Source organism: Ylistrum balloti, unplaced genomic scaffold (assembly GCF_031769215.1).
Source record: "Ylistrum balloti isolate Yb309-2 unplaced genomic scaffold, AGI_CSIRO_Ybal_v1 Utg370086, whole genome shotgun sequence".
NCBI classification, from domain to species: Eukaryota; Metazoa; Mollusca; class Bivalvia; order Pectinida; family Pectinidae; genus Ylistrum; species Ylistrum balloti.
Window position 1 is genome coordinate 339372 of NW_026782120.1, and position 129380 is coordinate 468751.

General features: G+C 36.2%; 4 protein-coding genes across 7 annotated transcripts; 3 read left to right on the plus strand and 1 right to left on the minus strand.

The window, feature by feature from the left end:
- Positions 1-9732: 9732 nt before the first annotated feature.
- On the plus strand, positions 9733-10443 carry LOC132549883 (circumsporozoite protein-like). Its single transcript, XM_060213852.1, has one exon. The coding sequence runs from the start codon at positions 9733-9735 to the stop codon at positions 10441-10443; it is 711 nt and encodes a 236-aa protein (XP_060069835.1).
- A 2719-nt stretch (positions 10444-13162) lies between these two features.
- LOC132549889 (PHD finger protein 20-like protein 1) lies at positions 13163-47365 on the plus strand. Of its 4 annotated transcripts, none has more exons than XM_060213859.1 (20): positions 13163-13173; positions 14373-14836; positions 17159-17324; positions 20660-20744; positions 24324-24409; positions 25621-25684; positions 27717-27767; positions 29581-29634; positions 32983-33299; positions 35459-35576; positions 35869-35970; positions 38265-38396; positions 39089-39361; positions 40220-40345; positions 41108-41268; positions 41873-41972; positions 43994-44192; positions 44672-45545; positions 45880-45985; positions 46921-47365. In XM_060213859.1, exons 2-20 carry the CDS (start codon positions 14436-14438, stop codon positions 47067-47069), a joined length of 3564 nt encoding a protein of 1187 aa, XP_060069842.1. In that variant the 5' UTR covers positions 13163-13173; positions 14373-14435; the 3' UTR covers positions 47070-47365. The 4 variants fall into 4 exon arrangements, with proteins under 4 accessions (XP_060069842.1, XP_060069843.1, XP_060069845.1 ...); XM_060213860.1 differs by having other exon boundaries at positions 45883-45985; XM_060213862.1 differs by having other exon boundaries at positions 32983-33218.
- A 17921-nt stretch (positions 47366-65286) lies between these two features.
- LOC132549893 (zinc metalloproteinase dpy-31-like) lies at positions 65287-106854 on the plus strand. Its single transcript, XM_060213867.1, has 17 exons — positions 65287-65436; positions 73450-73509; positions 89737-89847; positions 91051-91231; positions 92187-92328; positions 93481-93553; positions 93668-93871; positions 96568-96691; positions 97785-97919; positions 98525-98622; positions 100663-100802; positions 101180-101298; positions 102314-102479; positions 103224-103312; positions 103767-103965; positions 105673-105801; positions 106758-106854. The coding sequence occupies exons 1-17, from the start codon at positions 65287-65289 to the stop codon at positions 106852-106854; spliced, it is 2217 nt and encodes a 738-aa protein (XP_060069850.1).
- A 3712-nt stretch (positions 106855-110566) lies between these two features.
- LOC132549884 (MAM domain-containing glycosylphosphatidylinositol anchor protein 1-like) lies at positions 110567-116054 on the minus strand. The gene is made up of 7 exons (XM_060213853.1): positions 115976-116054; positions 115295-115414; positions 114933-115024; positions 114510-114642; positions 114209-114369; positions 113155-113236; positions 110567-110598 (listed from the first exon to the last, which is right to left on the minus strand). Exons 1-7 carry the CDS (start codon positions 116052-116054, stop codon positions 110567-110569), a joined length of 699 nt encoding a protein of 232 aa, XP_060069836.1.
- Positions 116055-129380: the final 13326 nt, after the last annotated feature.

The following is a 129380-nucleotide window of genomic DNA, read 5'->3' on the forward strand; positions in this document are numbered from 1 at the left end:
TTTCTACATAAATGAAAGGTAGACGAAGTAATTTGATTGACATGTAACAATGTACATTTCACTAGGGATTAATTCTATCACTGTGAATAACTAAACAAAAATAGTTTGTTCGGTTTACACCGCGGTCTTATTCCTGATATCTTATAATCATTTTAATCATAAATTCAAAACAACAATGAAGTGCAGTTATCTGGTTGTAATAAAACCAGAACTACAGTTATCTATATAAGGTAGTTAGAAGTCCAAACGTACAATGAGATATAGACACACATATTGCATTTCGGGGAAAAAACTACACAGCAATATTTCTGTATATCATGCATCTCCCTATCTCGACACATCAACATTTCTGTATATCAAGAATCTCCCTCTCTGGACACAGCAATATTTCTGTAAATTAAGCAACCCTTTATCTCGACACATCAACATTTCTGTATATCAAGCATCTCCCTATCTCGACACATCAACATTTCTGTTTATCAAGAATCTCCCTATCTCGACACATCAACATTTCTGTATATCAAGCATCTCCCTATCTCGACTATGACATTTCTTTTTGTGAATGTTGGATTTCCTTTGTCGCCTTCTAGAAGAGAGAAAGAAAGAAATATCGCAACCTGTACTATTGAAAGAAAGCTTGCACAAATGAAAGCAAAATTAGAAATTTTAATAAAATAAATACATAAATAAATAAATAAAGGAAGGAAGGAAGGGAGGGAGAAAGAAAAAGAGAAAGAAAAACTGCAACCTATACTATTGAAAAAAAAAGTGGAAATTCATGAATCAATTGAATGATATAACTGTGAAATGACAACAAGACAATAAAAAATACAGAACGCCCGAAAATAGAGCACAGGCTAGATGTTACAAAACACGAAGGATAATATTGTTGAAAATTGATGTAGTTTAAAACACACCATTTCTATTGCGAATTGTATAGAATTCTCAGAAATTTATATATTTTAAAAAAATAGTATTAGGTAAAGTAAATGTTAAACATTGTATTACAAATGTAAACTGTATTAGATAGGTGTTTGGTATCACTGCGACTCCTGCTAAGGTAATTTATAGTACCAGCCTTGTTTATCTTTGTAATGAATTAACTCTGCTTTGAAGATAAATAATTCAAGTAATCTACGTATACAAATGGTTATGTAATAAAAGAAGTGTTTAAAAGCGAGATAAAAACATTCTATAATTATCATCGTCACCATGACGAATTTTGTCATTGTTCCCAACACATCTGACCTTTGAACCTCTTCAGTACAATATTAATTTATTTGTTTTATTCATCATTTATTTATCGAGGCATATTTCCAAATTTTGCAAAAACCAAAAATATGAAATGAAATCAGACTACGAATCTGTGCACAAAGTATTATCTAAGGACAACAAAACAATGCCACATTTCAACAGAATCATAATCCAAACTCCCATTGACCAGAAGAAAGATTTAGATGGAGACTCTTAAGAGATTTCTGGAACAAGACCATATCTCTTGTAACAGCTCTGTCAGAAAATGTCCTTACTGCCAGATTCACACAGACGATAGCAGTAATATGTGTGTGCCTGTTACTGTCACGTAGAGATTACATGGTGATATTGTGTTTCAGAAATTAGTCACTGCATGTCTTTGTGACGACATTGGAAATTTTAAACAGAGAAATCCTTGTGATAAATGAGACAGCAGATTAAACGCTCAGAAATCCCCATGTCCGATATAAACTGTAGGTAAACTTAAAAAAATCAATTTGGATGCAGAAAATGTAGGAAGAAATTGATTGGTACATCCCGGTAAATTACAACACGTTACAAGATGTAACTGTTTGTAAACTAAACTTTTTGAAGCTAAACCAAAAACACCACATGGTTCAGATAGCTTATATATAAGATACATGGTTCAGATAGCTTATATATAAAATACATGGTTCATACAGCCTATATATAAGATACATGGTTCAGATAGCTTATATATAAGATACATGGTTCAGATAGCTTATATATAAAATACATGATTCAGACACCCTATATATAAGATACATGGTTCAGATAGCTTATATATAAGATACATGGTTCAGATAGCTTATATATAAGATACATGGTTCAGATAGCTTATATATAAGATACATGGTTCAGATAGCTTATATATAAAATACATGGTTCAGATAGCTTATATATAAGATACATGGTTCAGATAGCTTATATATAAGATACATGGTTCAGACACCCTATATATAAGATACATGGTTCAGACAGCCTATATATAAGATACATGGTTCAGATAGCTTATATATAAGATACATGGTTCAGACACCCTATATATAAGATACATGGTTCAGATAGCTTATATATAAAATACATGATTCAGACACCCTATATATAAGATACATGGTTCAGATAGCTTATATATAAGATACATGGTTCAGATAGCTTATATATAAAATACATGGTTCAGACACCCTATATATAAGATACATGGTTCAGACACCCTATATATAAGATACATGGTTCAGATAGCTTATATATAAAATACATGATTCAGATAGCTTATATATAAGATACATGGTTCAGATAGCTTATATATAAGATACATGGTTCAGATAGCTTATATATAAAATACATGGTTCAGATAGCTTATATATAAGATACATGGTTCAGATAGCTTATATATAAGATACATGGTTCAGACACCCTATATATAAGATACATGGTTCAGATAGCTTATATATAAGATACATGGTTCAGACAGCCTATATATAAGATACATGGTTCAGACAGCCTATATATAAGATACATGGTTCAGACAGCCTATATATAAGATACATGGTTCAGATAGCTTATATATAAGTTACATCGTTCAGACAGCCTATATATAAGATACATGGTTCAGATAGCTTATATATAAGATACATGGTTCAGATAGCTTATATATAAGATACATGGTTCAGATAGCTTATATATAAGATACATGATTCAGATAGCTTATATATAAGATACATGGTTCAGACAGCCTATATATAAGATACATGGTTCAGACACCCTATATATAAGATACGTGGTTCAGATAGCTTATATATAAAATACATGGTTCAGACACCCTATATATAAGATACATGGTTCAGATAGCTTATATATAAAATACATGGTTCAGACACCCTATATATAAGATACATGGTTCAGATTGCTTATATATAAGATACATGGTTCAGATAGCTTATATATAAAATACATGGTTCAGACACCCTATATATAAGATACATGGTTCAGATAGCTTATATATAAGATACATGGTTCAGATATCTTATATATAAAATACATGGTTCAGACACCCTATATATAAGATACATGGTTCAGATAGCTTATATATAAGATACATGGTTCAGATATCTTATATATAAGATACATGGTTCAGACAGCCTATATATAAGATACATGGTTCAGACACCCTATATATAAGATACATGGTTCAGATAGCTGATAAATGTAGGCGTAGATGTAGGTATCTGGACGTCATCTCCATCTTTAAACGGAACAGCCATTGACAAAACCGTTGAGAGACAGCTTAGTCCCGCCCTTTTTCTCGTAAACAATAACAGAAAATAGTTCAGGCATTTCAAGCATATTTATTTCAGTTAAACAACTTTGTTTTATATTTTAAAACATTTACATAAATTCATATTATCTTTTTGGCGCGAACTAGGTTAGTAAACATTGACACGTGGTTTTCCATGTTGATTGTTTACATATATTCATGCGCGGTGATGAGGCTCACGTTCCAGACTAAAGTTATTGGGTTATAAACTGTAGTGTCTACTGGTTAGTTTATCGAGGGGCAAACAGTGCAAATTGTCAATATAGTATTATAAATTGGTGAATGTGACGTCTCAATGGAAGCTTCGATTTTATGTGACGTCATTATAACCTCCCGGGTCATGTTCTTATTCACAGAATAAATATCACAAATGTAAATGGTAAATACTAGTATTAGCTGTTTAAATCAGTCCTAAAAACATTAAAGTTTTCGTCGGATATTTTATAAAAAGCGTGGCATGTGTAAAGTGATTGTACAAAAGTCACAAAAGGTAATCCTACCGTTCAGTTTAGAATTAGACAGAGAAGAGATCAATTAAACTGCATCAAATAAAGTATTGCTGGAAAGAAGATATTGCTAGAGTATTTATCAGACCAGATAATGGACATTGCAAAGGTCGACGAATTCTGTTATCAATTAAACAAGTGGTCAGCAGTGGTCAATATGACTAGTACGGACACACTAACCCCTAATTTAATTAATTCTGTAATTAATTAAACAAGTGGTCAGTGTGACCAGTACGGACACACTTACCCCTAATTTAAGTAATTCTGTAATTGATTAAACAAGTGGTCAGCAGTGGTCAGTATAACCAGTACGGACACACTTACCCCTAATTTAAGTAATTCTGTAATTAACTAAACAAATGGTCAGTATGACCAGTAGGGAGGCACTGACCCCTAATTTAAGTAATTCTGTAATTAACTAAACAAATGGTCAGTGTGACCAGTAGGGAGGCACTGACCCCTAATTTAAGTAATTCTGTAATTAACTAAACAAATGGTCAGTATGACCAGTAGGGAGGCACTGACCCCTAATTTAAGTAATTCTGTAATTAACTAAACAAATGGTCAGTATGACCAGTAGGGAGGCACTGACCCCTAATTTAAGTAATTCTGTAATTAACTAAACAAATGGTCAGTATGACCAGTAGGGAGGCACTGACCCCTAATTTAAGTAATTTTGTAATTAACTAAACAAATGGTCAGTATGACCAGTAGGGAGGCACTGACCCCTAACATATGTCCCGTGATTATATATAATTTCCTACGGGAGAAGGAATGCACGTGATTGACCGAGTATTATACTGACGTCCTTGATGATGTTATTTCATGCTTGAGAACAGAGATATTTATAGACGTAAATAGAGAACAGGCGTTATTGCCAGTTGTAACTAAAAATTATCACTCCCTAAACAAGACTTAGGCAAAATGGTAAATCTTCATAAAATCCTACCTGGGTAGTTCGTCCAGTACATCCTTAATACCACAGATACACTGAACATCCTAGGGTGACGAAATACAAAATCGCTTCGCTGATTAAATAAACTCAACTGCAAGTTAGGGGTAACTCGGGTCATCAAGAGCATTCTGATAACCCTCGACGGCTACCTGGAATCCACTCGGGTATTCCCGTTTTTAATCACCCGGCATTTCATTGGTCAACACTTCGACCGGCTCAGTCAATGAAAAGCCTTAAGCCGATGTGTATGTATACTGCCATTCCGGTTAAAATCAAACAATGCTTTACCATACTTGAAATGCATTGTATCAGAAAACATATTGATAAATAGATTGGAAATATACGCGACTGAATCTGGGGCGCAAATGTGCACATATTGTGTATATATACATGTATATTAGGAACACTATACATAGCCAGCGCGTAATCAAGACTTTCTACCCTTACACACAAAGGAATGATCTTCGTGTTTATATAAATAAAGTTTTGAATTGTTTTAATTGTGTATTATTTTGGATCCTAATCAATCGGAATTACCCTATTACAATGGGGTCTTCCCCGAACACCAACTCTGTATATGACAACATGTTTACATAGGAGGTCAACTGTGATGATAGTGGATTATAGGCTGTTTTAGAATTGTAGTACAGGTAACTTGCCCAGGTAAATTCTGATAACTGTTCAGAAAACAGGTAAAGCAGATGATTAAGTTCTGATTCTGATAACTGTTCAGAAAACTGAAAACTGTTAATAACTGTAAAATAAAGGAATCAAATATCTGTGTTAAATCTGTTTAAATCCCAAGCTATTCAATGGGAAATGTATAAAAGCCAAGTTCATTTTGGGAAATTATCATATTTCAATCTGCACTTTGAAAGATCAATATCTCAATCATTGCTTGATTTATTACTGTACTTTTGTCACAGATATATTGTCAAATCATAACTTTTGTCATATATATATTAGTTAATCTTGTATTTTCTTTCAGTTTTTGTGTAAATTGTAACTTTTGTCAAATATTAGTTAAATCTTGTATTTTCTTTCAGTTTTTGTGTAAATTGTAACTTTTGTCATATATTAGTTAATCTTGTATTTTCTTTCAGTTTTTGTGTAAATTGTAACTTTTGTCATATATTAGTTAATCTTGTATTTTCTCTCAGTTTTTGTGTAAATTAGTTAATCTTGTATTTTCTCAGTTTTTATGTAAATTGTGTTTAATTTGAGTGATATTATTATCTTTGTTGTTTGATACAAGGACAGTATGGCTAATGCTCAGATCAACGTTAAGTTCATCACCAACAGAAGAGGCGGACAGAACCTTTCACATAATGGATTCATCTTCAGACAGATTCGAAAGAACGGCAGCAGGACATTCTGGAGATGTTCGACCTCAGGCTGCTCAGCATCACTCTCGACAATCAACAACATACCAGCTAACTTCGGAAGAAATCCACACACCCACGCCTCAGACCCAGCCAAACAGATCATGAACCAGATCACCAACAAATGCGTATAATCGGTCCAGCCTATTCCGTCCATCTTTTAGGAAGAGCTCAATCAACTCGACTGGGATGACCGTGGTCCAGCGACTACCAACATTCTACACAGCGAAATCGTCTCTTTACCGTGCTCGCCGCAAGCAGACTCCTCCACTACCAAAGACTTTGGCCGACATCACCTTGGATGGAAGATGGATAGAAGCATCTACAGGCGAACCATTTCTCCTCTTTGACGACGGTGAACAGAACAACAGGATGATCGCATTCGCTTCGTCGGAGAACCTGGCCGAACTTGCAGCATCTGACACCTTCTTCTGTGACGGAACTTTCTACAACTGTCCAACAATGTTTCATCAGATTTTCAGCGTCCATGTACAGAATGAAGGCACCATGACACCAGTCGTATACGCATTACTTCCCGGAAAGAGCCAGGCAATCTACAGCCGTTTCTTCACCCTTCTCCAGGATCACATGGCACACTTCGACATTCCATTCCGACCCACTACAGCCTTCGTCGATTTTGAGGTAGCTGCACACAATGGATAGAGGGAGATCGTACCACCTGGAACCACTTCTTAACCGAGGGACCCCGGACTACCAACCATCTGGAAGCTTGGCACGGAAAACTGAAGAAGGTACTGCATGCCCACCCCAACATCTACACCATTATCCAGACGTTTAAGGACATACAGAACATGAACGACATCAGCCGGATTCAGAGAGACGCAGGAGGCACCATTCAACCCCGGAAGAAGAAATACGCCAACATTGACAGACGCCTGGCCACCTTGAAGGACCGTTACCAGACTGGGACAATCGACCTGATGACCTATGCTGATTCAGCATCCGAGCTTCTGCATCTTGGATAGAGTGTTTTGTGTTTTCTGGACTTATGGATTACTTGATTATCACAGGTTGTAAAAGGACATAATATCTAGATAACTGGATAATGTATTGTCATACATAGTGCTAATTCAGTCATTTAGGGGTTTACTATTTATATTAGATAATAATTTATTTAATGCTAAGATGTGGATAATGTTGCAACATTATATATATGTAATACAAATACAATTTAATAACAGACATCAGTGTATCATTGTGACATACTAAATTTTATTTATCAATTAAATATAATCTGATATGATAATCATTAAAATAATAAATAACAATTTTAAATACTTTATAATTAATAACTATTTTGTAATACTTCATATACTACAAAAATGTGTTACATTTATATATGTAAAACAAAAAAAGACTTTACCTATTTCCTTATTGATATGTACGTATCCTATTTACAAGGACAAGTTGACATTCTTAGTTGAAACAGACTATAACTTTAACATCAAAGGATTCCCTTTATAAACACCCTCCTTTCAAGTTGGCAGAGTTGGTGTTCGGGGAATGAGCCACAATTTATTCTGTTATGTCTTTCCTAAAACCTGTTTCATTTAAATCATCATATATCTGAATTATTCCATTATTTATTATGTACTTCACCACACTCTGGTCTGTCTGAATTATTATATTATATATTACACCACACTCTGGTCTGTCTGAATTATTATATTATATATTACACCACACTCTGGTCAGTCTGAATTATTATATTATATATTACACCACACTCTGGTCAGTCTGAATTATTATATTATATATTACACCACACTCTGGTCTAATTATTATATTATATATTACACCAGACGCTGGTCAGTCTGAATTATTATATCATATATTACACCACACTCTGGTCAGTCTTAATTATTAAATTATATATTACACCACACTCTGGTCAGTCTGAATTATTATATTATATATTACACCACACTCTGGTCAGTCTGAATTATTATATTATATATTACACCACACTCTGGTCAGCATAATTATTATATTATATATTACACCACACTCTGGTCAGTCTGAATTATTATATTATATATTACACCACACTCTGGTCAGTCTGAATTATTATATTATATATTACACCACACTCTGGTCAGTCTGAATTATTATATTATATATTACAGCACACTCTGGTCAGTCTTGATTATTATATTATATATTACACCACACTCTGGTCAGTCTGAATTATTATATTATATATTACACCACACTCTGGTCAGTCTTAATTATTATATTATATATTACACCACACTCTGGTCAGTCTGAATTATTATATTATATATTACAGCACACTCTGGTCAGTCTTAATTATTATATTATATATTACACCACACTCTGGTCAGTCTGAATTATTATATTATATATTACACCACACTCTGGTCAGTCTTAATTATTATATTATATATTACACCACACTCTGGTCAGTCTGAATTATTATATTATATATTACACCACACTCTGGTCAGTCTTAATTATTATATTATATATTACACCACACTCTGGTCTGTCTGAATTATTATATTATATATTACACCACACTCTGGTCTAATTATTATATTATATATTACACCACACTCTGGTCAGTCTGAATTATTATATTATATATTACACCACACTCTGGTCAGTCTGAATTATCATATTATATATTACACCACACTATGGTCAGTCTAATTATTATATTATATATTACACCACACTCTGGTCTGTCTGAATTATTATATTATATATTACACCACACTCTGGTCAGTCTGAATTATTATATTATATATTACACCACACTCTGGTCAGTCTGAATTATTATATTATATATTACACCACACTCTGGTCTGTCTGAATTATTATATTATATATTACACCACACTCTGGTCTAATTATTATATTATATATTACACCACACTCTGGTCAGTCTGAATTATTCTAATACGCATGTCGTTATATTCTAGTAAATGTGAACTATTATATTATGTATTTAATTACAATGTATACATATAATAGATATCATAGATATATCATTGATTTTGAAGAAGGCCGTGTATAGTAAGGGGATGGAGACCTATGACAATATATGATCTCAAACAATTTTTTAACAGATAAAGCATTGTAAAAATTAAAACTACTTAAAAGGTTTGATAGCCTTAATGCTAACTTTTTTGTACATGTCAGCTTTCTTGGGAAAATGGATCTCGTTTACTACCACATGATCTGGGTAGCATGACTTAATTACTCAATTTATGATAACAAAGAAAATCTCATTGGAATGTCTGGTCGTAAAGTATGAGACAGTCATGCGGGAAATGTGATGGGAATGTATTGTCACCAAGTGTAGGACAGTCATGCGGGAAATATGATGGGAATGTATTGTCACCAAGCCTGGGACAGTCATGCGGGAAATATGATGGGAATGTATTGTCACCAAGCCTGGGACAGTCATCCGGGAAATATGATGGGAATGTATTGTCACCAAGCCTGGGACAGTCATGCGGGAAATATGATGGGAATGTATTGTCACCAAGCCTGGGGCAGTCATCCGGGAAATATGATGGGAATGTATTGTCGCCAAGTGTTCGACAGTCATCCGGGAAATATGATGGGAATGTATTGTCACCAAGTGTTCGACAGTCATCCGGGAAATATGATGGGAATGTGTTGTCACCAAGTGTAGGACAGTCATCCGGGAAATATGATGGGAATGTGTTGTCACCAAGTGTTCGACAGTCATCCGGGAAATATGATGGGAATGTATTGTCACCAAGTGTAGGACAGTCATCCGGGAAATATGATGGGAATGTGTTGTCACCAAGTGTAGGACAGTCATCCGGGAAATATGATGGGAATGTATTGTCACCAAGTGTAGGACAGTCATCCGGGAAATATGATGGGAATGTATTGTCACCAAGCCTGGGACAGTCATCCGGGAAATATGATGGGAATGTATTGTCACCAAGCCTGGGACAGTCATCCAAGACTTCTAGCGACACGTTATAAGGTTTATGAAATGTTTTTTTTTATCATATAGCCCTCCAACTCCTGTCTTCTGCTAAAAAGGAGGTCAGCCATAACCGCAACCCGAGTATTCCAGCCCCTGTCCAGCCATACAAATATGTCCTCTGCTACATTTAGGAGGTCATACATACCGCAACCCGAGTATTCCAGCCCCTGTCCAGCCATACAAACATGTCCTCTGCTGTATTTAGGAGGTCAAACTTACCACTTTTGTTTACATTATGAGAAGTGTCTTTACCACAATATGTCTATAAACATCCGTATTATGACCTAAAAAGCAACAGAAAATATGTCATCGATACTGATCGTGGTTCATCTCCTCCGATCATTCACATAATATAGTCATCAGTTATCATATGAAAGCAGTTATTCATATGTTTGTTTTTTCCTTAATTATTTTAGAGATGTTCTTCACAATATATTTGATATATGTGAATGAAATGCCAATACGAATGATTTCCGCGTTCTGCTACCGTGTCACGTCACGATTGTACAAAACACACACAAGTGAAGGGTATTTATTGATACAAAACTTAGATCTGGATACAGAAGAGTCACACACTGAATTAAACTAAATCATACATCTGTTTTCCTTTTAAGACTCGTCAGGGATGACAAGGACCTAAATTTTGAAGCCTAGGAGGCGACCGAGGAAAATCTAGATCGGGAGATGCGTGAAAGTAATAACTCAATACATTTTGAAATTTTCTTACATGAGAAATCATACAGATTACGGCAAACATAAGGGACTAAATTTACTTATTTACATTTTCTGAATTAATTAATTGATTCAATTGATTTTTATTCATTTACTTATTTCATAAATTGATCTATTGATATATTTACTTGTTTATCTTTGTTATTTTTCTGTTTATTTTACAAATTGTATTAGACTCGTGTGTTATATTTCAAATCAATATTTCAAATTTCTTATCTATAAATTCAAATAAGTAAACAAGTGAAAATGGTACAGTGTAACACAATATTCTTCAGGAAGGAACGCTGACGATTCAGACCATCTCGCCATTAAGACCATCGCCTATCTCGCTGTTAAGACTATCTCGCCATTAAGACCATCTCCTATCTCGCTGTTAAGACCATCTCGCTGTTAAGACTATCTCGCTATTAAGACTATCTCGCTGTTAAGACTATCTCGCTGTTCAGACCATCTCGCTGTTAAGACCATCTCGTTATTAAGACATTCTCGCTGTTAAGACTATCTCGTTGTTAAGACTATCTCGCTATTAAGACATTCTCGCTGTTCAGACGAACTCGCTATTAAGACTTTCTCGCTGTTAAGACCATCTCGCTGTTAAGACTATATCACTGTTAAGACCATCTCGCTTTTAAGATTATCTCGCTATTAAGACAATCTCGCTGTTAAGACTATCTCGCTGTTAAGACTATATCACTGTTAAGACCATCTCGCTATTAAGTCTATCTCGCTATTAAGACATTCTCGCTGTTCAGACCTTCTCGCTATTAAGACTATCTCGCTGTTAAGACTATCTCACTGTTAAGACCATCTCGCTATCAAGACAATTTCGCTGTTAAGACCATCTCGCTATTAAGATCATCTCGCTATAAAGATTATCTCGCTGTTAAGACCTCTTCGCTATTAAGACTATCTCGCTATTAAGACCATCTCGCTGTTAAGACCTTTTCGCTATTAAGACTATTTCGCTATTAAGAAAATCTCGATGTTAAGATAACCGTGCTATTAAGACAATTTCGCTGTTACGACCATCGCTCTATTTCATCCTCACTATCAAGACAACGTCACGATTAAGACAACATCGAAATCAAAACTGGCTTTATAATATGTAGTTCAAAGACTATAGAAAGCTATGACAGATATTTCTGTAATAAGATTATGCTGCAGTAACATATTGTACATCATAGCCTACTAAAACAACCAAAAATCCAAGTCTACAGTATGTTTTAAATTATTGATTGTACTGAGAACTGAGGTGGGTACTGATAAGATTTTATCATCCCCTGACTTCAGGTCAGGGCTAAGAGTTTGATGTGGTACGTTTTTTCGATACAGTGGCCCTATCCTATGTGCTCTGTGTCCCATAGTTTGTATGTTTAGAGATCAGTAGACATATTATTATGGGCCAGTTCAAGTAGCAGTAATTTGTTTTTAAGTTTGATAGCAGGTTTTAAATTCTCTCTAAATAACATAGTCTGCCTTTACTCTATCAATAATTTCTGTATATTTGTTTCTCATTACCAACAGGTTTTAAAACGCATATATAAAAATATATATATATATACTGAGTATACTGATACCTAAGTGTGGTTGTAGTATATCATTAATGTATTCCAGTATTACTTGGATCTTTTCTCTTGAAAAAAAATTAAATCGTATTTTTATCATTTGTTATGATGATTTTTTCTCTGTTACATCAAGACCCATATTAATTAGGTGTATTGGTTAAAGACTTGCAAATCAACCCCCCTTCTTCACATTGATGTCTGTTGGTGTGATACAACAGACACTGAAAACTTTTCATTTACGTATTGTACGTTATAATATGGTTTCTTCTCCATGGCAGCTTGTATTTAAATTTAATGAGAAGAAAATACATTCGCATAATTGCATAAAAATATTTCTAAATCATATTTCAATCTTATATAATTTCCTGATTCTCGTCACCTTTCCGGACCAGAATTTACTTAGAACTCAAGATGGCGTCGGAGGGAAGTGTACGTACAGTTCTCTTGCACAACTTTGATCTTTATTGCGTACAAAAAACTGATAAAGTGACTTTTATTATAACAATTTAGTACATTCGATAGTGATACAACTCCTGCTGTAACTAATAATGGTGAATTAACGCCATTTGCATCTCACGTTACAATTATGAATGGCGCGTGAATCGTTGCGTCATCGCTCGCTTTACCATGTATCCTCCGTCTGGTTATGTAGGTCATGAGAGTGTCATTTGCTGTGATTTTCGCGTATTCATAAATATATTAATAGTTTTTAGGGCTAGTTATATATTTGGTAAATGGGCAACAACTTAAAAAGCAATGCATAATAAATATTTGTCTATTACAGTACACAAAATTTATAATAACAATAACCTGCATGTGTATACCTAACGTTGATTCTAATACCACAATAAAGATCTGTCCTGAAGAACAAATACGATTTTCATTTACAAACTAAATGCATAATTCACTTACAAAAAGATGGCTAATAAAAATTGTTCTAAATAAATAAAACAGCATTGGGAGTTGGGATATAATTAAGGAAGTTACAAATTATCAGTTTATTTGCTCTGAAAGCAGATTGTGTTCTGTGACAATATCCCAGGGAAAGGTAGCCAATGTCATCTAACAGCAAGGATACATTTAACATGTGTATAGTGTATGCTCAAACACATGGGCATGCCCCAAAATCATCAATGCAATGATTTTTAGGACTTGGATTCATCAAAAGTTTGGAAATGATGTTCTAGATTTGCCTGAAAAATACCTAGAGAAAAGCACTGCAGTGTTGTAATGATTTGATCAAAAAGAAAATTTTAAGGATGCCAATTTGGACGATCAATACTGAAGTACAGTGATTGAAAATGATTTTCATTTATGTATTATTACTGCAACCTCACAATTGCATCCAGGCGGTGGTTAAGGCATGTGACTGTCTGCATGATTTGCCTTCGCGGGGTGGAGGCTTGTGTGGGGCAGTTGCTAAGTACTGGCTGCAGGTTGCTGGTATTTCACCTGCAACTCCAGCTTTCCTCCACCTCCGAAACCTGGCACGTTGTTAAATGACCCTAGTTGTTAATAGAACATAAAGCACCAATAAATTACTAACTAAGCAATCAACATTGATAAAAATACAATGTACATTACTTACAAGTTTTATGTTTAATCTCATTCACTGTTTATCTTTTAAGGAAACTGAAGCAAATGAAACGATTGCTGTAAGTACTTCAGAACCAAAATTGTCAGTGCCAGAAATGGAGGAATCCCATGTAGGAAGTATGATAGAAAAAATCTCACCCAAAACAGAAGGTGAATTTGATATGCATGTGGACTCCCCTCTTCCTGACCCCGATGATGTACCTCCCTCACCTCCATGTGGAGTGGATGAAGAAGGTTTGCTAGACAGTTCAGCAAGTAGTCGGGCCAGTTCCGATCGTGGGACTCCCAGTAAACCTGGGATAAGGATTCCAAGTGGTGGTGGAATAGGGGGTGGGGCAGGGATGGCAGATAATGTGAGCACCTGTTCAACCAGCTCATCCTCTTCTCAGACCCAGGTCCAGGGATCTGGAACAGTTCGCGGGAAATGTCCCAACAGGCCAGGTATCATCTGGCGGAAAGGTGAAAAAGTTGAAGCCATGGATTTCATGAAAAAATGGTAAGAATTTACATCAGCTTTGTGTTGACCAAAGGCTTTTTGCTTAAAAATATCTTCTTCAGGCTCTCTGGTATATAACTGTCCGTTTATTAACCTTTTTGATAACATTTTCAACTAAAATTATTTGGTAATGATTATTCATGTTAATTCTTTACTTTGCTCCCAATCTGCCTTATTGGACAGATTTCCTTCCTACCTCATTCCAAAATAGCAACAAAATTATTTGTGTTATTCACACAATGTGACATTCACATCATTGTTAACAAAATTATCCAGCAAAAAGATAGATTGATTCAAGAAATTTTGTCGTTGTAACCTTCAACTTGGAGTGTTACTTATAATTTAAATGGTCTCTGGCACAGACTTTGACATAGCTGTAACAATAAGTACTACAGATTCACTCTCCAGTTCTCTCGTAAGGTTTGTATAATACCAGATAAATAGGCACAGGATACGATGAAGTCTTAAAACAGCTGAAAATAGGAATAGATAGTCAATAGTACTCCCAGAGTCAGGAAGAATCATTCAAACTGTAAAACTTGTATTGTTTTATATATATGTACTGCAAATGAAAGAAACAGTCCCTATATTGGCATAGAAGTTCTTATAACACAACTCGTAGATTAGAGTGTGACGTTTTGATGACTACATGGTCACCTTCATCAGACAAATGACCAGTGTGGAGCATACTAGCACTGACGTACGTAGTGTACGAGATCTACACGGTCACCTTCATCAGACAAATGACCAGCGTGGAGCGTACTAGCAGATGTATGTAATGTACGAGATGGTAAGGAATTGTCCAATTTTTCCGCTGTAATCCTGTGTACAGGAAGCTCGATAATAGTGTGAAGAAATGGTAAACAGATTATAGTTAGTGGTAGAACGCTCCACACTGGTCATTTGTTAGGTGAAGGTGACCGTAAAGTCTTCAGAATATCACTCTCGCGTAGACATCAGAACGTCACATCCTAATCTTCTCTTGGTTGTGTTATAAGATGAAGGTGGCCGCGTAGACATCAGAACGTCACATCCTAATCTATTGGGTGTGTTATAAGATGAAGGTGGCCGCGTAGACATCAGAACGTCACATCCTAATCTTCTCTTGGTTGTGTTATAAGATGAAGGTGGCATCAGAACGTCACATCCTAATCTTCTCTTGGTTGTGTTATAAGATGAAGGTGGCCGCGTAGACATCAGAACGTCACATCCTAATCTTCTCTTGGTTGTGTTATAAGATGAAGGTGGCCGCGTAGACATCAGAACGTCACATCCTAATCTTCTTGGTTGTGTTATAAGATGAAGGTGGCCGCGTAGACATCAGAACGTCACATCCTAATCTTCTCTTGGTTGTGTTATAAGATGAAGGTGGCCGCGTAGACATCAGAACGTCACATCCTAATCTTCTATTGGGTGTGTTATAAGATGAAGGTGACCGCGTAGACATCAGAACGTCACATCCTAATCTTCTCTTGGTTGTGTTATAAGATGAATTGGTGTGTGGCCGCGTAGTCACATCCTAATCTTCTCTTGGTTGTGTTATAAGATGAAGGTGGCCGCGTAGAACGTCACATCCTAACTTGGTTGTGTTATAAGATGAAGGTGGCCGCGTAGACATAACGTCACATCCTAATCTTCTCTTGGTTGTGTTATAAGATGAAGGTGGCCGCGTAGACATCAGAACGTCACATCCTAATCTTCTATTGGGTGTGTTATAAGATGAAGGTGACCGCGTAGACATCAGAACGTCCCATCCTAATCTTCTATTGGGTGTGTTATAAGATGAAGGTGACCGCGTAGACATCAGAACGTCACATCCTAATCTTCTCTTGGTTGTGTTATAAGATGAAGGTGGCCGCGTAGACATCAGAACGTCACATCCTAATCTATTGGGTGTGTTATAAGATGAAGGTGACCGCGTAGACATCAGAACGTCACATCCTAATCTTCTCTTGGTTGTGTTATAAGATGAAGGTGGCCGCGTAGACATCAGAACGTCACATCCTAATCTTCTCTTGGTTGTGTTATAAGATTTTCTATTTCAACCTGGAGAAAATGTTAATAAAAACACTTTTCCAATATTAAAGCCCTTTCACTCACACTTAAGTTCTCATCTACTCGTATTTAAACTCCCATTCCTTGCACACAAAATCATTTAGTGAGTTAAAATGTCAATTTGTACTTAAATACATGGTGTATGTATTGAAGTATGTTGTTCGAAAAAATTGATGAAAAAATTACATCTAAGTTGGAACAAGAAAATATGATTTAGTACTAAAGGTATGTACTTGTGTTTGCTGAAGATATTTTTTGTTGTTACAGGTATTCTGCTAAGATAGTAGATATCGATGAGGAGGAATCAACAGTTCTTATCCACTTTGAGGGGTGGAATCAGCGTTATGATGAATGGGTCGAGATGACAAGTGATAAACTTCGTCCTAAAATGAGACACTCTGGAAGAAAGGAGAAAAGAAAACGACTCAGTGGGGTAAGATGCAGGTTTGATTGTTTGTAATAAAATTATCACAGGGCCACTGAATCATTGATATTGCTAATACAATTCTATGTTTAGATTATGGTAATGTGCTGTCAGCCACGGTCTATTTGTCTATCCGTCCGTTCATCTGTCTATCTGTCCATTCTTCTGTATGTCTGTTTGTCTGTAAATAATTTCTGTTATTGCTATTATTTGAGTTGTATGGGACATATCGTCATCAGATTCTTTTTGTATATTTCCTTGTATTTTGAGCATAAGAAACAAATGGCTGTCAATTGTTGAATGTTATAGTTTATTCCTTTATCTTTAGAGGTACAGTATGGGTCATTCTCAGATTCATTAACATGTTTTCCTTTGGTCCCTTGTATTGTGTAATCAATTTTAGGGCAAATTAAAGGCAAAATAGCAGACAGCTGGCCTTATTGATTCGGGCAGTTCAGTGTTTCTAGATAGTTCTTTCACAAATTTCATATGTAGATTCCCTTTCGTTGGGAGGACAATAAGTCCATAAATAGATCCACACTGTAACAATGTATATTGATGTGAAATAAGCCCAATCTGACCTGGAGTCAAGAGATATCACTCTCCTGATGTGAGCTTACTTCAGGATAAGCCCAGTCTGACCTGGAGTCAAGAGATATCACTCTCCTGATGTGAGCTTACTTCAGGAGAGCCCAGTCTGACCTGGAGTCAAGAGATATCACTCTCCTGATGTGAGCTTACTTCAGGAGAGCCCAGTCTGACCTGGAGTCAAGAGATATCACTCTCCTGATGTGAGCTTACTTCAGGAGAGCCCAGTCTGACCTGGAGTCAAGAGATATCACTCTCCTGATGTGAGCTTACTTCAGGAGAGCCCAATCTGACCTGGAGTCAGAGATATCACTCTCCTGATGTGGGCTTACTTCAGGAGAGCCCAATCTGACCTGGAGTCAAGAGATATCACTCTCCTGATGTGAGCTTACTTCAGGAGAGCCCAGTCTGACCTGGAGTCAAGAGATATCACTCTCCTGATGTGAGCTTACTTCAGGAGAGCCCAATCTGACCTGGAGTCAGAGATATCACTCTCCTGATGTGAGCTTACTTCAGGATAAGCCCAGTATGACATGGAGTCAGAGATATCACTCTCCTGATGTGAGCTTACTTCAGGATAAGCCCAATCTGACCTGGAGTCAGAGATATCACTCTCCTGATGTGAGCTTACTTCAGGAGAGCCCAATCTGACCTGGAGTCAAGAGATATCACTCTCCTGATGTGAGCTTACTTCAGGATAAGCCCAGTATGACATGGAGTCAGAGATATCACTCTCCTGATGTGAGCTTACTTCAGGATAAGCCCAATCTGACCTGGAGTCAGAGATATCACTCTCCTGATGTGAGCTTACTTCAGGATAAGCCCAGTATGACATGGAGTCAGAGATATCACTCTCCTGATGTGAGCTTACTTCAGGAGAGCCCAATCTGACCTGGAGTCAGAGATATCACTCTCCAGATGTGAGCTTACTTCAGGAGAGCCCAGTCTGACCTGGAGTCAAGAGGTATCACTCTCCTGATGTGAGCTTACTTCAGGAGAGCCCAATCTGACCTGGAGTCAGAGATATCACTCTCCTGATGTGAGCTTACTTCAGGATAAGCCCAGTATGACATGGAGTCAGAGATATCACTCTCCTGATGTGAGCTTACTTCAGGATAAGCCCAATCTGACCTGGAGTCAGAGATATCACTCTCCTGATGTGAGCTTACTTCAGGAGAGCCCAATCTGACCTGGAGTCAAGAGATATCACTCTCCTGATGTGAGCTTACTTCAGGATAAGCCCAGTATGACATGGAGTCAGAGATATCACTCTCCTGATGTGAGCTTACTTCAGGATAAGCCCAATCTGACCTGGAGTCAGAGATATCACTCTCCTGATGTGAGCTTACTTCAGGATAAGCCCAGTATGACATGGAGTCAGAGATATCACTCTCCTGATGTGAGCTTACTTCAGGATAAGCCCAATCTGACCTGGAGTCAGAGATATCACTCTCCAGATGTGAGCTTACTTCAGGAGAGCCCAATCTGACCTGGAGTCAAGAGATATCACTCTCCTGATGTGAGCTTACTTCAGGATAAGCCCAGTATGACATGGAGTCAGAGATATCACTCTCCTGATGTGAGCTTACTTCAGGAGAGCCCAGTCTGACCTGGAGTCAGAGATATCACTCTCCTGATGTGAGCTTACTTCAGGATAAGCCCAGTATGACATGGAGTCAGAGATATCACTCTCCTGATGTGAGCTTACTTCAGGATAAGCCCAGTATGCCATGGAGTCAGAGATATCACTCTCCTGATGTGAGCTTACTTCAGGATAAGCCCAGTATGACATGGAGTCAGAGATATCACTCTCCTGATGTGAGCTTACTTCAGGATAAGCCCAGTATGACATGGAGTCAGAGATATCACTCTCCTGATGTGGGCTTACTTCAGGATAAGCCCAGTATGACATGGAGTCAGAGATATCACTCTCCTGATGTGAGCTTACTTCAGGATAAGCCCAGTATGACATGGAGTCAGAGATATCACTCTCCTGATGTGGACTTACTTCAGGATAAGCCCAGTATGACATGGAGTCAGAGATATCACTCTCCTGATGTGGCCTTACTTCAGGATAAACCCAGTATGACATGGAGTCAGAGATATCACTCTCCTGATGTGGGCTTACTTCAGGATAAGACCAGTATGACATGGAGTCAGAGATATCACTCTCCTGATGCGAGCTTACTTCAGGATAAGCCCAGTATGACATGGAGTCAGAGATATCACTCTCCAGATGTGGACTTACTTCAGGATAAGCCCAGTATGACATGGAGTCAGAGATATCACTCTCCTGATGTGGCCTTACTTCAGGATAAGCCCAGTATGCCATGGAGTCAGAGATATCACTCTCCTGATGTGAGCTTACTTCAGGATAAGCCCAGTATGACATGGAGTCAGAGATATCACTCTCCTGATGTGGGGTTACTTCAGGATAAGCCCAGTATGCCATGGAGTCAGAGATATCACTCCCCTGATGTGGGCTTACTTCAGGATAAGCCCAGTATGACATGGAGTCAGAGATATCACTCCCCTGATGTGGGCTTACTTCAGGATAAGCCCAGTATGACATGGAGTCAGAGATATCACTCTCCTGATGTGGGGTTACTTCAGGATAAACCCAGTATGACATGGAGTCAGAGATATCACTCTCCAGATGTGGGCATACTTCAGGATAAATATACATATGTTGCTTGTCACAATTTTAAATGTAACAGGCAGTGGTAACTGGTAACCCATTGTTTATTGTTCTGCAGGACTATAAGTTGGGAGAAAATGTATACGCACGATGGACTGACTGTAAAATGTATCCAGGAAAGGTTACCAATGTACAGTCGGATGGTGAGTTCTATATGTATTGTCTATACAGAGGTGACAGGGCTCACCCTGAACCAAAATTATCAGTAGCCAAAAGCCATGCACTAAATTAATTATCATGATGTAAATTGCAAAGAAACATATCAAAACTATGTTGTTGGTCAATAGCTTTTACCTCTGTGTTAATAAGATATCTACCTTATTGACTGTACCCCTGGAACCATCCTCGATACTCCAGGGATTACGATCACCTTCGCTCTCTGTACCCCTGGAACCATCCTCGATATTCCAGGGGTTACGATCACTTTCGCTCTCTGTACCCCTAGAACCATCTTTGATAATCCAGGGATTACAATCACCTTCGCTCTCTGTACCCCTGGAACCATCCTCGATAATCCAGGGATTACGATCACTTTCTCTTTCTGTACCCCTGGAACCATCCTCGATACTCCAGTGGTTAAGATCACTTTCTTTCTCTGTACCCCTTGAACCATCCTCGATACTCCAGGGGTTACAATCACCTTCTCTCTCTGTACCCCTGGAACCATCCTCGATACTCCAGGGGTTACAATCACTTTCTCTCTCTGTACCCCTGGAACCATCCTCGATACTCCAGGGGTTACAAACACTTTCTCTCTCTGTACCCCTGGAACCATCCTCGATACTCCTGGGGTTACGATCACTTTCTCTCTCTGTACCCCTGGAATCATCCTCGATACTCCAGGGGTTACAAACACTTTCTCTCTCTGTCCCCCTGGAACCATCCTTGATACTACTGGGGTTGCAGTCACTTCCTCTCTCTGTACCCCTGAACCATCCTTGATACTCCAGGGGTTACAGTCACTTTCTCTCTCTGTACCCCTGGAACTATCCTCGATACTCCGGGTGTTACGATCACTTTCGCTCTCTGTACCCCTGGAACCACCCTCGATAATCCAGGGGTTACGACCACTTTCTCTCTCTGTACCTCTGGAACCATCCTCGATACTACTGTGGTTATGATCACTTTCTCTCTCTGTACCCCTGGAACCATCATTGAAACTACTGGGGTTACGATCACTTTCGCTCTCTGTCGCCCTGGAACCATCCTCGATACTCCAGGGGTTACGATCACTTTCATTCTCTGTCCCCCTGGAACCATCCTCGATACTCCAGGGGTTACAATCACTTTCTCTCTCTGTACCCCTGGAATCATCCTCGATACTCCAGGGGTTACAAACACTTTCTCTCTCTGTCCCCCTGGAACCATCCTTGATACTACTGGGGTTACAGTCACTTCCTCTCTCTGTACCCCTGAACCATCCTTGATACTCCAAGGGTTCAGTTGTCACAATGTTTACCTAACAATTGTTTCTATAATGACACACAAGTTTGTCCCTTAGGCCTGATAAAAAGTGTAAATATTGACCAGACGACGATCGCATAGTAGTCAAAACCTGTTGACAATTTCTTGCTGTAAATGAAAACAACTACTCGGTATTTAGAGGATCTTTACTCTGAATCACCACCTGGTGTGCTGCCAACAGCGTAAGTTTAACAAGTAGTGTAAACAAATTGGTGGCTCCTTGTCCTAATTGAGCAGTGATCAGCAGAAGCATTGATAAAGCAAAAAAAAAAAAATCAACACTATATTGTATGAAATATATGTCTACATATTTCGGTCACTATACGGCCGTCATCAGGACACTGGTTTACTACAGCTGACACCAAAAGTGCAGGAACATGATACAAGTATCCCATTAAGTTACATTGTAATGACACAATAGTTCTGATGTTAGTATATTGTAGTTGGATATTGTTAAATCACCATATACAACATGTACACTGGAGAGTTGTTGAGAGTTCATCATACACATCTGTTTTGGTGCTGCAACCTACACATAGGCATTGAACTCCCTTTTTACTGCATTCATGGACAGTATGAATGTCAACTAAATGGAGAAAAATTCTTCTGTCTCTCCATTTGCAGTCATATAATCAAAAACTGAAAATAATAGTAATCATGCATTGAAACATTGCTTATGGGTTAGGGTTATTTCACATTGTATTTGCCAGGTTTTAGTGATAAAGTCAAAACTTGTTATCTCAAAATTCAAGGGACTCTAGAAAATATTTCGACTCATCCGAATTAAGACTCAAAGTGTTTGTATAAGATTGAAGATATCGGTTTTCTGATTTTGATTACAGTGTGGGCTATGATTGCACGTTATTCTTAGGTACAAACAGAGGTAATTTAATCTGTTATTTTAAATGGCAGTAAATAAACAAAAATAAATAGATTTCTTCTCTCTAGTTTTATTGTTTATTCATCCAAATAACAAAACGTGATACCAGTCTACTGTACGTGATTCTTTCCGTCCTGCATCGCCCTTACTGTCACAGATCATATATTTTACAGAATAAAAATGAAACTAAAATTTGCGTTTGATATACTACTAGAACCAGTGTAGGAAGCTTCTTATCATATTAAGATGACTTTTTTTAGGAATGAATAAACATTGAAAAGATATCACTAGAAAGTTTTTACCTTGTTATAGAAAATATTGTACACGCACTAGACTTAACAATCACACACAGCTATAGACTCTATCAATTAAAAATCAGCATTGTCCAAACACTAAGGTAACACTGGAAAGTTTTTACCTTGTTATAGAAAATATTGTACACGCACTAGACTTAACAATCACACACAGCTATAGACTCTATCAATTAAAAATCAGCATTGTCCAAACACTAAGGTAACACTGGAAAGTTTTTACCTTGTTATAGAAAACATTGTACAAGTACTAGACTATCACACACAGATATAGACTCTATCAATTAAAAATCAGCATTGTCCAAACACTAAATCTAGAAAAATACCAGCTCACAGTCCTTTAGTAAACAAGCACAAAAATGAGTTTCTCTCGGAATCGTGGGGATCAGATTTCATCGTAAACTTTGTACTGGTTTGATGGTTTTCGTTTTTATCATTCCTAAAGATGTAACGAAGCTAATTGTTAAAGTACAAGTAAGACATTGCTACAGGATAGTGACACTAATTAAGAGGCTATCATTTAATTAGATAATTAAACTGGTAATTGATAAGAAACCAAGTGTTGTGTGTACATAGACTGACAACCCCTAATTAGCAGTGTGTAACACACAAGTGACATTCGACTCTGTATATATTGACCGATTTCTTCTTTTTGGACAATAATTAATTTCCAGACATTGAATGACTTTGCTTTGCAATTGAAAGCGCTGAAAAATCACTCCGACTCAAACATAATTCCAAATCGGTGAAATTCGAGTTGTCCAAACTAAATTATAAGGACGAAGGAGGAAGATAATTAGGACTCAAATGGAATTTTAACTCCAGCGATTTTGAGACCAGTTTCAACTGTATATTGTGTGTATGATTCTATGGCAATGATTGATATTCAGGCATCAATTTTACTAATGTGTATATGTCTATCATTTATTATTAATGCAGTGATGTCTATTTTAGTTTTATACGTCTACATTGTATATATATGTAGATATATTTTTTTTCAGAGATTTTTCATCTGTCACAGTTATATCATTTGATAGTGGTATTAATGTAATGATATACATTTCCAGGTTCCTATGAGATAATGTTCTATGATGGTTTCAAAAAGAGCGTCCAGCCCATGAACATTCGACCTCGAGCTGTGGATGTCAAACAGGTAGCTTCACCGTAGTCTGATGTGATTTATCTTGTTTTGTCTCTGTTTAGTTGATTTGGTTTCTTTAGATACATTAAACTGCATAAATGAGCATCTACAGTCATCTCTGGTCATCTACAGTCATCTCTGGTCATCTACAGTCATCTCTGGTCATCTACAGTCATCTATGGTCATCTACAGTCATCTCTGGTCATCCAATTTGCTGTATAGGAGATCTTTAATAAGTTTTCACTCATGAAAGACTGTTGAAACAAGTTTTTAGAATTTCTCATTTTATAGAGCCTTTGATGAAAGAAAATGAAAAATCTTAAATTATTTGTGTTTCATAAATCAAATATGAATTAGAAACAAATGTAAGATTCTGTTCATCACATAGCTGATAGGCTTCTACATTATTTTTTGAAAAGGGCATCAGACTAATACAAAATTTAATTATGAAAAATATTCTCGCTCCATATGTCTCTTTCCTGGAAGACATTATTGCATGATAAGAACATATGACAAATACAATAGAGGCATGATGTGAAATACTGGCATACATTGACAACATCAGCATTAAACTAGATGTAATCAAGCACAAACTAGAGTACTTTTGCGAGGGGAGGTGTTGATTTCACGATTTTAATAAGCAAAGTGTAAGCATGAGAGTTATTTTTGTGACCATTGTATCTTTGCATATTTGATATATTTGATGTGAGTTTTGATATATATAATATATATGTAATGCATCACAAATTCACGTGAATGGAATCAAATGACTTTCGTATATTCAGAATGAATTTTGCCTTTAGTTAATAACCTGAAATAAGTGATATACATTTTTTTATCACACCCGATCATCAAACTTGACTGTATACTGTATTAAAAAAAGTACATCATCAAGATCTAGCATAAAAAGAGTTTCTTACAACCAGTAAGGAGTACTCTATAAACCGATGTCAGATGTCATTTAAAATCTGTCAAATTGGTTACACAATAACATAATAAACAAACTCTCTGGATTGCAGCGGTCAAGTAATTAAAATCTGTCAAATTGGTTATAAATGAAATAATGCTTATTAAATAAACTACCTGGATTGAAGTTGTTATTTTAAGCAATTGAAATCGTTTCGAGTAGTTCAGCAGCTCTTCTTTTGTCCTGATCCTAACTACATAGCTGGACATGATGATTTCAACTTGATAGTTATGTATCACTTGTTTTGATATTTCAGAAAACAGAAATTGTAAGTAGTTTACCTAAAGAACAGCGAAAGAAATCCAATGAAGATGAAGAAGGTATGTATATATGTTAAAGATGACCTACTGTAAACCAGCTTTATTTCTCATGCTATTTATCATTACTTATTTGGTTCCTTCAAACACCCTACAACAAGTTCACCTGCTCTAGCAAAATTAACAACTGGGTGTGAGGGTTCTATACAGGGAAGAATGTAGATACACTGGTGGTACAGACTGGGTGTGGGGATTCTATACAGGGAAGAACGTAGATACACTGTGGTGGTACAGAATGGTGTGAGGGTTCTATAACAGGGAAGACCGTAGATACACTGTGGTGGTACAGAATGGTGTGAGGGTTCTATACAGGGAAGAACGTAGATACACTGTGGTGGTACAGAATGGTGTGAGGGTTCTATACAGGGAAGAAGGTAGATACACTGTGGTGGTACAGACTGGGTGTGGGGATTCTATACAGGGAAGAACGTAGATACACTGTGGTGGTACAGACTGGGTGTGAGGGTTCTATACAGGGAAGAACGTAGATACACTGTGGTGGTACAGACTGGGTATGAGGGTTCTATACAGGGAAGAACGTAGATACTCTGTGGTGGTACAGACTGGGTGTAAGGGTTCTATACAGGGAAGAACGTAGATACACTGTGGTGATACAGACTGGGTGTGGGGATTCTATACAGGGAAGAACGTAGATACACTGTGGTGGTACAGAATGGTGTGAGGGACCTATACAGGGAAGACGTGGTGTGAGGGTTCTATACAGGGAAGAACGTAGATACACTGTGGTGGTGCAGAATGGTGTGAGGGTTCTATACAGGGAAGAAGGTAGATACACTGTGGTGGTACAGAATGGTGTGAGGGTTCTATACAGGAAGAAGGTAGATACACTGGTGGTACAGAATGGTGTGAGGGTTCTATACAGGGAAGACGTGGTGTGAGGGTTCTATACAGGGAAGAAGGTAGATACACTGTGGTGGTACAGAATGGTGTGAGGGTTCTATACAGGGAAGAAGGTAGATACACTGTGGTGGTACAGACTGGGTGTGGGGATTCTATACAGGGAAGAAGGTAGATACACTGGTGGTACAGAATGGTGTGAGGGTTCTATACAGGGAAGAAGGTAGATACACTGTGGTGGTACAGAATGGTGAAATAACAGGATAATACCAACATGTGAACATAATCATAACCAAATTCAGTAAAACTAGGGCAAAATATGAACAAAAGAAAGATGTAAATGGAGATTCCTGAAGAAAATATACAAGGGAATAAGACCAGGTGTTCCACAAGGGTTAGCGTATTTTGCTTCATCGATTACACCTGCCATGTAAATCTCAGTCAATCCAAGTAAATAGTGTCACGTTCTCAAATGAAAATGAGAACAAGGTACACAACAACAAAACCAACAGTCAAACTAACATGCATCAAACACTTTCCCATATTTTTCTTCAACATTTATCTTTTGAAATCCTTTGTTATGAGTTTATCTGATACTCAGAAGAGGCCCTTGAATATTGGATCAGCTGCAAAATGTAAGCACCATAGGTTGGGGAATGAAGGGATGTGGCTATCCAGAAATGGAAAATTTATAATAGAGAAATTGAAATCACTTCACATAATACAGCTTGGTTGACAGCTGTCCATGTTGGTTTCGCTGTTGGAAATTATCAAGATAAGGGGCTGATGTGGGAGAGTATAGTGTGTCCTTGATTTTCTGGTGGATATATACAATGGAAATTATCAATAAATCTCTGTTTAAAGACAAGATGTCTTCACCAGTACACTGTTGTCTTTTACCTTTTCCTTTTTTTGATCGCTCTGTATTAAGCGGTTGATGACCCTAATGACCTTTGATGTGTTGACGGGCTGTAAAGTATGTCATTATAATAATATTTCACAGTATGTTTTCATAATTGTCAAATAGATTGTTTTAATTTTGTTAAACAACAATACATTTAACATAACTTAATATCATTTATTGTCAAAATCAAGGATTTAAATTAAGAATTTCTGTCTGTGAAATTTTACACTTTTGATTCCATTTTGTACTGAATATTTGATTGTTTGCGATTAGCCCAGAAGAACCCAGCTGGCTCTGCTATGATATCTGAAGAGATGGAAACAGGTTAGTAATGCTTTTAGTGTAGAATGCCAATGTTATACCAATTTACATGTGTAGATAAGTAAAATTGGACTTGTCTGTACTTACACTTCAGCTAAACTCCTCCACTGTTTTCTGTAAAAAAAACTGTAAAATTGGACTTGTCTGTACTTACACTTCAGCTAAACTCCTCCACTGTTTTCTGTAAAAAAAAACTGTAAACTTGGACTTGTCTGTACTTACACTTCAGCTAAACTCCTCCGCTGTTTTCTGTAAAACTTTAAAATTGGACTTGTCTGTACTTACACTTCAGCTAAACTCCACAACTGTTTTAACAGAAGTTTAAAGTAAAAAGTATAATAGAGAGCACCAAACAGATAATGAGTTTCATTAATTACATAAAGATTTTTCACAGAAAGCATGAAACAAACGTGGGGTTAGGGAAGAAAAAATATAGTAATCACTTTGTGTATCTTTATATCCATGGTAACCTTTTGTTTGAGATATCTAGGATCGGATGTATCCATGGGCAGATTTATTTCATAGTCCTTTACCAGGTAACATTTTGATGGTCACAGGTCAAGGTCAGATATCTTATGAACCTGTTGATAAATGAACCTCAAACTAGGTTTAGATGACAAGAAGATGAGAGATGGGGATATGTCTATGTGAACCCGGGCTTATTTTGTTTTTATTCAGTTTCATTTTCTCTATAATATATGTTTATTCTTTTCATATCATGTTGACAGGTTTTAAACTATAAAGCCTGAATATGTGTTGAATAGTTTAGATTGTACTGTAATACTGACATGGACTGTAATACTGACACGGACTGTAATACTGACATGGATTGTAATACTGACATGGACTGTAATACTGACATGGACTGTAATACTGACACGGACTGTAATACTGACATGGACTGTAATACTGACATGGACTGTAATACTGACATGGACTGTAATACTGACATGGACTGTAATACTGACATGGATTGTAATACTGACATGGACTGTAATACTGACATGGACTGTAATACTGACATGGACTGTAATACTGACATGGATTGTAATACTGACATGGATTGTGTTGAATTAACATCTTCCTCTTATGAATAATCAATTTTCTCAATTCAGTTAGGAGTTTTAACTGCATGGAAGTAAAAATATATATTATGGTAATAGGACAAACACATACATTATATATATTCTATGTGCACAAAGTGTGTATTGCAATCCACAGCTTGCATTAGTGACAAAACTTGGATTCTGTCCTTTTCTTCGACCTAAGATATAGTTTTACCAGGAAGAGAAAAGTTGGGATATGGAATTCAATAGATGTTAATACTAATAAAACGTGACATATGTCTCTGAAAGGATTCATAGGATCTTGTACATGTTTTACTTTCATATGAGGTTTTATGAAACAAGTCTTGGAAGTTTTTATTTTTCACAGTCTTGATATGTAAAAGTTTAAACTTAGAGATGAGTTCATAAAATCTTCTATAATATGAAAACAAATAGATAATTTTTGTCACATAACGTAGAAAAATGACATTTTAACAGATTCTCGAATTCAGATATATGGATTAAATCAAATGGAGGCAGCCATTTTGTTGTGCCTTTTTCAATTCATAATGATAAAATGTTGTTCCTTTTCTGACATCATGATGAATTTTTGACTTGTGCAGCCCATAATGCTCCACACAAACATGGACCAATTCACTGGATAACAAGTACAACATAGTATTAAGCAGGTTTTACTTTAACAGGAAAATGATATTATTCCTTCTACTAACTTGCTGATTGGTCCTCTTATACTAATCCTTTATCTTTAGAGGGCAATGTTGGACGGCGGAGGTCATGCCACCTCAGGTCAAAGGTTACTCCAGGTAAAAGTCAGCTAAACTTGTGGTAACAGTTGAAGTGAAAAAAAAGATGTATTATTTGAAATTTCCATTTTGAGTTAACTGGAAAAATATCTTCCTTTTGATTGTTAGGGAATTGCTTTCATTGAATTTAAACAGACATCAACTTTGAAAATTGAAATGATAAATAGCATGACTTCAACACCTGTGTATTTAAAGTTGCATAAAGCATGAATATTTGCACAGGTTTGCGAATCTGGCTGATCTTTTAATCTCCCATCAAGACTTCCCAGTTCTGCTAATTACCTTTTGGTAACCTCACATGTACTTTCCTTTCCAGGTCTGACTGACCACCTTTTAAACTTTCCCAAAGACTTTTTCATGCTTCTTATGCTTTCACACAGACATTTCCTTTGCTGATTTTAGGTTAACACATTAAGCACTCTCACTGTCCATGTCTGACTGACCTTATCACATGGACTTTCTCACTTCTTCTTAATGCCTTCCATTTCTGAAATTTCAAAAGAACTTGTCTTCATTGCTTTGTGAATGGTGTGCAGAATGATTTGCATCCTCAATATTCAAGGAGTTACACTATCACTCTCCTCACCCATGGAACATTTCATGGCAAAATTGAAGATTATATGTGCAACACGTTGTGGACAAGACGAAAAGGCGAGTTTGAACATTTCATGGCTATCAAATTAATCTCAAGGTCACATGATGGTATAATGTGTTGATGGTATAATGTGGTGGTGGTATAATGCGTTGATGGTATAATGTGTTGGTGGTATAATGTGTTGATGGTATAATGTGTTGGTAGTATAATGTGTTGATGGTATAATGTGTTGGTGGTATAATGTGTTGATGGTATGGTGGTATAATGTGTTGGTGGTATAATGTGTTGGTGGTATGGTGGTATAATGTGTTGATGGTATCATGTGTTGATGGTATCATGTGTTGATGGTATGGTGGTATAATGTGTTGGTGGTATAATGTGTTGGTGGTATAATGTGTTGATGGTATAATGTGTTGATGGTATGGTGGTATAATGTGTTGATGGTATAATGTGTTGATGGTATGGTGGTATTATGTGTTGATGGTATAATGTGTTGATGGTATGGTGGTATAATGTGTTGGTGGTATAATGTGTTGGTGGTATAATGTGTTGATGGTATAATGTGTTGATGGTATGGTGGTATAATGTGTTGATGGTATAATGTGTTGATGGTATGGTGGTATAATGTGTTGATGGTATAATGTGTTGATGGTATAATGTGTTGATGGTATCATGTGTTGATGGTATCATGTGTTGATTGTATAATGTGTTGGTGGTATAATGTGTTGGTGTTATAATGTGTTGATGGTATAATGTGTTGATGGTATAATGTGTTGGTTGTATAATGTGTTGGTGGTATAATGTGTTGGTGGTATAATGTGTTGATGGTATAATGTGTTGGTGGTATAATGTGTTGAATGTATAATGTGTTGATGGTATAATGTGTTGATGGTATGGTGGTATAATGTGTTGGTGGTATAATGTGTTGATGGTATAATGTGTTGATGGTATCATGTGTTGATGGTATCATGTGTTGATGGTATAATGTGTTGGTGGTATAATGTGTTGGTGTTATAATGTGTTGATGGTATAATGTGTTGATGGTATAATGTGTTGATGGTATAATGTGTTGGTTGTATAATGTGTTGGTGGTATAATGTGTTGATGGTATGGTGGTATAATGTGTTGGTGTTATAATGTGTTGATGGTATAATGTGTTGATGGTATAATGTGTTGGTTGTATAATGTGTTGGTGGTATAATGTGTTGATGGTATAATGTGTTGGTGGTATAATGTGTTGAATGTGTTGATGGTATAATGTGTTGATGGTATAATGTGTTGATGGTATAATGTGTTGGTGGTATAATGTGTTGAATGTGTTGATGGTATAATGTGTTGATGGTATAATGTGTTGATGGTATAATGTGTTGGTGTTAAAGTTGGTTGTAGCTCTTTTGGGGTTTTCAAACAAGCGTATCAGTCTCTGATTGGTCAGTTTATTTTTTCCTGAAACCCACTCTAGACCAATGAAATTTGCTTGTGCCATGAAATGTTTCAGGAGAGCAGAGAGGAAAAGTGAACCCTGGAGTAATGAGAAGGAAGTAGTAATAGAACATAGCTTTATGAAAACATTCAGAACAATATATCTAGTGTTAATACAACATATAGTCTATCTCACATGTAGCAGAAAGTTTTAAAACCATTTAATTGATAAAACATAATGAATTCAGTGTTCCACATAATATCAAACATCTCCTTATTTGAGTGTCACATACATACTGTGCTCACATTACAGTCAGGAAAGGGTGTCTTACAAGAGTTTCCACAAATATAATAACAAAAAGCATGCATTCAATATATACAGCAGTGAATTTTAACCAATTTTAGTTAAAAAAATGACAGATTTCTGGAGAGGTCAATACAATTCCTAGATAGAAATTTAGATTATGATGATATGTAGGAGAAATTGGTCTGCACAGCATTTTGGATACCTTCACACACTCTGCTTATTTAAATGTTTCTATCCTATACCCTGTTGAATAACTTTTCCTTTCAGTTGCCAATAAGTTTGCCCAAATCAATGTTGCTAGTAGACTTAATATTTTTCTGTGAAACAACCTGCAGCTACAGTGCTCACAAAACATGCTTATAGTTGCTGTAGTTAAAGTATGTGAACGATTGTTTGGTGAACCTAGTCACTAGCAGCACTTGTCAATTAATTTTCACGAGGAATGATAAGATTATGATAAAAAAGACAAGAGTCAAATTCAAGTAAAAAGCTTTGCTTATAAATCAGCACAGAGCTGTTAATTGTAGTCATTAGCTTAGAGGGAATTAGGGTTACTCTTTAAAGGGAAGTAACTCTTTAAAGGGAGGCAACTTTTTGAAACAGTTCTTTTGAGGAAATGACATACATCATTTAGTAAATAACATTTTCAAAACTTTTTGATACTTTTGATTGATTTTTTTTAAATACATAAGTAATCTTAGCAGATTATTCAACCATTTTTATTTTGAAAGGTTAACATCATATTTTTGTTGGGGATTTGGCCACAAAATGTTATTCTGTCTGTCTATGCCAACTGAGGAAAAATATCAGCATTTCTGGGTCTACAACAAGTGTTATGTAATAATTGCTATAAATGAGATGTGTAGACATTGTATATTTATGTAAACCCTGTAACAAAGTACATTCCTATTTACACTATAGAAATATGATCTATTCTGATAAGATGGTCTTATTTGTTGATGTCAGTGTAACCTCACATGGCGGTAAGGTCAGTGTATCATGTGTCTTACTACACTTGTTACAGAATCTGAAGAACACAAGTCTCACCAGAAACATGATCCAACTATAAAACAAAGAAAACGACCTTCATCAGACAGTGGTAAAAAGAGGCGACGCGAGACAACAGACGGTCAACCTGGAAAACGAAACAAAGACACAAGTGTGGTACGAAAACGCAGTTCAAGTGCTACGCTATCTAAGAAGAAGCTGATTGTGGCAGGGTCATTTTTCGCTCGACGTGAACGTACTGATGGCGACTCTGTAAGTGTGAAGTCTTCGTCAAGTACTGGTGGAGCAGGCTTACCTCACACAGGGGAGTCTGCTAATAGGATACAATTCAAGGTCAGAGGTTATCTTAAATGCGACCTGTTCATCGTTCTGTTTAAAACACAACCTCCACTTAGATCAAGTTATCTATCTCTCCATGACAGAAACTAAAGAAGTAAAAAAAAATTGTGTAAATATATTGTCATGGCTTATCTGTTTTGTTAGTGTAAAAGGATTTTATACCCGATAAAATGTCAGAGTGATACAAGTTATGTGTCTGATGACAGAGGGATGAAGATAATGGTCGTATCTTTGGTGTTGTGAAGTACATTCTTATATTGCATGAAAATTTTATCAAGAAGATTATGTTGGTCTAGTGATATATAGATTAAAATGTCTTAAATTATCCTAGGATCACTGTTCCTGTTGACAAATTTCAGCATTAATAAAACCAAATTTAAGCTGAAAAATTAATTGCACTCCATATGGAACTTAAAAGTCAACTTTTCTACATGAATATTGTAGCTGCCTGTGTTTTTATATATTGGTAACAAAGATTTATAGATAATTCTGGGAAATAATTTTTTGATAATGAGCTCAGTATACCTGCTTTTAGTCAGATTTTGAGAAATAAGATTGTTATTCACTTTGGGAGACTTTTTTCTGCTGTAAAAAATTATCACATTGTAAGTTCATTGTAAGTAATCAAAAGTGTACTCTCTTCACCGAATTATGACTTGACTATGTTCTATGGCCAGTATTTATAGGAAGACTTGATACTTAGAGTAAACAACATTAGAAGAGTGACGTGATCCCCCCAGTTTTTCGTTCACAGCATGTCTACCTGTCAACAGTGCGAAGATTTTGGAGATTCTCCTGGTTTTTTTTAAACCAAAATTGTAAATTACACTTTGGTTTTGTACCATTCCTCTTCTTTTCCTCTTTACTGGTGTTAAACTGTTGTGAAGACCATCTTTAGTAAGAAATTACAGTCTTAACTTGACCAGACCAGAGGCAGGGTTGGTAGACATATCTTGGGTCGATAAGTCCTGGTCTTAACTACATACAGCTGGAAGCTACAAGTGACATTACTGTTACATACACATTATCTATATAAACATCTACCTCTTGGATTTACTCTACAAATTAAAGAATGAAAATAGAAAAGTGATCAAATCATAATTTAATTGTTTTTATTAAACCACTAAATAGTATTAAAAAAAATCCACTAAATGATAAGTGTATTAGGTTGTCTTGGAAACTGATAATCAATTCAAATTTCAATTATAGGTAATAATAAAGGGAAACATACCTTTATAGCCTCTAACATGCTATTTCTTTAGAAGTACTGAATGGATATCTCTCAAATTTCCTAGTATGTTCCCTTTGGTCTCTCCTTGTGGTCATTTGCTTTTGAGACTGATCAGAAGAAACAAAATTACTTCCAGACAGCAATTTTGGATTTGGCAGGTAAAGATTATCATTTATTTTTGCAAAGAAATGTTCAAATGTCTTATCATTAAGAGCAAAAACAGAGAAGAGAAAGAAGGGAAAAGATCCAACTTTCATAGAGTGTATAAAGATCAAACCATGGGGACAAAAAGATCTCTCTGGGATGTCTTGTTTTATTGTTGACAGGTAGGTGTTGTGAGGTTTGTGTTCTGTTGTTGACAGGTAGATGTTGTGAGGTTTGTGTTCTGTTGTTGACAGGTAGATGTTGTGAGGTTTGTGTTCTGTTGTTGACAGGTAGATGTTGTGAGGTTTGTGTTCTGTTGTTGACAGGTAGATGTTGTGAGGTTTGTGTTCTGTTGTTGACAGGTAGATGTTGTGAGGTTTGTGTTCTGTTGTTGACAGGTAGATGTTGTGAAGTTTGTGTTTTATTGTTGACAGGTAGAGATGTTGTGATGTTGTTTGTGTTCTGTTGTTGACAGGTAGATGTTGTGAGGTTTGTGTTCTGTTGTTGACAGGTAGATGTTGTGAGGTTTGTGTTCTGTTGTTGACAGGTAGATGTTGTGAGGTTTGTGTTTGTGAGGTTTGTGTTCTGTTGTTGACAGGTAGATGTTGTGAGGTTTGTGTTCTGTTGTTGACAGGTAGATGTTGTGAGGTTTGTGTTCTGTTGTTGACAGGTAGATGTTGTGAGGTTTGTGTTCTGTTGTTGACAGGTAGATGTTGTGAGGTTTGTGTTCTGTTGTTGACAGGTAGATGTTGTGAGGTTTGTGTTCTGTTGTTGACAGGTAGATGTTAAGCCTCTGATGCCACCTGTGGCCAGGCCAGCCACCACCAGTGCCGTAGTTTCAAGTCCTGAACCTGTACCTGCACCTGCACCGTCCTGTCCAGCCAACACCACATCCAGTTAGTAACATCCATTACACAGTCATAACCATTTCATTATGAGAAGTAATGAGACAAAATGTTAGGAACATTAAGTTTCTAAGCTAATGAAGGAAATGTTAATATGTGGGATTGCACTGTACACATCATTCAGATATTACCTACATGTTGACTGCTCATTGATGATAACATATTTATCTATAATGAAATTATTGGGCTAGAAAAACAAGGTGTTTTTTACACAATTTTCAGTGAAATTGATGTTTTTGTGGATCTCTCTCATTTAGAATAATAAATAATTTCTTTTCTGTAGCAAATTCCTCTGTGTCCGCCTCCCAAAAACAGCCCCTCCCCCAGAAAGCGGATGTGACGCATGGAGTTAGTGGTGATTCTGTTCTTCCAGTGACTATCAAACGTAAGTTTGGTTTAGTTTTGTTATAGAGAAAGCATTTATTAGGTCATCTGACAGGAAAGGTCAGGATGTCCTCTAGCCATCATGTTTTATCCATCTGACAGGAATGTCAGGATGTCCTCTATCCATCTGACAGGAATGTCAGGATGTCCTCTAGCCATCATGTTTTATCCATCTGACAGGAATGTCAGGATGTCCTCTAGCCATCATGTTTTATCCATCTGACAGGAATGTCAGGATGTCCTCTATCCATCTGACAGGAATGTCAGGATGTCCTCTATCCATCTGACAGGAATGTCAGGATGACCTCTAACCATCATGTTTTATCCATCTGACAGGAATGTCAGGATGTCCTCTAACCATCATGTTTTATCCATCTGACAGGAATGTCAGGATGTCCTCTAGCCATCATGTTTTATCCATCTGACAGGAATGTCAGGATGTCCTCTATCCATCTGACAGGAATGTCAGGATGACCTCTAACCATCATGTCAGGATGTCCTCTAACCTAGCCATCATGTTTTATCCATCTGACAGGAAAGGTCAGGATGTCCTCTAGCCATCATGTTTTATCCATCTGACAGGAATGTCAGGATGACCTCTAGCCATCATGTTTTATCCATCTGACAGGAATGTCAGGATGTCCTCTAGCCATCATGTTTTATCCATCTGACGGGAATGTCAGGATGACCTCTAGCCATCATGTTTTATCCATCTGACAGGAATGTCAGGATGTCCTCTAGCCATCATGTTTTATCCATCTGACGGGAATGTCAGGATGTCCTCTAGCCATCATGTTTTATCCCTCTGACGGGAATGTCAGGATGTCCTCTAGCCATCATGTTTTATCCATCTCTGACGGGAATGTCAGGCATCATGTTTTATCCATCTGACAGGAATGTCATGTTTTATCCATCTGACAGGAATGTCAGGATGTCCTCTAGCCATCATGTTTTATCCAGGAATGTCTGACATCTGACAGGAATGTCAGGATGTCCTCTAGCCATCATGTTTTATCCATCTGACAGGAATGTCAGGATGTCCTCTAGCCATCATGTTTTTTGACGGGAATCCATCTGACAGGAATGTCAGGATGTCCTCTAGCCATCATGTTTTATCCATCTGACAGGAATGTCAGGATGTCCTCTAGCCATCATGTTTTATCCATCTGACAGGAATGTCAGGATGTCCTCTAGCCATCATGTTTTATCCATCTGACAGGAATGTCAGGATGATCCATCTGACAGGAATGTCAGGACTAGCCATCATGTTTTATCCATCTGACATGTTTTATCCATCTGACAGGAATGTCAGCCATCATGTGACCTCTAGCCATCATGTTTTATCCATCTGACAGGAATGTCAGGATGTCCTCTAGCCATCATGTTTTATCCATCTGACAGGAATGTCAGGATGTCCTCTAGCCATCATGTTTTATCCATCTGACAGGAAAGGTCAGGATGTCCTCTAGCCATCATGTTTTATCCATCTGACAGGAATGTCAGGATGTCCTCTAGCCATCATGTTTTATCCCTCTGACGGGAATGTCAGGATGACCTCTAGCTATCATGTTTCATCCATCTGACAGGAATGTCAGGTGAGATGTGTTATAATACTAACAGATGAGATGTGTTATGATACTGACAGTTGAGAATTGTTATAATACTGACAGGTGAGATGTGTTATAATACTAACAGGTGAGATGTGTTATGATACTGACAGTTGAGAACTGTTATAATACTAACAGGTGAGATGTGTTATAATACTGACAGTTGAGAGCTGTTATAATACTAACAAGTGAGATCTGTTATAATACTAACAGGTGAGAGCTGTTATAATACTAACAGGTGAGATGTGTTATAATACTAACAGGTGAGAACTGTTATAATACTAACAGGTGAGATGTGTTATAATACTGACAGTTGAGATGTGTTATAATACTAACAGGTGAGATGTGTTATAATACTGACAGGTGAGATGTGTTATAATACTAACAGGTGAGATGTGTTATAATACTAACAGGTGAGATGTGTTATAATTCTGACAGGTGAGATGTGTTATAATACTAACAGGTGAGATGTGTTATAATACTAACAGGTGAGATGTGTTATAATACTGACAGGTGAGATGTGTTATAATACTAACAGGTGAGATGTGTTATAATACTAACAGGTGAGATGTGTTATAATTCTGACAGGTGAGATGTGTTATAATACTAACAGGTGAGATGTGTTATAATACTAACAGGTGAGATGTGTTATGATACTAACAGGTGAGATGTGTTATAATTCTAACAGGTGAGAAAAAAGCCAAGAAACGCACAGCATCCCCGTCCATGTCTGAGACCAGCAGCACTAGTGAGTCGCAGGTTGAGGCTACTGAGGGAACACCTGTCAGAAAACGAAGTCGCTCCAAGGAAAAGGAAAAAGGTACTGAATACAATAACGACATAAAATAAAGAAGTGATTTGTTGGTAGCAGAAATTAAATACTTTGTGGAGAAAAATATTTGGTCCAGCTAATATCACCTTAACATTAATTATTGGGAAAGAAGTGATTTGTCGGTAGCAGAAATTAAATACTTTGTGGAGAAAAATATTTGGTCCAGCTAATATCACCTTAACATTAATTATTAGTGAAAATCTGATTCATAAGTAAATACAATGTAGATATTACCACCTGTTTTTCACTGTCTACGTTCAACAGGACAATCACTACAATTGTTCCGATTCTCAACTTTCCTTTGTCTTCTTCTAATTTGACTTACCATTTTAACCTTTTGTGATAATAAACCTATTTAATATTTTTAGTGTTTGTCTTTTACTTTTCAGTTTGATGATATTTCCCTTTGTGGATCAGTGTGTGTTTTACCGGTTGATGGCCCTAATGACCTTTTATGTGTTGATGGCCCTAATGACCTTTTATGTGTTGATGGCCCTAATGACCTTTTATGTGTTGATGGCCCTAATGACCTTTTATGTGTTGACGGGCCGTTAAGAATATCATAATAATAATAATAATGAATTCTTCAAATCTGATTCATTTGTTGTAATGTAAAAACAATTGCAGAAAATTTATCTTGGAAATCAGAATTTTGATAACTTGTGTTTGTCATTCTTCAGCATCTGTGCCTGTGAGTCAATTGTCCCCTAGTATGTCACCAGCTCCACCACTCCAGACCCAAGGCACTGTTCCAGTAGTTACTGGCATACCCAAGAAAGCCTTTATCATAGAGCAGGACCACAACCATTTTAAGTGTGTATTTGAAGGCTGTAACAAGGCGTTTCGTAAGGAAAATCTTTTAGGCAGTCACATCAAATACTACCATTGTGATGACACCAAGAAACCAACCCTGCCACAACCCACTCGTAAACGTCGTAAGACTACCAGTGTTTGTAAGTAGGACACTCGGTTTTGACTTAACAGCCTTTCCTTACCAGTTCAAAATGTGTATGACAGGAAAGATTTGTTTGGTGAACAAGTGAATTACAAGTGAAACATTCCACTTGTTTTAAGATTCAAGGTGTAATGTTCCTCATATCTGTATTCTGTGTCCTTTTGTTTGAAAATGAAAGAATCTGCCACTTGTGTGCTCCCTGTGATTGAGTTGTTGATTTTGTTGTCCAGTCCACTTATTTATTCAGTACAATTTCTACCAATTTAAACTTTATTTTGATCCAAACAAACAGTTGTCCATTAACTTTTATGAAGTTAGATTTTGATGGTCTGTTGTGGAAAACGTTGACAAGAAATGTATGTACAATCTGAAAGTAGGAGGTTAGAATATAAAATTGTAGCTATTTTGATTTATGTCTTGGCCTAGGATGGTGGATGCCATTGTGAGAGATCATATAATTATAACCATGAAGTCTCGGACTACTAGTTGTACTCCTCAATGATTTCACAATTTTCAGCAGTTATTGGCCTTTATATTTGGAAATTGCTTTAATTGTTTGTAAAATAGCAGAATTTCAAATAAATCAATAGAGATAAAGTAATTAATGTGCAAACTTTAATCAGTCATTTGTTCAGATGTCGTCTAATGTTTGTAAAATAGCAGAATTTCAAATAAATCAATAGAGATAAAGTAATTAATGTGCAAACTTTAATCAGTCATTTGTTCAGATGTCGTCTAATGTTTGTAAAATAGCAGAATTTCAAATAAAGCAATAGAGATAAAGTAATTAATGTGCAAACTTTAATCAGTCATTTGTTCAGATGTCGTCTAATGTTTGGACGTGTTCTTCCTTTAGGTTCTACAGACTCGGATGTGTCATCTTCCTCCAAACAGATGACACCTGTCAGTAAGGCACACCCCATGGACGCCCTGTCAACAACACCTGATGTCCAGGAATGTGTAACTGTGGACATTGTCGAAGGTACAGGTGATATGTTAACCCATACATGTGTTATGTGGAGGTGGAGGGGAGAGGGCATTGGAGGTTGGAGGAAAGGGAGGGATTAGATGGAGGGGACATCTTGGTTAGGTGAGGGATGATGGAGAATTTTTAAGGAGGGGGGAACCATTTGGAGATTGGAGGATGGGGCAACTTCAAAGGAAGATCGGAAAGGGGGAAGCATTTGATTTTGGGGTAAGGATATGTCAACTACTAGTATATATTTGGTAGTAATGTAAAACCAGTTAAAATCCATAATTAATGGTCTGATGAAATTGGACTGATCACATACAACTAACTGATAACATAATTACCTCACCTGACTGTGTGTTCAATATTCATAGAATGTGAAGGCATTCTCTGTTGTAGTAATATTTTATTGTTTGTTTCTCAAACCTAAGATACCTCATGTACCTCGAATTTATGTAAGAATGAATATTATTGTCTATTGACATCCTAATGATGCACAACATGAATTTTATGAATTTTGCTTTTAAAAAACCCAGAAGATATAAAGATTCTGATGATTGATTATAAAAAAATTACAATCAATCAGCACATGTACTAGATTATTGATTATCAGATTGGGTTGAAGGGAGGCGAGGCATGTGATGTCATATATCCCAAATAAAGATATACTAGGAGATTTAGAGGAAATCAGAGGGGTTAGTGTGTCATAGTGTTGGCTTAACAGATCATACAACAGATAGGAAGTTCAATACAGTAGGATTTGATGTTAAACAGATGAGGTTGATTCTAAAGTGGCTGATATGAAACACCAGAGGACTTGTAGTCAGGACACAACGGCAACAGAGGAGTCCATAGAGACGGAGGATGAACTGAGCAAGGATGAAGTGGTCAATTGTATCTGTTTATTTAATGAGGAAAATGGACTTATGATTCAGGTTGGTCAATATATAACAGAGAAAATCTACTTTTTGGTTGAGGTAAAAATGTACCATTTTAGCAGTGGTACATCTTCAATTTGGGCATTTTACTTTATTATGTAATTCGTAAGTCCCCCAAGAATTCTATTTGGCAGTAAATAGTTAAGTTGCCTCTCTTCAGGTACATAGCTCGGCCAGCAGCTTTGATATCTTGACGTCTATTTAAGCATTTACTTGTTGGCCGGGTAATACTGAAGCACTACAGCTGTACTAGCCCCTTAGCCATATTATTATAATGTAATAAACTATTAAGATTCCCCGCAATGTGCCTCTGCGTAATTTGTTCATAAACATACCCTAATGATCTAGTTTTACGAAAATTGTATCAAGTTTAAGAATTATAGTGAAATACTGTTGATTTTTATAGAATTTTCGCAATTTTAGCACTGTTTTCACCAAATTTGGAGCTAGAACATGAATATGCAATGTTAAGGGTCAGAGACAGATTTAGAGACAGGTCCCAGAGTTGAGATTTAAATTACAATATTACTGTAGTCTAGAATAGTATGCTGTAATTCCTGAAGTATTCAGCTGAATAATCCACTGGATGTTTTTGTTACAGTGTGATGTGTGCCTGTGCTGGCAGCATGCCGTTTGTTTTGACCTTACAGTGGAGACGTTACCAAAGAAATACATCTGTTTTGTGTGTTCAGACCCAACAGGTAAAAAGGCACACACTATGTGTCATAATTGAGTACATTAAAAATAAAAGTGATTCCTAGTCACATTCTGTTTATAAGGTAGTCATACAACTTTCCTTTACTGATAAATCTGATAAACATCTCCTGAGCACTTGTTGGAATGATTTACTGATAAATCTGATAGACATCTCCTGAGCACTTGTTGGAATGATTTACTGATAAACATCTCCTGAGCACTTGTTGGAATGATTTACTGATAAATCTGATAAACATCTCCTGAGCACTTGTTGGAAATCTGATAAACATCTCCTGAGCACTTGTTGGAATGATTTACTGATAAATCTGATAGACATCTCCTGAGCACTTGTTGGAATGATTTACTGATAAATCTGATAGACATCTCCTGAGCACTTGTTGGAATGATTTACTGATAAATCTGATAGACATCTCCTGAGCACTTGTTGGAATGATTTACTGATAAACATCTCCTGAGCACTTGTTGGAATGATTTACTGATAAATCTGATAAACATCTCCTGAGCACTTGTTGGAATGATTTACTGATAAATCTGATAAACATCTCCTGAGCACTTGTTGGAATGATTTACTGATAAATCTGATAAACATCTCCTGAGCACTTGTTGGAATGATTTACTGATAAACATCTCCTGAGCACTTGTTGGAATGATTTACTGATAAATCTGATAGACATCTCCTGAGCACTTGTTGGAATGATTTACTGATAAATCTGATAGACATCTCCTGAGCACTTGTTGGAATGATTTACTGATAAATCTGATAAACATCTCCTGAGCACTTGTTGGAATGATTTACTGATAAATCTGATAAACATCTCCTGAGCACTTGTTGGAATGATTTACTGATAAATCTGATAAACATCTCCTGAGCACTTGTTGGAATGATTTACTGATAAATCTGATAAACATCTCCTGAGCACTTGTTGGAATGATTTACTGATAAATCTGATAAACATCTCCTGAGCACTTGTTGGAATGATTTACTGATAAACATCTCCTGAGCACTTGTTGGAATGATTTACTGATAAACATCTCCTGAGCACTTGTTGGAATGATTTACTGATAAACATCTCCTGAGCACTTGTTGGAATGATACCTTAGGTAATTTAATCAGCTATTTGTCCATCTCTGCTAGAATTTGTGGTTAACTAATTTTATATATCTCCACACATTGGTGTCAAATCAGATATCTGTCCATCTCTGCTAGAAATTTTGGTTATCTGATCAACCCCATGCAACAAAGTTTTGGGGTCGGGGGTTGGGGGTTTGGGTTGGGTTGGTATATTGGAATCTGAATGTCTGACGATCCTATCGTCTGTCCAGAATATTGTGTCAAGTGTTTTTAAAAAAGTGCTGATTGGAAGTAATATTGATTAAACATGGCATACTACATTATTATGATATAAAGTTCATAAAGCCCTTTTACTTTTGATAAAATTTTGACAAAATTTGATAGAGTTATTCCCCTTTTTGTAGATGTATCTAATAAAGTAATGAAGCAATATTTCTCAATATCACTATCTTTATGATATATAGTTGTGCCTTTCACTTTCCATTTTAACTTGATCAAATGCTACAGCTAATTATAACCTATAGTTTAACATATTAGGTGTTGGAAACCGTTACCGTGGAAACACTTTGGAGGTGGCTGATTGTTCAAATCTAAGATCTTATTTGATTAAGTTGAAACTTGGTATTAGAATTGTAATTTTCATAGAAAAATTGCATTTTTGAGCATAATGTTGGTTATTTCCAAACGAAAATAACTTTGTAAGAATTGTAAGTACAGGATGACAGTTTTGATGATATGCAGATATTGACACTGGCTAACTATCATCAATGTCACCTTTAACCTTTCTTTTGCTTATCTCAGGTGACTGGCAAGGGTCTAAGGCCACTTGTTGATTATAGTACATCTCTATAGATTGGTGTTCCCTATACATGTACCTGATGATTTTCTGTTTTCATATTTATACTTGTTAATATTGGTTTTGATGATCAACAGGTGTGAGAGAAAGTTGTCGATACATTCATGAACAAGATTGGATTAAGCATGGAAATCTGACCAAGTTTGGATTTCTGAACTATCAGGATCGTGACAGTCGAAAGGCAGGAACTATTCAAGCTACTAGTAATCTAGTATCAGATATTCACAATATAAACACAGTGCTACACAGTCTTAAGGAGGAAATCAAATTGTCCAGGTAAGATTTGATAACGAAATAAAAAAAAAATGTCCGAGGATATCAGAGTTTTACTCATTATTTAATTGACTATGGTAAAATTTTGTCTGCCAGACTGAGTGTATTTTTCTCTCTTTCACCATGAGTTTGATTAAAGACATTGTTGATTTTTATGCATAATTAATTAGGTACATCATATCTGATTGACTTATTAATTCCACTGCAATAACGTTAATAATTTTGATGGATTTTGATCAGGTTTGAAGGTGTGGCTTTCAATCCTTCAATCTGAGTTTGACTACTGTCATTGTTTGTTGATGTCTGTGCCTGATAAATCACGCACCTCTGGAATCTTTTCCCAGTAAGTTTTCTGTACAATAAACACTATAAAGTGGAATTACCATCCTTTAGCCAGTTGTTTACTGTTTTATGAATTATTCATGGTTGTAATACAATTTTATATCTACCGATTTCTATTTATAGCTTTGATTATTTTACAGAGATAAGGATCATCGACAGTTCAAGATATGGACCACAGATCTAGATAGTGAAGAATTGTGTCCAGAGGAAACAGGGCATGGCAGATTCAACCAATCAAATTTGTTGATAGATAGTGATATGAATCAATCAGATTCAGTGTTGCATTCCAAAATAAACCAATCTCAATTGCATACAGATTCTTTGGTGTCACAAAAGGACCAATTAGAGACAAGCATAAAAACAGAAACTCTGTCACCCTCCAGCCACAATATTCCAGCCGAACAGAGTGACAGTGTAGGTGTACCTCTGGTTATGAAATCAGAACCTGTAGATGTGTCTGAAGTTTCAGATGAAAGTACTGGGACATTTCAGCCTAGTGTAAACAATACATCTGGTATAGTCCCTGGGACGGACAAAGATCCTGGTGAAATGAGAAACAGTCCAACAGAAAATAAAGAAAGTCAATTGACAGAGAAACAGCCGACTGTGAGTCCATCCATAATTAATCAATCCACAGAAAATAAGTCATGTCTGTCCACATCCAGTGAATCTGACACAGGTCAATCCACATTGAGTCAGTCCAGTTTAAGTCAATCTACTACAAATCAATCTGTAGGCAGTGAGTCAACTGTGAGTCAATCCACATTGAGTCAGTCAAGTGTAAGTCAATCGACAAATCAATCAGTAGGCAGTGAGCCAACTGTGAGTCAATCCACAGACAACATCCCAACAGTGAGTCAATCCACAGACAATGTCCCAGCAGTGAGTCAATCCACAGGCAGTGAGTCAACAGTGAGTCAATCCACAAATACTGAGATGTGTGACAAAAAGCCTGAGACATTTGGGCAGATAGTACAAGTAAAGGCAGAAGTTTTGGATGGACGTGATGTGGAGGTAAGACTTAATATTAGTGCCTCAACAAACATCTGCTAAAGTTTGGCTAATAGCTTGACTTAACTCCATCTTATGGGGCCACAGTTGATCCTTAACAAACTTTGCCTTTTCTTGATGTCATTGATGAACGTTTATAACAGTTTGCCCTAATTTTGATTTGTGCCATATTCATGATGACATTTTGAAATGATTTCTTCATTCCAAACCCCACCATTTAGTGGTTACATATATTTAATTTATTTAGAACAATTTATACTGAACAATGATTTTGTGATTTGTGTTGGTGTAAATCTCAGAAGCCTGAAAAGTATTTTCTTGTTTTTTTCTTGTTAAGCAGGAGGATCCATTCCAGTTGTGTGAGAGGAATCTTCTGCAACACATACTGAGGGTCCAAGGACAGGTCGACTCACGACTTGACATGATTGAGGAACAGGTTATAGGTCAGTATATACAGGTCATAGGTCAGTAAATATACAGGTCATAGGTCAGTATATACTGGTGATAGGTCAGTAAATATACAGGTCATAGGTCAGTAAATATACATGTCATAGGTCAGTAAATACTGGTTATAGGTCAGTAAATATACAGGTCATAGGTCATTATATACACAGGTTATAGGTCAGTAAATATACAGGTCATAGATCAGTAAATATACAGGTCATAGGTCAGTAAATACTGGTTATAGGTCAGTAAATATACAGGTCATAGGTCAGTAAATATACAAGTCATAGGTCAGTATATACTGTATATAGGTCAGTATATACTAGTTATAGGTCAGTAAATATACAGGTTATAGGTCAGTAAATATACAGGTCATAGGTCAGTAAATATACAGGTCATAGGTCAGTATATATACAGGTCATAGGTCAGTAAATAAACAGATTATAGGTCAGTAAATATACAGGTCATAGGTCAGTATATACTGGTTATAGGTCAGTAAATATACAGGCCATAGGTCAGTATCCAGTCGGGATTTATAACAGATTGTGAGTGAGCATATACATATAGCTTTGTCAATATGTGACATACACATTACAGTCATGCAACTCTGAATTTCATATTATAGGTCACTTCATCCAGGTCATAGGTCAGTGTATCCATATCCTTGATCAGTATATTCCGGTCATAGGTCAGGATATTTATGTCATTGCTTACTATTTCCAGGTCATATGTCAGTATCTAGATCAAAGATCAATATATTAAGATAATCAGTTAGTGTCAAAGGTCAGTATATTTAGGTCATTGGTCAGTATAAATATCATAGTTGGCATAGGCATAGTTCAACATACAGCCAATAAATATGTTTATTTGTGAACCAATGTACATTTATTTGTGATATGTAGAACAAAATAATGTAATAAATTTTATCTTACAGCGCTGGAGTCTGCAGAGATGGGGAGGGGAGATAACTCTTGTTCACCGATACAGAATCCGTTAACTGACCTACCGACACTCAAGAAATCTCTTCACATGTTGCAGAGCGACCTTGTAAAGGTCAAACGTATGTCTGCTTACCATAGATAGCAGACTTCAACATAATCTGTAGTATAATTGATCAAAAGTTAGTAACAGTGACGTCACTAACACCAGTGTGTAATAGGAACATGCTAAGATCACTGACACCATTCCCAATGTATCTTATTACAAATTGACTTTGACATGGTTTTAGGTAAGGAAAATAAGTCAATAAGGTATTTGACAATGTTTCATTGCTGTCTAGTAAGAATCATGCATTTGGAAATACAGACAACAATCAAGACAATATATTTGAGAGCCAGTTTTGTTAAACACGATTGAAGAAATAAAAGTCTTTGCTATAAGCCAATTTGTTATGTGTTAGTCAATTGATAATGAATGTAGCTATAGAACATGGACAGTGACATGTGTCATATCAACAAAACTCATGACACTTCATGCAACATAGGCCACAAAAATACTTGTGTCACAGGAAGTAAGGATGATATAAGATGTGTCTATAAACAGTTATTAGAAAATATCAACAAGACATTGGTCACAGACTAATTGCGACATCAATAAGACGTGTGTCACAGACAGTAATTGTGACATCAACAAGACATATGTCACACAGTAATTGTGATTATCAACAAGACGTGTGTCACAGACAGTAATTGTGACATCAACAAGACATGTGTCACAGACAGTAATTGTGACATTCAACAAGACGTGTGTCACGGACAGTAATTGTGACCATCAACAAGACCTGTGTCGTCACTGACAGTAATTGTGACCATCAACAAGACCTGACAGAAATTGTGATACAACAAGACGTTTGTCACAGACAGTAATTGTGACATCAACAAGACGATTGTCACACAGTAATTGTGACCATCAACAAGACATGTGTCACAGACAGTAATTGAGATACAACAAGACGTGTGTCAGACAGTAATTGTGATACAAGATGTGTGTCACAGACAGTAATTGTGATGCAAGACGTGTGTCACAGACAGTAATTGTTTTACAAGACGTGTGTAACAGACAGTAATTGTGATACAACAAAACGTGTGTCACAGACAGTAATTGTGATACATGACGTGTCACAGACAGTAATTGTGATACAAGACGTGTGTCACAGACAGTATTTGTGATACAACAAGACGTGTCACAGACAGTAATTGTGATACAACAAGACGTGTCGCAGACACTAATTGTGATACAATAAGACGTGTGTCACAGACAGTAATTGTGATAAAACAAGACGTGTGTCACAGACAGTAGTATGGATCACAGTGTACAGATATAGTATGGATCACAGTGTACAGAGGTAGTATGGATCACAGTGTTACAGTGTACAGAGGTAGTATGGATCACAGGGTACAGATGTAGTATGGATCACAGTGTTACAGATGTAGTATGGATCACAGTGTACAGATGTATGGATCACAGTGTACAGATGTAGTATGGATCACAGTGTACAGATGAAGTATGGATCACAATGTACAGATGTAGTATGGATAACAGTGTACAGAGGTAGTATGGATCACAGTGTTACAGTGTACAGATGTAGTATGGATCACAATGTACAGATGTAGTATGGATCACAGTGTACAGATGTAGTACGGATCACAATGTACAGATGTAGTATGGATCACAATGTACAGATGTAGTATGGATCACAGTGTACAGATGTAGTAGGATAACAGTGTTACAGTGTACAGATGTAGTATGGATCACAGTGTACATATGTAGTATGGATTACAGTGTACATATGTAGTATGGATCAAAGTGTTACAGTGTACAGAGGTAGTATGGATCACAATGTACAGATGTAGTATGGATCACAGTGTACAGATGTAGTACGGATCACAATGTACAGATGAAGTATGGATCACAATGTACAGATGTAGTATGGATCACAATGTACAGATGTAGTATGGATCACAGTGTACATATGTAGTATGGATCAAAGTGTTACAGTGTACAGAGGTAGTATGGATCACAGGGTACAGATGTAGTATGGATCACAGTGTTGAAGATGTAGTACGGATCACAGTGTACAGATGAAGTACGGATCACAATGTACAGATGTAGTATGGATCACAGTGTACAGATGAAGTATGGATCACAGTGTACATATGTAGTATGGATTACAGTGTACATATGTAGTATGGATCACAGTGTACAGATGTAGTATGGATCACAGTGTACAGATGAAGTATGGATCAAAGTGTTACAGTGTACAGAGGTAGTATGGATCACAGTGTACAGATGAAGTATGGATCACAGTGTACAGAGTGTACAGATGTATGGATCACAGTGTACAGATGTAGTATGGATAACAATGTACAGATGTAGTATGGATCACAGTGTACAGATGTAGTAGGATAACAATGTACAGATGTAGTATGGATAACAGTGTACAGATGTAGTATGGATAACAGTGTACAGATGAAGTATGGATCACAGTGTACAGATGAAGTATGGATCACAATGTACAGATGTAGTATGGATCACAATGTACAGATGAAGTATGGATCACAATGTACAGATGTAGTATGGATCACAATGTACAGATGAAGTATAGATCACAATGTACAGATGAAGTATGGATCACAATGTACAGATGAAGTATGGATCACAATGTACAGATGTAGTATGGATAACAGTGTACAGATGAAGTATGGATCACAGTGTACAGATGTAGTATGGATAACAGTGTACAGATGAAGTATGGATCACAATGTACAGATGTAGTATGGATCACAGTGTACAGATGTAGTATGGATCACAGTGTACAGATGTAGTATGGATAACAGTGTTACAGTGTACAGAGGTAGTATGGATCACAGTGTTACAGTGTACAGAGGTAGTATGGATCACAGGGTACAGATGTAGTATGGATCACAGTGTTACAGTGTACAGTTGTAGTATGGATCACAGGGTACAGATGTAGTATGGATCACAGTGTACATATGTAATATGGATCACAGTGTACAGATGTAGTATGGATCACTGGTGACACATCACGGAGGGTGTGAAATTTGAAATACTTTAAAATCATAGCTAGGTTTTCATTCTACAGGCCACATCCAGTGGTGATAACGGGGACAATGATAGGTATATCGGCTCCAGACGATCACAAGGAGGCATGCATGAGCATGTCACAGCCTCCTGAAAGCACGCGCTCGACAAACACTCGCCTCAGATATACTGGGAGCCCTCATTAAATGACCCTGGTAGTTAAAAGGACGTCACGTGATATTGAATGAAACCAAACTTTCTCAAGACCCAGTTAATTTTCAGAAATTCTCGATATTCCAGGGGTTACTTTCACTCTCAACATGCCTGGAAGATGTCATGTCAAAACAAAAAGTCATTTATTGATTCTAGGAGAAAAGGAGAAAAAATCACAGGCTGATACACAAGGTGTCGCACACGGAATCTTCAGTGTATTGAGGATGGTTCCAGGGGTGCAGAGAGAGAAAGTGATCGTAACCCCTGGAGTATCGAGGATGGCTCCAGGGGTACAGAGAGAGAAAGTGGTCGTAATCCCTGGAGTATCGAGAATGGCTCCAGGGGTACAGAGAGCGAAAGTGATTGTAACCCCTGGAGTATCGAGGATGGTTCCAGGGGTACAGAGAGCGAAAGTGATCGCAACCACTGGAGTATCGAGGATGGTTCCAGGGGTACAGAGAGAGAAAGTGATCGTAGCCCCTGGAGTATCGAGGACGGTTCCAGGGGTACAGAGAGCGAAAGTGATCGCAACCCCTGGAGTATCGAGGATGGTTCCAGGGGTACAGAGAGTGAAAGTGATCGTAGCCCCTGGAGTATCGAGAATGGTTCCAGGGGTACAAAGAGCGAAAGTGATCGTAGCCCCTGGAGTATCGAGGACGGTTCCAGGGGTACAGAGAGCAATTGTGATCGTAACCCCCGGAGTATCGAGAATGGTTCCAGGGATACAAAGAGTTTGATATTTGTGCCGCTGATATTTCGTGACCTTATCCTATTTGATATTTTTTCATTTTGATGCCTTTCACCAGGGTTTGATTCCCGGACGTAAAAAGTTCAGAGGATACTCCGGCACACAATAAGACCCCTCGCGCGCTTACATCCGGGCCATCAGAGGATACTCCGGCACACAATAAGACCCCTCGCGCGCTTACATCCGGGCCATCAGAGGATACTCCGGCACACAATAAGACCCCTTGCGCGCTTACACCCGGGCCATCAACAGTGATTGGTATAAGAAGAAATAACTTGTTTTGCAATTTTTTGTAAAACAAATAAAGTTTATATATATTTGATTTTGAAACACTTTTTTTTGGTCAGACAAATATCACGACTTGAGGCGATTTATGACCGTTGAATTTGTCTCCAAATATTAAACACCATTAAGAGATATTTAAGCATACAAAGTTTTATTTCTAATTTAAGTGTGTTGAAAAATATTCATTGGATCGTAAGTTCCCGAATAGTCTTTTGGGAATGACTAAACTCAAACGAAGACATTTTGGAGCCCCCTTCCACCCCCGCCCAGTTAATAGTACTTGTTCAGTTTTGTCACGCCTGTAATTATTATTAAGTTATTTTCTTTTTTAGACTTTTATTCTTATACTATTAAGTATCCTATATGTGTACATAAATCAGAGCATCGATCTGCTCTTCGAGGACATTTTCCTTATTCTCTCAACTTTTCTAGAATTCAACAAGTCTATTTTCCTGGCTATATTGTAACTCATTCAATCCTTATTTCATTTCATTGGTTTCAACGAGCGCTACCTAGCGGAGAAAAGTTGTACTAAGACAGGTAATCCAGTCTATCACATTGCCAAATAGTGACGTGACGCCATGACGTGACACTAACACCATGACGTCACATCGCCTCATTGAATCACACGTGTTTTGTCATCAAATCAGCTGATGGCGGGAAAATCGTCCAAACTCGTACGATTCATTGTAAACATTCCAAAGGGTATGAAGAAGATAAGACACCAAGTTAATATCATGGCTTCCTATGTCTTAGACATACTATTGTTTTGGATTCTGCTCTTCGCTAAAGCAGTATCGAAGCCTCGTCTTAATCTGAGACAAAGTCGAGAGGTAAGTCAGTCTTTATCAACCATTCAGTAGAACCTTGCAATTCAAACAATGATGATATATTTAAGATTTTAAGAAAGTGAATTACTGGCATTAATCTTAGCTGATAACTGTAATAAATCAGCTGGGTGACGTTCTCAAATGAACCTTTTCCCTATATGTTTTGTAATATGATTTTAATTTAGTTTCCAACTTTATTTGCGCTTACTTAACTTGAGGGCAAAATAAGACATTAAACACACACATTTAGAACTTTCATGTTGTTGAAAATTTGAATTCCTCAACTACATGTAGCTCCCTATCAACTCCGAAAATGATGAAAATGTCACAGAAAGTCATGCGGCGAAACAACACAAATATTCGATATGAAAGTTTAGAAATGGATGTAAAATAAAAAAAAATAAAGATGTTGTTTTCATAGACTGATTAAGATGCACATGTATCCTGGCGATCGTCTGCTAAGGTTTCAAGGGAACAACGAAGTAGGTCATTACTAGTTTATCAATTTTATATCGGAACTGAATAATTAAAATCTTTAGTAGCAAAATAACAACAGTGACGTCATAAGTCTTTCACGTTTTGTTATTTTACTTTATATTCTTTGTACTTCTTGGGGTTTTTTCAGTGAATTTTCCTGGAGAATCATTCCCTGTATTTTTATTGTTTTCCGTTGTGTATTACTAGGAAAATAATTATTTATTTGGCAACACGCGATTCGGGATGATTTGGACGTCATTTTGATAATCGTATATAGGCGGCGCATGGAAATTAGCAGTGCAGAACATTTTGTATTACTCCTGAAATAAACAACAGAAAATAAAGTTAATATTATATGAAGAAACTGGATATTATTCTACAAAATGTCCAAATATTGTCAAAATCGATTCCTAAAGGAAGTCAAGAAAATTCAAATTGAAAATATAAAGAATTTATCATAAAATTTAAAACGTGAAAACCTTATGGCACGAGACTGGTCATGCATGTAAAAGTATTACATTGGTCTCCCAAAAGTGCACTTAACCCCTTAACATAACAAGCCGTAACACAATTTTCTGGCTTTTTATTTATTTTCACAAATGCACGTGATACCATACATACAGCAGGAGACTAGCCCTTCAACGGAAATCGTTAGAAGGGGCATGGCTCTAATTACGTATGGGTTTGGCTCTTACATACATATATGTGTGCGTAAATATCATATGTATATTATATATTGCTCCGAGTCTGGGCACTACCCAGTCATGTCAAACAGTTCCCCCCCCCCCCCCCCCCCCAAAAAAAAAAAAAAATAAATAAATAAATAAATAAATAAAATTAAAAAAAAATATTATGGTGATGTATCACAGCATTAATTAACATGATACATCTAATTATGAAATAACACTAGCCCATTGGTTCCACCTGTAAACAATCAATGTTATTGTACGTGACAGAGAACAGGAAGCTATTTTATACCGGCACAGAATGCGACTTTAGAATCGAAATAGGTAGAGAAATTAACAAAGTGTTGAAAAACATAAATGGGTAAATACATAACATGGAAATTGAAACAGAACTTTTATAAATAAAAAAAATCAAGACAATATATGTGTATAGGATATAGGAATCAGATGTGATATCGTTGAAGCTGTTTTTTTTCTGCATGGTTGTGTTAATTAGCATTTTCGTGATAGCTAAAACCAAGAATACTGAAGTAACATAGATACAGAAAGTCATGGAAACTGTTTGCTGAATCCCGTGAACATGTGCTAAAAGGTTTAGATAAATGGCCAAACATGAACCATGTAGAAAATCAGGCTTTGTTATAATAAACTTATATTAATGACAAAACTTACGGGGAAAATCGAGAAAAAAATCCAGATAAAAACACAAAATTCAAACTTCTGTAGATATAATTATTTATGCGTCCTGTCACAGTTAACACGAAGTACTTACTTATCCGTGTGGCAGATCTGTCGTACGTTGTTTAAGTACAAGACAGTTTTCCTATATATTTCCGGATACAGGTATAGCTAGGGCGATACTGTATGAAGATGTAAAAATGTATTACAATGTATTACAATGTATTGATCTATTCCCTGTATTCCAATCCCCCTCCCCCACCCACTCAACCAACCCCAATCCCTCAATGATATTTTTGATAAGTTCTGGAACCCACTTTTTGTACAGGGACTTCGCGACAATCCTAACAAGTTCATATGCCCAATGAGGATCTACCGGATCTATAAAGAATGACTAGCTATATTAATTTTCTGTGTTCTAAATTTCTTAGAGTTGTCGCTCCTGTCACCCTGGAAGAAATTGTTGGGCTTCACATTGGTTATTGGTCTAAATAAGGTTTAGTCATCAAGAAGTCACACTTCTTCTGCTGGTTTTGTTATAGGAAATGTTATTGTATTTTCTGTTTATTTATTTACTTGCCATGATTGTCAATGATTTTTACCTCTGTTACCATCTAGGTCCAAGGTTACTGATCCGTAGTGAGTGGGCAGGATTTTTTAAATCAATTTATTATATATAACAATTAAAACAGAAATCGTGATAATTCACCGGATACGCATCATGTCGGGGGCGTCCCCTTACTTGCGTAGGTGGTTAATTGCGCATGCGCAGAGAAATGCTATTTCCTTGTGGAGGTGTTACTTAATCATCCTTTGCAATTTAAATATGTGGGGTTTTCAAAGTTCGTATTCAGTACTTTTGTAAGCGACACTGCGCGTGCGCCATTCTGTCATATTTTTACAAGCAACATGTGTTTTTGATAACGTGTTAAATCCTATTTCTTTGTATAATTGCCATACTAGTCTTCAAATGTCTAAAGTGATACATCAGACTAAGATAATGCTAAGCTTATCTAACTGGCGATTTCATAATTTATATATTAACTAAAACTTTAATTATCACAGGTGTATCACAATACTTTACAAGTGTACTTGTACAAGTGTATCACAATACTATACAAGTGTACTTGGGCAGGTGTATCACAATACTATACAGGTGTACTTGTACTGGTGTATCACAATACTATACAGGTGTACTTGTACAGGTGTATCACAATACTATACAGTTGTACTTGCACAGGTGTATCACAATACTATACAGGTGTACTTGTACAGGTGTATCACAATACTATACAGGTGTAAATACAATATGGGTTCAGTGATAAGTACAATGTTAATAGGACAGATCACCATGCACTGACCTCACTGCTGTTTACGTCATGTGTAACGATGTTAATCCATCAATGTTCGTTGTTCTATATTTTGACATGTGTACTTCAGGTCGTGTCTTCTGGAGACTTTGTCAATGACTTGCTGTTTTAATTGTAACAACTGAATCGGTGTTGTGTCATTTTCCGTGATATCCTCTAAACATTTTCTTTTATCTCCATGACAACTGCTCCATCAAATGGTTGTGATAGTCATCCTATGATGTATTACCTAGAATCACACCGAGATTATATATCCTCATACAATAGCTTTGTATGAATATGTTTTAAACGATCTTCTTAAAAGATAAAAATAAAATCTTCATGAATCTGAAAACGATTTCCAAATGCAATATTGAGTATTGAATTTCTCCGGTTGTTGGGTATTCTGATCTCCAAGAGTTACTTCCCTTCGTTTCTCTCTGTCAGTATTGTATAACGATAAATTTGACTGCCGATGAGGGCCGAGAATGCCTTTTTTAAACAACAAATATCTGACTGCTAGCAACAAATATCTGACGGCTAACAACAGATATTTGCCGGCTAACAACTGATATCTGACGGCTAACAACAGATATTTGACGGCTAACAACAAATATCTGACGGCTAACAACAAACATCTGACGGCTAACAACTGATATCTGACGGCTAACAACAGATATTTGCCGGCCAACAACAGATATCTGACGGCTAACAACAAATATCTGACTGCTAGCAACAAATATCTGACGGCTAACAACAGAATTTTGCCGGCTAACAAAAAATATCTGACGGCTAACAACAGATATCTGACGACTAACAACAGATATCTGACAGTTAACAACAAATATCTGACGGCTATCAACTGATATCTGACGGCTAACAACTGATATCTGACGGCTAACAACAGATATCTGACGGCTAACAACAAATATCTGACGGCTATCAACTGATATCTGACGGCTAACAACTGATATCTGACGGCTAACAACTGATATCTGACGGCTAACAACTGATATCTGACGGCTAACAACTGATATCTGACGGCTAACAACTGATATCTGACGGCTAACAACTGATATCTGACGGCTAACAACAAACATCTGACAGTTAACAACAAATATCTGACAGTTAACAACAAATATCTGACGGCTATCAACAAATATCTGACGGCTAACAACTGATATCTGACGGCTAACAACAAATATCTGACAGTTAACAACAAATATCTGACGGCTAACAACAGATATCTGACGGTTAACAACAAATATCTGACGGCTAACAACAAATATCTGACGGCTAACAACAAATATCTGACGGCTAACAACTGATATCTGACGGCTAACAAAAAATATCTGACGGCTAACAAAAAATATCTGACGGCTAACAACTGATATCTGACGGCTAACAACTGATATCTGACGGCTAACAACAAATATCTGACGGCTAACAACAAATATCTGACGGCTAACAACAAATATCTGACGGCTAACAACAAATATCTGACGGCTAACAACTGATATCTGACGGCTAACAACTGATATCTGACGGCTAACAACTGATATCTGACGGCTAACAACTGATATCTGACGGCTAACAACAAATATCTGACAGTTAACAACAAACATCTGACGGCTAACAACAAATATCTGACGGCTAACAACTGATATCTGACGGCTAACAACTGATATCTGACGGCTAACAACTGATATCTGACGGCTAACAACTGATATCTGACGGCTAACAACTGATATCTGACGGCTAACAACAAATATCTGACGGCTAACAACAAATATCTGACGGCTAACAACAAATATCTGACGGCTAACAACTGATATCTGACGGCTAACAACAAATATCTGACGGCTAACAACAAATATCTGACGGCTAACAACTGATATCTGACGGCTAACAACAGATATCTGACGGCTAACAACAAATATCTGACGGCTAACAACTGATATCTGACGGCTAACAACTGATATCTGACGGCTAACAACAGATATCTGACGGCTAACAACAAATATCTGACGGCTAACAACAAATATCTGACGGCTAACAACAAATATCTGACGGCTAACAACAGATATCTGACGGCTAACAACAAATATCTGACGGCTAACAACAAATATCTGACGGCTAACAACTGATATCTGACGGCTAACAACTGATATCTGACGGCTAACAACAAATATCTGACGGCTAACAACTGATATCTGACGGCTAACAACTGATATCTGACGGCTAACAACTGATATCTGACGGCTAACAACAAATATCTGACGGCTAACAACAAATATCTGACGGCTAACAACTGATATCTGACGGCTAACAACTGATATCTGACGGCTAACAACTGATATCTGACGGCTAACAACTGATATCTGACGGCTAACAACAGATATCTGACGGCTAACAACAAATATCTGACGGCTAACAACTGATATCTGACGGATATCTAACGGCTAACAACTGATATCTGACGGCTAACAACAAATATCTGACGGCTATCAACTGATATCTGACGGCTAACAACTGATATCTGACGGCTATCAACTGATATCTGACGGCTAACAACTGATATCTGACGGCTAACAACAGATATCTGACGGCTAACAACTGATATCTGACGGCTAACAACAAATATCTGACGGCTAACAACTGATATCTGACGGCTAACAACAAATATCTGACGGCTAACAACTGATATCTGACGGCTAACAACTGATATCTGACGGCTAACAACTGATATCTGACGGCTAACAACTGATATCTGACGGCTAACAACTGATATCTGACGGCTAACAACTGATATCTGACGGCTAACAACTGATATCTGACGGCTAACAACAGATATTTGACGGCTAACAACAAATATCTGACAGTTAACAACAAACATCTGACGGCTAACAACTGATATCTGACGGCTAACAACAAATATCTGACGGCTAACAACAAATATCTGACGGCTAACAACAAATATCTGACGGCTAACAACAAATATCTGACGGCTAACAACAAATATCTGACGGCTAACAACTGATATCTGACGGCTAACAACTGATATCTGACGGCTAACAACAGATATCTGACAGCTTACAACAAATATCTGACGGCTAACAAAAAATATCTGACGGCTAACAAAAAATATCTGACGGCTAACAACAAATATCTGACGGCTAACAACTGATATCTGACGGCTAACAACTGATATCTGACGGCTAACAACAAATATCTGACGGCTAACAACTGATATCTGACGGCTAACAACTGATATCTGACGGCTAACAACTGATATCTGACGGCTAACAACAAATATCTGACGGCTAACAACTGATATCTGACGGCTAACAACTGATATCTGACGGCTAACAACTGATATCTGACGGCTAACAACTGATATCTGACGGCTAACAACAAATATCTGACGGCTAACAACTGATATCTGACGGCTAACAACTGATATCTGACGGCTAACAACAAACATCTGACGGCTAACAACTGATATCTGACGGCTAACAACTGATATCTGACGGCTAACAACAAATATCTGACGGCTAACAACTGATATCTGACGGCTAACAACAAATATCTGACGGCTAACAACTGATATCTGACGGCTAACAACTGATATCTGACGGCTAACAACAAATATCTGACGGCTAACAACAAATATCTGACGGCTAACAACTGATATCTGACGGCTAACAACTGATATCTGACGGCTAACAACAAATATCTGACGGCTAACAACTGATATCTGCTAACAACAAATATCTGACGGCTAACAACTGATATCTGACGGCAAATATCTGACGGCTAACAACAAATATCTGACGGCTAACAACTGATATCTGACGGCCAACAACAAATATCTGACGGCTAACAACAAATATCTGACGGCTATCAACTGATATCTGACGGATATCTGAAGGCTAACAACAGATATCTGACGGCTAACAACTGATATCTGACGGCTAACAACAAATATCTGACGGCTAACAACAAATATCTGACGGCTAACAACTGATATCTGACGGCTAACAACTGATATCTGACGGCTAACAACAAATATCTGACGGCTAACAACTGATATCTGACGGCTAACAACAAATATCTGACGGCTAACAACTGATATCTGACGGCTAACAACTGATATCTGACGGCTAACAACTGATATCTGACGGCTAACAACAAATATCTGACGGCTAACAACTGATATCTGACGGCTAACAACAAATATCTGACGGCTATCAACTGATATCTGACGGCTAACAACTGATATCTGACGGCTAACAACAAACATCTGACGGCTAACAACAAATATCTGACGACTAACAACAAATATCTGACGGCTATCAACAAACATCTGACGGCTAACAACAGATATCTGACGGCTAACAACAAATATCTGACGGCTAACAACAAATATCTGACGGCTATCTGACGGCTAACAACAGATATCTGACGGCTAACAACTGATATCTGACGGCTAACAACAAATATCTGACGGCTAACAACTGATATCTGACGGCTAACAACAAATATCTGACGGCTAACAACAAATATCTGACGGCTAACAACAAATATCTGACGGCTAACAACTGATATCTGACGACTAACAACTGATATCTGACGGCTAACAACAAACATCTGACGGCTAACAACTGATATCTGACGGCTAACAACTGATATCTGACGGCTAACAACAAATATCTGAGCTAACAACAAATATCTGACGGCTAACAACTGACGGCTAACAATAGATATCTGACGGCTAACAACTGATATCTGACGGCTAACAACAAATATCTGACGGCTAACAACTGATATCTGACGGCTAACAACTGATATCTGACGGCTAACAAAAAATATCTGACGGCTAACAACTGATATCTGACGGCTAACAACAAATATCTGACGGCTAACAACTGATATCTGACGGCTAACAACAGATATCTGACGGCTAACAACAAATATCTGACGGCTAACAACAAATATCTGACGACTAACAACAAATATCTGACGGCTAACAACAAATATCTGACGGCTAACAACAAATATCTGACGGCTAACAACTGATATCTGACGGCTAACAACAGATATCTGACGGCTAACAACAAACATCTGACGGCTAACAACAAACATCTGACGACTAACAACAAATATCTGACGACTAACAACAAATATCTGACGGCTATCAACAAATATCTGACGGCTAACAACTGATATCTGACGGCTAACAACAAATATCTGACGGCTAACAAAAAATATCTGACGGCTAACAACAAATATCTGACGGCTAACAACAAATATCTGACGGCTAACAACAAATATCTGACGGCTAACAACTGATATCTGACGGCTAACAACTGATATCTGACGGCTAACAACAAATATCTGACGGCTAACAACTGATATCTGACGGCTAACAACTGATATCTGACGGCTAACAACAAATATCTGACGGCAAATATCTGAAGGCTAACAACTGATATCTGACGGCTAACAACAAATATCTGACGGCTAACAACTGATATCTGACGGCTAACAAAAAATATCTGACGGCTAACAACTGATATCTGACGGCTAACAACTGATATCTGACGGCTAACAACAAATATCTGACGGCTAACAACTGATATCTGACGGCTAACAACTGATATCTGACGGCTAACAACAAATATCTGACGGCTAACAACTGATATCTGACGGCTAACAACAAATATCTGACGGCTAACAAATATCTGACGGCTAACAACAGATATCTGACGGCTAACAACAAATATCTGACGGCTAACAACAAATATCTGACGGCTAACAACAGCAAATATCTGACGGCTAACAACAAATATCTGACGGCTATCAACTGATATCTGACGGCTAACAAAAAATATCTGACGGCTAACAACTGATATCTGACGGCTAACAACAAATATCTGACGGCTAACAACAAATATCTGACGGCTAACAACAAATATCTGACGGCTAACAACAGATATCTGACGGCTAACAACAAATATCTGACGGCTAACAACAGATATCTGACGGCTAACAACAAATATCTGACGGCTAACAACAAATATCTGACGGCTAACAACAAATATCTGACGGCTAACAACAGATATCTGACGGCTAACAACAAATATCTGACGGCTAACAACAGATATCTGACGGCTAACAACAAATATCTGACGGCTAACAACTGATATCTGACGGCCAACAACAAATATCTGACGGCCAACAACTGATATCTGACGGCAAATGTCTGACGGCTAACAACTGATATCTGACGGCTAACAACAAATATCTGACGGCAAATATCTGACGGCTAACAACAAATATCTGACGGCTATCAACTGATATCTGACGGCTAACAAAAAATATCTGACGGCTAACAACTGATATCTGACGGCTAACAACTGATATCTGACGGCTAACAACAAATATCTGACGGCTAACAACAAATATCTGACGGCTAACAACTGATATCTGACGGCTAACAACAGATATCTGACGGCTAACAACAAACATCTGACGGCTAACAACTGATATCTGACGGCTAACAACAAATATCTGACGGCTAACAACTGATATCTGACGGCTAACAACTGATATCTGACGGCTAACAACAAATATCTGACGGCTAACAACTGATATCTGACGGCTAACAACAAATATCTGACGGCTAACAACAAATATCTGACGGCTAACAACAGATATCTGACGGCTAACAACTGATATCTGACGGCTAACAACAGATGTCTGACGGCTAACAACAGATGTCTGACGGCTAACAACAAATATCTGACGGCTAACAACTGATATTTGCCTGCTTTGGTCGGTTATTATTGGGTTCTTAAAATGTCACGATCGTGACTCGTGAGCAAAGTTAAACAAGTGGCTATCCTTGAGTATAAGCGTCCATTTTGATTGAAAAAACCCTCCACTGACCTGGTTGCCTTGCCCTGACATATTGTAACCATCATCTTTTCTTATAATGTTACTTTCTTTGAAGACAAACTTTTGTGAAGTCTAATTCAGACAAGCTTTACCACAGCCGCCGTTGTGAAATAGAAATTCGGTCTTAAAAAACTCTTAATGATTAAGTGATGCAGAACAAAGATGGTTACACTCAAACTATTGGGACACAGCAAGGAAAGTAATGACATTTGATTATTTCTTTTATAGATATGATGAATGTTACCTGGTTAATGACAGATTGACACATACCAGCAGATACTCGTGTATCGTGGCTTTTGTCCTCAAACCATGAAAACCACACATCTTAACTGTCAAAATGAAAGATGACACAAACAAACCATTACTTGTTTGATGATATCGGAAGGGAGACAACTCACTAATACATATCCATCGTTCAATTTTATGTTTATATTTGTATTAGTGAATTAAAAGTAAATCTGGTAGATATGACAGACGGTGTAGGTCTGTTGTGTGGGGTATAACTCAAGTGGTATACTGGTTATCAAACGTTTGTCATATCGGGCATGCTCGCTGCTGAATACGGAGACAAGAGTTATCTTTCTTGCTATGCTTTGTTTATCGTTATTGCCATAGCAACACCACGGATTTTACTTTGTTGGTCCGTCGGATATCTCTCGATCAATATAATCGGATACATTATTTACATTGACCAAAATGTTTTTAATGTAAATACACTGCTGTATATATAGTGAGATACCTTATTACATGTATTGGTGATCTGTAGCAAATCTTCCATGAAACCCTAGAAGATTCCTTGTACTGGGCTTATTCGATAAATACGGTTCTATTCTAGAACTCATGATAAAGCATTACATAGTCGATTTTAAATGAGTTTCCATTTCATACACGATCTTACGAAACGAGTCATAGAAGTTACGAGCCTTTACGAGCCCTGGCGAGCAAAACTTGCAATTGATATTTAGCCTAAATCTCTTACGAAATGAAAAGTAGTTTAAGGAAATCTTTGTCATATAACTCAGAAAACCATTTTGATAAGTTACTAAGTGAAAGCAAAAAAATCAGTTCATTTTTTAAAATCAATTTTGGTACAAAAATAAATAAGACAATACGAACAAACTTCCTTTCACACACATGCCTACTTGTATCATCATCATCATCATCATCATCATCATCATCACAAATTTTCAGGTCATGAGCGAATTCAACTCAGCCACTTGTTCTGATTTTCAAATGGTTCATGATCTCCGCTTCTCACTATGAACGTCGTTTGCGCATGGTTCAAAGAAACTTAGACAAAAATTCTCATTTATTTATTGAGATTCAGAGACAATATCTTGTAGATGGTTGCTACGTAATGTGTGAGTCAACCTGCCACCATTATGACCGCACGCACGACCACACGCACGTGTCAAATGGGCAGGAGTAATGACGATCAAAGTTTTCGGTAGTTCAATTCGATTAATTCGAAATAAATGTGAAGGGACCCTCCCCTGTGGAATGTTAGGAGACAAAATGCACATTTTTTCTTGATTAATATGTGGATATAATCGCGTGAGGGCGGTACGTGACTTAAGACATTGGTTACTATGGTGAGGTAAGTCAAACATATATTACCTGAGATCATGGCCATTAAGGATTATTGTTATACTGATATTTGTCATTTGTTTCATCCCTAATAACATTCCAGTAAAACGACACCAAAGCGGTTACAACAAACGTCATATCCTAATTATATTGACGAAAACACCATTAAACACGGCAGAAATGTGTTGTCATATGTAATGAAACAGCCGGATAACATGAGAAATTTCATCATACACCCCGAAACACCTTTGATACATGTATCAGACAAATGTCCCATGCCTAAATTTCTCCAGTGCATGCTTACGTAATGCATATACTGCCCTTAGTAAGAGGAGTGTTTGTCTCCAGACAACTTCTGATAACATAAGTACGTGCCCCGTGTTGATTTTATCGGAGGACAATAAAATTCGAAATTTTCTGAAATAAATTACGTAATGTGGATTTCCATTGGTCGATCATTATCTAAATGTAAATAAGTGCAAAAACAAAATCCCCCTCGGATTGTACATATATTTAAAACCGATCCCGATATAGTTGTTTTGTTCGTTTCTGTAGTAAATGCATTAAAACTATGAAATAATTCTCAAAAACTTCTGATTTCAGATAACTGCTTGATCTATCATTATTAAATGACAAATGTTTACGAAAAGTTATACATCGAGACGTTTAAAATGATTTTCTGATATTAAATAAAACAAAAATGACTGTGTTTAACTCCCCCCCCCCTCTCTCTCTCTCTCTCTCTTTACCCCTTTTTAGTCATTCACTCCACGCCCACGTAGAAAAAAATGAATAAAGAAAATATGTTTAAATCAGCAATATTGCATGTACATGTAAAGGATATGTTTTTTCTGCCATATCACGTGCAGTCGATTAGAACGTCCCTAATGACATCCATCTCACAATCATAAAGCGATTGAAATTATAATAATTCATTAAGGTTTCCAGTGTGTTTCAACGTGACCTTACAGAGGGGCGTGTCGTGAAGTACATCGTCTAGATTGTCTGTATAGTAGATACACACATCACTCAGGTGTAATAAACACTGTCTACCACCAATAATTAAAGAATGTGCCTTCAGGTAATATACAAGTGTCAGGGCATGCGCCAAATTCCACTTCCGGTACTTGACTTATGATTGATGCCATGGGGTAGATGTATATAATGATAAAAATCAAACGAAACGCACACCCGTCGGCACACATATATATATAGAGAGAGAGAGGTTTAGACAACGTGTTCTGGTATATTGTCTTATGTGTGCTAACTACACATTCACCTGTCAACAGTAACTATCTGTGCTTCGCTTCATTAAATATTTATATCTTTCTGTAAAACAGACAGGTATATGTTTATATACCTTTTCAGACTGTATGCTCCACAAAGTTTATCATAAATGATAAACTTTGTCCGAAGAAGTCGAATTTTCTTCACATACAATTGACAATGTATTTCCTCTTTACATATTTTTGGATATTAATGTCAGTTCGGTTTGGGATTTTTCTTATACTCGTACAATCATCAGAGGAGTTCCCACTACACGACGCTCGGCACAACCTGACGGGAGAGGAGTATGACCCGGAGGATGCTAAATACGTAAGTGTTACATAATAATCACTCTCACGTGCCATCACGTGATACTGTGCGCACGTGGCCTCAGTTTTATACATAAATGTAAGTTATTATGAAGTACAATGTTCACGTGCTCAAATGACGTAAAACAGGTATACATTTATGTACTATAGCATACGCACGTGGTCACTTATGATACAAAAGATGTGTGTTTCTGGAATTACATGTATCACGCGCAAGTGTCCTTAAATGTACCGAAAGTGCCATCACGTGCAAAAGTATATACAATGAATGTTAATTATTGTAAAACGGTAACGTTCATTTCAAATGGCACGCGCACATGCTTTTGTAACTACTTTACTTTGCGCACACTTAAAGTTTACTGTAAATTGTAACTGTAAAGTCATACAGGTGAAGAGCTGCGATGTTTACTTTCTTCGTACTGTTGTCATAGTCTCATGTTGTTGATCTTAAGAATAACAAATAAATAGACTTAGTTGTTTTGTGACATTTGAACGTTTTGAAAGGTTTGGGTTCATCAGCGTGCATAGGAGATACATTACAGGGTATTCAATATATATATATATAAAGAGCCGGAAATTCACAGTTCATGATGTAGATGTCATTTCCATAAAATCATATTAATTGTGTACAAAGCTTAAATCATATCCCAAATGTAACGTTGTTATAATTTATGAGTAATATTTTAACAAAATATTAAATGAGATATCAAGCTAAGCGCTTGACCGCGCGTGAGAATATGCACACACCACACGCGTGTCATGAAGAACATCAGGGGTTGTTACACTATGTAAGCGAGGAGACCTGATGTCGGATATGTAATGTCAACATGTCATCAGGTATACGATGTATATGTGTGGATTATATAGTCTGAATCACATTTGAATAACTAACAACCTTTCTTATAAATCCTATATAAACCCTGATCACTATGACCCACAGTGATACAACCACAGTTGCCGTATCTTCTGATCAAAGGTTTACTTTGTGAGTGATGATTGAAGCAAAACTGCGGGATTACAAAGGGACTATTAATTTCACTTATGACACAGACTCGCATGTGTAAAACAGAAAGATGAAGAACAATGATCAAACATTAACACTCGGTAAATCCGCAACAATGTTTGAATATCCTTCGATGTTTTTTTTGCGTCTATTTATTGGCTCAGTGCTTTAACCTGTGGTATATCTTATTAGAAACTGGAACAACGGAACAGACGTGTCTGGTATTGAGTAGATAAATTCTTGTCGTCTGTCCTCATTCACAAGCTTCTTGAACAAGTACAATTCTTCTGGTCTGTTCTGCTGCAAATTGAACATTTCTAATCCTAATTCCTAATGAGTTTATCTAATAAATATGTCAAACTATTTTGGGGACATCCATGAAATAAAAAACACATTATTTGGTTTTGGTAATTATTTATATTTTTTATTCCCATTTAGTTTGACATGCCAAAGTAGAAACCTAAGATTGTTAAAACGTTAGGAATAAAAGTATAGACCACATCACTTATCATTTTTCCAACATAGGGGTTTTCTATAACAAGAGCCCGGTGTCACTGTTTACTTCGTGTTTTCGCGACACATACGTATGACATAAGATCACATGTGATGTCCATTTTACAACGATATTTGCATACATAATGACAGAAATGCTAATACTTCTAAATGTATACATATGTATCTGATATAGAGTTAAAGCAGATACACATGGCTAGGCCCAGTATGACAGTCAGGCTTCCTACAGACATCAACACGGGAATTGTCTGTTTCTAAGATTTCATCCAATATCGTGTCGAAATAACATTTATCTAAATCGTAATTTTATATATCTCATACTGTTTTGCTCGTGGATACAAAACGTTTTGCTTAATACTGTTGAACACTATGGTTTGTGTACTAGTAGTTAAGGCTGTATGCTACCTTTTTGTGACCGACAGAGATGTTTGCTTTCTTTCTCCAGATGAATGCTACAGTGATATAATATGACGAATTAAGATTGTAAACGTAAACATGTATGCTATCTTTTTACGACATGGCAATTTAAGAATGTACAGTGTGTATGCTAGCTATTAGAGACATGACAATTTATAAGTGTACAGTGTATATGCTAGCTTTTAGAGACATGACAATTTATAAGTGTACAGTGTGTATGCTAGCTTTTAGAGATATGACAATTTATAAGTGTACAGTGTATATGCTAACTTTTAGAAACATGACAATTTATAAGTGCACAGTGTGTATGCTAGCTTTTAGAGACATGACAATTTATAAGTGTACAGTGTGTATGCTAGCTTTCAAATCATCCATTATGAATTCTGATCCAGCACCTAAAACACATAACAAGCACGCGTTTTTTTTTATTGAGAATCAGATGGATCTTTCCGGCTATCTATTGATCCATCCCATTCATCCCAATTTTAATTCCAATCCCATCTCATCCCTATCCAAATCCCATCCCATCCCAATCCTATCCCATCCAAATCCCATACGCTCCCATCCCATCCATCCCAATCATATCCCATCCCATCCCAATCCCATCCGGTCCAATCCCATACGCTCCCATCCCATCCATCCCAATCATATCCCATCCCAATCCCATCCGGTCCAATCCCATCCGTCCCAATCCTGTCCCAATCCCATCACGTCCCAATCCCAATTTCATCCCATCCCATCCGTCCCAATTCTGTCACATCCCAATCCCAATCCCATCCTAATCGTTATCCCATCCGGGTCCCATCTCATCCCGTCCAATCCGATCCCATCCCGTCCCAACCCAATCCCATCACATCCTGTCCCTTCCCGTCCCATCCTGTCCCATCCGTCCTAATCCCGTCCCATCCCGTCCCACCCGTCACAATCCCAATCCCATCCGGTCCCATCCTTTCCGTGTACCTACCAGCGTACTGTTCTGTGTTGTATAAACCCAACTAAAGGTTTTTATTAAGTCATTTATATGAACTGTAACTACCATTGGTTGACAATGGTAAGAAGTTCGTAATCTGCTGAGGTGTTTGGTGACTTGTAGTTTGTGTTGGTATTCATTTAGAAACAAACGTTCGTTATGTTTTGTTGGTGTACATTTTTGAAGCTGAATCTAACGAGCCTATCGTCCATTTCTACTTTATACAAGACGTTTTTATCAGTTTCTTAACAATGTTTTTTGTCTGTTTGTTTTATTTTGGGTTTTTTTGACACAATTTCTGATCATCTTTTTGTCATTTTTTTATCATAGATGGCCAAATCTTTGATTTTCGGCTATAAAATACTAGTATCATATTTACAAAGATAAAATAACTTGAAAAGCAGAAAACAAGTTTGCTGGTGATGTGTACAATTTTATTAAGCATTCTCACAGACTATGTTTGCTATTACCGTTAGCAGAACATCTACAAAAAAACCTAAGATATCAAGAACTTTAAGTCAATTTACTACCTGATACAGACCGAGAAAGGTATATTCTCTGGGACTCGTGGAACGTAACATGATCACCCCTTATTATACACACAGGTACAAACCACATGTCATTTGTATCAGAAAAAAAGTTTTATTTACTCATAATTATCATATATTGTTCTGTAACTAGAAATACATGTTAAACACTGATGTGTTAACTAACAGTCACCACGCTCAAAATGGTACGTGTTTCAGGAATTCGTGGGGAGGACAGGTACTTCTAGACATTTGTCATGGTCTGACTGGACAGTTTGATCAGATATAGTGAGATAACTACTGTTGTTACAGGGAAATCCAGAGTGTAGGGCGAGACCTAATTGTGGTAGGTACCAACCCTGATGTCTAGGAATCATGTACGTCTTCCATTGAAGACTGACACAATATCTGGTAACACCTATCATAAATTCAACATGTTATGTAAATTATAAAAAAAAGTTATTAATACATGAATGTTTGGGAGTCCGCCCTAGCTGTTTAAGTGAAAAGGTCAACTTATGTTTTTGATGTTGGATATCTATAAAGATTTTTAATCCAGGATTCTTATGATGACCTCAGAATTAAAAGATGTGACTTCTGTAAATCAACCGTGTTACATGAAATACGTGTAAGACTGAACTGCACCCGGGGATGGTTTCACGCTCCCGACTTTGTGACGTCATCAGGAAACTGAGAAACGGACCGATATGTGTTGCCATGTCATTATTTTAGCAATCCACTTTACTCAAATTGCTATGGATGGTTTGCGACGAACCTCTCGTATGTTGTTCACTGAGAAAGCCACCAATGTTAAAATAATATAATAATCCTAATTGTTGATAGGGAAATACACCCAAAAACAAACAGACACACAATGATACACTGTTTCCTTATCAACAGTTCAGTTGACACATTTGTAATTGCCCATTCTACTTACACAGGGGTATCATCCCAATGCTATTATCCAAACCACTTCATACACATACCAAAGATGTTATATTTTCTGAATAATAATCATGATGAGAACATTTTTACGAGATTCACGTTTTCAGAAAATCGCGTAGTATGGCGGTCACGTGATTTAACAAGAACCTCCATTGTCTGGATGAATATTGGTAATTTAGAAAGGACATGTGTAATATTTCACCTTTCTAAAACGTATTTCGCTTTATTGCTCTAAAATGTCCGATTTTCGATATCATCAGAAATACACGTCACCTCTCACGAGACAAGTGATGATGTTACGGACGTCGCGACTCTCAAAATGGACCATAGACAATTTCTGTGTGGAAGTTACCAGAGATGTACCATTAAGATAAAGAGGTTACACACATATACTGTAATACCAGCTTCGTCTATGTAGTTATCACACCATTAGTCATTGGTAGATCATACTTTAAAATCAGAAATATCATACGTACTGGACAGATTGCAAAGAATCTGTTGCATGCTTAAATGTCAGCCATACTACTTCCGGCTAAAAGGAATCTGACACGCTCGATAATTCTCACCTAGGTAAAATCTGTTACCTGCAATGATACAGATGGCCAGTATCAATTGGAACTCACCAAATTCTATATATACGTATACAGAACTTAAGACAAAGGTACAGTAGCAATATCAGGTAAAATCAACTTCACCACCACACCAGTCAAAGTCACCACCACACCAGTCAAAGTCACCACCACACCAGTCAAAGTCACCACCACACCAGTCAAAGTCACCACCACACCAGACAAAGTCACCACCACACCAGTCAAAGTCACCATCACCACCACACCCGTCAGTCACCACTACACCAGTCAAAGTCACCACCATACCAGTCAGTCACCACCACCACACCAGTCAAAGTCACCACCACACCCGTCAGTCATCACCACACCAGTCAAAGTCACCACCACACCAGTCAAAGTCACCACCACACCAGTCAAAGTCACCATCACCACCACACCCGTCAGTCACCACTACACCAGTCAAAATCACCACCACACCAGTCAAAGTCACCACCACACCAGTCAAAGTCACCACCACACCAGTCAGTCACCACCACACCAGTCAGTCACCACCACACCAGTCACAGTCATCACCACACCAGTCAAAATTATCACCACACCAGTCAAAGTCACCACCACACCAGTCAAAGTCACCACCACACCAGTCAAAGTCACCACCACACCACTCACCATCACACCAGTCAAAGTCACCACCACACCAGTCAAAGTCACCACCACACCAGTCAAAGTCACCACCACACCAGTCAAAGTCACCATTACCACACCAGTCAAAGTCACCACCACACCAGTCAAAGTCACCACCACACCAGTCAAAGTCACCACCACACCAGTCAAAGTCACCACCACACCAGTCAAAGTCACCACCACACCAGTCAAAGTCACCACCACACCACTCACCATCACACCAGTCAAAGTCACCACCACACCAGTCAAAGATACCACCACACCAGTCAAAGTCACCATTACCACACCAGACCAATCACTACATCTTAGAATCCCTGATTAACTGATATACACTTCTTCCCATAAGAAATATCGACTACTGAGACAGTAGAAAATATTTTGAACATGAACCGATTTTTATATACAATGCCTCCAATGCTATTTTCAGTACATGATACCACAGAGTTTGCCCCAAGAGTGTGAATGTTTTCCATGACTGGCAAAGCATACTAATGATTATACAGTATGTAAACCTGTTAACTAAGTTTTCAACACAGCCACTGAAGTGCACTCTATATCAGAACACCCTTAAGCAGTAGTTATTTTTAGATCAAGAATTATAAAAAAAGCTGGTTTCCAGCTGTATAAGTCGAAAGTTTACATAAAAAGGCATATATTAGTTTATTTTTAAAACTGAGTTTGGCCGGAAGACAACAAAATTCACACTGTCACTTAAGATAAAACAACTTTAAGAAAACCTTTTCTCGACTATAGGTTTTTTTATGACAGAAGAGGTAATAATGTCGATTGGTTACTTTGGGAACATTGATTTTTATTGACGTTTTATGTTTGAATTCTTTTGCTAGAACGGCTGTACATGGCCTTGACTAGATCTAATGACCATTCTAAACGTTTCTATAATTTCATATGATTATACCGCTGGATTGGTTCATTTGCATTGTTCAATATGGAGCTGTGGTTAGATTTGTTTTTTCAATCATGAATTTGGCTGGATGCAAAGTTCATATTACTGTGCAAAGCCACAAAAGTAAAGAACACCTTTTAATACAAATGTAGAGTTAGATTTATTGGTTCGGTAATTCCAAAGTAACTGTTTAAGGTCAGATGTTTGGCAAATAAAGTTTAGAGAAGAAAGATGAACATATTCTTTTGAAGATGAAGATTTACAAAGTAAAACACAAAGTGTTTAGCAACATATGATGAACTGTCAAAAAACATCACGAAAATACCAACATGGCAACATAATCATAATTCATTTCAAATTCCATGAAACTAGAGCAAAATATGAACAGAAGAAAGATTTACACAGAGACGCCTGAACAAGTACAAGGACAATAAGACCAGGTGTTCCGGTAGAGTAAGCGTCTTCGGCTTTATCGACGACACCCGTCATGCAAACTTTGATCAATTCAAGTAAGCAATGTCACGTTCTCAAATAAGAGCAAATTTTAAAACAACGAAATTAACAGGCAAACTAACGAGCATCAAAGTTAAGATATATACGTTATTTTATAAATTTGGAATTCTCTACTAGTGCTCCTCTACTTACCGTGATAAATACTCGATTTTGTGATACGTCAGTTTATCTAGTGACATTGTTGACCATAAGTAAACATAACACACATAGCTGACAGACAATACTGACATCACCTCGTTACCGTCAAAGACAAATTAATGTTACAGAGTCTGTATTCAATGGTTAATTTCAAAGGATATATATAACAAAAATAAACGTTGAATAATAATTAAAGCTCTATATTGTCACAAAGACGCTCAACCTTTGGGAACACCTTTTCCTATTCTCTTTGTACTGTTTCACGAGTATCTGTGCAAATCTTTTGTTGGTGTTTTCCCTAGTTTTATCGGCTTTCAGCTTGGATTATGATTATGTTAACATGACAGTATTTGCTTTGAGTACTTGATTGTCGTACACACTGTGGCTCTGAGTCATTGTGACTCTTGGTAAAAAATAACATTTTCGTACCCATGCATAACAATTGATATTTGTATTATCTTAATATCACATACTTGCAATGGAACTTGTTACACCTCTATAATGCACCAAGAAATTTCTATGAAATAAGTTAATCAAAAGGTTTACTGTTTTCGCCGACATAACCAGCCTGACTTACAAATGTCGCAAGACATCAACACTGTAATATATATCCGTGATATTTTCATAGCTAGCTTATGCAACAACACTGCGAGTTTTATTGATAAACATTGGAAAATGAAAATGTACTGACTAACAAATAATAGTACTATGATGGATACAACTTTAAGAATGGCCATTATTGAAAGTTTAATCACTATATGTATCATAATGTCATAAGTCAAGGTCAAGGTCACCAAAAATGTATTTGTGATGTCCTTGATATAATTGAAGGTCAAGAATGGTGATGTCCGATCAAGGTTGTGGTCAAGTGTAGAAAATGGAGGCTTTGAGGTAAGCATGCTTATATATAGTGATATAATGTATCAATGAAATATCTTTTTTATATTAAAAAGTTGACCATATTTGGAAATAAAGAATTGCCTAGTTTCTGCTATGCTCTTTGCCAGTGCAGATCTCATGAATTGACAGCGCTCTGGATTTTTCTCGGCAATGCTAAATGTTTTCTTACCTGTATTTACCATAACAATAGGTTAATCAAGGTGTTTTGTTTTATTTATGTCATTAGCAGGTGATCTCAATCATTACATTTGCATTATATTTACACACAAATTCTAACAATTCGAGAGGAACCCTTGCTGATGTAAAACTCTTGCGTATGAATGAAAACATCTTGTAATGTACAATAGAGTTATTTACTGAGATATAAAATGCATTGGTACCAAAGAAGCTATATATTTTATGAGAAAGCTTTGATTGCGACCTGTGACAATCAATCGATTATCTATGAATTGATACCATATTCGGGAAAGCAGAGGTAATGTTTAGCGGTGAGTTAAAATCGTGAAAACCTGCTGATGTAGGACATTCTTCAGTTTCAACTATTTTAAGTTCATTCTTTATGTACCCTCGATGTGGTCGATGATTCATTCGATAATGATTGATATGAAAATTAGTGACTATATAATATACTGTAAGACATCAATTATCGTGGTGGATTGGTTTTCGCTAAATTTGAAAGTACTTTAAAGCCATCAATTTATATGTCTACGAGATGATGAACGGATAAAAATTGACATGGATTAAAGTACGAGTTACTGATGAAGATTTATCTACAAAATGAAGTATCAAGGAACCGGTGAGAAACAGATCCCCACGACAATATGTAATGCTATTTATGTGATTAGCTTATTCGTCTGGATGTGAGTGACTTGATAAGACAGTCGACAGTTTCGTGATAAACTGTTCTTTAAATGCAGAAGTACCTAGAAACCTGGCTAAATCGGGACACGGTTTGTTTCAGTGGATATGCTGGAGTCATGTTAATAGAACATTTCCCCCATTAGTATAACTAAGGACAGTTTGACACAATGATGTCATGACATACACTGAAAATCTAATCTTGATAATCTTCATTGGTGAAAGAGGCGGTGATAACTCAGACGGTTAAAGTGATGAATAACGTCACCTCGGTAACCCCTACCAGATGCGATTTGTATTTCTTATGAAACTGAAAGATTGAGCAATCTGTGTTGTTACGGTTATGTTAGAAAATATTGCACTTTGTACTTGGATATCTATGGAAATGTACCCGGTGTTCAATAGGGTGTATGGCGGTTCTTTATAAAAGATAAATTGCCTCAATTAACTTGTATAACATATGATTAGCCTTCCGTATTATGTTCAATGAAAGAGCCACCGGCTACTTCAAGTGAACCCCATCTTAATTGACCCAGGATGTTGATTGGGCTATAAACTCAACAATCAAAGAAAGCTTTTATGATCAAAAATATAATACTTCCCCGCTTACGTTTGTATGTAAACATACAGGGTGTATGATGTATTAAGTCGTACCTTTGGGATTAGGGTTATCTTTCGTTGTGTCAATAAAATGTCATATTTATGCGTTCAACCCAAAAAGGAACTTGTTCGAAATAATGTAAAGTACAATTTGTCATGTATATTTGAATATATCACCTTTATGATCAGGTGTTATGAATGATATATCAAACCAACTAATTTATTAGATTGACAACGTATGGGGGAGATGGTAATTCCCCAAATCTTGGGGAAGTTATCTTCCTTATTGAAACAGCCAATCGAATGCCTTTATTGTACACATACGAATTGCTGAAGTGTAACGATTTCCCTCTGGTTACGGTAGGTAAGTGGGATTATTAGAGGTATTTTGGGAGACTTTCAGAAGTGTTAAGTTATATATAGGTACATCTTATAATGAAAGTATACTCCAGCGATGTTACGTCGGTACAGAAATAGAGCGTCAACGCCAGTGAAAAGTCATATAGGTAGAGATAGGTATTTATAATGACCGGCTAGTATTTGTATGGGGTAACAAAAACAATGTTTACAAACACAAATATGTAGCATTTGGTAAGTCTTGTTTACAAACACAAATATGTAGCATTTGGTAAGTCTTGTTTACAAACACAAATATGTAACATTTGGTAAGTCTTGTAGATATAAAAAAAGGTCACCGATGAAGGATATGATGATTGATGACAGAAGTGTACTGAGGATAATGTGTAATATGTACAACCTTAGCGTTAGAAAACCTTGATACATTCGTACATGGTAGAGATGTCGAGAACTGTCTATATAGAGCGGACAAATAGAATTGGAGACCTTGGAGAATAAAACGCATACAGTTGTTCATGTATGAATTACTGATAAACTCAACGTGAAGGGGTTTAAGTTAACATAATTTACTTCATTTGAAACAAAATGTTCACTGTTGACTTTATCAGATATGACACTGTTCCACTGTTTAGACTATTGACTTCATGTAAAAACAAATAAAAAAACAACAACATGTTAACAGAATCCTAATTCAAACTCAAATTCTATAGATTGGCCAAATATGAACAAAAGAAAGATTTACAGTCTTAATAATTACAAGGAGAATAAGACAAGGTGTTCCGGAAGAGTAGGTGTCTTCTGTTTCATTAACGACACCAGCCATGTAAATCTCAGTAAATTTGCTGCTATTCCAACTAACGAAGTGTATCATCTTACTGACCGTGAACTATTAAGTTTTCTTCTTTATGAATGAAGCGTTATTTGCTCTTTAAACCCATCACAATTCAGACAGCTTGTTGGTAAGATAAAAGAAACTAGTCAACGTTGCATAATCTTTAATTACCTACATTACAGGTAAATCTCTTGATTGAATGCCTTCTATATCAGCAATGCAGCCGAGAAATTTAGTGATAATCTTGTAGGAAAATGAAATGGTTTAATTTGACCGATATGTAAAGCTAGTACATCTACAGCAGTAATAATTTAGAAAGTATAATTATAATGCTCACGTTGAATGACATAAATGGTATATTTATCTAGGCATATGTTTGATGAATTGTTCAACAATGAAAGATAGCTTGTGAGGGCGGTTTTTGATTTTCCTTGTCATTTGTCATTTAAGTAATTAAGCATATTAAGCACATTACGTGACAATTTTGACAGAAAAGATTGCTATACAAGGTAAAACACGACTAACTTCCTGTACCTAGGATAACGATTTTCGCTTGTTTTATGTAAAAATGCCTAATGACAGTCCGCAATTGTTCTAGTTCCAAATCTTAGAGAAAAATTACTATAGCATTTGTTTAAATATCTGAATGTTTCGCAATGGTATTCGATAGTGGATTATGGTAGTGTCTTTTTAATCGTAATAAAAACAAAAAGAAAATACCAACATGTCGGTATAATGATTATCCAAACTCTAATTCAATGAAACAAGCACAAAATGAACAAAAGAAATAATTATATGCAGATTCCTGAAAAAGCACAAGGAGTATAAGGCCAGGTGTTCTGGAAGTGTGAGCGTCTTCTGCTTCATTGATGACACTAGGAACGTAAATCTAGGTCAATCCATGTCAATGATATCATGTTCTCAAATGAGAACAAGGTAAACAACAGTGGAAACCAACTAACGAGCATCTAACACGTCCGTCTTCATATCGCACACAGAAATTTAATTGAATTTTCGATGAGTAAAAAACTTTGTATGGCGGTGTTTTTAATCACCTTCACACTGTGAAATACATATTTATTTATTGTTTGTTCTTTATGGTGAAATCCTAATTAAATTTTCGAAATGATCCTTGTTGACTTCATTCCACTGAAATGTGTCCTTTCAGTTATAAGATTTAGTGATACAAACATTAATGCACAGTGATGTTGCAATTATAAGATAGACGATGTTATTTAAGTGTAAGACTTCAATAAACTTTGTAAAACATGCAGGTTGATGAAGATTTTGTGGAAGTGTTATGGTCGTCACAATGATGAGATTGGGAAATATTTTATTTCTTAGTGGAATATAAAGCTGGTGCTTATTAGTTTGCCTGTTGATTCCATTGTTTTAAATCTTATTCTCATTTGAGAACGAAATATTACTTACTTGGATTGACGAAGGTTAACATGATGAAGCAGTAAACGCTCACTATTCAGGAACATGTGGTCCTATTCTTATACCTTTTCATGAGTCTCCGTGTAAATCTTCCTTTTGTTCAGATCTTGTCCTAGTTTCATGGAATTTGAGTTTGAATCATGTTTATGTTGACATGTTGATATCTTCTTATCTTTTTTGTACATTTATAAAGCACTTACCTGTTGAATATGTATAAGGGAGTATTTTATCAGATTTAATGAGTAATAGAAAATATCTATATTCTCTGCGAGTGCGAACGGATAAATCGGTCAATCTAAATGCAGTGATTAGAAAACACTTATCTGATTGGTCAAAACTACAATAGTTATATCACCATTGGAAAAAAGCACGTCATATTTACAGCATATCACTTTAAAAATAAATAAAGTTCCTATCACTGTTAGATGCACGTTGTTAATCTGTAATGGTGGACTTTAGGAACATTTACTGACTAATAACTATTCCAAGCCGACTTAACATATCAGGGTCTACGTTCTCAGCTCATTCTTATTCTACTCAATACGCGGACATTTGTACAGAGGTTGACAGGTTTTATAGACGACCTGCCGGAAGAGGATATAAACAGCCATCGCTCTATCTTACAATACAAGTCGACCTTTCTAAAAACTTCCATCAAATAATACATCAATTTTACCACCGTTACACCAATAAGCAGTAGTCCAATTAATTGTTAGAATCGTGTAAGAAGCTAGGATTGGTGTATACATAAGCGGAGAGGAGCCTTATAATAGCAGGGTTGCATTATTAGTGTAATCGTGGTGTAGATTCAGTTATATTTATCTCGTTGTGATTCTGATATCATATCAACGTTTACATAATTATTCATAGTGACGTCAAATTAAATTAACGTTAGTGTACTTGTTGATAAAGTGACATGAACTTATTTGCTTTAACCGTTGTCGATGAAGCAAACTGTGCTTACTCTCCTCTTTTCATGGTATCCGTTTACATTTACCCAAAGTTTTATTGAATCTAATTTTGGATTATGATTATGTTGACTATGTTATTATTATCATTACTGAACTATTGGGGTGAATCTATAGACAAACTATATTTAGATAGGTCCGTACATTTATGATAATATCTTTAAGATATAACTTTCCTTAATTTAACAAAATGAGTTTTGTATGCATGTCTCAATATGTCTTCTTTGCTCATTTTCCTGGTTACGTTTTGACTAAACGCCGTCACAAAATTAAGGGTCATTTGAAGAATAATCAGTCGACTTAAGATTTACAGTGCCATCACACTGAAATGTCATAACCCGGGTAGGATAGCATGACGTATCATATTGAAATGTCATAACCCGGGTAGGACACCATGACGTCTCACATTGAAATGTCATAATCCGGGTAGGATAGCATGACGTATCATATTGAAATGTCATAACCCGGGTAGGATAGCATGACGTATTACACTGAAATGTCATAACCCGGGTAGGATAGCATGACGTATCACACTGAAATGTCATAACCCGGGTAAGATAGCATGACGTATCACACTGAAATGTCATAACTCGGGAAGGATAGCATGACATATCAGACTGAAATGTCATAACCCGTGTAGGATAGCATGACGTATCACACTGAAATGTCATCACCTGGGTATGAAAGCATGATGTATCATACTGAAATGTCATAACCCGGGTAGGATAGCATGACGTATCACACTGAAATGCCTTACCCGGGTAGGATAGCATGACGTATCGCACTGAAATGTCATAACCCGGGTAGGATAGCATGACGTATCGCACTGAAACGCCTTACCCGGGTAGGATAGCATGACGTATCGCACTGAAATGTCTTACCCGGGTAGGATAGCATGACGTATCACACTGAAATGTCATAACCCGGGTAGGATAGCATGACGTATCACACTGAAATGCCATAAACTGGGTATGAAAGCATGAGGTATTACACTGAAATGTCATAACCCGGGTAGGATAGCATGACGTATTACACTGAAATGTCATAACCCGGGTAGGATAGCATGACGTATTACACTGAAATGCCATAAACTGGGTATGATAGCATGACGTATTACACTGAAATGTCATAACCCGGGTAGGATAGCATGACGTATTACACTGAAATGTCATAACCCGGGTAGGATAGCATGACGTATTACACTGAAATGTCATAACCCGGGTAGGATAGCATGACGTATCACACTGAAATGCCATAAACTGGGTATGATAGCATGACGTATTACACTGAAATGTCATAACCCGGGTAGGATAGCATGACGTATTACACTGAAATGTCATAACCCGGGTAGGATAGCATGACGTATTACACTGAAATGTCATAACCCGGGTAGGATAGCATGACGTATCACACTGAAATGCCATAAACTGGGTATGAAAGCATGAGGTATTACACTGAAATGTCATAACCCGGGTAGGATAGCATGACGTATTAAACTGAAATGTCATAACCCGGGTAGGATAGCATGACGTATCACACTGAAATGCCATAAACTGGGTATGATAGCATGACGTATTACACTGAAATGTCATAACCCGGGTATGATAACATGACGTATCACACTGAAATGTCATAACCCGGGTAGGATAGCATGACGTATCGCACTGAAATGTCATAACCCGGGTAGGATAGCATGACGTATCGCACTGAAACGCCTTACCCGGGTAGGATAGCATGACGTATCACACTGAAATGCCATAAACTGGGTATGAAAGCATGAGGTATTACACTGAAATGTCATAACCCGGGTAGGATAGCATGACGTATCACACTGAAATGTCATAACCCGGGTAGGATAGCATGACGTATCATATTGAAATGTCATAAACTGGGTATGATAGCATGACGTATTACACTGAAATGTCATAACCCGGGTATGATAACATGACGTATCACACTGAAATGTCATAACCCGGGTAGGATATCATGACGTATTACACTGAAATGTCATAACCCGGGTATGATAACATGACGTATCACACTGAAATGTCATAACCCGGGTAGTATGGCATGAGGTATCACACTGAAATGTCATAACCCGGGTAGGATAGCATGAGGTATCACACTGAAATGTCATAACCCGGGTAGGATAGCATGAGGTATCACACTGAAATGTCATAACCCGGGTAGGATAGCATGACGTATCACACTGAAATGTCATAACCCGGGTAGGATAGCATGACGTATCACAGAACAATACTATAATGACACCGAAAGTTATGCGGTCACTTGTTTTAGCTTGATAATGAATCAAATTCATGTCAAAATTCAAAATAAAAGCAGGCCATGACAGCAAAATCTCCATTCAATCTCATATTCGATAGTACCAGAACAGATTATGAACAATAAAAATATTTACACGGAAATTTCTGAAAAAGTACAAAGATAATAAGACCAGATTTTCCTTAAGGGTAAGCGTCATATGGTTCATCGACGACCCCTGTCATGTAAATCGTGATCAATCAAAAATGTAAATGGCTTGGAAAAAGAGAGAGAAGAAAAAGTGATACAAAGCATGTTGTCCTTACAACTACTTCCATAATGACTAGCTCTGTGTATCTAGGAGTAAGCATTGTGCTTGAAACAACTATTCCTGCTAATATAACTAATCTTATTATGAATGGCAAATATTTAAGATACACAGTAGCATACAGTATTTGAACCGAAACCCATTTCCGACATTTACCAGGCAATCGAACCTCGGTCGCCAGTGTGAAAGGAAGGTGCTAGCAACTATTTATACATAGATATATACCATCGATATGTATAGCTATGATAATGTTATTACTGATGTGTTTTCCAGCCCAGGAGAAAACCTTCCATTTCATAGTAAATTAATCAGTGCAATTCATTATAGGGTTTCCAATATCAACGTGAAATAGACACGTGCCTGAGGCGTTGTACAATCATTTTAATATGTGAAAAATAGGCTGCCATAATGTAGAATGTATATTTTTGTTTTTCGTTTTTTTCCTTTATAATTTAGAACAGATGTTTTTGATTAATTGCTGACAGACTGAAATGAACATCAGAATGAAATTGAAGTTTGAATAAATTATTTTCTGAAACTTAAAGAATGATGCACATTATACTTACGTGATATTAGTCTATATATTGATTTTACTGTTTATGTTTAATCTTCACAAACTCTGCGTGTACTGATTCGATAAAACAAACATGTTGGGTTTCAATATGCAACATTTCCTGCACTATGAACAAATCATGACACACCCCTCCTTCCTGCACGAAGCAGGAAGTCGTTAAAATAATGACTCGATTTGTTATTATTGATACAAGCGACAATGATCAAAACTGCGTTATTGTGATCGGCTGGCATGACGGCTACCGCGAATGTCCAATAAATTGTACGGGTCATGACCCCTAAATGACATATTCCAGACATAGGTGAACACTCGTCATGTGTTGTAGATTTCATTGATAACTCGACGTACAGACCAGAACGCTTCCTTATGTGTATATAAGGATGTAGTATTTTATATGGTAATATTTGTAGCCCTATACTGTAATACATTTAGCATTTATTTCGAATTCATTAAAAATGCTAGAGATTGTACAAAAAAAACACAAGTGAAGGACACCTTTAATTAATTTAGAGTTAGATACAGCAGTCATACAATGAATTGAGCTGTATCATACAGCGGTTCAGTCCTTCCAGGTCTCAGGGCCGACATTTTGAAGCCTTTTGAGGCGACTGAGGAAAATCCAAAATGATCGAAAGAAAAGTGACAATCTAGACGGGGAAGAGTAAAAGTGCCATGATTATAGAAACTTCGTCATTTTCATACATCAGGCAATTTGTACGTAGCTGTGTCTGAGTGAATGGGATAGCTGGCACCTGTAATTAATCTTAGGTTCAGAACATGAATGTTAACATATGCAAGCTGTAATAAGTCATTTTTCACTTTGATGAATATTGTCCAAATACGATATTTCATGACGAAATTAGCCTGCAGATGTAGAGACAATGTCAACTATTTTGATATTAGTTTAGTTAAAGTGTTTGATGCCTGGTGGGTTTTTTCATTGTTGTTGACCTGTATTGATATATTGTAATAAATATTTCTAAGAATTGTTTTAAGTATGAATGTTTTCCATCAGCTAATGAATTGCTACTACAGTTACATCATCTGTCATATTTTACAATTCAAATGCCGCTCAGAGATCCATTCATTAGAGGATAATAGCACATCTTACTACGGACATATCTAATACAATACTGTAGATAATAGGTCATTCCTTATGTGACATGTGCCATGTTTAGTACGTAAGAGATGGAGTATGTTTTTGTTAAACACACTGTTTATCATAATTATACAGTTCCTTATAAATAACGCTGTTAATTCCCCGCCTAAATGTCGCTGCATGTAAATACAGAATTACACACGTTGGCAAGGCTTACTAAGGAGGTTATACTGATTGTATTAGTACAACACCAGGTCACGCGCAGCTCGTGTTAACGTCTGTAAGGTCGTGTTCTTCGATCGACTATTTGTTTATTCTGAAGCATTATTTCAACACGATCTATCTAACAAGATAATATTTTGTAGGAAAACGATATTGAAATATTCTATACATGTAGTTTTTTTACCAGAATCATAACACGTGTGAATTATATATCCTAGATAAAGTACTGTTCAGGTCACAATATGATATATACATGTACCTCTCGCTGTAAAATAGTGTCAGGTAGATGATACCTGTTCACTGTTCAATACTTTCTTTGTATATTATAGAATATATTGTCAGATTGTACAAAAGACACACAAGTGAATAACACCTCTCCAGACATGTTTTAAACTACAGTACAGATAGATAAGGAATTGATGAGCGTCCTGTAGGACTTGTCAGTGAAGCTAACTGCCTAAGTTGTTGACACCAATGATAAAAATGTACAACGGAAATACAGTAAAATATTGTGGCAGATAGAGGATTAGATTCGGGCTGATGTCACAGTGGCATTCGGCACATCACTGACCCATCCCCACCGGCGTCAGCGCGATAGGGCGATTACACGTGTATGTGGACAACGTTTGAGAACACATGGACATATGTTACTGGTGTAAATCTATTGATCTGTCCTTATTTCAGAATTCCATACTTTTATCAGTCAATCCTTCTGGTACTTGTTCACAGATATGAAATTTTACACTTTGTTTTAAATTCTACAAGGATACACTAGTGAATATCTCCTTTCAACACAAATTTAGAATTAGTAACAGTGGAGCCAAAGATTGTAAAAAAAATCCCAAAAAACACACACAAGTGAACATCTCCTTTCAAAACAAATTTAGAGATAAGTACAATAGAGATGCACAAGGAATGTTACATCACACAGTTGTTTCATCCTTCTAGGACTCGTCAGTGATGTTACATCATGATGTACCGCCGGTAACAGTTATTATCATACAGTAATGTAAAACGTTCATCCTTCGGTAACAGTCATTACTCTAGGACGTCAGTGATGTTACATCCTTCATAATCACAGTTGTTAATTGTTTCATCCTTCTAGGACTCGTCAGTGATGTTATATCATACAGTTGTTTCATCCTTCTAGGACTCGTCAGTGATGTTATATCATACAGTTGTTTCATCCTTCTAGGACTCGTCAGTGATGTTATTTGCTTTATCATACAGTCATTTGTTTCATCCTTAAAACTAGGACTACCGCCGGTAACAGTCATTGTCTCGGACATGTTACTATAATGATAAAACGTAAGTTGTTTCATCCTTTACTACCGCCGGTAACAGTCATTAGTCAGGACATAGTTAACTATAATGATAAAACGTAACTCTACACCAACTTTACTACCGCCGGTAACAGTTAACTATAATGATAAAACGTAACTCTACACCAACTTTACTACCGCCGGTAACAGAGTCATTAGTCTAGGACATAGTTAACTATAATGATAAAACGTAACTCTACACCAACTTTACTACCGCCGGTAACAGTCATTAGTCTCGGACATAGTTAACTATAATGATAAAACGTAACTCTACACCAACTTTACTAGGTAACAGTCATTACTAGGACATAGTTAACTATAATGATAAAACGTAACTCTACACCAACTTTACTACCGCCGGTATCAGTCATTAGTCTAGGACATAGTTAACTATAATGATAAAACGTAACTCTACCACTTTACTACCGCCGGTAACAGTCATTAGTCTAGGACATAGTTAACTATAATGATAAAACGTAACTCTACACCAACTTTACTACCGCCGGTAACAGTCATTAGTCTAGGACATAGTTAACTATAATGATAAAACGTAACTCTACACCAACTTTACTACCGCCGGTAACAGTCATTAGTCTAGGACATAGTTAACTATAATGATAAAACGTAACTCTACACCAACTTTACTACCGCCGGTAACAGTCATTAGTCTAGGACATAGTTAACTATAATGATAAAACGTAACTCTACACCAACTTTACTACCGCCGGTAACAGTCATTAGTCTAGGACATAGTTAACTATAATGATAAAACGTAACTCTACACCAACTTTACTACCGCCGGTAACAGTCATTAGTCTAGGACATAGTTAACTATAATGATAAAACGTAACTCTACCACTTTACTACCGCCGGTAACAGTCATTAGTCTAGGACATAGTTAACTATAATGATAAAACGTAACTCTACACCAACTTTACTACCGCCGGTAACAGTCATTAGTCTAGGACATAGTTAACTATAATGATAAAACGTAACTCTACACCAACTTTACTACCGCCGGTAACAGTCATTAGTCTAGGACATAGTTAACTATAATGATAAAACGTAACTCTACACCAACTTTACTACCGCCGGTAACAGTCATTAGTCTCGGACATAGTTAACTATAATGATAAAACGTAACTCTACACCAACTTTACTACCGCCGGTAACAGTCATTAGTCTAGGACATAGTTAACTATAATGATAAAACGTAACTCTACACCAACTTTACTACCGCCGGTAACAGTCATTAGTCTAGGACATAGTTAACTATAATGATAAAACGTAACTCTACACCAACTTTACTACCGCCGGTAACAGTCATTAGTCTCGGACATAGTTAACTATAATGATAAAACGTAACTCTACACCAACTTTACTACCGCCGGTAACAGTCATTAGTCTAGGACATAGTTAACTATAATGATAAAACGTAACTCTACACCAACTTTACTACCGCCGGTAACAGTCATTAGTCTAGGACATAGTTAACTATAATGATAAAACGTAACTCTACACCAACTTTACTACCGCCGGTAACAGTCATTAGTCTAGGACATAGTTAACTATAATGATAAAACGTAACTCTACACCAACTTTACTACCGCCGGTAACAGTCATTAGCCTAGGACATAGTTAACTATAATGATAAAACGTAACTCTACACCAACTTTACTACCGCCGGTAACAGTCATTAGTCTAGGACATAGTTAACTATAATGATAAAACGTAACTCTACACCAACTTTACTACCGCCGGTAACAGTCATTAGTCTAGGACATAGTTAACTATAATGATAAAACGTAACTCTACACCAACTTTACTACCGCCGGTAACAGAGTCATTAGTCTAGGACATAGTTAACTATAATGATAAAACGTAACTCTACACCAACTTTACTACCGCCGGTAACAGTCATTAGTCTAGGACATAGTTAACTATAATGATAAAACGTAACTCTACACCAACTTTACTACCGCCGGTAACAGTCATTAGTCTAGGACATAGTTAACTATAATGATAAAACGTAACTCTACACCAACTTTACTACCGCCGGTAACAGTCATTAGTCTAGGACATAGTTAACTATAATGATAAAACGTAACTCTACACCAACTTTACTACCGCCGGTAACAGTCATTAGTCTAGGACATAGTTAACTATAATGATAAAACGTAACTCTACACCAACTTTACTACCGCCGGTAACAGTCATTAGTCTAGGACATAGTTAACTATAATGATAAAACGTAACTCTACACCAACTTTACTACCGCCGGTAACAGTCATTAGTCTAGGACATAGTTAACTATAATGATAAAACGTAACTCTACACCAACTTTACTACCGCCGGTAACAGTCATTAGTCTAGGACATAGTTAACTATAATGATAAAACGTAACTCTACACCAACTTTACTACCGCCGGTAACAGTCATTAGTCTAGGACATAGTTAACTATAATGATAAAACGTAACTCTACACCAACTTTACTACCGCCGGTAACAGTCATTAGTCTAGGACATAGTTAACTATAATGATAAAACGTAACTCTACACCAACTTTACTACCGCCGGTAACAGTCATTAGTCTAGGACATAGTTAACTATAATGATAAAACGTAAGTAACTCTACACCAACTTTACTACCGCCGGTAACAGACATAGTTAACTATAATGATTACCACGGTAACAGTCATTAGGACATAGTTAAATGATAAAACGTAACTCTTACTTTACTACCGCCGGTAACAGTCATTACAGTAACTATAATGATAAAACGTAACTCTACACCAACTTTACTACCGCCTTTATTTGTCATTAGCCTAGGACATAGTTAACTATAATGATAAAACGTAACTCTACAACTTTACTACCGCCGGTAACAGTCATTAGTCTAGGACATAGTTAACTATAATGATAAAACGTAACTCTACACCAACTTTACTACCGCCGGTAACAGTCATTAGTCTAGGACATAGTTAACTATAATGATAAAACGTAACTCTACACCAACTTTACTACCGCCGGTAACAGTCATTAGTCTAGGACATAGTTAACTATAATGATAAAACGTAACTCTACACCAACTTTACTACCGCCGGTAACAGTCATTAGTCTAGGACATAGTTAACTATAATGATAAAACGTAACTCTACAGTCATTAGTCTAGGACATAGTTAACTATAATGATAAAACTACCGCCGGTACCGCCGGTAACAGTCATTAGTCTCGGACATAGTTAACTATAATGATAAAACGTAACTCTACACCAACTTTACTACCGCCGGTAACAGTCATTAGTCTAGGACATAGTTAACTATAATGATAAAACGTAACTCTACACCAACTTTACTACCGCCGGTAACAGTCATTAGTCTAGGACATAGTTAACTATAATGATAAAACGTAACTCTACACCAACTTTACTACCGCCGGTAACAGTCATTAGTCTAGGACATAGTTAACTATAATGATAAAACGTAACTCTACACCAACTTTACTACCGCCGGTAACAGTCATTAGTCTAGGACATAGTTAACTATAATGATAAAACGTAACTCTACACCAACTTTACTACCGCCGGTAACAGTCATTAGTCTAGGACATAGTTAACTATAATGATAAAACGTAACTCTACACCAACTTTACTACCGCCGGTAACAGTCATTAGTCTAGGACATAGTTAACTATAATGATAAAACGTAACTCTACACCAACTTTACTACCGCCGGTAACAGTCATTAGTCTAGGACATAGTTAACTATAATGATAAAACGTAACTCTACACCAACTTTACTACCGCCGGTAACAGTCATTAGTCTAGGACATAGTTAACTATAATGATAAAACGTAACTCTACACCAACTTTACTACCGCCGGTAACAGTCATTAGTCTAGGACATAGTTAACTATAATGATAAAACGTAACTCTACACCAACTTTACTACCGCCGGTAACAGAGTCATTAGTCTCGGACATAGTTAACTATAATGATAAAACGTAACTCTACACCAACTTTACTACCGCCGGTAACAGTCATTAGTCTAGGACATAGTTAACTATAATGATAAAACGTAACTCTACACCAACTTTACTACCGCCGGTAACAGTCATTAGTCTAGGACATAGTTAACTATAATGATAAAACGTAACTCTACACCAACTTTACTACCGCCGGTAACAGTCATTAGCCTAGGACATAGTTATCTGCAGGCCCATGTTTACCAACCCAAATGCTGATTACGATAAACAATTGTTGGTGAAAAAAAAAAAATGTGAATCAAACAGAATTGGAAACATTCTTTATAATTTTACACCTGGTTGTTTGTTGAGGAAGTCTAGATTGAAGTGTTATCAATGTTAATTTATGCCTCTAACGCTCTGTGGTTTTTTTTAACAGCAGCAATTTTTAATTTTATCACGTGGCTCTGGTTAATTTTAACTAGCATTTGAGCACAAGGGTCAGATTATTTATATAGTTATGACACGGCTTTTAGCGTGAAGAAATAATTGTCTCACAAGTTATAGCGAATAAAATCAATGGGTGTAGTATTTGGTCCGAAGGCAACCAGGAACGGTGTCTAAATATGACAGGAAATTTAACCTGGAGAAAACCAGGGCCCGTAACCATGAAACCGTTCTCATGCTCAAGCATGAATTTTGTGTTCAAGTCTTATGTCTTGTTTAAGTTAAAATTAAGAGATAAGACTGATTTTGGCAAAGATTTTAAACAAATTTTAAAAGGACTTTAAGTCAAAGTTATATTCAATATTTATATCTGACATTTGTATTATTTTATATGATTTAAGCGAATTATAATAAAGTCTGCTTGAGCATGAGAATGGTTTTATTAATAGGTAAATCTTTATCCAAATTAGGTACATATTCTTAATGTTCACATGTTAAACTCACCGAAGAGTTCTAAAAATACGAAACTATCAACTCCTTCCGCTACTGATCTTTTTAGGTGTACAGTGATGTTCTGTTCTGATATCATTGTAGAGTAACGTTAGCAATAGCATGTCCGATTCAACATAAACTAGATATCAGAAGTCGATAAGTGACTTCCGGTTTTCATTCGCCCCCCGCAAAGTCAACATTTACGGTCACAATTCCGGAACCGGAACCTTTGAGTACCTCTTCAAGATTCGATATGTCAATATTTCCTTTGTTGATACCTGTCCTAATTTTATCGAATTTGAATTGGATTGAAGATTTTGTTGAAATCATGACTCATGAAAAAGTACCAGGCGTTTCGGAAGGGGAAGAGGAAAATTCACGAAAGGTCAAGAACTTTGGTGTTTTCAGTGAACTACTAAGTAAAAAATGATAGTGAATCCTATTGTTCTTGCAGACCCAGCCACTGTCTATTAAGGACGGACAATCATTAATAGACAAGATGAGAGTAATGAGAGCTCTGGCAGGGATAGAAAGACGCATGGAAGAATTACATGGACTGAAACAGGTAAATAAACAGATAAGTTGAATAATTTCAATGATGATTGAAAGGTTGTGAGCCTTGTATTGAAGAAACTAAGCAGGGATGTCCATTTTCAGCTCTACTATTCCCTGACTATTTAGGGATGTGTACCAAAGGACTGGTGTCATTTGGTGAGTTTATGTCGAAGAGGTAGCACTCTAAAGTTAACGAGGCAGATGACGTTTGCAAAATGGACAAAATTGCCGAAAGAGCAGAGATTCAATATTTGCATAAGAAAAGACTAGTCCCTTCATATGCTACAGTGTAAAGGTGGTGGATGGATTGAATCGTGGCAGCCTTGAGGATGACGTCTGTACTGGATGGCCTCTCACTGTTACAACCCCAAAAATCGCAGATAAATTCCGTGATATTGTTATGATCGACAGGCTGGAAAGGTAATGACCGCGGTTGTATGGTATAGTGATGGTATCCTAATGGTAGATTATCTGCAAAAGGGACAAACAATCAAAGGTACATATCACGCATCACTTCTCATGCAGTTAAGAGAAAATAATAAACGCAAACAGAAACTCAGGAAAGGTGTGTTGTTCCACCAGGACAATGTCCCTTTTCACAAGTCTGTCATCGCCATGGCTGCCATTAACGATTGTGCCTTTGAATTAACTGAGCATCCGCCTTTTTGCCTGATCTCGCTCAATAAGACTTTCATCTATTTCCAAAACTGAAAAGGGCCATTTCCGGTACCCACTTCCGGTCAGATGATGACGTTATTCATGCAGTGGAGGACCTTTTGAACGGCCAAGAAAAGCTGTTCTTTAACAGTGGCAGTGAGTCCGTTAAACATCGCTGGCAAAAGTGTTTAGATACCGAAGGGGATTATGTTGAAAAATAATGCAATATGTCGGTCAAAAGTCAAACTATTTAATATAAGGCTCATAACATATCAATCGGCCATCCTATGTTACCAATTACAATTTTAAATAATAACAGAAATTGTATGCTTATTATAGCAAATGAGAAAGATATACTGTTGATATATCAAACATGGAGGTATGGTAAGATAACTAAGATAAATATCAGTAACTTGATAGATAAATCATTCATTGTATCAAGTCATGCGTTTTAATGTGATATTGGTTGTATTACACAATGTAATTCTACCACGAAATATGTAGCTCACTCTAAAACAGCCGAAAAGTTCCAATCCACCAACTCTCTGTTCGACAGCCAGAACATAGGAACTTGATGAGTACAGTTAACTATGTTTACGAGATGGACATAATATTGACCCCACAACAAGCAGAGACGATCTACGAACACGAAAAAATCCGCCAAAAACGCAAGATGTCTGCAAGCATGACGAGTCTTTGGGAAATGCCTATTTACTACTACTACGGTGGCCAACACAGTAAGTATTCCTTTTCATGTTTGGAGATGTACGCACTGCTAGTCACGTGTCATTATGACGTATTCCTTGTCACGTGTATTGATGTACATGTTCCTTGTCACGTGTCTTGATGTACGTATCCCTTGTCATATGTCTTGATGTTCCTTGTCACGTTTCTATATGCGCGTATTACTTGTCACGTGTATTGATGTACGCATTCCTTGTCACGTGTATTGATGTACGCATTCCTTGTCACGTGTATTGATGTAAGCATTCCTTGTCACGTGTATTTATGTACGCATTCCTTGTCACGTGTATTGATGTACGCATTCCTTGTCACGTGTATTGATGTACGCATTCCTTGTCACGTGTATTGATGTACACATTCCTTGTCACGTGTATTGATGTACACATTCCTTGTCACGTGTATTGATGTACACATTCCTTGTCATGTGCCCTGTTGTACTTTTATTTTATTCTGTTCAGAAACTATAAACATTGAACTATTATCCCTGTTATTTGTCTGATTAGCTGCTTGAAGATGTTCCTTTTCCTAGCCAAATGTTTGATTTTTTTTCCAAGTTTCGTTACATCTCTCCCTCGTTATGCATCAGTGATTCTGAATCTTTTAGTTATTTCTTGTCCAGGCCATAACTCTAAATCGTTAAAGACATTTTGGCGAAACTTGCAGGATATGTGTACCATCTAAAATCGATGTGTAGTGCACTGTTGTCGGTTTACTGTGACCTTGACCTTAAGGTCAAGAGCAAAAGAATTCTGAAGATTCCAATCATTTACTAATTACAACAGTATTTTCTTTTTCTTCCATGCCCATCCTAAGACAAAAATGTTGATATATTTACTTATAAGGAGACACTACTTTTTGCTAACTTTAACTTTAATTTTATCTAGTTATCATTATATGAAATTCTTGTCTCAGCATTTTCCAGATTCTAATCCTGTGTTTTCTTTGTAGCGCCTCAGATGGAGCAGAATGTTGAAAGTGTAATAGCAGAATGGGAAGATCTCACGTGTCTAAACTTCAACAGATCGTCAGGTCCTGTCACGTGGGAGCAGGGGAACCGGAACAACGTCACAATCGAGTTCACACCGAACGGGTATTGGACTAGCACGATCTTCAAATCTTTTTAGATCATTTCTAAATAATTTTTTTATTTCTTAAATAGCTTTATCTGTTTTCATTTGACTTTCTTTCTTTGGTTGTTTTCAATTTCCTATCTTTTTTTAATAGTTATACAAACTTAGAAAATTCTCTCCACTTAACACATTAGCGTATGTAAGTGGGATATAAACATTACAGTATTATATAACTAGATCATATGTACAAGCTTATATCTGAGTAGATATTTTAGTATATGTTATAGTCGTGTTTTCAAGGATTACACAACTCATGAAAACATGAAATACATTACATACGATTAAAATATAGTTCCATAATAATTTATAAATGACATAATACTTTACATTCACATGAAATTACCAAATTAATGACATTCATTAATAAACAATATATGATGAAACAGATGCTACAGTGTACCTACCACTTCTACAAGAAGCGGCTTTCCTCACACAGATGTGATGTATAACATATCTACTTCAGATATGTGAGGTCAAAAACACTTTTCAGTACTGTGTCCTGTACAAATAAGATACGATTAGTACAATGTGGAACATTATTCGTTTAAATCATCTTTATAGTTTGAAATATCAACCCAAAATCAGGACAATGGCTACGTCCAAAAATACACTTTACTCTAAAATATACAGTTATCTCAGACATTATCCTTATTAAACCAATTAAAAATATCACTTTTCCAATATCACTTATTATATCAAACTAATATTTTTATTCAGGTACTTGCGTTATATTCTAATGTCTCACTCAAATAAAAAATACCAAGATCAAAGGAATACGTCCGGTCATTACGACGCGCTGACCACCACTGGCCAACTCGCGCCAAAACTAACTTAAACAATGACCACATCAAAAATAGACAATCACGTGACCTAGCCAAACAGGTTTACACCACATCACGTGACTCCTACACAACACTCACTCACAGACACACTTACGAAGCGTGAGATAAAAGTAATCCAACCGGATCGGAACTCGACGCGGCAAACGGACGCGTATAAAACAGATAAAATAGAGACATAGGGAATTGTAAATATAACAAAATACATGATAAAATCCACACTATCACATATAGGTAATATATATCGATGTAAATATGTACAGTGTTTTCCAGGTGCTGGTCCTATGTAGGGAAGAAAGAGAATGCTAACAATGTCCAAAAGGTGTCTGTGGATGGCTGTGTCTACGTAAGTGTGATATTATTACAAAATTCCACGAATCGTTTCATCAGCATACGATATTATTATCTATATCGACATCGTTAATTATAATGCCTAAATGTCTATTTCTGTTTGTTTTAGAGAGGACGAATTGCTCACGAGCTAGGTCACGTAATTGGATTTTGGCACGAGCAGGCACGACCAGACAGAGACGACCACGTGATTATCGAGGCACCAAACATTATGGATAACAAACATGGGGACTTCGTCCGGCTGTCGTGGCAGGATATCATGGACAAAGGTGTACCTTATGACGTCGGTTCAGTGATGCACTATGGCTCTACGGTAAGTCCCGAGAGGTTTAATCTGGCGGTTCAGTGATGCACTATGGCTCTACGGTAAGTTCCGAGAGGTTTAATCTGGCGGTTCAGTAATGCACTATGGGTCCACGGTAAGTCCCGAGAGGTTTAATCTGGCGGTTCAGTAATGCACTATGGCTCTACGGTAAGTCCCGAGAGGTTTAATCTGGCGGTTCAGTGATGCACTATGGCTCTACGGTAAGTTCCGAGAGGTTTAATCTGGCGGTTCAGTAATGCACTATGGGTCCACGGTAAGTCCCGAGAGGTTTAATCTGGCGGTTCAGTAATGCACTATGTCTCCACGATAAGTCCCGAGAGGTTTAATCTGGCGGTTCAGTAATGCACTATGGCTCTACGGTAAGTCCCGAGAGGTTTAATCTGGCGGTTCATTAATGCACTATGGGTCTACGGTAAGTCCCGAGAGGTTTGATCTGGCGGTTCAGTGATACGCTATGAGTCCACGGTAAGTCCCGAGAGGTTTGATCTGGCGGTTCAGTGATACGCTATGGGTCCACGGTAAGTCCCGAGAGGTTTGATCTGGCGGTTCAGTGATACGCTATGGGTCCACGGTAAGTCCCGAGAGGTTTGATCTGGCGGTTCAGTGATACGCTATGAGTCCACGGTAAGTCCCGAGAGGTTTGATCTGGCGGTTCAGTGATACGCTATGGGTCCACGGTAAGTCCCGAGAGGTTTGATCTGGCGGTTCAGTGATACGCTATGGGTCCACGGTAAGTCCCGACAGGTTTGATCTGGCGGTTCAGTGATACGCTATGGGTCCACGGTAAGTCCCGAGAGGTTTGATCTGGCGGTTCAGTGATACGCTATGGGTCCACGGTAAGTCCCGAGAGGTTTGATCTGGCGGTTCAGTGATACGCTATGGGTCCACGGTAAGTCCCGAGAGGTTTGATCTGGCGGTTCAGTGATACGCTATGGGTCCACGATAAGTCCCGAGAGGTTTGATCTGGCGGTTCAGTGATACGCTATGGGTCCACGATAAGTCCCGAGAGGTTTAATCAGAAACTCTCTGTATTCAACATTTTATTTACATATATTATAAACTTATTTGAATGTTGACAAGGTTCAGAATAAAGATTCGTTCTTGACTTTTCTTGAAATCTCAATTCTTGAAAAAATGACATGTACTTATTTATTGGAATAAGTACACCTCCTTATTTAGTATTTGACCAATCAGGTTATCTTTCATATTCTAAATTTAGATTAAAGGTTATAATATCCATTGTTTGAAATTACATTGATGTCGCTACAAGCAATTGAACCGATAAATTCTGTTCTATACCTTTCAAACATGTTGCGTACTAAACTGTACACAGCTTGTACTGAAATCATAATGATATCTAATTATGTTGTTGGGTGCCGTGCCATCAACAATCACCTGAATATATTGTACTATACAACATATATTGAGTAGTACAAAGAGAATATACTCATCAAATTATTTAGCAATATATATTGATTGATTTTAAATCAATAGTTAAGGTAGCTGGTTTACCTGTAGGAGTAAGGAGAACAAACTTGTAGGAAACAGATTTCGTGTTTCTTTTTTATTCTTGTTTTTTGCCAATATGTTTGTTTATTATAATTTGTGGAGAGGTCTAAAATAATCATCTAACGATATCAAACAATATATATGTATTTGTTATGTTACTGTACTGTATGTACTGTTAGAGTTACTTCCCCTGAAGTTTTATCAGTAAAACTAGGCTGAGGAAATGTTTTAAGTTTAGATTTTTTTTACATACATGATGGTAAACAATATCACTGCTGAGATTGATTGGCGATTTGATTTCAGTACTTTTTTATAATTTCATCGGAATTAGTGTAAATTCAATTTTTTTATCATTGTTTAAGAATCATGAACAATATATAGTGTACCAATCCCTCACAGAATCGTCCAAATCAGTTTATGGTGGTTCTGTGGTAAATCCATTAGCACGCTATCCATCCTGGCAAAACAAGACTGATTAATATAAGTTAAACAACCTGTTTCACATCTGCTGTAAAATAGATTCTTTAATTTGTTTAATTTGTTGTTAAAAAGTTTAATTTGATTTAAAAGCGGCTTTTGAAAATTTAAAAGAAAAGTACCAACATTTACTCGGAGACCCTTTTAAAAAGAATAGAGAGAATAATATAATGTATTCCGGAATAGTAAGCGTCTTTTGCTTCATTACCGACACCCACCATGTAACCATCCTACCCTGAGTCGTTGAGTTTTGCTTATTTGCGTGTTAAAATTTTACTCAGATTCGCAAAGGTTGTCGTATCTTGTATCTTCAATGATATTTAGAGCCTGAAGTGTGTTTTTCGTCCTTTTAAAGTTTGTTAAGTCCTCAAATGTGGGGATCTAGAACGGAACTGATAGAAATATAATATCAAGGATGTACTCGGCTCATAATTCAATTATGTCCGTATGTTTTTAATTATCGGTTTTATTAAAAGACTAATTTTGCTATAGGTTTATCACTTTTGTTATAAATAAGTTTTTAATGCTACACTTTGTATGATCTGTAGTGAAATATATTGTAAAGCTGAACTACTATAGCGTGACTGACATTTTACGTCACTCTATGAGCTACCAACAATGGAGATTTCTTTTAATTTCTATTAAAAATTCAACAGAAACGTTAAGTTAAGCAATTTTTTCGTTATATTTTACACTAGGCGTTTTCCAAGGCTGGGAATCCAACTGTAGTTGCAAGAAAATCAAATTTACAACGGGCATTAGGTCAACGTCACGGACTTTCCTTCTATGACGTCAAACTTGCAAATTCTGTATACTGTTCAGGTAAGAATTTAATTTCATATAAATATGTTGACCACTAATGACGAAATCGATTATTACACCACCACCACCACCACCACCACCACCACACTCCACCACCACCGCCACCACCACTCCCAAACTCCCCCACACTCCACCACCAGGGTCACACCAAACCACCACCAGGGTCACACCAAACCACCACCACCGTCACACCCCACCACCACCACCACCACCACCACCGACGACGACCGCGACGAATACAATCGAAAACACCGACATGTAGATAGAAATTTAATTCAAACTCAAATTCATTAAAACTAGACCAAAAAAATGAACAAGAGGATTACACGGAGACCTTTGACAAATTGACGGAAAATAAGACCAGGTGTTTTGAAAGGGTTAGCGTCCTAAGATTTATCGGCCACAACCATAAGACTTTATATTTTCGACAGGCAAGAAAATCAAAATTAGAAAATAAAATAATGTATGATCGAAACAATATCATCGCAGCATTACAAGAGAAACAGGACCAGGTGTTTCGTAAGGGTAAGTGTTCTCAGTGCAATGCTTTTGGTATTTTCTCGTTGCTGCGAAACATATTTTGAATGCCACTCAAACACACATAAAATACTGAGGACGCTGCGGTTTATATTGTATAGTGTGCATTTTATTTTTCAATATTACGATGTCTAAATAACGACTCATAAAGAACATGAAGTTTTTTTGTTGGAGAATATAGATATCGTTTGATTGTTTTCGCTTCTTTGTTTTACCCTGCCATTAACTTGTCGGTCTTTACATTAAATTATAGACATATTTGTCAATCCTGCGTTTAAGACTAAATTTTGTCTTTGTTCTGACGTGTGCTGATAATATAAAGAGGAACTTGCTTTGAACAAATTAATGAATTTCGCAATTATTCTCATAATTCATGTCCAGTGTACGTAATAGATGTATAGCACAAACTATTGCGGGGCATTTTGTCACTCTAAAACAAGACAAAATAAACACACCACTTACTCTATCAATTGAAGAGAAGTTTTGATCGATAATTGCGCAATTGAACCATATCAAATATATAAACAAATTAAAATAAATAAAAAAAAATTTTCAGATTGTTGTAGTGGTATTCACTTAGCAAAGCCATGCAAAAATGGTGGCTATCAGGACCCGAAGAAATGTACCAGCTGTAGGTGTCCAGAGGGACTATCCGGGCACTTTTGTGAGACATCAGCTCCACCTGTCGGACGTAAGTTCAAATCTTATATGCTTATAAAAAAAAATAGTGACGTTTTGTCGACTACACGGTCACCTTCATTTTTAATCACAACCAGTAGAAGATTAGCGTGTGATGTTTCGATGACTACATCTTCATCAGACAAGTGACCAGTGTGGAGAGTACTAGCACTGACATACTAGTGTACGATATCTACACGGTCACCATCATCAGACAAGTGACCAGTGTGGAGGGTACTAGCACTTACATACTAGTGTACGAGATGGTATGGAATCAACCGACGTTTTCGGCTGTACTATAATCCTTTGTATAGTAAGGTAGAAAATAATGTGACGAGATGGTTAACAAATCATAGACCAAAATTACGCAAGATGGTAACAATGTACTGAAGTCAATTCGGCTACGCTTTGTTTAACACTTGTCATTTGTCGATGAAGGTGATCGTGTTGTCATGGTAACGTCACACTGTAATCTTTCTTTTTTGTATAAAACTTCTATTCTATTGACATAACCAGCTGAAGAAAATATTCTGAAGTAAAATTTTTACTCGCGTGACAGTTATTTTATAATATGATCTATAAAATGGGCTTGTTGGATGTGAACGTATTTTTTTTCAGTGTCTTGTGGCGGGGATATTAATGTTACATCAACCGTGACAACGATAGGACATCTTCATGCTTTCAATGAAGGACATCAGTGTAATTGGTATCTCAGGGTGAGTATGTTAAATGGACAGCATTAATGACATCAGCTGAACAAAGAACCGATATTTACAGATGGCTTACAAACTGAACAAATAGCCGATTAACTTGTAACGATGTAATATATAGTCAAACATGGTTATCTCGAACTTCGAAACATTTTGTCGCTCCCTGCCAAACTCTACACAAAACATTCGAACACACTTTAATCGAATACTCGGTTATCTCGAAGTTTTCACATGGTCCCGCCGAGTTCGAGATAACGAGGTTCGCCTGTATTTAATTATAATGTGCTGAAGTATAGTGTTTTTCAAACACTCTCATCCAGCTCATCTATCTATATTCTTATACTTATATCTATCAAGGTCGATTTTCCTGACTGGCCTTATCAGTTTCCACATTTAAGGCCCGTTGCTAATGATAAATTTGTATATGTGAGACTAATATTTGTACATCAACAGGCTGGACATTACTCCCGTTACAATGTATATAAAATAACAAAATTTATCTAATCATTGGGGCTGCTACACCTCCCCACCTAATTTTTCACTTATGATCACTTTGGATTTTCCCTGATGCCTCTTTTGCTTTAAAATTAAAGGCTCTTAACATCACTGACGAGTCCTATAAGGGCGAAACAACTGTATGATATAACATCACTGACAAGTCCTAGAAGGACGAAACAGCTGTATGATGTAACATCATAGAAGGACGAAACAGATGTATGATGCAGCATCACTGACGAGTCCTAGAAGGACGAAACAGCTGTATGATGTATCATCACTGACAAGTCCTAGAAGGACGAAACAGATGTATGATGTATCATCACTGACAAGTCCTAGAAGGACGAAACGACAGTATAATGTAGCATCACTGACGAGTCCTAGAAGGACGAAACAGATGTATAATGTATCATCACTGACGAGTCCTAGAAGGACGAAACGACTGTATAATGCAGTTTGATTAATTATTTGGCTTTGTAGTATCTCACCTTAGATTGGTACAAAGTGTTATTCACTTGCGTGTCTTTGGTACAATCTTTAACTTTCTGCGAGTTAAATTTTCACAAGCAAAGGAATGTGATATTGTATGAAAGTGTTACTGTCATATACACATTTACACTAACATACAGATATTGATACTATTGTGCTGAAATCATCGATATCAATCTGTAAAATATATTAACAAATCTAAGATTACTTACTTGAATTGATCAGGACGGGTGTCGTCGATGAAGCAGAAGACGCTTATTCTTCCGGAACACCTGGCTTTGTTCTACTAGTAATAATTCAGGAGTCTACGAGTAGATGTTTATTTTGTTGATATTTTGCGCTAGTTCTATGGAATTTGAGTCTGAATTATGTTGACATCTTGATATTTTCTTTTGTATTTTTTTCAAGTAGTTACAGAATTGGCTTGTCTCTAACAAAAATATTTCCTTTGCGAATTTGTATTTTTATTTTGGAATTTTTTATAATTAGGTATTACCATTGATAGTAATTTTGTTTCTTTTTGTATCAGAAAATTGTTTTGTAATTAATTTCGATTAATTATACTTCGGCATTAGGTACAGAATTCCTATTGGGAGGAGATTGGACGTTGTCTCCGTTCACAATACTTCATTAAATCTATATTTAATTGTATGTCTTTGTATTTCTTCGTAGATTCTTCTTTGTTGTGTTGATATCAATATTCATATCGAAATGTATATTTATTATATATGTATGTATATATATGGAGATATTGATGTTTTCTGCATACGTAATATCATTAAGGCAAATGTTTGATTAATATATACACCACAAAGTGATTTTATACATGACTGTAATCATCATAGTTTTATCGCAAACTGTCGGCTTACATGTGCCTTGGTTTTTATCATTATTACAAACAACAAAAACATTATTTTCACTTGAATTTATAATCATATTGATCATAAATGCGGTAATATGAACCATAATTATGTAAACTACGTCAGTGCTGACAGCGACAATTCTGACATAAATCACAACTAAACACTGCATTGTTCTATTCTATTCATCATTTTGTTGAAGGCTCCACCGGGGATGAATGTTCACCTTGACCTTGTCGGAGAATTCATCAATTTTGACACGTGTTATAAGGATCATTTCGTTACCTGTGATAGTTACTTAGAAGTACGCTATTCCGCAGATCTCGCTAATACTGGTGCAAGGTATTTTGATGAACTAACTGAAACAAATACCGTAATGTTTCGTTCCTGATTATAACAACAATACGACTGTTTATTAGATCAATCAGCCGGGTATAATTTTGTTACAATTCAACTACTTTTAACAAACAGCCGAGGTTTCTAGAAAATGGTATCATCGGTGAAACGAGGACAAAACATGAGAAATGAACAGTAGATTTGACGCTGTACAAAACATTACATATGTACTTACATGTCCTCTCTGTAAATCTTTGATCCGTTCTTATTTCCTCACATCGAACTTCTGTTTAAATTAAGATTCATTTTTACATGTTGATATATTCTTTCTAGTTTTGGCATGAATACTAACATAGTCAAACAACACTTTGCTTTCATTACAGATATTGTTGTTCTTTAAAAGAAGATCCTAGTGCGCTGATTTCCGAAAGCAGTGAAATGGTAGTTCTTCTGCGTGGATACAACAATGGTTCTGTAGGCTTCAAAGCAAATATCTGGGCTGGTACGTAATCTTTTACTGGCAAACTGGGCCTTTCCGTTCCATGATGGCTTTGTGTAGACTTTTTTCTTGAAAAAACCCAATAACTATGAATTTTTTTAACTTCCTTACCAAAAAGTATGTTTTATTATGTAAGTGTTAAATGTAAATAAGTATGTTTTATTATGTAAGTGTTAAATGTGAATAAGTATGTTTTATTATGTAAGTGTTAAATGTAAATAAGTATGTTTTATTATGTAAGTGTTAAATGTAAATAAGTATGTTTTATTATGTAAGTGTTAAATGTAAATAAGTATGTTTTATAATGATAGTAAGTGTTAAATGTAAATAAGTATGTTTTATTATGTAAGTGTTAAATGTAAATAAGTATGTTTTATTATGTAAGTGTTAAATGTATATAAGTATGTTTTATTATGTAAGTGTTAAATGTAAATGTTTAAAGCAGTATCAGACTATAAGCACAGAGAAAAGGTATCGAACATCCTCTCACAAGTGGGTGTTACATTAGATCATAAAAGTGGCATTTCTTATCATTCAATAAAAGAGAAAAATCATGCTGAAACAAATAGATATCAGTATTAGTGAGAGAAAATTACTTATTTTTCCCGATACTCTCATTTTATTAACCTTTTATTGTTACGCCTATTAAAAGTTGATTTCTCAATTAATATGAAGAGAGTGAGTTTTACCGCCCTAATCACAAACCGTATTATCAGCTGCCATGTTTCATATCCGTCTTGGTGAAGATTTTTGAGAAAAATATCCCTATCTCCGCAAATGTACGAAATAGACATCAACGCCTCATTTCCTCTATCATCACAAGGTCCCAGTTTCATTTCCAGGATAAGGCTTCAAGTCTGAATATTATTTATTCCTTAACGTGATTGATGACTCGTGCAGTATAACGAAAAATCCCGAATAGTTCCGATAAAACAATGTTTATAACTGAAGTAAGGGTACAGCACTGACCAATCGCTTTACGTCATATTGATTAATTATGGAGACTTAATTGTTACAGAATCGTGCGGTGGCTGTTCATTATTAAACACCACATCTATGAACGCTAGGCTCCGCCCCTGTTTCAAAAGTGTTCAACAAACATGTAAGAAAACTTGGAAAAAGAAACAGTGGATTCCTTGTCCATGGTTTGCACCTCGATCCAATGGGAAATGTAATAGATACAGGTAAGCACAGGCAATATTTCACAAGTTTGTCGAAACCTGCACGTCAGCTTTTAACTCATTCGAATAGTGGCATGGTTCAGAATATAGATATGTATTCGATGTTTTTTCTCTCTAAAATATAGTTTGCCCTAAAGTTTTTCATTGCACTTTAGTTTGGTTGTTAGATTATGTTAACATGTTCGCATTTTCTCTGTTGTTTTAATCATACATTTTTGCCCACTAATAACTTTTCTTGAGGTTTCGGAAACTATTTGATAAACCAGTTTACCATGTGAGTTTCATCCTCTGTTATAAAGGTATGATGGCAGTAATTGCCAGAGCTCCTTTAAGTGTCGCGAAATCTTGATATGAAATTGTGATATTTTCATTAGTAAAAACTCAAATTCCATAAAATTAAGGAAAAAAGAACGAAAAGAAAGATTTACACGGAGATTCCAGAAAAAGTAAAAGAAGAATAAATCAATGTGTTCTGGAAGAGTAAGCGTCTTCTGCTTCATCGACGACACGTGCCATGTAAACCTTGGTCGTTTCAAGTAAGTAATGTCACGTTCTCAAATGAGAACAAGGTATACAGCAACGGAACCAAGAGGCAAACTAAGGAACACCGAATACTTCCAGCTTCATATCACCCAGAGAATTACATTATTTCTCAATGAGATCATTAGGGTGACACTAAAATTTCCTCAATTGGTTCATCAGCCTGTATTGTTTCATAATAAAATGTTATGATTTTTGTATTTTAAGAATGGTGGATATGTCTCGTGACGACATATGTACTGTCGTTGTACCTTCATGTTGTACTAACTATCACCTGGAGGGTAATTATTGTATAGGTACGTATGTAACCACAAGTGTTGATATTATACTTTGGTATTTATATCGCGGTAATAGAGTTAATGCAACAGGATGTTTAATATGTGGTTATCATTTACATAGTGTCTATGTTTTGACATATAGAGGATGGAATTAAATATATATATATAATAATAAGAATTACAGTTAATTTCCTGACGCTGATTAATGTTGTATCGTTTTGGCATTTGCAGTATGTTAAGGTGATGATTAGATATACCATGATGTAATTCCACATACACATGTGATCGAAATATCTTTCTGTTGGTTCACTTTCATTATTTTCCGACATAGAATAAAATATTTCGGTATTCACTTTTAAATTTGATGTTTTGTCTTACAAATAATGTATATATAATTGAAAGTTAATGTTTGTCTATTAAATAATGCATCGGTAATTTCCTCAATTAAATATAACAAGTTCAACACTTTTAGCTTCATCAGTAGCGAAGGATGATGACGCTATATCTGCAGACATTCCAGCAGCTCCGGGGCCAAGCAATGACGACAACGCTACAAAGCATGGGTCGAATGATATTATGGGATGGTCTACGTGGTCTGCCTGCTCGAAAACTTGCGGGGGTTGTGGAAACAAAACTAGACATAGAGCATGTTCTAATCCAGAAGCATGCGGGTAGGTGATAGCGAAAACAAAGATAAAATCTTGATTAAAGCAAGTCAGTGACAATAAGCGAGTGACAGATATAATTCAAGTAAACATCCAGCAGGTTCACGAAAGGAGCTTAATCTTATTTGTTAACTATATTTGTATTCTTCTGTCTTGTAGTGGAAAGATATAGAGCAAATACAACCACAAATACAACACAAATACCACCACAGACACAACCACAAATACCACAACAAATACCACAACAGATACAACCACAAATACAACCACAAATACCACAACAGATACAACCACAAATACAACCACAAATACCGCAACAAATACAACCAGAAATACCACAACAAATACCACAACAGATACAACCACAAATACCACAACAAATACAACTACAAATACCACAACAAATACCACAACAGATACAACCACAAATACCACAACAAATACAACCACAAATACCACAACAAATACAACCACAAATACCACGACAAATACAACCACAAATACCACAACAAATACAACCACAAATACCACAAATACAACCACTAATACCACAACAAATACAACCACAAATACCACAACAAATACCACAGCAAATACAACCACAAATACATCACAAATACCACCACAGATACAACCACAAATACCACAACAAATACCACAACAGATACAACCACAAATACAACCACAAATACCACAACAAATACCACAACAAATACAACCACAAATACAACCACAAATACCACAACAAATACAACCACAAATACCACAACAAATACAACCACAAATACCACAACAAATACAACCACAAATACAACCACAAATACAACCACAAATACCACAACAAATACCACAGCAAATACAACCACGAATACAACCACAAATACAACCATAAATACAACCACAAATACAACAACAAATACAACCACAAATACAACCACAAATACCACAAAAAATACAACCATAAATACAACCACAAATACCACAACAAATACCGCAACAAATACAACCACAAATACCACAACAAATACAACCACAAATACCACAAATACAACCACAAATACCACAACAAATATCACAACAAATACAACCACAAATACAACCACAAATACCACAACAAATACAACCATAAATACAACCACAAATACAACAACAAATACAACCACAAATACCACAACAAATACAACCACAAATACCACAAATACAACCACAAATACCACAACAAATATCACAACAAATACAACCACAAATACAACTACAAATACCACAACAAATACAAGCATAAATACAACCACAAATACAACAACAAATACAACCACAAATACAACCACAAATACCACAACAAATACCCGACAAATACAACCACAAATACAACCACAAATACAACAACAAATACCGCAACAAATACAACTACAAATACCACAACAAATACAACCACAGATACAGCCATAAATACAACCACAAATACAACCACAAATACAACCACTTATACAACCATAAATACATAGATTATGCTGCCATGAAAAGACAAAAGAAATTAAAAAAGGAAAAACATTGATCATGTCAATCTGGTGAACTCTGATCGTTTTTGATAAATTGATGAATTTTAAATTGCATATCATATCGCATAGGAAGAAACGTTCGCCCGTGTACAATAATCAGATGTTCACAGATGTAGTGAATGCAAACAATAAAATTATGTATTGTCAATTATAGCGGTGATGACAACGAAGAGATTGAGGGATGTGCAGCAACGCCATGCGCAACTCCTATTATGACTACATGTACACGGACAGTAGCGACAAAGGGATTCTGTCCACCTTGGTCAGCTACTACTTGTACAAAGTAAGTATAATCTGCGTGATTGATTATCACAATCTATCAGCATGCATGGTGAAAGTATGTTCAAAAGACAAATTTTGAAGTCTGGGAGGCGACTAGGGAAAGTAAAAAACCAGGTCTAGATAGGGAGGTGCAGCAGCCCCATTCTCAGATAAATTTCATAATGTTTATACATCAGAATTTTTTAGAATAACGTCAAGTACATGTGTACTGAACCTTGCCTCTATTCACGGCAAGCAGTTAAACGCAAAACTTAGGGACTTACAGTCCACCAGCAGTGTCTACAACCTGCTATCTTATAGATTGTACAAAAGTCCACCAGCAGTGTCTACCACCTACTTTCTTAAAGGTTGTACAAAAGTCACACAAGCTTTCCAATTGACATACTTTCTTAACTGCTTGACGATTTCGGATAGTCTATTACTAAATGAAATATAAATATTATCTCCCTTTGTTAGATACTGAAACTCAAAAATTTAACTACGATATATGACATTAGCCTTTCGGCACGAATCTCTGGTGATTTCATTAAGAGTGGATACAAAGACGGGTTTATATTTCTTTGAACGATATGAAGAATTGTACAAAAGACACAAAAACGCTTTTCGATAAATATCTAATGACATGAGTTGTAACAAACAGCAGTTTCGTCCTTGAAGCTAAGGACCTAATGAACCCTGGGATGAGAATGATCAAAAAAAGTTTAAAATGATTGTCAAAAACCTGACAAGGAGTTCAATTTCTCGATGATTAAAAAGATTGCATAGATCGGTGATCGCTAGTATGTCTGGTGGTTTCATAGTTATTATCATTAATTTCATTTCAATAGTCGACGATATTTAAAGAAAGAGACTGTGTTTTCTTTGTATATCCGTATTTTGTTTATCAATAAATATATATAGAATAAAAAGTTTACAAAAAATGCTATCGATCTAAGTGAAAGAAATTTCTATTTAAAGATATCGGACGGAAACCTACACGTGCCCTGATCCCGCCATGATGTGCTGCAAAGGATATGTACTTCAAGGGGGTCTTTGTGTAGCCATCAACACGTAATGGTGACGTTATAGGTAGATGATCACTATAATTGTCACTTAGATGTTTCATTTGTAGAAAGTCCCAATACATAAGTAAAAATCATCTTTGTTTAGAAATATAGACTGCCGTTCTGGATTAAAATATGTTTCCCTTTTTTAAAATTTAATTCCACTATTAAAATTAGGATTATTTTCAATGGTTTAAAGAGTATCTTGTTAGGTACACAAACAGGGACATAAACAAAGTACAAAATTGAATGTCAATATAGTTGATCTGGTATTGAATAATGAAATGAAGCTTTTGCTTGCTTGAAATTTTCTTAGTCAAAGAGTATAAACATTAACATGTAGGCTTATAACGACAATTTTCATTTCGGTTTTATCCCATGCAGTATGTAGATTATGAGGTATGATTTAAACATTCATTGAATGCGTCTGATCTAGTGTGCGTGTTAATGAGTTAATTGTGATGATTCTATCAGTTCCTGTAATAATCTTCCTCTCATGTATGTTATTACAGTATCAACCATACACTTTAATTTCCATGATAACCCATAACTTTCTTTTCATTCTTTCTATTTTTGGGTTGGGTTGGGGTTCTTTCTCTCTAGTTGTTTGTTGGTCAATGTTTTTTTCGAGTTGGACATAAGTTACAAGATTAGAATTATGTTATACTTAGCGTAATTGAGATTTCCATGGTATGAAAATACAAATGCACACATGTTGTGCGAGATGTTCTATGTCATAATTAACTGGTATTTATTTATTCTTGTTGGTTTTTCGAAGACATTGTTGTTGATATTATATTTTCTGATAATTAATGTGATTATATAACAATATATTAGTCCATTAGCATGGCTATAATATATTACCATTTTTTCAATAGAATTCGCATGTTTTTTGAGAGATCTGTATTCCTGTGAAATGTTCATTTTCATTTCTTCCCCTGGGTATTCAACAATGCCTATAAAATCTATTAAAAAACTCAACCACGATAGAAATTTCTTTGCTGTTTAATCACACTAATGAGGAAAAAATTTCGAACAAAATAAGTTGAAAATAATATATTTTTATTTTTTGTTAAGAATTTCAGAGATTACGTCTAAAAACCCTTATTTACGTCAGAAATCATGTGATGCTTTTATCTATAAAATAGTATATGTAACAGATATATACCACTCATTTTTGTCACTAGGGTTTTATTCAGGTTCTGTTACGTATTAAAATGTATTAAATAGTATGCTGATGACTGCTTTCGCTGGTCGAAACTTTGAGTACAATACCCGGTTAACAAGCATAATCAAATGTCTGTCCGAGGAAATCCATCGACTACTGCTATTTATAGAATTTCTGAGATTAATTTGAAAGCGGGCGCGGGTCGTCCATATTCTTTCAATTTTTCTGTTTGTTTTTGAAGAACGTTGTAAATGTCATAATTGTGTTTTAATGTAATTAATGTATTTTTATAATCGGAAATACTGTAAACGTACTTAACCTGACGCAATCAAATTGTAGTACATTGTAACATTTTGTAATTTTTCGCAAAAATTCACTCATTAGAAATAATTGCTCCTTTTTAATTTATGACATGCGACAATGAGCTCCATCGAATTTTAATGCAATACTTTGAGCATATAAGCGCTGAAATTAAAGTACCGCTAAAATTCGTACGTTTACAGTAATCAAATCTTTTTCTTGTTAAAAACTCTGGTAAAATATCAACAATACATTGCTCTGTTGATCCGTTTTCGAATTCTGTGAAGTACAATTTGCTGTTTTTTTATCAACAGTAAGCATGACCCGCAAAATAAATGATGACTTGTATTTTTCGCATGTTAGAATAGCCGTATGTATTTCTAATTCAGGAAATATGAATAACCTTGTAAATGGTGCTTTGATTTTTAGTTTATTCCGAAATAAAACATTGTTACAACTGTAGCTGTTATCGAATTCTTTATTTTCTTGATTCAGTGGAATATTTCATCGCATTTATTGTAAAATATTTAGTTGGGCTTAAATTTCGTAGGTTTCAAAGAATACTTTAATTGTTACTATATAACATTGATCGATAGTTCTCTAGAACTTTACTCGTATTGATTTTAACTATTGATTGATTGGTGGACATATCTATTCGTGGATGCCGACGAGCACAAATCTTCCACTAAAATAATGACGTTGATGTTTACCAAATTTTCATTTGAGAACGTGACATTATTTACAAAAGAACTTAGCGTCGTCGAGGAAGTAAAAGGCGTCAACACTTCCGGTACACCTGGTTTGATTCTCCTTGGTTTTTCTTACGAGTATAAATCTTTCATATCGAATTTGAATTCTGTTGACAAGCTTTCGTTGTTTTGTTTTTCTCTTACAATACTTATATCAATGAGCAGAAAAAGATTGAACCAGTTAGAAAATCAGGGATCCGATTAATGGGAATTTATTCACAAAATTTATCAAATAATGACTGATCAATACAGTCATAATTCAAATTTAGGATTCACAGGAGGTGACATCTCAAAGGAATCGGAAATCTCGATAAAGCTGAGGATCTGAAACATTTCTACTCGAGGGGTTTGAATTTGTTCATTGACAAGACTTCCTAACACTTGCTTGGAAAGAATACAATGTTCAGTGAAGTAGCCACCTGCTAGAAACATCCCGGAAATACCAACATGGCAACATATCATAATTCATACTCACATTCCATAAAACTAGGGCAACAACCACTAGAAAATACCAACATGGCAACTTCAGAAAGATTTACAGAAAGACTCCTGAATACGTACAAGGAGAATATGACCATATGTTTCGGAAGAGTAAGCGTCTTCTGCTTCATCGATGTGATCCGCCATGTAAACTTTGGTCAATCAAGGTAAGTAATGTCACGTTCTCAAATGACAATTATGTTTACATCAACGGATCCAACAGGCAAACTAACGAACATCAAATACGTCCATATTACACAAAGAAACAGAATAGTTCTAATGAGATTACTCTGGCGACCTAAGATCAGTTCTGACAAATCAGATGTTTACCTCTCCATATCAAACCGTAAGTAAATTTCGGAAGATCTATTCAACATGTGTACTCCTTCTCAGAAGTTACAAATGTGTTCCTATATAGGAGATACGTAGGATAAGTATTTTAAAAAGTCTTTCTTGACCTTGACTTATAACCACTAAAATGTATAGACCTTGATGTTTGCTTTGTCAAGGTATAGATTTGATCGTTATCTGTCCAGTAATTCATGATATGTCTGTAAACAAATGTTTCATGCATGCATGAACGGACGCTCACACATACAAAACACACACCCATGGACAAATCCCTCATTAAGTAAATGTGATTAGCGGAAGGATCGTCCTACTGCTGTTGTTTATTGAATCAGGTCAGCAGAAAATACCAGATGGATAGACAATTAAAAAGAAAGAAATGTCTCCTTATCTTAACTGACAAATATACAGGAAAAATTTCGTACTCTTCGCTATTGAGGAGTAAGAATTATGCTACTACAACGCATTTTTTTCAACATGAAAAATCAGATAACGCAATGAAGACAGATAGCATTTGAGAAAGATTACATTTTATTAAAAATTAACATACAGACAGAAAAAGTCAAAGTATTAAACTGAGTCATTTGACATAGAATTTAAAACTAAAAATACAAAGAAAATTGATTAAACTGAGTCATTTGACATAGAATTTAAAACTAAAAATACAAAGAAAATGCATTAAACTAAGTCATTTGACATAGAATTTGAAACTAAAAATACAAAGAAAAAACATTAAACTAAGTCATTTGACATAGAATTTAAAACTAAAAATACAAAGAAAAAACATTAAACTCAGTCATTTGACATAGAATTTAAAACTAAAAATACAAAGAAAATTGATTAAACTAAGTCATTTGACATAGAATTTGAAACTAAAAATACAAAGAAAATGCATTAAACTGAGTCATTTGACATAGAATTTAAAACTAAAAATACAAAGAAAATGCATTAAACTGAGTCATTTGACATAGAATTTAAAACTAAAAATACAAAGAAAATTGATTAAACTAAGTCATTTGACATGGTACGTATATTTCATTTTTCGTGGTTAGACAAGAAAATGATATGTGGAAAAAGATATTCGATAGATTTGAAAACAGAAATGCTATTATGTACAAACAATTTTAGTATACATCTATTTCACTATTAACAAAGATAAGATGTTTATTCAATTTTTAACATATTAGCAAACAGACAGAAAAATGGAGCAAATTCGTTGAAATACTACCTTTTCTGTAGGAATGCCACGGCTTTGTCTTAATTTGGTCAAGGGCAAATATTGTTGTATAAACGATTGATCTCAGCTCCCCTTAAGGCAGGGGCGAATTAAATTATTATAAAATATGAGGTTAAAAATGAATGGGATAGATTTGAACTGATTTAACATTTTTGTTACTATGGTTATAAAACATTCACGTCATACTATGTTATTATAAAAAAAGTTGTTTCGAACCTCTGTTATAGAACTAATCTGTTTGCTTGAATGAGAAATATTAAAAGGATGCAAATTGTTTAATTGTTGGTAATTAAACGGTTCAGTATGACCCTTATTGAATATCAATATTCTAACTTCTTCAAAACAATCAAGCATTGGAATTTTGTACCCTAGAACTTCACAATTTATAAAATGGTTTAATGAAAACAAATCATGAAAAAGGAAAAATAACTATTGAGGGATTATCAACATTGCTAAAAAAACTACAGGCAGCAGATTTTACACAAATCCCAAAAAACAAGAAACAGTACTCTGTGTGAATAAAGATAGATGAAAGTAGCACGATTTCACAGGAAAATCTTAAATTATAACACAAAAATGCAGGCCATAAGCACTGTTTGGTGGATGGGTGGCGCAGTGGAAATAAAGCACTCGCCTTTCACTTAGCCGTCAGCGGTTTGATTCCCGGCACAGAAATAAACGGAGTCACATGCCTGACCACGTGGGTTTTCCCCTTGTACTCCTGTGTGGCTTCCTTCAACTGTAACACCCCTCGCACGCTGCCATCCGTACCAACAAGATCGATTAATATAAGCTTAAAGCTTGTTTCGCATTTACTTCAGGTTAGTAATGTCAATAGAATATAAGGTCATATACATATATATCAACCAGTAGAAGGTTAGAGTGTGACGGTTCAATGACTACACAATAACCTTCATCTTATAACACAACCAGTAGAAGATTAGAGTGTGATGGTTCAATGACTACACAATTACCTTCATCTTATAGCACAACCAGTAGAAGATTAGAGTGTGACGGTTCAATGACTACACAATAACCTTCATCTTATAACACAACCAGTAGAAGATTAGAGTGTGACGGTTCAATGACTACACAATAACCTTCATCAGACAAATGGTCAGTGTGTAAGAGATGGTACATAATCGACCCACTCAGCTGTACTATAATCCTATGTACACCAAAGTCGAAAATAGTGTGACGAGATGGTAAACAATGAGATGGCTCTTAAGTAGAAATGTATTCGTGGTGATATTTTCAAATAGTAAAGTAGAAAAATAATTGACATACATAATGGTGAAATCAGCGATGATTTTTGGGATTCGATAATATCAGGAATTTTCCTTAATCTTATTTTTATCACATAAAAAGTCATGATTTTGCGAATGTGTAGAGACGTATCCGATTGAATTAATAGACATAGAATTGAGTCTATCAATTCGAATGCTCAGCAAGGCCTAATGATATATAAACTTTTGTTATAGTTTCAGATAAATCTTCTATAGTGATATATATATATATAACCTACTTTATTTTAGTATAATGAAAAAATCGGGAGATATAAATAGCATATTTCTTGGTTATATTAAAGACAATTCAATCATGTATCTATTTAAACTTTCAATTTGATAACTGATAGTCTTAATAGGTCTTTCCGTGACTCCTCCTGGGTGTCACTGTGTAACGGTGTAAATCAGGAGTTTCTCACCACTAGTTCATTAGTCGAAGGTCAACCTAAACCAAAAGAGAAATAGAAAATGACCTTTATCACTTCTTTCATATTTTAAGAAACATGTATTAAGTACCTAATGCAGGCCATGTACGTGTATCAGGCTTGAAAGTTTATAATGAAGAAATCGTTGTTGCGCCATTTTGACAAAAAAAATTCATTAATTAATATATGATTGCACTAAATTAATTTTTTTACAGATTTTTAAAACCTTGTGAATGATAAATCAGAATTAGCTTATTTCACGGTTAGCTCAGACGCGCTGGTATGTATTCTGATTTAATAGTACCAAACAAAACTTACAATTGCCAGGAACTAGTCTGACGTCATCGATAGCAGTATCTCCAAACCCTCGATCTGTTGCTATGACAGCAGATATCGTCAGCTGTTCAAAAAAATTGAATATTATTTCATTAAATGTATTTAATTTCCAAAAGGAGAATGGCTATTTTAAGATCTGTCAGCATGAAATTGAGGAAATAAGAACAACACATATGTAAAGGATTTAAGATAAGAAATAACAGCATGTTAAAGACAACTAGGAATTATCTGTTTAGTCATCGAAATTTTAGCTGATTCAAAAAGTCTATAATCGTAAGCTAGAATGATTGAATATTGTCCTCTTTACCTTTTACTCCTCCTAAAATGCCTTCTAGATTAGCACTCGGTGGAAGGCAAATACATAAAACATAACTGAAGAAATCTTTGAAATCATAATATCATTTAATACATTAATGAAAGGGAAAGCAGACAATGGCTTTATGATTATTTAACATAAAATCATGAAAATATGATTTGCAATATTCCTGTTAGAAATTCAGAAATTATTAAAAGAAACCGATATTAAAATACATTTAATTACAGTTCATTTTTTCGAATATATCTAACAAACAGTAGAAAAAATATGATTCCATTAAATATTTGTGGTAATTTTCCAATCTTTTATGTCACATATCACTTAATCATTCTTCGATAGTGTTTTACGGTTAGTCAGTCTGTTCCGTTGTACGATATGAAGCTGGACTTGTTTGATGTTCGTTAGTTTGTCAGTCGGTTCCGATGTTGTATACCTTGTTCTCATTTCAGACCGTAACGTTATTTACTTGGATTGACCAAGGTTTACGTGGAAGGTGTCACTGATGAGGTAGAAGACGCTTACTCTTCTAGACCACCTGGGTTTATTTAACTTGTCCTTATTTAGGAGTCTCCATGTGATATTTTCTTTTGTTCATAGTTTGCACTAAATTTATTGAATTTGAGTGTTGGTTTTTGTTAGGACGACATGTTGATATTTTCTTGCTTTTTATTGATTACCTGAGTAGGACCAGACATGTGAATATCGACACTTCCAGATTACCTGAGTAGGACCAGACATGTGAATATCGACACTTCCATTGTTCCAATGGTTTCCTAGCTCGCCAGTCTCAACGAACATTTCAGATTCCCCGTAATACACATACAGACTACCAGTGCTGTATCCGTACATGTGGTACTTGAATCTCAGACAGCGGTCACCCTCTATCAGACAAAAAACAACAAATGTCAGCTCTCATTACGTTACAAAGGTATTCAGATATAGCGAAAAGTCTTATGGACGGAAATATTCTAAATGCTCCTGATGGGGGCATGTAATGTCAATTGAAATATTGTTAAGTTACCTTCAAAGTTCATAGGATGGGTTGTTAACCTAGCCACGTCGTTTTCCTTTATTAATCCCGATGTTTCCACGTAGGCGTAATGTTTGCCTTCATAGGCCCCTGAAGGACCTGTTGGAGAAGATGCCGTGGGACCCTGGGAGGATAGAAAAAATTACTTCGAGTTTTCTTTTTCAAAAATGATTTATAAACTCAATTGTAAGAAACCCCCGTAATCTGCTCCTCGTGCACACAAAGACACACACACAAATGGCGACTCCAATGTTAATTGGCCACGAAAGAAGTTTTCATTGCATTTTCGAAGATTTATTGTTAGATGTTCGTCATTGCTAAGATATTTATCTAACGATTAAGTAAACTTATAGGAATTAAATCATGATAGACAAACAATCGTTAATTGTTTTTGTTAGGTAGACCGTGTAATACCTCTCTTATTGTCCAATCAAAGCTATCGTCCCGTGCCTGCTGCAGAAAACAAACGCTGTCATCCTCAAAGTTACACGTCAGTTCCGTATTCACTGTAAAGATAATCATAATTTACCTTTATGATAACCGCAATAACCTTAGGTCCATAGATTTATCATAAAACGACAAAATCTCAATGAAATGTAAGTGTAAATAAATGTGTAGTACTGTTTTAAGAATAAGTTATGAACTATGCCAAATTTTCAATTTACATTATTTCATGTAAAAACTTTTCATATTTTTTACCATTCCGCAATGTTAAATATAACGATGATAATATGTAATTTGTACAAGGGAAAGTAAACAAATATGTTGTGACGTACCTGGCACATCTTCACATAAATCTCCACTTACTCCAGATGGACAAGTGCACTGATAGTCCTCTTGTTCGTTTGGATCAGAAATACAAGTTCCTCCATTCAGGCAGGGGCTTGATAAACATGCTAAACAGACAATAACAGTGTGCAGATACAACAATATATTGGATCACCAAGATGACCATAATGAAGCGGAACGGTTCTTAACCATTTATCATTGACATATTTCTTTTCGTCAGAAAAAATCTCAAACAATAATATGGCATCAATTTGATAAATGCAACCATAACGAAGTATTAAACAAATGTACTGAAATAAATAAGCAAAGTCATACACCTGTTTGTCCACGTGACGTGACGTCAGAGATGTTCTGGACATAGGTTTCGAAACCTAGGAGACGACGGAGGGAAATCAAAATTGATGGAAAGAAATATCGAAATGTAGAGAGAGAGGGAGAGAGAAGAGAGGGGAGAGAGAGAGAGATAGAGGGAAGGGAGGAGAGAGAGAGAGAGAGAGAGAGAGAGAGAGAGAGAGAGAGAGAGAGAGAGAGAGAGAGAGAGAGAGAGAATTCTTTGAGGGTTTTGCTAGTGTTTGAAGAGTGGAAGATCCTGCATAATTTCAAAAGAACGGACATCGCATAGTTTCGTGATATTCTCACATGTACAACTGACGAACTGGATCACGTACTTTTCGTGTTTTGCAGTCGAACTCGCAGAGCAGATAGATCGCCGTACCCACCCCCTCGGACGCCTTTATCAGCTGTCATCTGCTATGTTAAGATATATGAGAGAACATGATGTGACAGATAACACTATCTGGATGCTAAGGATGATCCTTTCACGAACGTTCGGAGTAAACTGGACGCCAGAAGGAAACACCAGAAGGAAACAAATGACAAGCGAAGGGATCGGTGTATGAACAAGCGGACCCAATCACCCCGGAACAAACAAAAAAATACATTGCGGGAGTCGGACATTCTCCCAAACTGTAATCAACACGTTGTTCTATTACAATTGCAAATCATTCGGGTCGCGTTACCACGTCGCGACATCTCAAATCAACTGTGGAGTAACTGGCGTAGGGAAACCATACATTGAATTCTAAAGACGACAAATTTGCCGGGGGACTGATTCACAGGAAAAATTTGGCCAAAAGTATCCGACACTTTTCAGAATATTATATAATATTTACGCAGGGTATATACAGACTGTAAGAGAAGGTCCGTTTTACGAAAAACCTCTTGCTGGTGGAAAATTTGGAACACATCCGATTGGAATGAATGAACTGAATGAAATATTGAAAAAAAACGTGCAAAGAAGCAGGATTCGAGGGGATTGTTTTTCAAATCACTCTGGAAAGAGAACATGCGCCACGTCTCTGTTCCAAACTTTTAAGTACAAATTTGATTTTTGTCTAATACAATATTATAAATCAGAAAAATGTGTGCTTGTATATTCTGTCAAATACCCACAAATACACACGTCTGTTTAAAACTTCCCATCAAAATACATACATACATTGTAATAGTAGAACAATGACATTACTTATGTATGTTATTTGTTAACCTGACTATAATGTTATACGCATTGTCTTAATCGTTTTACGACAAACTTGTCTTTTTTTTTAATTTTCGTTACGTTTTGATGAGCAGTTGATGAAGGACAGGACCGACTGCTTTCCGTGTCTACACGAGAAAGTCGGGGGGCAACAAGATGAAATCAGCAGGGCATTAGAATGTGAGAAAAGTGTAGACAAGTAGGTAAAGACCAATACACAAGCAAACAAGGGACGATGGGAATATGGAACCACGTCCAGTATCAGAATCTTAATTGACTCGTGAATTTCAATTCTATGTAATACACGTGCAAACAGCAGTGTATCGCCTAGGTAACGCCTATATTTCTGTACAAGTTTGGCGTATGTGGGAGACTTTTTTAACCAATTGCTACAAAATGCCAACAAAGCAGTGTTTTATTTTAATGAAATTTAATTAAAATGTTTCCCTTGTTTGATGTTTTTGCCACGCCCACTTGTTATATATGGGCCTACCTCCAGACTGAAGGATCGACCAATCAGAAAAGCCGTGTGATATATCGCATGGTATATAAATCGTCTAGAACAGATCAAACAAAAACCAGGACGTGATTGGATAGGTATATATTAATCTATAAACCACTTTATATTTTATACTGCTAAACATTTTAACATTTATAACCTATATCAGCTGTGCATATTAAGAGATAATTTATCACATCTATGATGTCTTATGAAACCATGTTATTTGACTTATTCTAACATCAGGACAACACGAGAATAGATATTAAACTCGTGAAGATTTCTTCTTATATTTCATCCTTAAAAATGAAATAAATCTTGAGACCTGTTTCATGAAAATTGAAAAAACAAAACAATGTAAGCTTCTGCATAGGGTAATATTATTCCAAATAAACGATTTTGTGATTAAACTTTTCATCGGTCGTTTAATCAGATAACGACATTGCTGTCCAACTTACCACGTGATATCCGTTGTTAACTTAGAAACGTTTTAATCTAACAACTTCTGATGACAAATTAATGTCTCTTTTAATGTTTTGTCCAAAACTGACACAAGCTGTCGACGGGAAAATCAAATCAAATTAAGTCTTAGCAAATGAAATGTTACAACTCACCGCAGCTGTCAGAGGTGAAGAGAATGTTGTCAACAGCTACATCGGAGAGGTAGGAAGGTCCCATAATGGCGGTGAACAGTACCTACAACACCGATCTAATGTTTATACAAAAAAGAAGGATTGTATTCAGTTTTTGATGCAGCAAACAGCATTTTGATTGGCTGACACGGCGAACTTTGATAGGCTTCTCCGCATTTTCGAATATCAAAACGCGAAATTCGTAGTTTAAGACTGCTAAAGTAAATGAAAAAATGATAACTATTAATCCGTCGCTTTCCAGATAATGTCAGACTAATAACTTGTTAGGCAGTACATAACAAGATGGCGATGGGTTCCAGGAGACAAGAATCAACAAAACTTGAGCTCGTTTTGAAGGCTACAAAGGAGCGACATCCAACTTCAAACCCATTACAACATACCTTTATGCGACCTCGTTTGATGTAAAAGGATCAAAAAAGACTTTTCGTCATACGGAGTCGCACATTTTAGCGTTCAGTGTTGCTATGACATGTTCCAGGGTGTAGTGAGTAAAAGTGTTTGTAACCGCTCGGATATCAAGGAGGGTTTCAGGAGTACAGAGAGAGAAAGTGATCGTAATCCCTGGAGTATCGAAGATAGTTGGTACAGCGAACGAAAGTAATCGTAATCCCTGGAGTATCGAGGGTGGTTCCAGGGGTACAGCGAACGAAAGTAATCGTAATCCCTGGAGTATCGAGGGTGGTTCCAGGGGTACAGAGAGCGAAAGTTGTCGTAATCCCTGGAGTATCGAGGATGGTTCCAGGGGTACAGAGAGAGAAAGTGATCGTAATCCCTGGAGTATCGAGGATGGTTCCAGGGGTACAGAGAGAGAAAGTGAATGTAACCCCTAAAGTATTGAGGATGGTTCTAGGGTACAGAGAGCGAAAGTGATCGTAATCTCTGGAGTATCGAGGATGGTTCCACGGGTACAGAGAACGAAAGAGATCGTATCCCCTGTGATATTGAGGATGGTTTCAGAGGTACAGAGAGAGAAAGTGATCGTAATCCCTGGAGTATCGAGGATGGTTCCAGACGTACGGAGAGAGAAAGTGATCGTTATCCCTGGAGTATCGAGGATGGTTCCAGGGGTACAGAGAGAAAAAGTGATCGTAACCCCTGGAGTATCGAGGATGGTTCCAGGGGTACAGAGAGAGAAAGTGATCGTAATCCCTGGAGTATCGAGGATGGTTCCAGGGTACAGAGAGAGAAAGTGATCGTAACCCCTGGAGTATCGAGGATCGTACCGGGGGTGTAGAGAGCGACAGTGATCGTAATCCCTGGAGTATCGAGGATGGTTCCAGGGGTACGTGAGCGAAAGAGATTATAACCCCTGGAGTATTGACGATGGTTCCAGGTGTACAGAGAGAGAAAGTGATCGTAATCCCTGGAGTATCGAGGATGGTTCCAGGGGTACAGAGAGAGAAAGCGATCGTAACTCCTGGAGTATGGAGGATAGTTCCAGGGGTACAGAGAAAGTGATCGTAACCTTGGAGTATGGAGGATGGTTCCAGGGGTACAGAGAAAGTGATCGTAACCCCTGTAGTATCGAGGATAGTGTATGTAGTGTACATACTGGTGACTGTGATTAGAACACTTCCTACCATTAGTGTTTTAGTATTTGGTTGTAGTATCGATCACAATATTCCGAGGACGAGGTCGTAAACACAAAAGGAAGACGAATCCAGTGAACCAGTCCTGGAGATCACATCCACGGGCTTCAAGTGTTTATACTTGCCACAGCGAGCCTCGTTTCGCATTTTGATCCCACAGTGTTAAACTATTAACACTGATTTTAAGTTACTGCATCAACTGGTGTGTCAAGGGAAGCTGTTATAGTTGTTTTATAGCAGATAGATATAGTACACAAACCTATATTACGTACAGATGTGGCTTAGCATTGTGTATGTCTACAGACAGGTGAATAGCACATCACTTAATTAGTTACAACAGAGCCAAATGATAAAGTAATAGAGGAGATAATTCTCACCTTGAAATCGTTGTCTTCTTTTAGAGATACAATTCCCTGTCTCCAAGCCTGTCCCTGTTCTCCTGTTTTTAGGAATATGTTGTTTTCTTCGCCATTTGTCTCCTGGGTTGACACGTTTAAAGCTCCTATCCGTTTACCGTACATATGGTAATAGAAGGATAGACAGTACTCGCCGGCTTAAAATGAAACATAAATTTGAACAATTGATTATACGTTTTTCGAAACGTATTGTGTATGCAAACGGATACATACAACTTAAATTTGATTATGATCAAATTGTGAGTCCTCTTTCTTGAATTGAGTTAGATAGAAGGTATGTTTGAAGAAGCAGAAGACGCCTGCCCTTTTGGAATACTTGGTCTTTTTCTCCATGTATTTCACCCGGAGGCTATATGTATATATATTTTTTCAAAAATCTTTTTTGTCCTCGATCCATTATCCTTCCATTAGCATGCCAGTATTTTCTAATTATTTTTGTTTTAGTTTTTAAAGACTTTACGGTTTAAGAACAAAACTATTCTGCCTCTTTTGTTATTTTGATGACACATATACAGAGCTACCTCCCCTCTATATGATTATACTGCAGTAGAATTTCGATCAAGTTAGGTGATACCTATATCGTGCTGACAATCTCTATTGGTCATAAGCGATAAATACAATGCATTAATGTTAGATTGACAATTGATTTATACACACAAGGGTCAGTGTGTTACCTGTGAAAGTTGTCGCCGAAATTAAGACTGCCTTGTCAGATTTGATTTGATTCCCAGCCTCTATATAGGCGTAACGCTCACCCTCCTGTGCACCATCGGGCCCTGTGTTATGTGAAGGCGTTGCCCCCTGGAAAGCAAGTTTCCTATACAATATGGATCATTCTTCAACAATATATATATATATATAATGCATTAATATGCATCTGTGGAAACGAGAGCTGCTACTTTCTTTTCTTTATTTCGTTTGATTGATAATAAATTTACTTCAGAAAATTGTACCAGGACGGATTAATATAATTAAATACTCTGCATTCGCATCTAGTCTAAAATTTACTTTGGGTATGTACAGAACCGTATAAGTTATGTACTTTTACAAATCAAACATCTACAAAGCGCCAAATTGTTTCTGTTCTTGCTGTCTATTTCTATAATCAGTTGTTGCCATTTCTTTGTTTTATGCATTGTAGTCTTACGTACAGTTTGATTAACAATCCAATCGAATTCATCCGCTGTAGTTTGGATTAAAAAACATTCGCTTCCAATCTCAAAATCGCATTTTTCATAGACAGGAGGTTCTATAATTAAAACAAATATATCAAATAAGAATACTTCATGAAATCTAACTTGTAAATTTTTACCAGATCCATAACAACAAATAGTACTGAAATAAACCTTTGTGATATTTGAATGTTTTCCCGAAAAATCGTTTCCAGATTTTATGGTTCAAAAGTGTTATGATATATGTGATCAAGTGTGAATGTTAAAAACTGAGAGATCTTTCCATTTTCACCTTTGACCTTCGTATTTAGGTACTTACGTATCATTTATGAATCACACTATTTCAATATGATGAAAAATACGAAAAACATTATTACAATTTGTTCGCACTACATTCTGCAATATCAACCATTTAAGATTGACTTTGCCTCTTACACGGTGACCTTGACCATTACTCTGGCAACCTTAATCTGTAGTCTACAGGTTTCATGATTTATTTCGATCAATTTCATTTTCTGATATAACAAAACATCAACCTGTAAAATATTATTAATTGTTAGCTTGACATAAATTCAGTGACATATAATTAGTCTATCATCATGAACACAAAATGGTACGTTTACCTGTATACAGAATGCGTTTTTTAATCACTCTACCTTCGCCTCTTTGCCAGAAGTTATTTCTAAGATATGTCTTAAACCCTAGGCTTCAGATGTTCTAGGATTCTATGGGCTGTTTAATCGCTTTTTGCTTAACATATATCAAACACTATCAAACTGTCAGTATGTTTAATGCGAAATGATTACTTTTAAAGCTTCATATAAATAAATGAATATTTAAAAAACCAGTTTGAATGTTACTAAAGATTTGTTGAATCATCTGTACTAAATAGATGTTTGTGTAAACAGCATTTCCCTTTTGTTTTGTATGTAGAGACACGTAGATAAGTTTACGGTTCGTGAGAATTATTGTTTCCACAAACTGTAAAATTCAATTTAGGCAAGTTTATGGGACTAAATAGATGCATGGAATCAACAATCTACGAAGCGATACATTTCTTTTTTAAAAAATCATGTAAATTGAGACCAACGAAAATACTGTATGTAAGAATAAAATTATGTTTTTATGCCTTAGATCTACATTTTTATTGTTAGCTAAGTGCTATCGAAACAGTTTAATGTAGCTATTGATTACCAAACGAGACTGTTATATTCATACCGCAGAACGTAAGATTAAGGTCGTCAATCGCAATATCTCCCAGGAAGTTACTGCCACGCGTTGCTAAGAGTGCAAACTGCAATGTAAGGTTTAGTATTAAGTTTTATCTTCACAAGTAACATTATTCAAATGGTTGTACTCAAGATGTTTTTGAGAACGCATTTTTTCAAAATTCAAATTCAAATTCAGAATTGACACAATAGGACCAAATGATATTTAAGCTGGATCATACAGCTGTTTTGTCCTTCTATGACTCCTTAGGTGATACTAATGAAGTACGTTTTTAGGAGACAATCTTAATTGGTCGAACGAAAGTGTCGAAATTACGATGGAGACATGCACTATTACCCTAAAAATTAAATAAAAATTACGAATCTATATTTATAAGTGGGACCTTATGTACTACCTACACTCGTAAAAGGACATATTACATGATATACATGAAAAAAAACCATCAAACTTCAAATGGTTCAACCCCAACTCAAAACGTTGTTACGTCTTACTGATAAAACAACGAGGAATATATCATGTGTTCTCATTTTTATCAAGTAGAACATGATTTCTGACCACAAACAAGGAATCATAATATTTCCAAGAGGCTTTGATAATAACCACAGACCTTTCTCATACCAAAATGATGGTGGCATCCTACCTTTTGTTCTTCAGTATTATCTGATATCTTTATTGAAGCATAGTGCCATTGGTTTCCCATGTCTTCAGATTTACTCCACCAAACACTACTGTCAGCCACGCCTAACACCTCCAATGTGCCAGGAGTGCGGCCATACATATGATACCAGAAAGACAAGCACCAGTCACCCACTGCAACATATAGACATACCGTTGCTTTAAATAGATTTGATGAGTATCTCGAAGTTATTATTCGGTTTAAGAACCACCACAAACGTATTACAAGGAATTCAACTTCAACATAGAGCTATATCTTCATTCTATTGACTCCTCAGTGATGCTGGTGGCATAGTGTGTTCGAATCATGAAAACAAGTAGTGGAAAGCAATGTTCGAGTTCGCCGAGGTCAAAGTCTAGAGAGAACAGTGTGTGGAACCAATAGTTTAATTAAATAAATAATTTGACTATTTATTTATGTCAATCTGGATTACCACCATTTCTTATTTGATGATCCAAACAAGAACTGGTATGGAATATGTAGATTTGGTTTGCAACATATTATTTCCAAATATAAACTCAAAATATGTTGCAAGAGAAATAACAAACCTACCAGGTAGCGGGTCAGTTGTAAGCAGTACAGCAGTATCTCCCTGTGGTCGATACGACATTTCAGCATACAGGTAGTAATCCCCGCTGTGCGCCTTAGAGGGTCCAGTGTTAAGTGATGGTGTATGACCCTAAGAAAACAAGATACAAGATACTTCTATCTATAAAAAATAAAGCGAATTAACATGTCATGTCAACGCTATATACTTTATAAAAGACAGTCAAGTAAAAAATGACTGTCAATGCAAATTTATAAATTGGTGAAGTTCCAAATACGGATTAAACTTTATACATAAAAATTATACATAATACATCTTCCGGAACTCTCAAATTATCATAAGAGCTTATATGGTTGAAACCTTGGAGAAAACGAGAAAATCAAAACTTGTTGAAATAAATGTTTAAAATGATAAGGAGATGCACTAACGCCTAAATCAGAAAAACAAAAGTTAGAGAACATTTTTGGAACTGCTTAAAAGTAAGAAATGAGGAAAAATGAATCGACCTATAAAACACAACGAACACAAGAAAATACCAACATGTCAACATAATCATAATCCAAACTCAAATTCAGTAAAACTAGGAAATACCAATGTGCCATCATAATCCAAACTCAAATTCAATAAAACTGGGGCAAAATATGAAAAAAAGGAAAACTTTATACGAAAATTCCAAAAGTACAGGGAGAGTAAGACCAGTTGTTCAGGAAGAGTAAGCGTCTTCTGTTTCATCGCCAAATAAACCTTGGTCAATCCAAGTACGTTATGTCTCGTTCTCAAATGAGAGCAAATTACACAACACCGAAACAAATAGGCAAATTATTTAGTATCAAGCACACCAATCTTCAATTACACAAAGGAAAAGAACAGTTCCCGATGATATCACTATGACGACCGTTAAATTTAATTTCATCAGCCTGCAACTTTTGAAACCCTATGCTACCAGTTTGTCCGTTAGATGACAGCATGCAACATCAACATCATGTACTTCAGTAAAGTCATCAAAATATGTTGTCATGGTAACAATAACACTTATACTAACCTTTGGTCAGTACAAAAATGTCAAAGGTTATTGTTTTAACAATATGACTGAAGCTCTGTCACTGCACGATATTATTTGATGAGTATATATCCCTTGAAGGTATCAGAAAAGGATGACGTAAATAAGTTTATAAATCCCTATGGTATATCGTATATATTTCATATTGTGTGTTGGCAAACACGCTAGATTGTATTTATCAGATAAACGATGCGTTAAATGATTAATCATTTTTTAAAAAAATCAGTTTATGAGTTCAATTGTGTGTATGTATAGAGACTGAGCTGCTTGTTCTGTTTGGAAACATTTGATTATTTATTTATAAATCATCTTTTTTGTTTGTTTTTTTGTTGTCTTTTGTTTGGTGTTTTGTTTTTGTTTTACTATCATTTCAAAATCTCTTTACCTTGTGTCTTTGCCAATCAAAGACGTCTATTCCGGCTGTATCACTGTTGACGAAGTAACACTCATCAGGAGTTTCAAAGTCACAGAAAAAAGAGGGTGAGGCTATCAAAGAAGATGCAAAAGGCATTAAATATTCAAAAATGTTAACAAATTCAGCTTCTTGAACTAAAAAAGAAAACGCCCAAATCGTTCATTCCTTAAAATGAATTTAAAGGTACATGATAAAAAAGTTCTGAAGTCGACAAAAACGATCTATATTTTGCACGTTAGAAAAATTATTATTGTATCACAGTGACAACAGTGATTAACATATGTCTATACACATTTTGAGTTAGATAAAGTGAAGCAAAATAAGTGAATAATCCTGTATCATACACTTGATTCCTAAATCCAAGAGCCTCATTGTAAAGCAATTTATGGTGACTGAAGATAACGAATGGATAAATTAAAAAATTAAATAGATTTCATGGTTTCCAATATTGATTATTAAAAACAAATGACAAGTACTTTGCAAATTTATCCTTTGAGATTGATAATTTGATACTTGCGCAACATTAATGTTCGTAATAATCTAATTCTGATTTGGATATAAGATAAAACATAAGACGTGTGAAAAATGCATCTTGATCTCATACACATATTGTTGTTGTTTACCTTTCAATTTATCACAGAGGATACCATGATGATTCTTGTCACAGTTACATTTGTATTCAGTTGTAGAGACATCCTGGCAGGTCCCATGAATACATGGACTACTTGTACAACCTGTTGACATATCACATGTATATAAAGATTGTACAATACTCAAACAGGATTTAGCTTTAGATACAGTATAGTTAAGAAATTAAACTATCAATAGCTTCTGCGTCTTTTTAAGACCCGGCTGTGACACTAATTACACCACAAATTTAAGCGCACGACATGAGAGAGGAATGAGCAAATTTCATATATATATATTTGTACATAAATATCAAGATAACTTGTAAAAAAAATAAAGAAAAAAATAATAATAAGAAAACTTCGAATTAAGCATTAACGCGTTCGTTTATTATCTTTTTTTTTGTTTGTTTAAAATTAACTTAATCCACCGGACATTTAAATTTCAATTAAATTGATGTATACTAAAACGAGCATTTATCTGAATTTATTAACCAGTGACGTGCAAGATAAAAATAATCGTGTTAAGACATACAGATATGTAAATAGACTTTGGATCAATAATTCAAATCGATTAGACGACAATAAATAAATAAAAGAAACATATTTATGGTCTTGACTACATTTTTACCAATTGACAAATTATAAAGAATTCGTGTCATCAGCAGGCACAACCTCTTAGGTTGCTGCCATATTTGTAGCAGCGTAGGAATTTGTCACCAAATATTATTGTTAAATTCTCTCTGAACGTTTTAAAGCAAACTCTGTCTGCTAGTGTCATGGATATGTATCTTTTTCTATCCGTATATGAAATCTGTTTTTATGCTTATACAATTTTACTGAATAAAAATGACGGACTATATTTTGTCGTGTACTGAGAAGTTATAATAAGTGAAAATTGTCAACGAAAAGTATAGTCCGATTGGCTAGTTTATTTCCGTCCTAGATATGCCGGTATTTGGTTATCTTTGCTTGTCCAAATGTAATAATAAGAATGTCTTTTTGTATCTTTCTGTCGGGCAAAGAATTCTTTTTGAAAACACGAAAATATCAAACACTCTCATGAAATATATCTGTTATTACTGAAGACACTCTGCTCCATTTTAGTGAAAAATACGAAGAAATAAAATCCAGAAACCCATATTTTTTTCTGAAGATCTAACTTAAACGATGGAATCTAATATGTAACTTTCAGATGGAATGTTAGTTGTACGGTCAACATTTCATCATAATCATACCTGTAACTTCAGGTTGTAAATAATAAGCCATTATCATAAAGAAAAAAAAAACCATTTGAGCTTAAAATCAAGTCTTACACTTCTGATATATCATACCTTACTTGATGTTCTCAACAACATGTATTATAAAATCACGTAGCAGAGTTCCATTCATGTTTTATCATTAACCTACCTGGTTCTACCGATTCTAAATTGATACTGAAGCCTCTGCTTGCGGGTTTATCAGCTGCGTAAGAACTGTCGAATATCAGCAACAACACATTTATTGTACCATCCATTGTTCCTTCCCAAGATGTCGTGTATATCTCATTTGTAACGTCACCACATTTACTGTAAAAATATTGGTATAGATGTTCCAAAATATTCATTGTATCCTCTAAATTTTGAATCTTTCTGATCGGGTTGGTATTGTTCAAAAACTAAGATCTACATATCCTGTTAAAGAATAGACAATACTGGTAAACAAAACTTAAGTACAAGTATTATTTATTTGGATCAAGATTCACTGGTAAAATTAATGAAAAATAACTTTCGGTTTATCTAAACACTTTAAAGTGCGCCGTTCTATTTATTTTCCACCGGATTGACTTTATATCAACTGTTACCCTGGTTACATTTTATTATCTATATTTCCAGTCTCAATGGCTATAAAATCCAAACAAAACAAAACCAGTAATACGTCGTATAAATTTCCCGCTGAACCAAATACTGACGTCAGCAAGTCCAAAACTAATACTAGCCTAAACGTATAGTTCTTTGTGTCCTCATAGATAACTATTGTATGAAATATTATAGTCACAAATTTGACTTGATTATTGAAGAAGAAAAAGAGAAAGTATCGTATGTAAAACATAAAATAATCACATTATTGCATTTTTTGTTCGTTGGAAATGGAATAAGTTTATTGCGCATTGATATTTAAAAAAAAGTGATGGGGCTCTCAGTATGGTTTTACGAAACAGTGTGTTAAGTGTTTCTTCCAGAAAATTCCAGAAAAAGTGTATTGATGTGATTTTTAGAATAGCATTACCATAGATGTCAGTAAGTAACGAGTTTTTGTTTGTAACGTATTCTACATTTGTCTGTTTGTCAGATCGACGTCTTCTGTACCAGGTGAAGTTGACGTGGTCATTTCGTAAGTTATGGCGACGATATATGTATGTTGTAAAATTACATGTTTGACAATAAATTTGTTCTGTAATAATTTGTTAGCTTTGTAAAGTTACTTTTCTGTGAAGGTCTTACCTAAGTGGGATTATTTCTGATGTCATATTATTGATTCTACTTCACCGGTCAGTTTTGTTTACTTAGAAAAAAATCTAGAATTATTCTTACATCGACCGAATCAATGAAAACTGTATTAGCAAATATTATAATTCGGCGTAGTAGTAATATATAGGTGAATGCAACACAGAATGCATAAATTACATTAACATCTGCCAGGACTACTCTTTGACCACCGAATTTATATTAATACGCTTGACCATGTTCATGTTCATAGTCTAATTTACTCCCGTCTGGTTTACACAAACTAAACTGGAAACTCCTAGTAGAATGGAAACATACTATTTAAACATCTAAATTGTATAATTCGAACGAAAAGAAACCAAAACATGTCAATCTCATTGTCTCGACGTGGCTGCTTACCGTAGCCCTGTCTGTCCTACTAAGTTGTACCGCATTTCAAGCCAGTGGTAACAGCGATTCTTTTCATTGTATGGTAGGCTAAGATCTTCGATTGTCATTTGTATCTGTTTTCCAATTGGACCCTGTATGTTGACACCACGATGTTTTGCATGGACAGGAAAATAGAAAGTGTTGAGGAAAATGTAACGCAAAAATTATAACGAAGCAGGGTACATAAAATCTAGAAAAGACACGATGATTGGATGATATAAATAGATCATACACAAAACATGCTATAATTATGAGCAAGTCATACCGGTACATTGTTTGAGAAATATTGGCGAAACTAAGTTCTAGAACCATGTAATATCAATACATGCAGGAGAACTAAAATTGCGAAAAATCAAAACAGGCTCAAGACCATGTACTGAAAATAATGTATTCTTATGCTTAACTGTAGGCGAACAAATTCATATATGTTCATACAAGCATGTAATCTAATGATGATTAACGTTCATATGAAGTCTAAGGGTGAATGGCAATCATAGAGGCATAAAATGCCACAATAATGATCAACGATCATACAGGTATGAAATCTCGTGGTGAATAACGTTGATAAAGGTATGAAATCTCGTGGTAAATAACGTTGATAAAGGTATGAAATCTCGTGGTGAATAACGTTGATAAAGGTATGAAATCTCGTGGAGATTCCGGTAAATTATGATATCTGATTGCATGGTAAAAAACGTTCAAACATAAATGAGATTTCTTGGTGAAAACATTCATACA

Bases quoted from the DNA above. Each gene is read 5' to 3' on its own strand.
- LOC132549883 (XM_060213852.1), top strand. From the start codon at position 9,733: ATGAGACAGTCATGCGGGAAATGTGATGGGAATGTATTGTCACCAAGT.
- LOC132549889 (XM_060213859.1), top strand. From the start codon at position 14,436: ATGGAGGAATCCCATGTAGGAAGTATGATAGAAAAAATCTCACCCAAA. The intron at 29,635-32,982 runs GTAAAAGTCAGC...CACTTGTTACAG, and splicing joins CAGGTCAAAGGTTACTCCAG to AATCTGAAGAACACAAGTCT. The intron at 41,973-43,993 runs GTAAAAAGGCAC...GATGATCAACAG, and splicing joins TGTGTGTTCAGACCCAACAG to GTGTGAGAGAAAGTTGTCGA.
- LOC132549884 (XM_060213853.1), bottom strand. From the start codon at position 116,054: ATGACAGCTGATAAAGGCGTCCGAGGGGGTGGGTACGGCGATCTATCT. The intron at 114,643-114,932 runs GTATTACACGGT...CTATCCTCCCAG, and splicing joins TTGATTGGACAATAAGAGAG to GGTCCCACGGCATCTTCTCC. The intron at 114,370-114,509 runs GTAACTTAACAA...TTTGTCTGATAG, and splicing joins CCATCCTATGAACTTTGAAG to AGGGTGACCGCTGTCTGAGA.
- LOC132549893 (XM_060213867.1), top strand. From the start codon at position 65,287: ATGTATTTCCTCTTTACATATTTTTGGATATTAATGTCAGTTCGGTTT. The intron at 65,437-73,449 runs GTAAGTGTTACA...ATATAATTGAAG, and splicing joins ACCCGGAGGATGCTAAATAC to GTCAAGAATGGTGATGTCCG. The intron at 97,920-98,524 runs GTAAGTTCAAAT...ATTTTTTTTCAG, and splicing joins ATCAGCTCCACCTGTCGGAC to TGTCTTGTGGCGGGGATATT.